Source organism: Gopherus evgoodei, chromosome 4 (assembly GCF_007399415.2).
Source record: "Gopherus evgoodei ecotype Sinaloan lineage chromosome 4, rGopEvg1_v1.p, whole genome shotgun sequence".
Classification (NCBI taxonomy): domain Eukaryota; kingdom Metazoa; phylum Chordata; order Testudines; family Testudinidae; genus Gopherus; species Gopherus evgoodei.
In genome coordinates, this window is record NC_044325.1 from 117,869,335 (window position 1) to 118,013,513 (window position 144,179).

Here is a 144,179-nt window from a genome sequence, read left to right on the forward strand (position 1 = left end):
GCCACAGGTTGCCGACTCCTGCATTAGTCAGTACAGTACTTACCATAAAGTTTACTATGCAGTCTCAGAAACTAGGAATCCAATGTCTTAGCTACTGGATGCTGGGCACTGCATAAGGCATATCCACTTCTGTGATTCTATTATCTGTTCCACTTAACACGCTGCCTGATCATTTATCTCCTGGAGAGTTTAAATTCTAAAACTTGGCAAGGAGGAGACAGCATGCAGCAAATAGTCATGAAGGGCTAAATATTAATCTGTGCCAATGTCTAACTCTCCTTTGAGAATAGAAGATGGGAAACAAAAGAAGCAGCTGATATTCTACTGTTTCATTTGCAATCTACTAAAAATAAATTTTGACTCCAAACTATTTTGAAGAGTTAATTTGAAAAGATTTTGTTTTCCTGAAGACTGGAAGTTATCTAAAACCAGCCACAGAATGATCTACTGTGCAAACTTACCCACCCACCTCTGCTAATGCCCCTAAAATTATGATCTGCAGCCACCTTGTGACTCCAGCTGGTTTTTCTATGCAGACACTAGAACGTGTGTTTAACGGGAATATTCCACATATCTTCAATATGTTGGTTACATATAAGTTGATCCGCTAAACATGTACTTATAATCTATTCTCATTTTCCCATATTGCTAGAAACCAAAGCATCCTAACAAAGCACATTTGTCAGAATCTTCATCCACTGTTTAGTAAAACAACTTGAATGACACAGAGCATACAAAATATCTGCCACTTAACTCAAAATGAAGACATTTTAAAAGATCTATGTGCTAAAAATAAATAGTTCATCTGTTAAAATTTATATATAATTTCCATTTCCTCTCCCAGGGCTGTTCCTCTTCCTAATGGCCTCATATAAAAAAACAAAACCCTGAAACTCTTCACTGATTTTTTTTTGTTTTACTGTTATATCCAGACTGAAATCTTAAAATATAAACTAAATAAAAGCAAAAAAATTCCCACTGATGCAGAGTTTAAAACTAGGTTTATAATTTCCTATTTTATTGGCATGAATGTAATTCTAAACTTAAAAACCCTTCTGGTAAGTTATCTCAATTTCTTATGACAAAATTTCTCACAACACACAAGTATTTACAACATATACATAGTTCTTCAGTCCTTTACACTGGATTTCAAAAAGACAAACATTTGTATAGATTACCACAGAACAAAAGCTGTGACTTAGGTTTTTTAATTTCATAAAACTATCATAAGTTAAAGTGAATAGATTTCTTTAAATTCCTTGCAGCATTTTACAAGTGCAACAGAAAATTATGAAGAACCAATTTAGGATAGCTGCAGTTCATTGGATAAATGTTGCCTGTTGTAGTCACATTGTTTCACAGCAAATTCTTGAAAAAATAAGCACCAATCATTCTTGCAAAGAACAATTTTTATCTAAAAGTATTGAAAAGTGTTAAATACAAGATGTTTAATTTACATAACAAGCAATAAATACACCATATCCAAACTTTTATTCTGCATACTGCTACCCTTGTACATATAATGTACTAAAAAGTCAGCAAACTCTCAACATCTTTTTCTTTTTTTTCTTTTTTTAAAGAAATCAATTTGACTTCCAACCAACGGTTTGCTACTATAACAAAGGCCACAAACAGTACGTCTGGGACAGCATACAGTGTTAAAACTGACAAACTTCAAGGGGGAAAAACATCTAGCAAATAAATTGAAAAGCCGTAGATCATTGCTGGTGATATTAACATATACTAGAAAACTTTAATATGCTGCTACTATGATTTTTTTAAATTATTGTTTAGTCAGATATTGTAAGAGCAAACTAATGCCCTTATAGGTTAAAAATAATTGTGTAGCCACATTATTGTGTTCTCATTGTCCTGCATGGAAAGTTTTGATGTAATTTTATAATTTTGCTTGAGCCTTTATTTTACAACAGAGCATTACCTCTTATTCTAACTCAGAATTGCACATAAGGAGGCTATTAAAAAGTACAATAAAAATCTGCACAAATCAGACTTAAGAAGAGTCAGTATGCTGTACACTTTCTACAATATTATGTTGATAAGTGAATAAACAATAAAGAAGTGCTGTTACTAAAATTTTCAGAAAGTTCTTCAGTTGAGGAATAATTGAATGGAATTTTTTTTTGTTTTGTTTAAAAATGGACATCCTGGTCAGTTTAAGACCTATAAGCTTATGCATTGAGCCTCAAAGACTGATCTTCTCTTCTTCTAGAAGAAATATCAATGTCTATTGAATCCTTGCCAACTATAAGCCTTAATCGCTTAGCTGGAGGAAGAGGAATAAAATCATCTTCAAAATCATCATCATAGTCCTCCTCCTCCTCCTCCTCTTCTTCTGATGAAGATTCATCTGCAGTTTCCTCCTCGTACTGACTGTAATCATCCACTTCCATTCTTGACTCCAAGAGAGAGAGCGTATCACTACAACACATGCCATTTTCATGAAGGTCGTCAGAGTATGTTCCTCTGTTTTCTTCCTCTCGTTTTAGTTGTATCTTTAATTTTGTTGAACTGTTGCCTGATCCTGAGTTAAATCCATTATTTAGCTTTGCTACATACAAGTTATTGTCTTTTTCATGGTCTTTGCTTAATTTGATGCTTATTTTTGAAGAGTTTATTCCATCATTTTCTTGGTCATTTGCCTTACTGCTGCTATCATGACGCCTACGCAGGGTCAGTTTGGGAATCCCAGAACTATTTTCAAGGATTAATTGCGCATCATACCTTGTGATTCGTCTTTTCTTTTTACTTTTAGCAGTTCTAAAACTGTCCTTTGCTTTGAAATTGCCAGATGTAACAATGGAGCAGCCACCAGACACAGGAATACCATCCTTATATCCAAGGGCCGTATCCACTACATTATTCCTTTCTCCATGTTCCAAATGAGAACTAATCAAATTTGGTACTTCATCTTTGCCAGGTGGATCATGTGTAGGATCAACTTCTTCTCTATTTGCAGATGATTTCACAAGTTTTCCTTGTCGTGATTTCTTTCTGGACATGCCCACATCATTCTTCTGGTATCTAACCTCCCCTTTATGTGATGTTCCATGAATCAGTTCATTTTCATGCATCACATGAGACTGCTGTTGTAAGATATCAGATCGAGTTCCCGTCAAGTTGTTTTTATAGGTATCCAACATATTTGGTTCAAGCTTTAAGTCAGAGGTCTCCTTCAAATTCATCCTTGTTCTCATTGACCTCCTGGTTATGTATGTGCAGGGTGATATTTCACCATGCTCATGAGCACCTTTCACAGAATTCAGTTTATATTCTCTTGCTGCATGTCTTGTTAAGCATCCACTAGAGACTGCAACTTTAGCTGGTCCCTCTATTTCTTTATCCTTTTTAATAGGTAAATTTTTATACAGAACTACTTTAGGCTCTTTGAGAACTAAATTTCCCATTTCAAGCTTTCTAGAGGCATTCTTTTGCTCTAGCCTTTTGCACTGATTTCTCAACTTTATCTTTGAAAGTAAAGGCTTTGCAGGCTTTTTCAGTCTCTTTGGTACCCTGGAATTATTTATATGAGTTAGTTTAGATGAGGTAGAATTTGATGAAGCTGGAATTCTTGATATAGACTGTCTTGTTAATGCTCTACTCTTGCTGTTCTTTTTTACACCAATTGAAGATTTTCTGTTAGCTGCAAAATAAAAATAAAGAGTTAACAATTATTTTTTAAAGACAAGTTAATTATCTGGCCTTTTGCAAATATTGTTTAACTTTTTACTTAAGAATTAAGAATTAAGAACACTTAATATTAATATAAATTTACAAAAATCAGATTTAAGTCAATGTAGCATTATATAGTTTTCAAGCAGAAGAGAAGTGATTCAGACCCCAAGGTACTGCCTTACAGTTACCAAAATACATCTAAATTCCAAATTCTGGTGACCTTACACCTAAAGAGATTATTTGTATTGAGTTTCTTGATGGCTTTATAGAAAATCTTTGCATGTCATTGTCAAGTTTTGCTCTACATTCTCCAAATACAGAAGAGGATCAAAGCTCTTTGTCTTCTCCCACCCTTTTGCGAGGGAGCTCAAATGACCACCTTTTCTTTCAATCGTTTTGGCTCTCATCTCCTTCTCAGGTGCCACACTGTCTGCATCCTATACTTGGGTGAGCGTGAAGGGATTGGTCTGCCTAACGACAACATTTCTAAAGCACTGTATTTACACATACTCTGTGACGGCGGACACCACAGTTTTTTGGACTCAGTACATTTCCTGCCTTTTCTTTGTACTTTGATTTTCATAACAGGGAGCCATTTAAGGAAGTTAACAGGAACAGTGCTGCTGTGACATCCCAGTAGCAAGTGGGAGCAAGATGGAACCTAAATGTTTTAAGCAATTTGATGTCTGTTTGCTATTTATCAATTTATGTCTCACTTTTAGAAAATAAAGGTAGATATGACCGTTTACTGTTATAAGAAGAGGCTCTTTCTAGTACTTCACTGAACAAAAATCCTTCTGAATTTCTTTTTAGAATATCAGCTGTCTGCATTGACTTCAGACTAAAAACTGAATTGACCAGTCACTTTAATGACGGCAACAAGGTATATTATTGTCAAATTCTAGAATAGGATTAATGGTTTCTCGAGAGATGAGAAACTGTCTCTAAAGAAAAATAACCATTGGTCTACATAATGTAGACTCAAGTTATCTATTAATTTGAACACCATTTTTCCTACATTACGGTCTGTGAATGTGTAATTCTGTGGGAAAGTTAGTGATAGAAAGGTAAGGAAGATTAAATTTGATTAATGAAAATCTACAGATTCATGAATTTCAACGGCATTACCCTCTTCAGCATTGCTGGAGGTATTCACTGTTCCCCTGCTCCCAACTCTATATCCTTCAGTTGGTGGAAATTTTGATAATACAATGGTGTCAAAAACGGATTGAGTTGGGTGTCATTTGAAAGCACTTTCTCCCGTGAGCACAATGGTATCAAACGTAACAAACCTAGAACAATTATGTAGCAGTATATGAGGAAATGTTCAAAAATAACTTAAAAAAAATTACAGGTTTCAGAGTAGCAGCTGTGTTAGTCTGAATCTGCAAAAAGAACAGGAGTACTTGTGGCACCTTAGAGACTAACGAAATTATTTGAGCATAAGCTTTCATGGGCTACAGCCCACTTCATCGGTTGCATAGAATGGAACTTATAGTAAGAAGATATATATATATATACACACACGCCATGAAAAGGTGGAAGTTGCCATACTGCTGATAATAGCTCACCTTAATTAATTAGCCTCTTAGAGTTGGTATGGCAACTTCCACCTTTTCATGTTCTATATCTATCTTCTTACTATATGTTCCATTCTATGCACTGATGAAGTGGGCTGTAGCCCACAAAAAATTATGCTCAAATAAATTTGTTAGTCTAAGGTGCACAAGTACTCCTGTTTTAAAAAGAATGTACATTAATAAAGGCATGTCAAACATGCAGCACTCACAAAGTTAAATTGTGGCCTCTGACTGACTGTAATGTGTTATCAGTTAATGCTCGGAACAGGATACCAGACTAATTTTGTTAATGTTACAGATTCTGATAAATGGAAAGTGTGCTTCAAGTTGATTTGCCATCATCAGAAAAAAAAAAAAGCGGATTCAGAGGTACTGATTATCAGCTCTGTACATTATGCCAAAAGACATAATGAGCCAGAAATTACTGGAATTCATCTGCAAATAGTATGCACGTAATTACGTAACACACATTAGATCATTTTTAGGTATCAGTGGCAAGATAAAGAATACTGACTGGTAGCTGAACTTTTGGAGAATACCACCTGGAAGACCTGGTTAAACACAATGCTCGATGGCACCTTACATGCAATAAGAAGTGCATTCATAAACTGAATTTGGCAAGGTTGGAGAGGAAGTACATCAAGCACCAGAAAAAAGTTGAAAATGCCTGGACAAGTGCCAGCTGTGGGCAAGACTCGCCTTATACTGGGTCTTTATACATGCATTTTGAGAAGTACACCTGTTGGTTCTGCAGTAAGCCAGATGCCCAAAGGCATCTAGTGAGAAAAGTTTCAATTTTAGCACGAGAAACTATGAAGCAGTTACTCATAGCAAGAGCATTGCATGGAAAGTAAAGTAGCTTCACTGACCCAAGAGAGACCATGCAAATTACACTGCATAATCACATTAAGTGCTACACCAAGAAAGCACTGTACACTTGTGTTCTGTGTTGTAACTGAATTCAATATATTTGGAAATGTAGAAAAAATATTTATAATAAATTTAAATTGCTATTATATTTTGTTTAATGGTACAATTAAAACGGCAACTGTGATTTTTTTTAAAGTCTTGTGATTTTTTTAAAATCATTTGACAGCCATAAAATATACATCCAAGGAACTGAATCAAAATGTGTTGTGACACTAGACATGGGCCTTTACAGTCCTGTTCAACAGCTAATAATGTCTTATGATGATCTCTGTGGGCAGTGGATTCTATGTCCTGACAAAATACACACGATCTTCACAGTGATACGTGCAATTGGTTCCTTTGCTGATTGCACTGGTATTCCTATGAGCTGGGTGATTTTGTATGATGACAGTACTATGAACCAAAATCTTGAGGGAAAAAGCAGCAACACGCTATGGATGAATAGACCCAAACACTTATCGTCCTTCAAAAATGATACTTAGATGTCTTCTTTGAAAAGCATACTAATGTGTTTGAAGTTGATTCCCAAAGGGTACAGGATTTGCAAGACCAGTTCCAAACACCCAGCATAAATTCTGCTCTCAACGACCCATTGTGTGGGATGGAGAGCTGCACTATCACAGATCAAACAATTGGATCAGCTGAATAGGTGACAAAGCCAAGTTTCAGGTTGGTGTGGCGATACATGAAGATGGTTGAGTCTTTGCTGCTCTTTATTTGATTTGTCAGGACTGCTAATTGGAATTTGCACCTAGCAGCACTGGAAGACTTCATGAAATACTTCTTTGCTTTAGATTTATCCAGCTATTCTGCAATGATTGCCTGGTACCTCGCTGAAAGAAGAAGTTTAAAAAAGTCTGACTCTAACATATGGGATAAATTTCAAAAAGGAAATTGAGTGATAAAAGGTCACCAGTTCCCTTCTGTGCACTTCGTTCAGACAAAGCTCTAGAACACAAAAACAGAGCAATTAAAGTAACTGGGGAGTTGGTGGGCATAACACAGCATCCAAGTGCTCTTTCCCAGTTTTTCCCTGACAACACCAGAATGCTATCGAATTTCTAACAAAACATTAAGCATGTCTGGGATGACTTCCCCAGAAGTGACCAAGCAACATCTAGACTCATTAGGTGCCGTTAAATGCCAAGAAAGGGCAATTTTAAAGCTACAGAACAGCTTACTCACATTGGCAACCCATTCACATATGATGAACTGGAGCTCATTAATATCAAGATGAAAGCAATGTTCGGTGATGAGATCTCTGCATGATGCTGATCTATGTGAGACTCTGGGAAAGTACAAGTTCTCCAGTGTACTACAATGGATATGCAAATGTGATGGAACACCACACGTGCCAGGTGAAAAGCAAACTAATGCACATGGTCTTTCTAAGTAATCACCTACTGACATGACCAGTACCTTATGAGAGCAGAGGCCTTTCAGTGTAGCAATCAGAGGGTATGGTTGAGGTACAAACTCTTGACAAACAGAAACAATTAATACCTGCCAAGATTTGGCTGAACACTTCAATTATGAGGCCAGAGAAAAGACTGGACCTATGACAAAATCCACCTCATGTCTGACAGATATCTGGAGGAATAATTTAAAAATATTACCACAAAGAAGAAACTCCATGATATTGCACCTATCCAATACAAAATCACTGCCTCTATGAACATCTCCAATGTCACAATGAAAAAGTCCATACTCAAAGGATGGGGCCAACTACATACCTTGCAGAAAAAATGCTGCAGAATGCAAAGAATTACTCAAACAATTTCTTTGTCACATAGCGTAATGAAGCTGCTTCCTTGCACTGTTCAGTGGAGTTTCTCTGTAGTTCCCATGAGGAGGCTGACACTAAAATTATCTTGCATGCCATCAATGCCACAGAGAGATACTACTAAACTCCAGATTCTGGCACAAGACAGATGTTCTAATGCTCTCTGAGACACAGTACCCAAGACTTCTGTAGGATTCTTTAAGATTCTGTTTCTGTGCCTGCTGTTCGGAAACAGAATCACTGTATGCCCCTTAGAGATGCGTTTCTATCACTCAGCCCATTAAAAGCCACTGTACTACCAGGTTTCCACACCCGTTCAGGATGTGATACTACTGGGAAGGTATTTGATTCAGATACTTCAAAATCCTTCAAATACTCTCTCCTCACTCTGAAAGAACTCCAAATGACTGAGACAGTCACAGATGAGGTCATAAATGCACTGCAAGTGTTCATATGCCGAGTTTACCACTTGAAGACCAACATTACAACACTTGCAGAGCCACGTTGGTGGAGGTTTTCCAAAAAGCAGACAAATGGAGAAAAATTGCCACTGACACGGGGTGCATTTATACCTGCTAACAGGAGGGCAAATCATCAAACAAAGGAATGGCTCTGGGATGTTCGAGCTTATCCAAAACTGCCCAACTCTGTCGGGCATGGATGAGTTGAAGGATGCACTGAAATGCTCCCAAATCAATCATTCAGCTAATCAAATGCTTGTGTGCAAAGACTAGATGCTCATCACTTTGCAAATGTTTGGCTAGCAACCTGCCTTGTATGGAAGTGTGCAAGCACAGCGTGGATGAGGATCAGTATGACTTGTCCAACAGCGGTGCCCTAGATAGAGATGACACTGATGATGCCTTTGATGAATAAATGTTTTCAGTTCAACATGTCAAGGCTAGCTTCCCTAGGATTATCACAGATCAATGCATCCCTATGTTAAAGTATCAAAATGTCCACTAACTGAAGAACCTGGGAGCCGGGGTTGGGATGGATGCAGAACAAGTCTCCACCGCCTTGCTGCAGAGAGTGACACCACTGAAATTATAATTCTGTAGATTTTTATGAATCAAATGATATCCCCCCTTACCATTCTATCACAGATTTTACTACATTATGCTTAGATAAAAAACAGTTACAAAGGTGAGTAACTATCATTCTTCGAGATGTGTTGCTCATATCCATTCCAATTAGGTGCGCATGCGTCGCATGCACAATCGTTGGAAGATTTTTACCCTAGCAACACTCAATGGGTCAGCTGAGGCGCTCCCTGGAGTGGCACCTTTACGGCACCAGATACATACCGCAGCCAACCCAGCTCCCCCTCAGTTCATTCTTGATGGCTACTCCGACGGAGGGGAAGGAGGGCAGGTTTGGAATGGAGATGAGCAACACATCTCGAAGAATGACAGTTACAAAGGTGAGTGACCGTCTTTTCTTCTTGGAGTGCTCCCAAAGCCTTACCTAGGCAGTGGGGTCAAAGTGAGATGTCGCAGAGTGGAGAACCGCTAAGCCAAATGCTGCGTCACCCCTTGACAGTTGGACAGTTGTGTAATGGGAAGCAAAAGTATGCACCAATGACCAGGTTGCTGCCCTACATATATCTCCTGTATGGTTAAATAAGCCAGGAAGGCGGAGGACGAAGCTTGAGCCCAAGTGGAGTGGGCTGTAGGGTGCGTAGTTGGCATGCCATCCAAGTCATAGCACGTACGGATGCAAGATGTGATCCAGGACGAGATGCGCTGGATGGAGACCGGGCGGCCCTTCATCCAGTCTGCCACAGCTATGAACAGCTGGGTCGTCCTCCTAAAAGGTTTAGTTTGTTCAATGTAAAAGACGTTCGCAGGGCCCTTGCCTAGGGAATGCAGCTATTCTCGTCGAGAAGCATGCAGCTTTGGATAGAAAACCAAGAGGAAGATGTCTTGGTTGACATAGAAGGCAGACACCACCTTAGGAAGGAAGATAGGGTGTGGTCGCAGCTGTACCTTGTCCAACGTAAGGGCTCTAAGCTCCGACACACATCTAGCCGAGGGGATAGCAAAGAGGAAAGCAGTTTTCAAGGAAAGGTATAGGAATGAGCAAGTGGCCATCGGCTCGAACGGGACATCCATGAGTTTGGATAGGGTCAGGGTGAGGTCCCACGTAGGGGCCGGATGCCGAATTTGCGGGAACAGACGTTACAATCCCTTGAGGAACCTGCTGACCATGGGATTGGAGAAGACTGAGCGCCCGTTTTCACCCAGGTGGAATGCCAAAATCGCTGCTAGGTGTACTCTGATGGACAAAACTGCTAGACTCTGCTGTTTCAAGGACAAGAGAGAGTCTAAGATGGTAGGTACTGGCGCCTCTAGAGGGGCAGAATTGCTCAGAGCACACCAGCAGGAAAAACGCTTCCACTTGGCCAAATACGTGGACCCAGTAGAGGGCTTTCTGCTACCCAAAAGTACCTGCTGCACCAAGCGGGAGCAACGTAGCTCAGATTGAGTTAGCCATGCAGCATCCATTATGTGAGGTGGAGGGATTGCAGGTCCGGATGACAGTCAGCCGTGTTCCTGAATGATCAGGTCCGGCCACAACGGAAATTGAATTGGAGTAGTCACTGACAGATCAAGGAGAGTGGTATACCAATGCTGCCTGGGCCACACCAGGGCGATCAAGATTAAGCAGGTCCTGTTTCTGCACAACTTGAGAAGGACCTTGTGGACTAATGGGAATGGAGGAAAGGCATAGTACAGGTCGTCTTTCCACAGTATCAGGAAGGCATCCAATAGAGAAACCCGGGGAGTCCCTTGGAGAGAGCAGAACGCCTGGCACTTCCGATTCTCACAAGAGTTGAAAAGGTCTATCTGGGGAAACCCCCACTTCTGGAAAACAGAATGGATAATGTCCAGGCAAAAATCGACCACTCGTGAGCCAGAAAGGATCTGCTGAGACAATGTACCAAGGTGTTTTTGACTCCTGGAAGAAATGACGCCACCAGGTCAATCAAGTTGGCTATGCAGAATTCCAACAGGTGAATGGCTTCCTGACAGAGTGGGGACAATCGTGTCCCTCTTGTTTGTCGATATAAAACATGGCCGTTGTATTGTCTGAAAACAGCAACACAACAGCCCTGAAGGTGCTTGCGGAACACCTGACACACCAGGCATACTGCTCTCAGTTCCCGAATGTTAATGTGCAGGGGTCTCTCTCGTGTGAGCCAAAGGCCCTGTGTGCGAAGATCCGCGAGGTGAGCACCCCAACCCAAAGATGATACGTCCATGGTTAGGACCAGGGAGGGCTGCGGGGCATGGAATGGCACCCCTTCACATACCGAATTGGGGTTCAGCCACCAGACCAGGGAGATAAAGACTGCCATCGGTACCATGACCACTGTGTCCATATTGCCCCGACTTGGGCGTTACATGGTTGAGAGCCAGGCCTGAAGAGGACAGAGGCACAATCTGGTGTGTCTGGTCATGAAGGTACAAGATACCATGTGTCCCAGGACAGCAAGGAATGTCCATGCCGTCAAGGTCAGGAAGCTTTGGAGGCCATGGATAATGGTTGCCATGGCCAGAAAGCGGGTGTGCAGTAGGCATGCACAGGCGAGTCTCAAATCTAGGACTGCTCCAATGAAGTCTATTCTTTGGGTCGACTCCAAAGTGGACTTTGACACCGAACAGCAGGCCCAGCTGTCTGAACAAGCTCATGGTGAACTGCACATCAGATTGCACTTGGTTCCTGGAGCGACCCCGAATGAGCCAGTTGTCAAGGTATGGAAACACTTGGATCCGATGTCGACGGAGTGAGGCAGCCACGACGGCCATACACTTTGTAAAGACCCTTGGTGCCGTGGACAGGCTGAAGGGAAGGATGGTAAATTGGAAGTGCTGGTGGCTGACAACAAAGCAAAGGAAATGCCTGTGGAGCGGGTAAATCACTCTGTGGAAGTATGAGTCCTTCATGTCGAGGGTGGCGTACCAGGATCCAGGGAAGGAATAACAGTCCCCAGGGAAATCATGCGGAACTTCAACCTTACCATGAACTTGCTGAGTCCACACAGGTCCAGAATAGGCTGCAGCCTCCCTCTTTGCCTTGGTGATTAGGAAATAATGAGAGTTAACCCCCCGCCTCTCAGTTTCCTTGGAACCTCCTCTATAGCTCTGATAGCTAGGAGCGTTTGCACCTCCCGTAGGAGAAGTTGCTCGTGAGAGGGTCCCTGAAGAGGGATGGGGGGCAGCAAACAAAACAAACTGAAGGCGGTATCCACTTCCCACCATACGTAGGACCCAGCGGTCTGACGTTATGCGGGACCATGCAGGGAGGAAACAGAGGCGGTTGGTGAAAGGTGGGGAAGGATCCTGGTGCTCCACCCTCAGGAACACTTTCAAAAGTTTTGTTTGGACCCCGCCAAAGGTTTAGGGGGGCCCTGGTTCTGGCCTGTCTGAGGAGCAGACTGTCTCTTCCTACTACCCCGGCCGCGTCTTCTAGAGATCTCCTGTCTTAGCCGGGGATTAGGATAGATGCGCTGTGTGGGGTTGGAAGGGCCTACGTTGCGTCACCGGGATATGCATGCCCAATGAACGTATGATGGCCTAGTTATCCTTCAGACACTGGAGTCAGTCTTGTCCGAAAACAGACCATGGCCATCAAAGGGCAGGTCCTGAATAGTCTGATGGAGTTTCAGTGGGAGACCAGAGACCGACAGCCACGAGATGCAGTGCATAGCTATGCCCGAGGCTAGAGTCCTAGCCGTCGAGTCTGCCGCATCTATTGAGGCCTGCAAAGATGTCCTGGCTACTTTCTTGCCCTCCTCTAGTAGGGCCCCAAAGTCCTCCCTGGACTCCTGAGGAATAAGCTCCTTGAACTTTCCCATCGAGTTCCAGGTATTATAATTCGATTCAAGAGGGCCTGCTGGTTAGCCACTCTGAGTTGTAAGCTGCCAGTAGAATAAATCTTGCACCCAAATAAATCCAGGCCTCTAGCATCCTTGGATTTAGGAACGGGAGCTTGTTGGCTGTGTCTTTCCCTTTCGTTAATGGACTGTACAATAAGGGAGCACGGTTGGGGGTGAATATACAAGTATTCGCAGTCTTTGGAGGGGACCAAGTACTTCTTCTCCAGTGGCAGTGGGAGGAATAGAGGCCGGAGATTGCCAGATTGTACTGGCATTAGCCTGGATGATCTGAATAACGGTAAGGCTACACGTGTCCGGGTATCAGCAGATAGAATGTCCACTACTGGATTCTCGACCTCCATCACCTCCTCCATGTGCAGGCTCATGTTTTGTGCCACCCTGTGAAGTAACTCTTGGTGTGCATGGAAGTCTATAGGTGGGGGGCCAGAGGAGGAGTACCCGCCACTGACTCATCGGGCGAAGACGAGGAGAATACTCCAGGGACTAACGGGTCCTGGGGCAAGTTTTGCTGGGGAGGGTCCAGCTGCCCTAGGTCCACCATGCTAGGGGCATGGACCTGAAATGAGGACAGGGCCATCGCCTCCGAACCCCACGGGGGAGGGTGACTCACAGTGGCCTCCGGTACCCGGGGTTCTGAGTAGGCAGAGCAAGAAGCCCTCAAGGGGACACCTTGGGCCTGATGGTATGCCCAAGGGGTCCAAAAGGACCATTGCAGAGTCTGACGAGGATCCTGCCCCTCATCGTGCCATTGGCTAGCACTGTCCGCATCTTGGTCCTGGATATGGTAGCCACTTTCTGCCTGGGATGACCTCGAGTTGGGATGGGACAGCCAAGGTGGAGCCGATTGCGTATACTGGGTCACTGTGTCTTGCGTTACCGCACCGTGCTGTGGAGATGGAGATCGATGCTGTGGTCTCAAGCGGTACTGTGACCTGGATTGGGACTGGCGATCATACTGGTGCCGGGAGGCAGATCTGGATCTCGACGATGATCTATGGGTGGAACGGTGCCACGATCGACTCCAAGTAGATCGGCGCCAGGATCAGTGCCAGGAGCTGGACCGGTACCAACCGTACCAGGAAAAAGATCTTCTTGAGGCGGAGCGGCACCGGAAGTGCGACTGGCGCCGAGATGGGGATCTGTGCAGGGACCGCTAGCGGTGCTGTGGACGAGAACCAGCGTCTGGATCAGGACCATGACCAGGACTGGGACTGGAATCGGTGCCATCCTGTCTCGCCCTGTGACGGAGGGTGCATCATGGAGGGCTTTCCTTTTGAGGGAACAGCCCGTACTGGCAGTACCGAAGGTTGCGACAGTCTCGGCTCGGTGAGCGCCATCAGGTAGCATGCCGTGGAGAAAGTCTCCGTGGTGGAAAGTAGGCCGAGCTCAACCGCGGTACACACCGGGGAGCTTACATGCACTGGATTCGATGGTGCTTGTGGCGCTGGAATCAATGGTGCCAGAGCTGGAGCCTTTGTGGGGCGGTCCACCACGGGACACGACTCCAAGGGTGACACAGGCGGTGCTGATAACTGTAAAGAAGCAGCAGGTTGTTTGTGCTGCTTCTTGGGTCCCGGAGACGGTGAGCAGTGCTGTGCTAGTAGAAGTGCCAGAGATGTCTGGCGTCGGGAGTCTTTGCTGGTGCCGAGACGTGAAGCTGTTGCTTCCAGTGCTGTAGGTGTGCTTTGGACCAATGGGGTCAGCTCTGAGTATCAACGCAGAGCCAAAGACATCGGGCAAAGTGCTGCTTCCATAAGGAGCTGCTTCAAGCGAAAGCCCTGCTCCTTTTTAGTTGGAAGCTCGAATGCCTTACAAATGCAGCACTTATCTGATTGATGAGATACCCCCAACCACTTCAAACAGGAGTCGTGGGGGTCTCCTGTAGGCATCGGCTTAAGACAGGCCGAGCATGGTTTGAAACCTGGAGACCGAGGCATGAGCCCAGGTACCGGGAGGGAAAGGGAGAAGCCCCTTACCCCCAATTACTATTTACACTAACAACTATTAACTACAACTAGTAACAACTACTCTTTAAAAACCATTTACAACTATAAATGAGCTAGAAGCTAGGGGAGTGGAGATCAGCTAAGCCAGGCTCCACAGTTCCAATGACTGTCATGGGCGGTAAGAAGGAACTGAGGGGGCGCTGGGCTGGCTTGGGTATATATACGGTGCCGTAAAGGCACCACTCCATGGGGTGCCTCAGCCGACCCACTGAGTGTTGCTAGAGTAAAAATCTTCCGACGATCGTGCATGCAGCACGTGCACACCTAATTGGAATCGATATCAGCAAGCACTCGAAGAATACTAAATCCTAGCTTGAGTGCAGGAGACTAGACTAGAAGACCTCTCAAGGTTCCTTCCAATCCTACGATTATATGCTCCCAGACTACTAAGTGGATTTTTTTTACCCGCTTGAATTTCTCTTACTCATGATCACTCATATTTCCTGAAATGTTCTACTGTGTATGTGGTATTTTGAAACTGAGTAAATACATACAGGGATACTGAGACATTTTGTACTGTGGTATGCTTTGAAACAGGAGATGTATCGAAAATTCTGGGTACAAATACAATCTTTATTTCTTAATCTTTAATTTATATATAATGAATTATATATAATATAATTTATATATATATCTATAAGCCTAGATGTTATGCCGTCTCATCAATGTAAGATTGGAATTTCACTGAAGTGAGAATTTTCTAATATTATGAAAACAACGCCTTTTATAAAAAAATTTTCCCTTTGCTTACTTGCATTAGCTTTTTCCTGAGTGGTATCTGCATCAGTGTTAGAGCTGACAGACTGGCTGTCTGAGTTTTTGCTGCTGTCACCCAACTTTTTAAGCCTGTTTAAACGTTTATCTGTTTCTCTCAGTCCATATTTGCTATTGATCACAGGAGTAGGTGCTGGAAGTCCCACTCTTGATTTAAAAGCACCAGTTCCACGTCTATAAAAGAGAATAATACATATTAACAACTCGATATAGTAGTAAGGCTCTGTTTGATGGCATACAACATTTGAATCCCAGGTATATTTAGAGCAGGTAAGTTGATGCAACTGTTTCCAGTTTTTTGGTATTTTGTGGGCCATTCTGCTATTGATATTGTAAAGAATTTGTATGCGTATTTCACTTCCAATTAGAGATGAAAAGAAACTGGCATCTAATTACTGAGAGAATAGATACTTGTCTTTTGCAATTACCTTTTCCTTTTTTAAAGGGAGTAATTATCTCTTAAGATCTGTTTCAATACCATTTGCATAATCCAACCTGTATAAAATAATTAAGTACAAATGTTCAAACAGTATTTGCTATTAATTCTGTTATGAAAATTTCAATGAGAATTAACATTTTCCCCTCACATCTGACTTTTGAAAAAAGTCAGTGCCAATTGCAGCATTTGTTATTTTCAATGTGATATCAGGAACAGTTACTAAGTAGATAACGATGGTATTCTGGTCATTATGATTGTCCCTTTCACACTTGTATCTTTCTTCCTGTAGACGGATAAAAATTCAATTGATTTGTTCATCATTAAACCCTTACTGTTGGCCAAACAGAGAGAGATTGCCCCAAGAAGTCTGGAAGGGGATGAAGATTTACCAGAGCCTTCAGGCTTCCTACTTTAGGTCTCATGCCACCATCACTGTCCATGCAGCAGAAAACTGGTAGACTTCCTTTGTACCCTTAAGTGATCAGAGAGGTTGCTTTTCAGAGTTAGAAGACAACCTCACTTGGGGATCCAGTATAATAGTTGTATCAAACAAATCATAATAATTCAGAGTACAAGAGACAACTGAGATGAAAAATAAAACCTTGGTCTCTCATACATTGTTGTGCTAAACACTAGGCCAACTCAATGCTTTTTAGTTAAATTAACTGGTGCTACTTTGATAGGGAATAATAAGAGTCCTATTGAATTCTGCAAATCAGAGAGACTGACTGAGCTTTTGAGCTCCACGCAGAAGGAAGGGTCAGCTGCTCTGCCACCGGATGGAACTGTGCCTGAGAAAGATCTAATTTTTCTTTTGCTCTGCACTTATAAAAGAGTGCCACTTACGGACCTCACTTCCCTGATTATCTACTCTGGCCAGCATGAAGGATTTTGAGCAGAGCTTCTCTCCATTCTCCACTCATCTGCTCACATGTGGAAACAAAGGAAGAAGCCACTATGATCAGAGCAGCAACCTGAGCAGCCAATATCAAGCTAAAACAGGAGAGCAAGGGCAGAGTGCATCTGAATAAGAATTAGGTACAATCCAGATCTAAATTTATATGCACATTTCAGTATCTTGGTTTACATGTCAAAACCAATTCAATAGTTTCTTAGCAAAAAGGTGAAAAGGAAAACTAAATTCCACCAGACCTTCCAAACATTTAATAATTTAAACTTGGATACTTACCATTTCCAAAAGACTAGATGATTATAACAAAAATAGATTGCATAATAATAGTAAAGAGAAAGATTCAGACAATGCAGGTATCCAATATTCCTTGGAGACCCTCAAATCGTTACAAACATCAAGGAACAAAGAACTTCTCATTCACATATACAATTTTTACATAGACACATGCACACACCCATATGAGTGTGCATTCTCCTGTGTACACATGGAGTGTGCATGTATGTCCGTGTATACATATACACACAGACATGCACACACAAACGTGTAGAGCTTACAAGATCAATACAGTTTTTCCAACAGTTTATCCAAAAAGGCTCTTAAAAGATGTGTCTACATGGCAGCCGCAGTTTGAAAGTCAACTTGTGCAGATGCACTTGCATTTGCTGTACTCTAACTAGCTCACTAAAAACAGAGAGAATGCAGAGGCATGGAATCATCACCAGCTGCATAAGTGTGTGAGGGGGGTGGGGAAGGGGGGAGAGTGAGGAAGGAGGGATGAGTGTCAGATGGGCTCCTGCAGCCTGTGCTATGGCATCCTCACTTCTATTTTTACTGACCTTGAGTACAGCTAGTGCAGTTATGCCTACACACCACTGACTTTCAACTTCCCAGGTGCAATACAGATCTATGCCCTCCGCCCAATAAATAAATAAATAAATCTAAAGTTCCCAGGATGGTATTGGAGCGGTCTCTCCTGTGTCCAGAATTTATTTATTTTTTTTTAATGGAAATTTCATTAGGGTAGAAGACAGAATAAAGACAAAAGGGAGATCTCTTGAAATTCTCTAGATGGACGCAAAAAGAAGTTCAGCAGGGACAGTCTAGATTAAAAAAAAAATGAAGCCAACTTGCCTCTGTTACTATGAAATGAACTGGTGTAAACAGCAGTAGCAGCAAATCTGATGTCCATGTTTAAAATATACAAGTTCTAACAACTATACAGACAGAGAGGTACTACCATTCTCACCAAAAAGCAGGACATTTGAGCAACAAAAACTGAGTGAATAAAACTGTCTTACAGGGTTGTCCCCAATTTTCAGTGATATCCCTGAAAACGAGGACAATAGTTCATAGCAGAGTTGTGAGAATACTCATAATATTATATGGCTAGGAGGTTGCTAATGCTGTTTTTCTGTCTAACACATGCACATTTTAGTATCTAATAAATTTCTAAAGTCTGCACTGTTCTATTTTTTTGGAGGGGTGGGGGTGGAGTGGGAGGAACTGAGCTATGAAGAAATTTTGGAAAATAGGGTGATAAAAATTGGAAATTAAAAACAAACATTTTAAGAACACGATTATACTACATACATGATTATACAATTCTTGAATAGCACTTGCCCTTCAGCTTCACAACATGAATGTTATGTGGGCATCTAATATGCCCACATGCCTTCTAAGAGCTTACTGTTTACGTTGTCAGCACATACCTTTCACAGGTATAACATTCGCAGTATTCATTATTTTCTCCAAAAAAACCATCCCCGTAGTAACAAGAAATTTCTTCACCAGGTTCAATATCCCTTAGAGCTTTCACACATGCTGTATCCCGACCAGTTGATACAAACTGAAAGAAAACAGATAACCATTAAAGTTAATTTGGGTGTTTGAATACAAAACAAGTATACGTATACTTGACAGGCATGCTTTCGGCAGGATTTGGTGGTTTGCTATTTTTGTTTTTTTGTTTCATGCTTACCTTACAGTTAGGTCTGCAATCTGAAAAAGGTCCAAAAGATAAAGTCAATTAACTGTTGATAAGACCTGAAACATGAATAGTTATAGATATCTAAAGTAAGGTTTTGTTCTGACTTTGACATTCTAGCAGACGTTGACTAAATACTTGAGGATATGTTATTAAACAAGAATGATTTATATACAAGTGGACATCTTAAACAGCTTTAATACAGTTTGGTTTCTAAGCTCTTTACATTAGGAAGAAGAAAAAAACTCCCCATGGAAATTCACATCCCTTACATGCCTGTGCCCAACTCTGAGGAGATTCTCTGAACACTGTCATGCAGTAGGAATTTAGGGAGGGCTGAAATCTGCAGTTATGCAGATTCAGGAGCCATTCCCCTGTACGTATGCTTGGGAGAAGCGAGGGGGGAGGAAAGAGCCCTTCCCACAGCTTCCAATTAAATTCCCAGTGCACAGCTCAGCAGCTGACCAGGATTTAGGCCTTAAACTAATAAAGGCTTTCAGATTATGTTAATTGTATCTCAAATACATAATTCAGAGTTAATCCAAGCAGCATTTCCACTTTGAGGCTGCATGGCATAGCTTACACACAGGAACATTTAAATGGAGTACCTTTTGTCGTTTTATACTTTCTATCCTTGTTGCTTACCGTGGTTGATAAACGCAGCAGGACCAAGCCATAGCTGAGCACAGTTTTTCCGTGTGGAATACATGACACTAAAGTCATTCTCTCCATGTCTGAGTAGCATGTTCTCTTCTATTTCTGATAGCTCAGCAATACAACCCACCAGTAATTCTATTTTGTCATTTCGTTTCCTAAGTGTTAAAAAATTAAAAAAAAAAAGTTCCAACAATTACAAAACAAGTAACAAAACACATTCCAAAATCTTTCTTCACCAAAAAATAGTTTTAAAAAAGATAGAAAATGTTTTTTAAACTGTTTAAGATCTTAAACAACTAACAGAAAACACAGATAACACTAAAAATAATATTTTTTTTCTGTGAAGATCTTAGTTCAGGGATCTGTCTCTCCCCTGCAAGAGTTAATTCTTTACACTGCTTTACACATTAGTAATGTCAATTAACACAAGAAAATCTGAGACTTGAACTCAAGTCCTTGCAGTTAAATCAGAAAAAAAAATTAAGTCTTAATATATTTGTAATTTTAAAATTTATTCACGCAATCTGTCAGCAAATGTGGATCTTAAACTATTGTCTGTATTTAGTTTAAAAGCATTTCTGTTCACATCTAAAAGGTTACATTCCTAAATATTTTTAAGGAGGTGTTTATCTTTACTGAATAAGGATGGATTACTCAGATGCTTAAAACAAATGCTGAGTGTAAGTGCTTTGCTGAATAATGGCACTCAAAATGCGCAAGTTATGTAGATATAAAATATTATACATTCATTTTAGACACAGAAAATGTTGTATGCGCTTATGATTTACAAACAAAAAACTGGAAGTGACAGAAGTGGGGACAGCATCAGGGTACCGTAGAAAAGGTTCTGGGGCCAAAGCCTGGAGCAGAGTTACAGGGGAAGGATCCTTGCTCAGGTCAATGGATTTTGACATAAGCACAACTGGCACTGTTTCTGCACTCTTCCCAATGTTAGAGAAGGCAACAGCAAAAGATTGATGCTGAAGCATACACAGGCCTCCGCATGGAGGAGAGCAATACTAAGGCTTCATCTACGCCTATCTGCCTATTCCGCACTGAAAAGTTAATGGGAGATAGACTGAAAGTTGGTGACCTGTTCTCTCCAACTTTGTAGATATTAAGCAGGAGTGAGGAACCTTACTGGCACTCTGTCTCTCTTGATTCTTCCACTTTTCTCTCTGGAGAGGGAATGTAGCTTGCTGGATAGTGAACTGGAGTCTCATTCCTGCTTAACAGGACTCAGAGAGAAGCTCTCCACCAGCTCATGTGAGACAGGGATTCAGATGCTACCTTTGCCCTTTATGGTAAGAGGATCTTTAGAGTCAAGATGCTCCTTGAAATTGCAAGTGCTAGAGCTCTGGAAAAAAAGACTCAGTTGACCAGGACCTTGAAGATGATGGTGTCATTTAGCACTCATCTATAAAACCAGTAGATACATAAAATCCTGATACCCTTATGCATGATATACAGCCATTTTACCAACAGTCTTCAGTTATTAGAGGCTTCTCAATGTAGACATACTGGACATATACCATGGCAATGAACTCTACCAACCTAGACAGAAATTAGGGACTCTAATACCCCACTGTTGGGCACAGAGTCTCTACTAGCAAGCTGTTCTTTGGAGTGAACAGTTCCAGATGCTCTTCAGCCAGATTCTGTTGACCCAAATGAATCTGGAAAATTTAAATCCACTTATGCCAGGCATAGAGCCACTCTGGAAACAAGATCTCTGAATCTGAGTAGCCACTCAGCGTAGACAGTGCTGAATACCCTGTACCAGTGTTGGATCCGAAGAGCTTCTCCCACCATAACAGAGGTTTGAGATAGTCCTCCTGCTTTTGCAGGTCTGGACGATACCTGCAATGGCAGAGGTGCTACAACAACTTTTAATGAAAAATAAAAAAAAACAAAAAAACCTGACTACTCAACTAAAAAATCAAAAATATCTCCCAAAACGAGAATCTGTATATATAAGGCATGCTTGTTTAACAAACTGGAATATGCAGAAGGCATCCCTCAAAGGAGAGGGACTCATGTTTCCAATTGTAAAAAATGTTACCTCTTTTTTTTTTTTTTTTTTTTGATACAGCTACAGCAAATCTGGCTATGTCTGAATCTTGACATGGGCATGTTCCTCACTGAGAACTAATTTTTTTTTTAATTAATTAATTTTGACAGGATAGGATTATTCCAAAATTGTGTATAGAACATATGACAACACAAAACATTAAATCTACAAAGTTTACACGCATGACAAGTACATGTGATTAATTTATTGTGTGGTGATTGGTTTAAAGAACTTGCAAGCTCTGAAAAACTGAATTTCCACATTTACTGGCTATAGTTTAAACTCCAACTCTTTTATTGCATTTACACAGGTTTTACATTTATTTTTTTTTAAAATGTGGATATAAACAATGACTTAATTTACAGTTACAACGCTTACCACTCTTTTGTTGCAACAATTTTGGCTCCATTCTGCTCTGAAGAATACCGATTGCAAGGCAATATCTCAAATCCGCTGTCAGTTGCAAACATTCGTAAATAAATAAATACCTGAATGGGAATGACAAAGAAGATAGAGTACTGCTGTATTAAGTGCACGCAAAAAAAAGTAATGAAAACTTCTGTATCTTATGAGTCAAAAATGTCACTTTACAGTATTTGTTGCCTTTAGTTTGTCGACATTCTGGATTACAGATTTTAATTGCACATATTACCATAGAGAGGTTTATTTATTTATTTAATCCACCCGAGTTTGAAAGATTTGTAGATACACATAAATACCCTCCACACAGTGTCTTAATTAAATATATAGGAGTACCTCAGGCTGCAACAAAGACAAATTGGAAGGATAAAGTTCAATTTTTTATTAGTAACTTCCTATGGGAGTCAAATCTCCTTAGTTCTTAAGGGGAAACAGACAGCTATGTTTAGCCTTTGAGAATAGCCTCATTGTTTCTTTAAGGTAGAGTCCAGCTTTTTGATCATCAGACCAGATAGAGATACTACCCACAAGAGGACGAGAAGACTAGCTACTGGATTTCTTTTGATTGCTGGGTCAATTCTATGGGAGATGTTCTATTTGTCAGTTTTATCCAAAGGAAGCTTGTATAGTTTGTCAGACACTCTGGGAAAAGAGAATTTGTAATATGGCTCCTTCCATGTTTTACTATTTTTGCCAGATTTTGAGTACAGGAAACAATTCCATCTTTTTGGTTTTAAATAAAAAAAAAATATTTCCCTCTTTGGTCAGAGCTTTCTCCTCCTTGGGTTCCTTAGTCTGCCTCATCTAGTTTAGTCAGTGGGTTGACATCTGTCACAATGAGGTGCCCAATGAGAATTGGAAAATCTGAGATTTCTCCAGAGGCAGCAGTGGCTTCTTTTTCCAAAAAAAGAGATATTTGATTGTTTGCCCTACCTCTTTGTAGTCTGCAATTTGGTTTGCAAGAGGATACAGGTGGAAATCCTCCAGAGAATGTGAGGAAGGGAGCAACACCAGGAACTCCCAAAATGGTCTTGTCTAACTAAATTATAGGACTTTAGGATAGAACTCCAGGCCTCCAGAAAAGGAATGAAAAGACCTCTGTCCATGAGACCTGGGGGCTTTAACTTCCTGAAATACCTCTTCAGGGTGAGGACCAGTCACGGATTCTCTAACTGCCTAAGCAAGGGGAGGAGACAGAAGCACTGTTCTTGCTTCTTTGGAATCTGATCAGCTATGCCCAACCTGGTTGTAAGGAAGGCAGGACAAGGGCTGTATTATTCCATTATCACTCGACTAAGCTGAAGTGCTGGGAAATTGATCTTTACTAGCAGAGGCTTGAGGAAATTCAGGACGGGAAGTCTGAAAGAATATAAGCTGATATGTTTGAGTAGCACTTGAAGCAGGAGGCTGCCAAACAAAGATTGTGTGAATACAATCTGTCTCAGAACTGGGGAAAAACAAACAAACGACCTTTAAAACCAAGAAGAACCCCCTATCAATTCACGATGAAGTAAGAAGGGCAATCTTAGAACTTGCCAATGAAAAGAGTCATGTACAACCACATTGAAAGCATTTTCTCTCCCTTGACTGTCCTCCATTAGGAGCAGGAATGTCTGACTTGAATGGGTGGAGAAAACAAAATGATGGCCTTTGACAGACCAATTACAAAAGGAGACCATACACAGCAGGAAAAGCTTGACATCTAGAGTGGTATGTCTGCCTATGCATGATGGCAGCAAAGGAAATGTGTGTGTACTTTTATTTCTGGGAAAGTTTATTAGATAATCTTATTTTACTTTTACTTTTTTGAAGTTTAGGTTTTAAAATCTACAGATGAAAATGGGTACAAAGATAAGGCTACACAGTGGCTTTATTTTCTTTACTTCTCTTGTTCTTTCACTTATGTAATATTCAAAATACTCTTTAAAAGGCTACGAAAGCATTGAAATACATATTAGCACTCTGAAAACAATTATAAACAAACCTACATGTTCCTTGAACAACCTTTCCTGCATTTTGTTCTTGTTAAGAAAATAGTGCCGGGCCCAGTCACCTGACGTCAAGGACTTGAAGGCTTTTTCTAAGTGCTCATCTTTCTTAAAACGTTCAATCACCTCTTTCAACTCTTCCTGCCTTCCTTTTATAGGTCGAAACCTGAAATAAAAATAAAATCACTCTAAACCAACTGTTATTCATCCTTATTTAATCCTTTCACATATCTCATTCCATTGCTGACAAGAAATTTTGCACTAGGATTATTCAACTCTTAGCATCAAGGGGGCTACATATCATGTAGTCATGGTTAGGTCCCTCATTCCCAGAGCTCTGAAGCAGCTTAATGGAAACATTAACAAATGTTTAATCTGGAGAAAATTATAGTTTCTTAACTATATAGTAGATCTGGCTGAGGAAATTTAGATCCTGTAACGAAAAAAGATAGGTTATCATCTGTCATTCAGGGAGCAATGACCAAACAGGAAATATGATTTTAATGCTTTCATATCCCCTTCCCTTGCTACCAAACAACATAAATGCAAAAAAATCCAACAAAACCAACCAACCACCATAATCCTTTCCCCCTGTAATATTATAATGAGAACTACCTAGGATTTTGGTTTGTTATTGTATAATTTCATCCTCTTTCTCTATCTTCAGATCTACCACTAAGAGTAATGGGATGTTAACTGAAGTTAACACAAGAAACACAATCAGTTATTCTAAAGGCACAAATGGAAGAACACAATTACTTCAATACTTGGTTTGAGGATGGAGACTGCCTTAACCCAAACTTAGTGTTAACTGTTGCCTAAAGAAAATATGTAGTATATTGACTCTATAAAGCCCACTATAAACCTTATACCTTACTTTGCTACTAAGTGGGGAATTCTGTACCTAATGGTATCCAGCCCTTTATCCATCCCTTTTTTTAGGGAGCAATAATGCACATTTCTATAGCTTTAGAGTACACTTGCACCCACATGAAGAATAAATCTCAGTGTGTGTATATATATCTATATATAATACCTATTAAAAAAATAACCCACTCCAATGATTTTCAAGATTTTACTTTGTCCTAAGCTATGGTGTGTCCACCCTGAGAGAAAAAGTCTTTCCAAAGAAAGGGAATAAAGGAAACTGATTAGCCAAAATCACTAAAACACTGCATCTGAAAACCAATGTTAAACAAGAAACCAGGATAGCTTTCCCCCTAAATATTGAGGATTATAAGAAAGAGAAAGGCATACACCAACGAAATTCCTGGTGATAGAAAAGGCATTTCCATCTGTATTGGCTACAGGAGGCTGGGACTGTAAATGTCCAAGCAACGCAAATGCTATCCTTAGTAGCAAGTAAAAAATATCAAAGTTCATGCAGTCTCTGTAAGTGATTTCTGACAACCAACATGCCATGCAGCCCAAATTTTTGAGTACCTGGTATATGTCAGGGGACTGTTCCCACACAGGCCAAAAGAAAAAAGTTCTTTTGCAGGTGTTTTTGCCTCTAAATACCCATTCGTTTACATAAGACATCTCTGTTGCATAAGTGACCTATTAACAATTGTTGACCGAACCATACCCCTTTGGGGCAGAGGACTTTTCCTATAGGCCAACGAGAGGACATAGACATCTTATTTGAGGCTCATGGTTGTTTGAGTCTTCAATGGGGACCTACTGTAATTATTTTTGGTTTAGTTACCACTCAAATGGCGTATTTCATGTCAAAACAAGAACAAATATAGTCTGAGAAAACTCTTAGAGCTAATTTGGGTTAGAACATCAACAAGGCTAGGTGAGACCATTACATCCCATTAATTCTCTGAGGTGGGTCACTGAATTACTTGCACATCTTCATTTGTGCAAAAAAAAAAACAACAACAAAAAAAAAACCCAACACAACCTGCCAATCATGTATTCTCCAAGTATGCTTTACTTCCCGTTTGTTACTTGCCACAGAACAGAAGACATGAATATGCTATGCTCTACAATACAATTAATGAAATAAGTTGAATAAAAATCAAACAAATGATAACTTGAATCACTTTCTGCCTCAGGGGAAAAAAAAACAACCCATCATTCTTGTGTCCTTGATACAAGTGGGAGGCAGAAGAGGAAGACTTCATGTTAGTAATGGCACTTCTATTGGCACTGGAAACAACCAAACCCTTGTGGCTCTTTTATACTAGTGTGCTTTTCACTGGATCTCCATTTTGTGCTCCCTTGAAACATACTGATCTTTTTGTAGCATCCAAAGGATCTAAAGCCCCAGGGAATCTCACTGAGCAGAGAACTTGGCAAGGGACCTTTTGTAAGAGGAGACAGATCAGACAGACTAGCTTTGTAATGGTTGGGATGAAGTCTGATAAGGTGGCAAGATTTAGGTAAATACAGACACTCTCCTACAAAAAACAAAACAACTAATTATTCCATTTTTGGTTTATTGTGCCAAAAATCTGGAAGTGGACCTCTCATGGGGGGGGGGGGGGAGGGAGAGAAGAGAGCTGTCTCTTGAACAAGCTCTGAAGAGAGACCTCAACTTGGAGGAACAATGTAATCAGATTACTGAGGACATGCTTTTGCTCATTTTGTACACTAGAGAATTCTCCCTCAATACACATCTCACACAGAAGATGTTAAAAGGATAATTCCTTCCAGTATTCCCAAGATGCAAAAAAAGGGACTATACCTGGATTTAATAACCATACTTAACTGAGCCTTCTCAGATATAAGCATCAAATCATTCCAAATGGAGGATCCTAAATTGAAACAGCCTCTAATGTTAGAGTAGGACTTCTTGCTTGTTTTCTGCTTCATCTTTCCATTGTCTGATCAATTTCCTCAGTAAGCAGTGAGCTATGATTACTTGGCCAAAACTGTGAAGCACACCTAGCAACCACATTACCTGAAACACTATACACCAACAGTTTGCATACACCTTTAGTTGCAATGGATATGGCAGTATCTTCTCTGGTTTTCCCTGTCAGTTAGTCCTCAACTTTTATTGGTGAGCTGACTAAATGGCTTCAGCACTTTTATGGTTATTTAAACCAAAAACATAGTTACCCTCACAAGAGGCATCTATAGAATTGAGGACTACAGACAGAAGAGAAAATCATGAGTACTTACCTTAAAATTCTGTTTCTATGAAGATGATATCATGCAGGAGTCTCAGTCTTGGGTCTCTAGCATGAGTTATGAGGGAAAATTCCCCAGTTCTAAGATTTTTGGTCCTCTGAAGCACTTAGACCAGTTCAAGGACACTGCCTTACTAATTATTCTTCGATGCCCTGAAGGCTCCAGAACATTCGAGCCAGTTCCTTTTAAGAGAAGGAAGCAAGTAGTCCCCTAAACTCCAGATTGATAAAGGCAAAACAATTTAATTTACTCATATACTTTTTAAAAAGTAAATATATATCAAATACCACCACAGAAGTCAACCAGATAGGAAATAGAGGAAAGAGTGCCCATAGGGCAAATGCACAAGACATCCTTTCAATATTTAAAAACTCAAATTCAGAGGGGAAGCGGGTGGCTAGGTGAGTGAGAAGCCTACATAATATCTTTAGAGAAGCAGCATAATTCTCCCTTCTCTGAAGACACTATCAATGTAAGATTTTCACTTTTGGGGAATAAGTAGTTTGAGGGAAGTCCCAATACTCATGAAATAATTAAATACTGTAATAGGCAAAGCAAACAAGGAAAAATCCAATAAGTAAGTGAGAATGTGACTATAAAAAAGCCACAATGAAGTCTGATTTGCTGTAATTGGGGACGTATTAAAAAAAAGGCAAGCCTTATAAGCAGAGTTTGGGCTCTTCATACTACAAAAAACAGACTGAAGTTGTAGCTCCATCCTCAAGATCAAATCCGATCAAAAATACTTGAAAATATATGGATATAGGTAAAGGAACCACATGATCCTATGCCCATGACTGAAAATCTTCCTATAGTAGGCAATAGGAAGTGTTCTGTTTAGGACTGAAATACTGTCTTCAAGACACAAGACAGCTTCCCAGGCAATCAGTCTTTTAACATGTTGCTCTAACAACAGCATTACAAAGGAAATAAGAGGTAAAAACTAGAAAACTGATTGCATTTCCAAGGCTTTTCATCTGTTCCAAGAACCCTCCAGAGAGTCTTAAGTTAAGGGCTTGAAGAAGGGCCACTTTTCTGGGATGGACATGCAGGTGTTGGGGAAAAGTTAAACAAAACAAACATACCCCACATGGGAAGTCTCAAAAAAAAAAACAACTTATCCGGGCTAGGAAATGTTGTATGAGTCCATAGCAGCACCCTTTATGTAAAATCTGCTAGAAGATGAGTCAGTCTCTAGTTTACGAAGCATACTAACTCTAGGAGCTGAAGTAACTCCCATGTGGAAAGTGATCTTGTACACAAAGCACCGTAGCTCACAAATACAGAGTTAATCAAAAAAGCCTTCAACAGTTCTGTCAAACATAAAAGGCACCCTTTTAATGCTGAATCTGAAGCATCGAGATCAGATAGTTGTCTCATGACAGGCTGAAAAACATACATTGCCAAATTAAACTAAGATAAGTATAGGAAATTATATGCCAACAAGTGAAGCTATTTAAAAAGGAGTCTATGTGCAATTAAAAAGTCACCACAGATGGCTGAATCTCTTCTGAGATGTTGGGAATAGGGAGACCTGCTTGAGGACATCACACATACTTAAAACTGTATCTTGAATGTAATTAACTGTCAGCGAGTGTGCGTATCATTTGGCTTTGATGCATCTGTTTCCTCTTGGGATGGGTTTGGATTTTGAATATTACATTGTCACCCAATGAGACCAGCACTGTATGTGTTGAGAGTCTTATAAGAGACTCCATCTTGGTAATGCACAGAGAGAACTCTGGCACTTGCTAAACAAAGCAAGAAAACTTATTCTAACCTGATCTCAAGGAAAGAAGGATAGACAGACAGACACCAAATATTGGATCCAGATGCAGAAAAGCTAAACAAAAACCTCAAGCTTCCAGGAATCATGGGAACAAAGGGGAGAACAAGTATGTTTTATAGTCCAAGAGGTCTCCACAGATCTGAAATTGCCCATGACATCCTGACTCCACAGGTAAACTAGGAGCCTCATCTAGGGTGCTAACAAGTATTCATACTTTAGTGAAATGCCCATACCGCATCTGATCATAAGCAGCAGAGACAGACAGTGTTCTACCGAAGAAAGAATCTGGGATTTTAATTTGCCAAGGAAATTTCTCCAAGGGCCTAGTAGCAGGTCTGTAAAAAGCATTCTTCAATTAAATAGGGATGCACTAGGGAATCCAAAGGTCTTGAAATTCAGAGCCTCTCAAAAGGATAAGTGCAAAAAGCAAAACAAAAAACCCACCACATAAGCAAACAAACAGAAATCTTGAAACATGGAAAGAGATCAGAGAAATGTGCACAGCATGACAGTCTCCAAAATCTGAAAATGGAAGTAGGGCTTTTGAGGTGCTGCAAGCCTGTAAAACCATAATGCACAGAACCTGTACATTTGGGTAAACACCAAAAAAGATTTGCTGGTTCAAAAGCTGTATCCAGGGACTCCCGAAGCACATGGAGAATCAAGGAGGCTTCTTTTCAGGATGGTGACAAGACTCAGATGATAGTAAACAGTGCACAGCCATGATCCCCACGAATACACTGAGGGATTCTGGTTCCAGCAATATGAATCCATGATATTATAGAGAAATTGGGTGAGAGAATATCTTTTATTGGACCAACTTCTGTAGGTGAGAGAGGCAAGCTTTTGAGCTTACACAGAGCTCTTCTTCTGGTCTGGGAAATATACTCAAAGCATCACAGCTAAACAGAAGGTGAAACATATATACAAGGTGAAGTGACCTGTTAACACCACTCCAGAGGGAAAAAACCAACATGGCTACAATAGCACTTTATGGCATGCAGCACTGACTTCAATGGTGCCAACATGATGGAATTTCTAAACACGTTCTGTAAAAGCCTGTGGTCCAAGAATGTTCACAGACCAACTGCGTAGGTACTTTTGGAACCTGGTGATGTAAAATAACCTAAAAAGAAAACCTTAAGTGAACATAAAAACATGAGCTAAAGGAGAAAACTTTACTGATCCAAAAAGTAAGTGACTAGCTGAAAGCTAGAAAACAGAAAAAGATACCCAGCTTCTAAATAGAGGCTGCAGGGCGAACCAGAGCTGTGGTGGTTAGAACTTTAGGGCAGCTCCTGCAATAAGCTCCTTTGCCAGCTTTAGTTGGGGGACAGGGGAAAAACACAAAATAGAATGTTCTGGGTTCTCTGAGGCACATGATGTTGAAGCCTGCTGATTAAGACAGTCCCCTTGAGACAATCTACAACTGCCTCAAAGGGCCAAAAATCTCATGAGCTAAGGAGATTCCTGCATGACTCATGCTGGAGCCAAGAGAGCTAAGAATGAAAATTCTGCGTTGCTAGCATCTTTAAAGAAAGTCATTTCCCTTCTTCTGATGAGCTGGAGAATAGTAATATTTCAAATTACACTGTATAGTAAGTAGTTTTTTCTCATCAATGAGATCCCATAATAGCTGAGGCTGTTGTCATATGAAATCTGGCTATATGACTATCTTGTCCCAGTTTGGCCCTTATAACTGACAAGGCCGTATTAAGCAAAGCTGTCAAGAGAACAGCTGCAGAGAACTCAAAGTGCTCTCTCTCTCTCTCTGAAGTTTCTCTTACCTCAGGGTTACTTAAAGAATCTTGGAAGTCCAAGGTATAAAGCCAAGGGTCAGTGAGATACTTGCCTATAAAGGAAGTTAAAGGAGAGGTTCTGGTAAGTTCAGGAGTATAGTACCTTGATTAATTCAGTCACTGAGAGCAGTGAGTTTGAACAAAAAGGGTAAAACGATCCTGCAAGAGATACAGAATGGTGCTCCATATAGTGCACATATCTGACATGCTGCACTGGTGAATGAGGAAGTTATAAATTGCTACAGCTGCTTCTTAAAAAACAAACAGACTAGGGAAAATGAAGAGAAAGACATGTTGGAGGTTACCAAAAATTGCATCCCAAAGGTCTTTGCTTGAATGACAGGTACTTTATTCAGAAGAGAGTTTGCTTTGGGGACATGAAAACAGAATCTTATATTATATCAGTAGCACTACAGCATGACTGTAAGGACAAACAGTGTAAGGCTCTGGAGCACTGAAGACAATGCCACACAATGAATACAAAAATTCAGTTCCAAACACGAAATGTTTTTTAATTTACTTTTAAAATATATATGAAATAAAGAAGTAATATAATGCATGGTCTTCACACAGACAATATTTGTAAACTTCATAGTTTACAAAAGCTAGTGGTACTACTTTGAGATTTTTTTAAATCAAGTCTATTTCTGCACTTAATCTTCAATGCTGTCATTAAGAAAAGCCAACTTCTTAGCCTGCATGGCAAAATAAAAACTGTATCTTCAATGAATAACAAGGGGGAAACACCCCAATAATTTAGTCAGTTTCAGTTCAAGAAACCTATTGCAAAATTAAAACTCAAACTGATATGTTCAATCTTTAAATGTGTCTAAAATTTAAGCAGAAAAAGACCCTCAACCACATCATTTCATTGATTAGGGCAGCAAGTAAATGTTTTTCTGTTTTGACTAAGATATTCAGAGGTTATTTTGCTTTTCTTCTTAACTTCCATCTCCACTTCATAAATACAGTTTATCATTTCATTCTGCTCTTAGCACTCCAGTCCAACTACTGTGTGGAGATTCTTTTGAAGTTGCTATTCCTCCACTGAAAATCAACTGAATGTTACGATGTACCACTTATACAGGACTTCTGGAGAAACATGTTACCCAACACACCTGATACCTTAGACAACAGCAAATTAATTAAATCCGAAACAGCCATGTTGTCTTGCAGAAGAAAACCCCTCCCAATAATAAAGTAATGGAATTTATTGTTAGCAAGATAAAACCAAAGAATCAAAAAATTGGACAATGCACAGATTTTAGACCACCGTGGTTTTTCAAAATGAAACAAAGTTAACTTTCCATATCTAGATATTTCTAGGAATCTGGGTCTCAAGAATGCAGATAAACTTTGACATGAGACAGTAAATTGCTCTATAAAGGGGCTACTTACCAATTGTAAATCCATGTTCTCCAATGCATTACCGACACAGAGCCACAACTTAGGAATTGCGTGCTTAATTACATGACCATAGAATCATATTTAGCAAGACTTCACAGTTTGAGCATGTGCGCAAATTCCATCACATTCTAGGATTCACTAGCCAAGGGTCTAAATATGCCAGTCCTCTAATGGTTCCTGGAATTCCTCTACTTATAGAAGCCTTATTTAGAATTGGGCTTTGAAGTAGATGGGAGATTCAGTGTGGCTCTGTGGAGGCAATGAATTTTTTAGAACAAGATTTACTGTTGGTAGCCCATCCATTTTGCTTCTCCATGCTGCTATCTCCATAGAACTCTACTGTATGAAACATTAACAAGCAGTGAATTCCTTGAGGTGGGGGCTGAGGTGCTCTGCAAAGTTAAACAACAACTGAAGCACTGCTCTCCTGAAATCAGAATGTGTTCTTTAAGCAATGATGAGAGAATGTGTGGGTGTGAGTGAAGTCCACATAACATTCCTAAAGATTTCAGATAAGGGCTCACTGTGGAGCTATACCATTTGGAAAGCCAGCTACCTAGCCCCCTAAATCCAGGAGATCTTCAGATGCAATGAGAATCAATGAGTTCATAACATTATTAAATGCAGTCTTATCCATTCAGAAAACCTGACCTCTAGCTTTTTCTCCAATGGGAAAAATGGTTTCACTTTCTAAATACCTTAGTGCCACCTAAGTAGTAGATGACCGCTCTCACCATCCAAGATGTGACTCTATGAAGCTTTGGGAAAGAGACAGCAATACTGACACACTGAGAAGACAGTCTAATACCATTAATGTGAAAATTTAGAATGAGACTTCAAAACTGCCTTGTCCCTGCTCAATGCTGTAGAAGGTGGGTTGACTGCCAAGGCTTGTAACTTCATGATGCTCATGGTCACGGAGGAGGCCACCGGAAAGGACACCTTCAGTGAGAGGCGGTATAGTGAGCAAGAATCCAGATGAATGGGCCCTTCTACAGGTTTAACTAACACCAAAGTCAAGTCTCCCATCAGTTAGGTTTCACAATGGGAGAATACTAGTTTGTAAGACCCTTTAAAAAGTGTTTCACAAAATACCATGGACCATAAGCAGACCTTAGCCATAGCTAAAAATAGCTAAGGGTGGCTTTTACAGCAAAGAGAAAGCCCAATACAACTGGATCCAGACAAACCTCTTAAACTGGCTCAATTGGCAGCATAACACTTCCTACCATATGGCTATTTGGACTCCAGTAGGACAATCTTGGATTTCTCAATCAAGCAGAAGACATCTTGACCTAGAAACCCATCAGCAATATTGCCAAGTGAAATCACTGGAGGTCTGGGTGAGCTACTCTACCATTCAGCTGGGACAAAAAAAATCTTCACTCTGGAGAAGTGACTAGATGACTTCTGGACAGCAACTCTAGGAACTAAACCTGACATGCCTGATCCTGTTGAACCTTCCTCAGTATCTTGGGGAAAAAGGAAAAAAAAAAAAAAAAAACCAAGAAGGAGTAAAGAAGACTTCTTTCTTACTACAAAAGGCAGAACATCTGATATGCATTGTGATCTCAAGTAGCATTTCAGACACTTGACTTGGCATATAACAAGGCATCCGTATCTGGATGACCACTTGGTAACTATCATATGATCAACTCAGAATCTGAGTGATCTCTTATGCAGATCTGTAGGATGCCAACTCAGATTGTCAAGTGAGGTATTGTTTGTGCCAGCCATATGCAGAGCAGAGTGCCCCCCTTTGTTTCAGATGCATCACTCTCACAGACTGATTGCCTCCTGACTCAGAGGTGACACAGCACTACCCTTTCTAGTGCAGAAGAGTACAGCTCAGATTAAAGGCTACAGTTAATCTCAACAGAAGGGCACCCCCTTCAAGACACAGTCTAGCACTGTGCTGCATCAAGAGTCTGCTGAGAGAGGAGGATATCAGCATGTCAAGCTGAGAACACTTGTTCTGTACAGTTTCCATCACCCTTGCAAGGATCACATCTGCAGCAACACAAAAGAAGTGACGACATGTAGGTGACCATCAGGCTGAACATTTGCAAATAAAAATCCCATTGACTGTTCTGGGCTGGATTTAGCTGGGTCTACTTCCTGGATCAGATCTCTGATATTCTGAGATAAGCAAGCTAGAGCCCTTGCAGAATCTATTGTATCCCCTACAAAGCTCAGAGCCTAAATTGAGACCAAAATTTATTTACTTTCAGACAGAGAGAAAGCAAGCCCCCTACTTGCCCCACGTTAGAAGCTACTCTGCTGTACAACTGAGGTCCTATGAGCCAGACAAGCTATAAATACATCTGCAGGTCTCAACAAAGCAGATCAGCTACACCACCATCAAGCACTTGGTGAATACAGAAGGAGCTGCTGCCAGCCCAAAGCTCAACATCTTATACTAGTAGTGCTTGCTGCCTGCCATGAACCTAAAGTAAAGTAGTACTTATGTCTACCTTACTGAGACAGGGAAACAAGAATCTTGAAAGCCAAGGGCCCTAAACTAGTCCTGAGAGTTGAGGATAGGAATTATGCTCCCTAACAAAACCATGTGGAATCTGGATTTCCTTAGGTATTATTCAATCTGAAAGTGGCCAGAATAGGCTGTAGGCTACTGAGTCTTTTGGAAAGTGAAAAATATCAGGAGAAAGGTTTTGGCACCACATCTACAGAGTTCCCATTTTCAACAGAAAGTCAATACTACTTTTTCCAGCAGTGTGTGAGAAGGATGCCTAAAAAGAGCTTGGGTTTTGGCATGATTTCAAACTAAAGGTGCATCCCTGTTTGACTGTGTGTAAGATTCAGTCTGAAGAAATGGCTTGCCCCCTCTCCCCTCCCCCCCCCCCAAAAAAAAAGAAGTGTTACCACACAAGAGTAAAAGAGGGGAAAGGGTGAAAAATCTAAGTCTTACAACTGGTTATGAGTCGCATCCTTAGATACACTCTAGATGCATTACATACTGCCATAGCAGTAGAGGAGGAAGCCTTTCCTCCTCCAATGGGGATGGAAAGCCTTCCAAGACTGTCTGGGTCCTGTGCCAGGCAGCTCCAGAAGAGTACTCTCGAAACTGCAACATTTGGAACCAGAAGACACCTTTTAGGAGCCAAGTGATCCAAATTTAGAAAACCTGGCTGTGGGTCTGCTGGTCTTCAGTTTCTTTAAGGCGTCGTCGGTCCCTTAGAAGACTGAATTCATTATTTTGCCTTCGGCCTGTGCCAAAAGTTCAAAATTCTACAGCCAAAGAGATCTCCCGCAAGACAGACTGGCATGGTCAAAACCAAACAGCTTCACTGGACATGTAAAAGGGGACCCTCAGCAAATGCCTACATAGACTTATTGGTCTTCAAAGACGTTGAGGAACTTTTTTGGTCCATTAGAATAAATTCGGCCTAAAAGGCCATCCTAAACTATAATGAAGACTTACATGGGGGCATGACAGCCTGGCAGTGAGAGGCCTTGAGCATCAGGACTGCAGAGAAATAACCTATTAGGCATACCTAACTGCGGGATGTTTTGTTTCCCAGGGTAGATGCCATTTTCCCAGCTTCTGATTTATCATTTGCAGCCAAAACTACAAGCGAGCATATGGAAGAATATTGAGAGTAGCTCAAATTCCTCTCTAGTTCTTGGTCCAAAGCACATGATTTCCTAGAAACCAAGGCAGCCGAGACAGACTGGTTGCAGACCTCTTCAGCCAGTTCCAGCAGACTTTAACTGATAGACAAAACTACTTTCCTTTGGAGATTCAAGATGTTAAAATAATGTGTTATTTCTGGACAAAGTCACTAAATGGATCTCCAGAGCTATCAGTTCATCAAGTCCTCTGTAACACCAGGCCCTTCAGAAGAAAGGAGGAAGTGGGTAAGAGCCTCATCAGAGGATGTGGTAGAAAGGTAAACTTCTCAGAACTGGCCTCCCAGTTTCTCTTTTAGGCCTGGTCGTGTGTATGTACGCGTGTGTGTGGATACGCAACATCAGCTACAGGAATACCGTAGCGGAAGTCGACGTATCTTAATTTCAACTTATCTCCCACCCTCACAGTGTGGGATCAACAGTCGCGGCTCCCCTGTCTACTCCGCTACCGCCGCTCACTCTGGTGGAGTTCCGGAGTTGACGGGAGAGCGTTCAGGGATCGATATATCATGTCTCATCTAGACGTGATATATTGATCCCTGATAAATTGATCGCTATCTGCCGATCTGGCAGGTAGTCTGGACGTACCCTTAGAAGCGTTTGACATCATCAAGCAGAACTACTAATTGTGAGGGCTAAGGTCAGGGAATACAGAGAAGACTGCCTTCTACAAAGAAAATGACCTGTTTCATCATCACTCCCTGGAGAAATCACTAACTCAGGAGGCAGAGGATCAAAGGCCTAAAAGCCCTAAGATGCACAATAACCATACGGAGAAAAGCCTACGTAAGATTTAAACTCTGAAGCTGCCTAAGATGACATTTAATGCTCCATAGATGCTCCAGTACAGAAAACTAGGCTCCTTTTTACATAGCGCTGAAGTGAAAAAAAACCTGTTTTTCTTGGTTTCAAGAAGTTCAAATCACCAAAATTAGATTCAGTAAGAACTGTGATTAAATGGATTTGAAAGTGACACCAGTTTGCTCCACAAACATGGCACTCATAGCATCAAAGTCCTATTTGCAAAGCTCTGGGAAATGCTGAGGTACAGAGAAAATCTCACCTGAACCATTCTGATAAACCCTGAAGGTGAAGTAGTAGGAGCTTGGTACTATGATAATCTGAGTCTCCAATATCTCATCTATTGGAGTATTCAAAGGACACTGACTTCTGGTGCTTTAGTCAGATGGATCCATCTTGCCATAGATGACCAGTCCACCTGCTTCTATTCTTCTTGTGATCCCAATATAGGTGACTTCTCCAAATTCTAGGAGTCTGTCTGGATGCTTATCAGAGCACCATTTCCTCTTCAAAACATCAACCAACTACTGCTCAAAAGGATTTGGTGATTCACATGGCATATGTGGGGCTCTGAGGAGGTATGGTCATGAGAATACTGCATTAATGTGATTAAAGTTTCTAACTAAATCCAGACATATTATTTCAGACTTCATATTCTTTCACTAATATTTTAGAGAAAATAATAAAATCACCAGCATCATATAATACACAATTCACCACACTTATTTTCTATTTGACAGCAGTAGCTCAGTCAACAGGGGCTGGGGGAAGGCAAAAAGAGGAAAGGGAAAATTTAATTTAAATGTTTTACTAAGACTTTTAAAGATGTCTTGCCCGCCCAATGATTTCTGGGCAAATAACAAATCCTTAAAGAATCTTTAATTGCTAAATCAGACCCACAGAGAAAATTTATATATAACACAAGATATTTGTATATTTATCCAGTTGCAGCAGAAAATAGCATCTTGGTTTCCAGAGATGTAAGGGAAAGTTGATCTTCGATTAGCCTTGTGCTGTACTGTTTACATAAATACAAACCTTGTAACCATACGCAAATTAACAGATACAAAACCTCTTCAAGATTACTGTAGAATATTTGTGACATAACTATTTGCATAGCAGCCTCCTCTCAACTTGCCTGAAGGAAAAAAAGTGCATTTTCTACCATGACTGGATGTTTTGCTTTAGACACACTTTAATATACATGGTGTAATGTTTGCAAGACCTCTTAACACTGAAGTTGAAGACGTTCCAGAATTAAGAGTTGTGAAACTAATTTAATTTCTACTATCATGGCATGTCCTGGTACCAGTGTTTCTTATTCTCTGAACAATTATCTAGTCATTCTGCATCTGAAGTTTTTTACCTCATAAGACAATGCAAAACAAGAAAAACACCTTACTAGATAAAAGCAACAAAATCCAAGCTGTCTGGCCATGACAATAACCAGATGTGACCAAGAGAAGCTAAATAAGAACTATGCTGATGCCTTTATTTTAATTCATTGCAATAAGACACTTTCTCAACAGAACTGGGAAAATGTGTTTCTGACGGAAGCTTTATGCATCACCAAAATGTTTCTCACACTGCTTCAAATTTAATAACTATTACCCTTGAAGTCTAATTGCACACTGCCTGTAACACTGTTTTACAGGCCTGAGAAAGGAAGAACTACATGGTGATAGTCTTTGTTTCACAGCCATTTGTTTGAAATCAGTAACATCTTAAAACAAACAAAAAACTGAAGAAACGTAGTTTGCTCGTTGTAATCTTATAACCAGAAAATATTACACATTTATGAAGTTGGCATGTCAATCATAAAATAAAGAAAGGAGAAATAATTTCTCTGCACGATCATTGCTTTGACAGGAAGCTACAGAATCATGTATACACCTATCTCCTTCATCTGACTTCCTATGCAATAAAACGAGGGCGTCTTTAACTGCAGTTGCATCTGTAACCAGCTGGGGCAACTACACAGATGCTCAATACTGCAGTAACAAGGACCTTAAGAATACTTACCTAAATAGGATGCCATTCTAACCAATACCCTGAAATACACCTGAAGAATGAAAGCATTCCTTAAATGGCAGAAGGATGGATGCTGAGTTCTGAAAATGCAGCTTTTTAGAATGGGTCTGCAGATTTCAAGCATTTGTTAACACACCACTGCACCAATATAACGCTAATGTGTAAGGCCTTACTAGTAGTGCATTAATTTTTATTGCATGACAACATGGATTAATTAAGCATTCATATTGGTCAACCTGTTTTTCTACATCCAAGACATATTCGACGTAGTAAAATACAGCAATGATCTAGTAATGTGATTGTATATAAATAATCGCGCTTAGATAAAAAATTATTCTAACATAATGGTCAAATATTCTGGATCTTCAATAAATCAAAACAAAACTTTACCCAAGTTTGAATTATCTGATTAATTTCTATTTGTAATAAAGTTCTAACTGAGATCAAGGCCCCGTTGTGTTTATACAATGCCTAACACAAAATAAGAGAGAGTTCCTCCCATGATTATATGTATTTTTGGTAAGCATACAGAATTACAACTACTGCAATAAAAGTCCATACACGGACAACAATTTAACAGGATGTTACAGACTGTGTATAATCTGTGGAATTTCTGAAAAATAGGAATAAACACTCAAAAACCAGACACTGATCCACACCAATTTTAGGTTCAAGTTTTCAGGAAGATGTGTGTCTAAGTACAAATGTATACGCCTGACTTGGGTGCAAAGTCCCAAGTGTGCACATGTATATAGGCATGCATATAGACAATCTGAATTGCATCACTCTAGGGGGATTTTGCATGCACTTGTTTGCGATTATTGGCCTCAATGCCAACAACATTTAAATGGTCACACTAGGCCTTTTAATACATCAGAGACTGAAGGAAGCCCAGCACCTGAAGTAACAAAAATTTTACTTTTACCACCAAACATCATTTCAAAAGGCTAATAATATAACCCCTTCTGAACTGATTAATGTAACCGTTACCTAGATTAAGAAACTTTCTACTAAGTTCCTGCTCAATAATGGAACTTGACAACGGGTTTAATGGAAATACCAACTACAGTGGTGCAGCTACATGTTGCTACCATGCTCTGAGTGCCATTTACCAGAGCAGCACCACTCTGAAGGCTAAAGTTACCCAACAGAACAGGAATATAAAAACAGATACTACCATTTAGTAAATTTCTACAGATATGCAAGAAATTCCTCATTTACCCTTTACTGTCTACATCACTAAGATGATTACTTCTCTGCTAAGTAAATAAAGACAAACAAAGTTACCTAGTATTCATTTTGTGTGTCTGAAAACCTAAATAGGGATCAAGAACCAAACTAGTTGCTAGGTCATCATTTTCACACAGCTCCTTGGCAGACATTCCAGAGGAAGGCACATAGCGACTTTGGCCCTCAAATCCTGAAGCACCACTACCTACAAAAAAGCAAAAAACACCAGGGTTACTTAAATAGAAAACTATTCAGTTTTACAGTATCCTCTCTAAAAGGGCACCGCCACCAAGGATACCAGCAGCAACAAGAAGTGCGAGGCACTGCACTGGTGCAGGCCTGGCTTGGATGCCCTCAATCAGCTGGGACACCAGCTAAAGTAAGGGCTTGTCTACATCAGAAAGTTGCAGCGCTGGTGAGGGAGTTACAGCGCTGCAACTTTGAAGGTGTACACATCTGCAGGGCACCACCAGCGCTGCAACTCCCTGTTTGCAGCGCTGGCCGTACTCCCGTTTTGTCTCGGGTGTAGAGGATCCAGCGCTGGTGATCCAGCGCTGGTAATCCAATGTAGACAGTTACCAGCGCTTTTCTTGACCTCCGTGGAAGGAGGAAGCCTCTGGTAATCAAGCTGGTCTCCTTTCCCGGTTTGCTCTCTCGTTCCCGGAACCCCGAGCAAGCAGGTCTCCTTCCCTGCGGTTTGCAGGGTGGCTCCGGGAACGCGAGAGCAAACCGCGGGGAAGCTGGTCTCCTTTCCCGGTTTGCTCTCTCGTTCCCCGAACCGCCGAGCCGCCGAGCAAGCGGTTCTCCTTCCCTGCGGTTTGCAGGGTGGCTCCGGGAACGCGAGAGCAAACCGCAGCGAAGCTGGTCTCCTTTCCCGGTTTGCTCTCTCGTTCCCCGAACCGCCGAGCAAGCGGTTCTCCTTCCCTGCGGTTTGCAGGGTGGCTCCGGGAACGCGAGAGCAAACCGCGGCAAAGCTGGTCTCCTTTCCCGGTTTGCTCTCTCGTTCCCGGAGCCACCCTGCAAACCGCAGGGAAGGAGAACCACTTGCTCGGCGGTTCGGGGAACGAGAGAGCAAACCGGGAAAGGAGACCAGCTTCGCCGCGGTTTGCTCTCGCGTTCCCGGAGCCACCCTGCAAACCGCAGGGAAGGAGAACCGCTTGCTCGGCAGTTCGGGGAACGAGAGAGCAAACCGGGAAAGGAGACCAGCTTCGCCGCGGTTTGCTCTCGCGTTCCCGGAGCCACCCTGCAAACCACAGGGAAGGAGAACCGCTTGCTCGGCGGTTCCGGGAACGAGAGAGCAAACCGGAAAGGAGACCAGCTTCGCCGCGGTTTGCTCTCGCGTTCCCGGAGCCACCCTGCAAACCGCAGGGAAGGAGACCTGCTTGCTTGGGGTTCCGGGAACGAGAGAGCAAACCGCGGCGAAGCTGGTCTCCTTCCCCGGCTTGCTCTCTCGTTCCCGGAACCCAGAGCAAGCAGGTCTCCTTCCCTGCGGTTTGCAGGGTGGCTCCGGGAACGCGAGAGCAAACCGCGGCGAAGCTAGTCTCCTTTCCCGGTTTGCTCTCTCGTTCCCGGAACCCCGAGCAAGCAGGTCTCCTTCCCTGCGGTTTGCTGGGTGGCTCCGGGAACGCGAGAGCAAACCGCGGCGAAGCTGGTCTCCTTCCCCGGTTTGCTCTCGCGTTCCCGGAACCCCCCTTGAAGCCGCCCAACAGCGCTGCAGTGTGGCCACATCTAACACCACTTGCAGCGCTGGTTGCTGTAAGTGTGGCCACTCTGCAGCGCTGGCCCTATACAGCTGTACTAATACAGCTGTAACAACCAGCGCTGCAAAATTTTAGATGTAGACATGGCCAAAGTCCATTTAAGAGAGACCACTCTGCTATCACCAGGGATTCCAGCAGCCTGTTTTGTTGATTGGAAGTATAATGGGAGAGGGGAAGAAGTGAGGTCCATGAGTGTCGTCTCTGACCTGTGAGTTCATGATGTAGGTTCTCATTCTTTTGTTTTATTTGATCTCCTTTTGTCTCTGTGGCAAGGGGCCATGAAACAATTAGGATGCTATCTTTCCGGACAGGACGAAAGACCAGATGAAATGGCAGCTTTCTCTAATCCTGGGCTGACCTAGAATTTGGTTTAGGTGATCTCCTATTATTTAAATATGCCCAGGAAACTGACATTTCTTTCAGATGCAGACCTTGCAAACAGTCTCACATACCTTCCTTGCCTAGAGATTAGATTGTTGCAGTGTGCTTCACAAAACTCTCTCAAAATCATTCAGCAAATCAAGCTGGGGCTAAGTTTGGAAGCATGCTTTTTATAGTGTTACACCTGAACTTAAGGTTATTGCAACAGTACTCTCAGATCTGCAAGAAAGGGGATTGCTGGTAGGATGTTCTCCTTGAACTTGCAACTTGTACCATTTCAGCCAGAATGAAGTAAACCAAATCTGTTAACATTGCAGACATGCAAAAGGCCCATCTGAAGGGGATAAATTAGGAGGGTGATAAGTCATCAGGCAGGGGGAAAGTGAGGACGCAGAGGGGAGATTGTTTTCCCTAGCTATTGTTCGTTAATAGTGCTACACACAATGGATGGTGTAATTTCATTTTTAAAATACTGTAAGGGTACCTTAAGCCATGGATATATGTGCTCGTAAAATCATTACCAGTACAAAATTCAGCAACATTTGCCTCAGAGATTTCAAATTATCAATATAAAAGTAAAGCCTGATTTTCCAAACTCCAAATACCAGTGTTACCTGAAAATTGTATCTGGTCCTCTACTTGAAATCCATAATAAAAATTTAAATTTATTTTTAAGAAACCTCAGTTTTAAAGAATGGATTACTGACGTAGGTGTGACTAATAAAATTGGGGTTTACCTATACAAGCATGTACATTTATATAACTTTCACAACTGGTTCCACAAGATTTGTGGACAAATTATTATTTCAGAATATGTCTAAAGCCCACTCTGCAACCATGTTAGTTCTTAGCCATCACATATTAAGGATGTTTGTTGTATGCAATTTTTTTCCATTGAATTCAAAATAAATCAATGTTAAATCATTTGCATTTAACTGTTCAATGGGACTTAATACTTATTTCTTAAATACTCATGACGGAATTACAAGTATAATAAAAATATTCTACTGCTAACTGTATGTGGGGACAACAGCCTTCCCAGTGAACTAACCATGTATCTCAAGATTTCAGAATAAGCAATTAAAAAACTAACAAATCAGTAAGCAAGATGCTACTATGATTCACATCACAATCCAACCCCACAAACATGTACATACATCTGCTTGATCTTCTCTCAACTCCATTTTTGCTAGTCTTTGGATTCTCCTTTCCAGCGTTCTGCAACTTGGTCTCATTCTGCTGATGTTCATTAGACAACTTGCCTCCATTTTTCCTGCCATTTACCACCATGTTCTTGGATTCTCCCAGCCACTTCATTCCCACAGACAGCCTGACCCAGTTGCATTTAGTCACTTTTCAAAAGGCTTGGAGAAGTGGGTCAATAATTTCAGTTTCAATTCCTAGTGGAAACAAAAAAACCATAATATACAAAAAAATTAACATTAAATGAGAAGCCTTTTTCAAAGCATAGTTTTAAGACAAAATCTCAGAGGTGCTCAGGAATGGTAAGAATTACTGTACAACTATAACAAATTATAAGAACCATAGGCTTTAAAAAATAATCAAGAAACCAACTGAGTACTTGCTAGTTTGAAATACTTTGAAGGAATTATACTTTGATACAAAACTTTCACTGATCAGGATGCAGAACTGGAAGTTATGCATGTCAAAGCACCATGTCTTTGAAGAGACAAGAGAGTCTCAGCAACTGTGCTGATTAATGCTGAAAGGCATTATTACGTCTACATTACCATATGGTACCATAAGCATGCGAAGTGCTGTATAGACATAAGTAATCCAAAAAAGTTCCTCATTCCAAAAGAGTTTACAGTCTGAGTTGGTCTATGGAGCTTGTAAATATTATGAGTCCTACATTTTTTTTTTAAAAGATTAGTCTTAAAAGTTATAAACTTAACCTGCATAGATGATTATCATGTCAACTGGCATTATGCTCACAGGGTTTATAACTTTCTGGCAGCACTCAGGGTAGAGAAAGAAACAAAACAGATTTAATATGATTCAAATTAGGAGCCCTGGCAGGAGCCATCACAGACACTCTCATTTATTTTTGATCATTTGCAACAGCCACTTGATCCACAGCAGTGGAGGCTCTGAAACAGAGTAAGCAAACTTGACACCTCCATATCAGAAAACACTGGGGGAATGCTACCCAATAAATGTTTGACATTTCTGATGGAAACAATGGTTCAAAGTTTCATTTTAAATCATGTTTTCAAACACACACAGCTCGACCACTTATAAAAACGGTACATACAATAGGCCAGAGGTAGCTCCAGGGGTAAAATGTCTGACAATCATGCCCTCTTCAAAGGATGCTGTAGCCCAGCCTGTGATGGACTCTGGTGATGCACTGCTGCTGTCTACCCCATATTCAACTGTAAGCACTAGAGCATATTTAGAAGGCACTTAAAAGATCCAGGTTTTAGATGGTTTCTCTTGTTTGTACAAGTCTTTCACACAGCCATAACTTAGGCTATGTCTATATTAGCAGTTTTGTTGGTATTATCTATGTCGCCCAAGGATGTGAAAAAAAAAAACCCACCCTCTTAAGCGACATAAGTTACACTGACAGAAGCGCTGGTGTCAACAGAGCGATGCCAGCGGGAGATACTCTCCCACTGACATCTACCACTCGGCTCATTGGGGCTGGTTTAATTATGTTGACAGAAGAGCTCTCTCCCGTCAGCATAGTGCAGCCACATGGGAGATTTTACAATGACGCAGCTGCATCGACACAGCTATGCCACTGTAAGGTCTCTAGTGTAGACGTGGCCTTAAGCTACAATATTGACACGGGGATCACAGTGTTTACTGTAATCGTGAATTTGAATGAAGTCTGTGATCTCCACAGCAGCAGCTCCTTACCCACTCAAGCATTGCAAGCTGGTCCACGTGGTCACAGGAGGTGCAGAGGGCCAAATTTGACTGGTGTTGCAAGATGGCCCACGGAGTCACAATGCCAATCAAATATGACCCACTTCCTCACCATCTCCATAGGGGCAGATGTGCCAAACCTGTGTGGCGCTGTGACTACATGGGCCAGCTTGTGACACCTGGAACAGGGAGGGGGGCCCAGCCCTGTGGAATAAGAGCCATTGCTGAAGGGTAAGTGTGGATTGGGCTCACTGTCCAACCACAGCTCCACCCTATGGGCCCCCTCATTCCCTGTGACCTAGCCTTGTTTTCCTGCACCTCTGCTGGGACAGTTATTAATTTTTTTTCCTGAAAAAAATCATAGCCTTAAGTATAAACTACCTAAATCAGCTCTGAATGATGCTAACATTTAGAGCCAATGCTGCATTTGGACTAAATTACCAAACAAGTGATGGATATCATATGGTGCTCAAATTCTTTGGTTGATCATGCAGTGCTGATAAATACAAAACACTTCAATTTTGAAACCAAGTTCAGGAAATTCCCATTAAAAAATTAACTGTCTCTGAAACATCTGGATAAATGGAATTTTGAATGACCATGTAGGGATTAAAAGTTATGTTAGACCAAAATCTGGGATTTGCTATATTCATCCCTCATAGACTCATAGACTCTAGGACTGGAAGGGACCTCGAGAGGTCATCGAGTCCAGTCCCCTGCCCTCACGGCAGGACCAAATACTGTCTAGACCATCCCGGATAGACATTTATCTAACCTACTCTTAAATATCTCCAGAGATGGAGATTCCACAACTTCCCTAGGCAATCTATTCCAGTGTTTAACTACCCTGACAGTTAGGAACTTTTTCCTAATGTCCAACCTAAATCTCCCTTGCTGCAGTTTAAGCCCATTGCTTCTTGTTCTATCATTGGAGGCTAAGGTGAACAAGTTTTCTCCCTTCTCCTGATGACACCCTTTTAGATACTTGAAAACTGCTATCATGTCCCCTCTCAGTCTTCTCTTTTCCAAACTAAACAAACCCAATTCCTTCAGCCTTCCTTCATAGGTCATGTTCTCAAGACCTTTAATCATTCTTGTTGCTCTTCTCTGGACCCTCTCCAATTTCTCCACATCTTTCTTGAAATGCGGTGCCCAGAACTGGACACAATACTCCAGTTGAGGCCTAACCAGCGCAGAGTAAAGCGGAAGAATGACTTCTCGTGTCTTGTTTACAACACACCTGTTAATGCATCCCAGAATCACGTTTGCTTTTTTTGCAACAGTATCACACTGTTGACTCATATTAAGTTTGTGGTCCACTATGACCCCTAGATCTCTTTCTGCCATACTTCTTCCTAGACAGTCTCTTCCCATTCTGTATGTGTGAAACTGATTGTTCCTTCCTAAGTGGAGCACTTTGCATTTATCTTTATTGAACTTCATCCTGTTTACCTCAGACCATTTCTCCAATTTGTTCAGATCATTTTGAATTTTGACCCTGCCCTCATTTTTGTCACCTCAACTGGTAACAAAAGAAAACCAGGTATATTAAGAGAGCAGACAGCTGTAATTCAAATCATAAGGACAAGGAAAAATATTTTGTACCATCATCATATGATTATGGTAATAGATATTCTTTACATCATTAGTGCTAGAAGTCAATGACTGATAATACCCAAAAGATGAGAATCCCAATTTTTACATGGTATAAAGCAGTCACTTCTACCTTCATCCGCTCATGAGATCTCAGATACTCAAGTGCTGAAATCTGAGTGGAAATTGGCAAAGACAGTAATGAGAATGATGTGCTTTTTACAGTCAAATATCTCAGTTTGCCACCCACATGAAAGACTAGTAAATGTTTTCAAACAATGGTCCTGAAGTAGTAAATAAAAAAGAAAACACATTGATCCCCGATAGGGAAATATTCCATTACAAGCACTAATATCTGAGGGAATAATATTGCAGCACAGTTAACTACAGCTTCTGGAAGCAGAGGAGACAGAATTTATGAGTTCTGAAGGTCCACTTAAAAGTGCTCAGTGTGCCTAGTTTCTAAGCAGAATACTCCTTAGCTGTCAGAACTGATGGATACATATGAAATAAAGTAAGCAGATTATTTTCTGGTATGCCTCCTGATAGACAACTGTATTTCTATGTGAAAGAACACTAACTTGTTTTGAACTGTAAAGCACAACTTGACATTACTCTACAAAAAGCAATTAAAACAGAATGAACTAATAAGGAAATAAACAGCAGAGACAATTGACAACAATATAAATGGACCGGGGGGAAGGGGGGACATCAAAAGCAGAAGTTATGTCTGTTAATTTAAAATTCAGAGTTTAAAACTGGTAGTGACCTAACGGCCTGAGGCTCTCTTTACACCTACTGGTCCAAGTAAAAAACTATGTCTAGCTCAATGGGACAGTAGTTAGTGTCACAATTAGAGCAGAAAATCTACATTGTAGATTAGAGCAGAAAATCTACCTCACTTTTTGTTTGCAGCCTTTTGCACAATTTATCATATCAGCAAGCCATTACTGCTTCTGTATACCACTGTAACTTGATCCGTGTGATCACATGATATGTAGAGAAAGTGATCTAGTCCTAAACAATCTGAAAACTGCATTTAGGTATTGTAGGAGTCAGATTTAAATTGAAAAGGCAGGGTCCTTTTCATAGTGTAAATGTACTGTCCACAATGAGTTTGTCACTCAATTTACAGTATTACCAGTTGAAAAGTGTTTATCCTAGCAGATTAGATTGCAAGATTTTTAGTGACCTAATGAGATATTTTAGAAAAATCTGAGTGCAATACATTATTACAATTACAATATTATTAATTATTATTATTACTACATACAAATTCTCAACATTTGGGGAAAGTATGCCACATTGTTCAGTGTATGTTTTCATCAGTTAAAAATAATTCTATTAGGTATCATATCCCTCCAAAGTGCTCAGTGACATATAATAAAGTAAATGTTTGTCATACAGACGGATAGAAGTACCTCAAAAGACTGCCAATCATTATTCAAACGAAAGGTAAAGGAAAAACATGACAAGTATGGACAGAAGATTTAACAAAACTACAAGCTCCAAAACCTACTAGAACACTAATCTAAAGATCTAGAGGTTCAAGAAACTTTTCTGATAATTGTCATATCATAAAACAAAGTGAAAGTACAACTCTACCCCACTATAACGCGGTCGTGGGGAGCCAAAAATCCCTGCTGCGTTATAGCTGAAACCTCGTTATATCAGGGTAGGGGCGGCAGGGCTCCAGTGGCGATTTAAAGGGCCTGGGGCTCCCAGCAGCAGCCGGACCCTTTAAAGCGCCACTGCAGCCCTGCTGCTACCGTGCTATATGCGAACCCATGTTATATCGGGTCGCGCTATAGTGAGGTAGAGGTGTGTTCAGAATGCAATGAAAAGCATATGACAAAAAAATGGTTTGGAATTTTCCTCAGAAAAGCTCTGCACCAGGAAGTTTTGGTTAAGCCACTGCAGCTATGGAGGTAGATTATATGTATTTCAATTAAATCCGTTTTAGCAACTCTTTGCTGTGAAGAGGTAACAAATATGTAGGCATGAATTCAGCTCACCATCTTTTTACATTCAGACTCAATTTTGCCAAGCTACAATAAAATGAAGTACAGGCAATTGAAGTCTGTTGGAAAGGAACTTTTTATTGTAGCGGATGAGTTCTACCATAACCATATTAATTGCTTCTGTCCAAGTAATGGGTGAGCGTTTCTGTCAACTGTGACATGTGAAAGAAACACATCAGTTACATTTCAGCCAGAAAACAAACACTACATGAAGGAGGAAACTAGGCTTGAGTCAGTTTAACTCTGGTTCTGCAGATGCCACTGAAGCAGCACTATTTGTAAATTCAGCACAAGTACAAATTTTTGGGGCAAAGTGGGGGAAGGATGGAGGAGGAGAATACTACAAGACAAAAACTGTTTGGATAAGACAAGAAAGAAGGGGAAGGGGGGACAGGAGAGAGATCCATGGGGGGGGGGAGGGAAGAGGGAAAAAAACAAAAAAAAAACAAAAAAGCAAGGCTAACTTGCTAAATTTTAAGGTAAAGATGGTCTCTGTAGCCAAAAAGTAAAATGCAATTAAGCGCTAATTATGCAAATTTATTAGACAAATACTTGTCAAGGCAAATACAAGAGACAGGAACTTCCCTAAGTAGGATATAGATGCAATTCTGGTGAAAATTCCAAAACAATTTACACCCTAGCAGGCAGGCAGGAGCAGTGGACTTCTCTGCAAGCCCAACTGGGACCCACCTTTCATCTGTCTGACTACTCCCACCTGTTTTATATCGGATTGGTATCAGCAGTTTTAGTCTGCAAGCCAGTTGTAGGTGTCTGCAGAATTTTGCATATCATGTATATGCACCTTGGCCCTACACTGAATTTCTTCCTAATTAACATACACCACCTCCAAGATCTCGTATCAAGGTCCAAAATTAAGAAACAGAATTTATTTGGTGACTAACACTATTGCTAGGTCAGATGGAGGCATCAAAGCAAGAGACTCACTCACCATGCCAACCAAAAGCGTAGAATCAAATCTGCGTTATGCAAAAAAAACCAAAACCCAGCCAGAGAAGTATCATGGCCCAATGGTAGATTTTATGAGGTTTAAATTAAATTCTGAAATTATTCTCTAACGTTCTCTAAAATGTGGTACATTGTGCAACACTACTTAATTTGAACTATTAAAGAAGAATGACATTTTCTGTAACACCCAGAGATCTAGATAATGCTGTCGAAAGTCAAGTGCTACTATGAAAGAGGCAAAGTGCAAAAGCTATACTTTCTAGTGTAGAATATTTTACAAAGCCAACAAAACACAACAGGGGCAAGCAGATTTTTAAAAGTTCACTCTAGCCCAAAACTATGTGTAAACAAACACAGACACACACTCTAAAGTGGCCTCTCTTTACCCTGTCTTAGGGTTTTATACTGCCACCTATCACTGTAATAGCCATATAACCACATTAGAATGGCAATAGTGAAATCCCCAGCATATCTGATGGAATCTCAGGCCATGTCTACATCTAAAATTTTGCAGCGCTGGTAGTTACAGCTGTATTAGTACAGCTGTATAGGGCCAGCGCTGCAGAGTGGCCACACTTACAGCAACCAGCGCTGCAAGTGGTGTTAGATGTGGCCACACTGCAGCGCTGTTGGGCGGCTTCAAGGGGGGGTTCGGGGAACGGGAGAGCAAACCGGGAAAGGAGACCAGCTTCGCCGCGGTTTCCTCTCGCGTTCCCCAACCCCCCTGCAAACCGCAGGGAAGGAGACCAGCTTGCTCGGGGTTCGGGGAACGAGAGAGCAAACCGGGAAAGGAGACCCACTTCGCCGCGGTTTGCTCTCGCGTTCCCGAACCCCCTGCAAACCGCAGGGAAGGAGACCTGCTTGCTCGGGGAACGGGAGAACAAACCGCGGCAAAGCTGGTCTCCTTTCCCGGTTTGCTCTCGCGTTCCCGGAGCCACCCAGCAAACCGCAGGGAAGGAGACCTGCTTGCTCGGGGTTCCGGGAACGAGAGAGCAAACCGGGAAAGGAGACCAGCTTCGCCGCGGTTTGCTCTCGCGTTCCCGGAGCCACCCAGCAAACCGCAGGGAAGGAGACCTGCTTGCTCGGGGTTCCGTGAACGAGAGAGCAAACCGGGAAAGGAGACCCGCTTCGCCGCGGTTTGCTCTCGCGTTCCCGAACCCCCTGCAAACCGCAGGGAAGGAGACCTGCTTGCTCGGGGAACGGGAGAGCAAACCGCGGCGAAGCTGGTCTCCTTTCCCGGTTTGCTCTCTCGTTCCCCGAACCGCCGAGCAAGCGGTTCTCCTTACCTGCTTGCTCGGGGTTCCGGGAACGAGAGAGCAAACCGGGAAAGGAGATCAGCTTGATTACCAGAGGCTTCCTCCTTCCACGGAGGTCAAGAAAAGCGCTGGTAAGTGTTTACATTGGATTACCAGCGCTGGATCACCAGCGCTGGATCCTCTACACCCGAGAGAAAACGGGAGTACGGCCAGCGCTGCAAACAGGGAGTTGCAGCGCTGGTGATGCCCTGCAGATGTGTACACCTTCAAAGTTGCAGCGCTGTAACTCCCTCACCAGCGCTGCAACTTTCTGATGTAGACAAGCCCTCAGGCTCTTCTTCCTTTTCAAGTGTAGAAACCTCTGCTTGGGGATAAAATTTCACCCTCCACATACATTTAAGGGTCCTTGTTAGTCTTTCAAACTACATAACCCTATAAACTACATAAATAAGTTCTAACTTGGGGCTTCTCTGCAGAAAATTTACTAACTAATTACACCTGTGTAACTCTTATTCTGGAACAAGAGTGTCCACATGGTAAGTTACACAAGTATAACTATAGTTTAATTATACTGGTAAATTTCACCATGTAAACAAGCCCTTAATTTCAATGCACAGCCTACTCTCACTCTACATCTCTCATACTCTGAGTGCTGACTTCAAGATGACAAATTCAATTACATTATCAGCTTCTGAACTGTTTAATAAAAATAGATCTCCAACAGAGCACCTCTTATTGTGCTCTCTGAACACTCCCCAAAACTATAAGCTACACAAAGATAAAGTGGTTAATCATATATGTAAAAATGCCATATTTACATTACTACACATCCCTAGAAAGCACAGTGTAAAATGTAAAGTGCTATGATTAGTCATAGAGAATTAGATCTGGCAGCACCCTATTTAAAGCATTCCTGCAATATTCATTTCACTTGCCCACATTGCTTATTACATTATTACAAGTATTAATGAAATCACATCGCCAACATGTTCGCATAGAAAGTACGCTTGTTAAGTTTGCAGATGATACCAAACTGGGAGGAATTGCAACTGCTTTGGAGGACTGGGTCAAAATTCAAAATGATCTGGACAAATTGGAGAAATGGTCTGAGGTAAACTGGATGAAGTTTAATAAAGACAAATGCAAAGTGCTCCACTTAGGAAGGAACAATCAGTTTCACATATACAGAATGGGAAGAGACTGTATAGGAAAGAGTACAGCAGAAAGGGATCTAGGAGCTATAGTGGACCACAAGCTAAATATGAGTCAACAGTGTGATGCTGTTGCAAAAAAAGCAAACGTGATTCTGGGAAGCATTAAAAGGTGTGTTGTGAACAAGACACGAGAAGTCATTCTCCCGCTCTACTCTGCACTGGTTAGGACTCAACTGGAGTATTGTGTCCAGTTCTGGGCACCACATTTCAAGAAAAATGTTGCTCTTCTCTGGACCCTCTCCAATTTCTCCACAAGAATGATTAAAGGTCTTGAGAACATGACCTACGAAGGAAGGCTGAAATAACTGGGTTTGTTTAGTTTGGAAAAGAGAAGACTGAGAGGGGACATGATAGCAGTTTTCAGGTATCTCAAAGGGTGTCGTCAGGAGGAGGGAGAAAACTTGTTCACCTTAGCCTCTAAGGATAGAACAAGAAGCAATGGGCTTAAACTGCAGCGAGAGAGATTTAGGTTGGACATTAGGAAAAAGTTCCTAACTGTCAGGGTAGTTAAACACTCGAAAAAATTGCCTAGGGAGGTTGTGGAATCTCCATCTCTGGAGATATTTAAGAGTAGGTTAGATAAATGTCTGTCTATCAGGGATGGTCTAGGCAGTATTTGGTCCTGCCATGAGGGCAGGGTACTGGACGCGATGACCTCTCGAGGTCCCTTCCAGTCCTAGAATCTATGAATATTAGACCTAGTCTACACTTGTAGCAGAGTGTAGGGTACATGTAGCTACACCCCATAGTGAAAAACAAGCTGCATCCACACTCACTGTGGTGTGCAGCTACATGCAGCAGTAAAAAGCTCTAGAAGGGGGAACTTTTTCCTGGTACCCACCCCCTGCCAGAGAATTTTCCCACCTGAGTCTTTCATGGTAGCAGGGAAAGGCTCTGGAAGCAGAACACTACAATGCTAAAAACAGCAGTGTAGATGTACGAGGCACTGCTTGGGTGAGTACAGCTCTACAAAGGACACATTCTTTAAGATTCAGGCATGTAGGGCATTCTACTCACTTAAAAGTGCCTGTCTACACTGCCATTTATACCCACGCTACCTAGGCGTGCAGTGTCTGTACTCTGCACACTGCCATAAATGTAGACCTACCCTTAGAGTGCTGCAATATACCTCTGAATGCACTTTTTAAAAACTTCTATTTTCACACAGTTATAGTTCTGTAATAGTTACTTTTTTCTCTGAAGTTTCTTGTACTTCTGAATCAAAGGTGAAATGTTCTGGGAAGTTTATAACAGTTCAGTTTGGTCAAACCTGAGATCTTAAATGTATTTTTCAAAAGTTTGTAAGTTTTTCAGATACCCTTTTGTGATGACATTTCTCAGAAGACAACTCATTTTTTTAAAAATGGAAACTTGCTATGGATTTACCAAATGTCTTTGATATGTTTGAAAAACTCTGGCCTAAAAATACTTGGGTAACATGCATTACAGAAACTGTAGACTGACTAGTTCCATCCCTCAAGCTCACAATCTTCAATATTTGACTGTTCTGGACCTACCTGTAAACAAATCATACCTCCCTTGAATTCCCTACTATGTTTATTTAGATCACACATTAAATACAATTTTCATAAAAACTGGGACTTTACTACAGAGAGCAACCAGCTCTAGAACAGCGGTGGCCAACCTGAGCCTGACGAGCTAGAATTTACCAATGTACATTGCCAAAGAGCCACAGTAAGACGTCATCAGCCCGCCCATGAGCTCCCGCCCTCCCCGCACCTCTGGATCAGCTGTTTTGTGTCATGCAGAAGTCTCGGGGGGGGGGTGGGTGGGAGGAACTAAGGCACGACAGGCTCAGGAGAGGGGGCAGGGCCTGTGGCAGAGCCAGGGGTTGAGCACCCCCCGGGGCATTGGAAAGTTGGTGCCTGTAGCTCCAAGCCCTGGAGTCAGTGCCTATACAAGAAGCCACATGCTAATTTCTGAAGAGCCGCATGTGGCTCCGGAGCCACAAGTTGGCCACCCCTGCTCTAGAAAGCATGTTTCGAAACTGGCAGTGAACATCCAGCAAAAAAGTTGCCAGTTATGCTGCACTCTTGTTGATTGGGTGAAAGGTAGGCTTGATGGCCTTTCCATTGAGCACCCAAGCTACTAATTTCAAGTTTTGCATGCTCTGTAGGATGCACTGCCTATAGCATATGCAAGATTGTAACTAAACTTAAAACTGGTACACTGCCAACATGATCATAACAGACAAACAAGTCTGCTTACCTTTGTTATAGTTCTAATAATCTAAGGTATTATCTATAATAATTTTTTTAAATCCAGTTTACTTTTCAGTATTTATGCTGTTTACATTTTTCAGCAGGGAAAATGAAAGTCAATCAAGTCAGTTTTATTCTTTTTATAGGCAATGTAACTGATTGCAGCGATGTAGGAGTTTGGACATAAGACTTCAAACACTGCGAAAGCGTCCTTTAAAAGCAGTTGGTTTTGCTTTTTTAATTTGTGGAAAGATTTCTCATTGTCTTAAATTCTTTGTAAAAACAAGCTTTTGCAAAACTTAAGTTCTTCCTCAGGTTGTGTGTGTGTGTGTTTTGGTTTTTAAAAACAGATAAAAAGTCTTCTCAGTCCTGAAAAATAAAACCTAATATATGGGTTTAAAGATAAAATTTCAACAAAAAAGTTACATTTGAGATTTTACATATGCTAACATGAAAAACAAAAAACACAGTTTCACAAAAAACAGGCAAATCCTTAAAAATGAGTGGACTACTCAGACGTTTAACGGGACTATTAACTGTACTGCTGTACTACCAAGAGGCATCATTGTGGTAGGGATGATCTAAGACATTACAGTGAACTATACAGTGGCAAGACGTATGAATTATTGTTGTAGTTAGAATCATAATGGAATTTCTTTAATTTTAGGAAAGTATCACTGTATAGCCACAAAAACTGGTAAGGGGGCCCAGGCCAGTTTAAGATTGAACGTATGGTGTTCAAGGAATGAAATCAAATAAGCAGTGGACTCTCTCCTGCAATATTCACCATACCAGAGATGCAGAGCTTAATTCAGTGTAAAAGGAAGCTTTAAAATAAGCCTCAACACATCCACAATAAAGGTGATATAAAGTATACAAGTGGCATTTACTCTAATCTGCCATACTAGACATCCTTCATTAGTAACTGTATTATTTAAAGCCAACAGACAAGTTTCTCATTATAGTTTGAATTAAAATAAGATACAACCAGCTACATTCATAACCTGTTTTGCTTTCATAGCAGTCACAATTCAAACTGTTTGGGAAATCTTATGGAAAAGCAAAACCATCTGATGCATCAGTTCAACCACTGCAAGCTCACAATGGGATAAAAACCCATGTTTCTTTTTGCAAAGTGGAAAAACCTCAAATGACAGCCACTCTTTTTACTGTATTAGAACCTCCTATGTAGTGCTCAACCTTAACAAGGAATCCACTTTGTCACAAGAGGAATTTCTGAAGAGGGAAAGGGAAGAGAGGGATTTGGGAAGTAGCACAGGATGAAGTTAGATTACACACTCCAACACCCAGAGATCAGTAGTAATTCCACTTTACACCACAAGAAAGCTGCCAAATAGTCTCAGAAAGAAAGACAATGAGGAGAGAGTTAACTAATTTTAATTAGGACTAGGCTCTCGGTAAATTTAAGGTTGTGTAGGGAGAACAGTGAACACTAAAGAATCATATCTGTTTAAAATACCTCCTCTTACCCTGCCTTTTTAGTTTGACAGGCTTGAGACTTCTGGAGAGAAGGGTTAAAAGTGAAGTAGTGGAAGGTATTGTGTTTAGATCTGGACAAAAACTATGTCTGCCTATGTTGCATAGCCCTAACGACTGAACAAGAGACACAAACTTCATCTTCTTCAGTATCTCATTGGTCTTTCTACTGAACAAGATCTTCACGTTAAAGGAGAAATCCCCGATTTTGGCATAAGATGCCTAGCCTTGACGCAGTGATGCTAGCAAATGCAACCAGAGCATGATGTCACATGCAAGTTATTGATGACACAGAGGGCATACTTAGGAACCACACTCCTCAGCACTGATGTCTTTCACTTCCTTGTCTTCTTACTTCAGGAGATAACCAAGTAAAGGCAGCATCATGTACCAAAGTCTGATTTGATATTGGGGCAGAACAGCCTGATAATTATCAACATAAATCTCCAACAAAAAGTACACATCTGTCCAATACCTCTTCTTGACTTCTTTGTCAGATGGAGCAGAACATCCAACCTTAGAACCCATAGTCTCTTTGAGCCTATACAGCAATGAAACAGCCCCGCAGCCCCTGGGCCAGCTGCAGGTTTTTCTTTGTTGTGCAGACATACCCCAAGATGTGGGATGTTTCAACATGAGATGGAGTAAAAGGGGAGGCATGGGAAAAGAATCTGGAGAAGACTGCTCAAGGATCCTGAAAACCTCAGAGAAAAGACTCATAGCAGAGACCAAAGGGGAATGAGAGTCTGCCCAATCAAAGCTCTCTTGCGAATGGAGCTGTTCAGGAGAGCCTCCAAGCCCATCTCATTTGTTGTGGCCAACATAGGCAACGCCCCGCCTTCCCCCCAGCCAATATTAGACTCTGAACTCTCAGAGCCTGGTACACTCCCAGATTCAAAGGAGAAGTCACCACAAAGTACATCTGAAGAGGAATGGGATAAAAATGCACTGCCACCAAAGAACTAATGCTACCCCCAAAACAAAAAGTCTCCAATGCAGCAAGGGGCATGTTCACTAGATCAGCTGGTCCCTGCCTGGACGCAAACACTGTCAGAACCTTCAGAGGCAATAGAGCTGGCTACCTCAGTACCAACTCTGCCTCAGAAGAGAACACAGAGCATTCTGCCATCATGGAGCTGGATGAAAATCTTGGGCCTGACATCAAAGATTTCTGCTTCCCTACTTTAAAGGGGTCTGAAGCCGACAAAGACTTACTCTGTCCCCACACAGATATGGGGCACTGAGGCAACGACAGATCCACGGATCTAGTTAATAAGGCCTCTATACTTAGGAAAACAGGAGGCTTAGTGTGAGAGCCCTTCAGGCCCAAGGAATGAAGGTTCACCATTCTGAACAACCACACAGGCAATGACCTTTTCTCCAAGGCACTTTATACACTGAGTTCAGGCATCCAACCCAAGGAGGACAGGGAACCATGAGATAATGCCACCTAGATTAGACTTTTCACACCGATTCTGTGGGGTCCAGATCAGACATGATGCCTCAGAACCCAGATTTTTGGACTAACTCCTACACACATAAACCCTAAACCACAGAAAAGCTATTTACATTACCAAAAACTATTAGTAATAAGATGGGGAAAACAAACAAATCAAGCCTCTGTACACAAAGCAAAAGTCCCTATGCCTGCAAATGACCATGGAAAAGAAACAAACACACACTAATGGCATTGCATATGTCTATCATTTTGGCTCCAAATGTTCGGTGCCATGAGGGAGCACTCATGCAGTCCCAAAAGGCATACTTTTCTAAAAGATATTTGAAGCTCACTGACACTGGAAGGCTATATCCCACAAATGGGAATATGCAGAGGCTACCTCAGAACAGCAGACTGACATTCATGGTAAAATCATGCCAGATAAAATAAAAAGAACAGGAGTACATGTGACACCTTAGAGACTAACAAATTTATTTGCACATAAGCTTTCATAGGCTACAACCCACTACATCGGATGCATGCAATGGAAAATACAGAAGGAAAATACACACACACACAACAATGGGTGTTACCATACACACTCTAACAAGAGTGATCAGTTAAGGTGAGCTATTATGAGCAGGAGAGAAAAAATCTTTTTGTAGTGGTAACCAAAACGGTACATTTGCAGCAGTTAACAAGAAGTTATGAGGAACAGTGGGGGGAGGAGTGGAATAAACATGGGGAAATAGTTTTACTTTGTGTAATGACCCATCCACTCCCAGTATTTATTCAAGCCTAATTTAATGGTGTCCATTTTGCAAATTAATTCCAATTCAGCAATCTCTCGTTGGAGTCTGTTTTTGAAGTTTTTTTGTTGTAATATTGCAACTTTTAGGTCTGTAATCAAGTGACCAGGGAGATTGAAGTGTTCTCCAACTAGTTTTCGAATGTTATAATTCTTGACATCTGATTTGTGTCCATTTATTCTTTTACATAGAGACGGTTAGAATCCTTATTTGATAAGTCAGAGCACGTGTCTTAGGCTAAACAAGTGTACTTTATGAACTGAAAGGAATACTGGGAACTGTAGTCCAATGTATCAGATTAGAACTAACATATATGAAACCTCTTCAATGTTTATAATGAATACACATGGATCTGTTCTATCATGACATGCATTTAGAAAGATCACTCTATATAAAAATTCATGTACTAAGAGGATGTAGCTTCATTAAACAAATTTTATTTCTACTCTTTAACTAGGTGTTATTTTGATGAATAAGCCAAATTAAATTTACAAGACATATGCGTTCTAACCAAAAAAAGATCTTATTTTAGGGCAATTTAATTATGTTTCAAATGCATTTTTACTGCCATTATACTTCTGAGACATTACTATATTTCTAAACAATCTTGAATAAATTCAGCCTAGAGGTTAATTTTGAACAAAAAATGAAACTGAAGGATGCGTGTGTATGCATGTTCGTACACAGCTATATTATGAAAACACATTCTAATAGTTCTGATAAATTTAAGATTCATAAGATTGGGATTATTTCAAATTTAATAAATTAGAGTGCAACTTTATGAAATCCTGTGTGTTCTATTTCTATAGTCAATATATAATCTGATGCTCATTTGGCTCAAATAAAACTCACCTTTGATTACACTGTAAGTTAGCAAATTAGTTTTTTTAAAGTTTTGTTAAAGGCAGAATGCATATACTTTCAATGTACCCTAGATGTCAGTGGAAATATTATAAACATATATGCAATCAATACACAGGAATCATTAGATAATTATTCAAGACTACATATAAAAGGATTCTGTCACAGATTTGTTAAGACACTTCTGTAAAACTTCAGACATTTTCTCCATGGTTTCTCTTTCAGAGAGTATCAGAGGGGTAGCCATTATCCGATAAAGTAGATATTCACCCAAGAAAGCTCATGCTCCAACACGTCTGTTAGTCTATAAGGTGCCACAGGACTCTTTGCTGCTCTTTCAGAGAGGAATTTCTTAAAAGACCATTTAAATTCAAAGTCTTCAGTACAAGTTTGATTCTGGATGAGGATACACATTTTCCTTCCTCATGCTCCCTGTTATAACTTCAGAACTTTTGGTCTTTCATCAACAGAAAACAGGAGACATTTCAATATAATGGCAATGTCTTCAGAACCAAGAATGCCCATTCAAAACAGAAACAAGAAGTCTTAAGGTGCCACCGGACTCCTTGTTGTTTTTGTGGATACAGACTAACACGGCTACCCCCCAATACATTCAAAACAAGTTTAATAAAAAGCCAGCTAGCAGAGATTTAACATAGATTAAAAGATTGTAATATTATTTATTCATACATAACTACAAATGATGCAGACTCTACAACTGAACTCTGGTGATGAGATCTCTTAAAATCAAAGTTGCAATAAACTGTCAGCACAGTAATGACCTTCTGTCCTCAGTTTCCACACACACACAAACAGAGTGAAACTGCTCCCCAAACCCTAACCGCAGAGAAGAAATGGATTAAGGGGAAGGGCCTTCAGATCGCCTGGGAAGATGCAACTTTAAGCTATTCTCCTCTCTGCCTCTTCTCTAATCCTGTGCTGCCCCCTTGAGGTCACCACCTGTCTTCTCTGGACTCTGTGAACAGACACTCTAGTCCCTTCTAAGGAGTCAAAGTCCTCATTTTTCCTGGTCACTGCAGCCAAAGGTGTCACGGTCACCCAGCCCTCTCTTTTCCTCCACACCCAACGAGGAGATGGAACACCCAGAGCCACTTCCCCTGTCAATCAATTCCTCCCCGGCCGACGGAGCCGCCATGGGTCCCTTTAAATCCCCGAGAACCAGAGCATGTCAGCTGTCAGCGAGCAGCCCACCGCCCGCACCATCCCCGAGTGGGACCAGGCTCTCCTCGCTGTGGCACCCAGCCGCACTGCGATCCCCCCGGAGACAGACACACACACACCCGAGAGGAGGACACAGGGCTGGCACCCCCCCGCCCTACACGTCACCCCCGTTACCCCCCCACCGCCCCCATCAGTCCTGGCTATTACCCCCGACAGTGCCCGACTCCCCCCCGGGATCCAAGCCATGCCCCGGCGCTGCCCCCACCGCCCCAGCTACTGCCTCCCGCGACCCCTCCCCTCCAGCCCCCCCCGACAGTCATCCCCAAATTAACTGCCCAGTCTATCCCCGTACCCGCGCACCATGACTCCCCTCCCGCAGCAGCCGCGGACCCCCTGGGCTGGGGACCCTCCCCGGAAGGGGATCGCCCCCTTGGGCAGGGCCCCCCCCGAAACGGGGCCCCGGCCGCTTGGCAGCCCCCCCCCACTGAACACTTACCGCCTGGCTGCCCCTCCGCGCTGGGGTCCCCACCGCCGTCCCTGGCCCCGCCGCCGCTGCCCCGAGTTCCAGCAAGAGGAAAATTAATCATAAAAATAATAATAATAATTCCAGGGGGAAAAATGGCGGATTAAAATCCAAGATGGCGGCAGCAAGGCCGAACGCTGCGGAGAAGAACCGCCTAGAGATCCATCCGCCGGGCCCCGCGACAAAGAGTCCCCTGGGCCCCCTCGCAGAGACCCTGCGGGGCGGTGGCGATACAGTCACCGCCTCCTGCTTCTCCGCGGGGAGCCCCCGGCACTTGGCTCACACACTCAGAGCGGCCTCCGCTGCGCGTCTGGGTCCTGTCTCTTCCTCCTAGCCCCGCTGCCTCCTCACACAGCTGGGAGAGGCGCCTCCTGTCCGTTTGCTCCAAGGCGGCGGAGGGACACGCCAAGCCTAGCCGCGCTAGATCGCTCCTCGCGGCGGAAGAATACGCCTCAAAATAAATCCCTTCTGTCTCTTCACGGTACTTCACAGAGCGAAGGAGCAGCGCCGAATGGGTCTCTCCGTCTGCGCCTCACCTGTGGCGGAGCAATAGTACGGCGAACGACTCCCATGACCTCTCACACTGCTCTGAGCTGAGCGGAAGGATTCAGACAATCACACTGAAACAAGTTCCGGTCACACCAGAGATTTACCGAGCGGCCGCGGCGGAGCACGGAAAGAAGTCCCGGCCAATAGTGGGGTGTAAAAGATCCTTCCACCTCCGATTGCCCTTTAAATACCAGGCACCGGCCGTGGCGGAAGGAAAAGGAGCCCCTCCCACCCTGTGCTTTGGGAGTGGGAGCCGCTTGAGATCCGGTGTTCGCAGACATAGCGGAGACCTGTCTGCTTGCGGGAGCGGCTAGTGTGATTCTGACGGGGGATCGTGTACACAACACTCTCTCTCTCTCTCTCTTCTAGTGTCCCCGCCCTGGGGACCCCGAGGAAGTCTAACCTCCTCTGCAAATACCCGCCTGGGCGTGTCAGTGCCTTGAGGGCATGGGGTGGGGGGTTTGGGGATTCCCAGGGTTTACTTTGGGCTTGTCTACATCAGAAAGTTGCAGCGCTGGTGAGGGAGTTACAGCGCTGCAACTTAGGAGGTGTACACATCTGCAGGGCACCACCAGCGCTGCAACTCCCTGTTTGCAGCGCTGGCCGTACTCCCGTTTTGTCTTGGGTGTAGAGGATCCAGCGCTGGTGATCCAGCGCTGGTAATCAAGTATAGACACTTACCAGCGCTTTTCTTGACCTCCGTGGAATAAGCAGGTATCCCAGCATCACCGAGGAAGCCTCTGGTAATCAAACTGGTCTCCTTCCCCAGCTTGCTCTCGCATTCCCCGAACCCCGAGAAAGCAGGTCTCCTTCCCTGCGGTTTGCAGGGTAGTTCGGGGAACGCGAGAGCAAACCGCGGCGAAGCTGTTCTCCTTTCCCGGTTTGCTCTCTCGTTCCCGAACCCCCGAGCAAGCAGGTCTCCTTCCCTGCGGTTTGCAGGGTAGTTCGGGGAACGCGAGAGCAAACCGCGGCGAAGCTGGTCTCCTTTCCTGGTTTGCTCTCTCGTTCCCGAACCCCCAAGCAAGCAGGTCTCCTTCCCTGCGGTTTGCAGGGTAGTTCGGGGAACGCGAGAGCAAACCGCGGCGAAGCTGGTCTCCTTTCCCGGTTTGCTCTCGCGTTCCCCGAACCCCCCTTGAAGCCGCCCAACAGCGCTGCAGTGTGGCCACATCTAACACCACTTGCAGCGCTGGTTGCTGTAAGTGTGGCCACTCTGCAGCGCTGGCCCTATACAGCTGTACTAATACAGCTGTAACAACCAGCGCTGCAAAATTTTAGATGTAGACATGGCCTTTGGGTAGCTGCTTCTCTGGGCTACTTGTAGCCCAAGGAGCCATCCCTCCCGTGCTCAAGGGGAGGTTCTGCTGAGGCAGGGTGGTTTGGTGCTTGCCACTGTCCTACTTTGGCTACCAATCAAAATCCCCAAAGCCATTGGATGGGTCATCACACCCACAAGGGCAGCAGGTTTATATAATTTTTGATGGTGCCCAGAATGGGTCCAAGTCCTGCCCCCCTCCCACCTTGTAAGCATATATATATAGTGTAAAGATGGATTAGAAACAGTAATCATTTAACAGTTTCCCTATATTGTACAATGTGTGGGGGCATGAGGGGTTTGGGGTGTTGGATGGAGCTTGGCTAGGGCAGAGGGCTGGGTGTGGGGGGATGAGGGCTCTGGCTGGGGATGAGGGGTTTGGTGTGTGGGAGAGCCTCAGGGCTAGGACAGAGTGTTGGGGTGTGTGGCTGAGGGCTGCATGGTGGGGCTGGAGATGAGGGGTTCAGAGCACAGAAGAGAGCTCAGGGTTGGGGTGTGTGGGGGTGAGGGCTCTGGCGTGGGGCCAGGGATGAGGAGTTTGGGGTGCAGGTTACTGTTATCTGAGAATGTCATTAAGCATTGACTTAGGGCAAATCAACACGGGAGAGGTGGCAGGGATGCCCCTTCTTTGCTGCTCTTTCCTCACAGAGTCTAGCCACCATTTCATACCTTTCTCCTGCCTTCCCCCACCTTTATTTACAAAGGGATCACTTGTTTTTAAAAACTCTGTGTCACTTAGATGAACTGCTTTTCCCTAATACACAGTTACCCTCTTTAATGCATGTCCTAACAGTTTTCTAGGGTTAACAGCACATCATAAAATAGGTCCCCATTGAAGACAGGCTACAATTATGAATTACCCCCATCAATTTATAAATTAATACTAGTATGTGCACTAATACAAGTAATTTATCAGTGAAATGTCATTTTGAGCTGGCTGCATGCCACAATCATTTAGTTTCATACACACGTGCTTGTGTATTGCACCTTAACTTTTTTAGTGATCTTTCATCATCAAAATAGCTATTTTTCTGTGTCATTTAAAAAGAGGCAAGAAAAAGAATGCCATGGACATTTCTGAAAATTGTGCCTCCCTCCTCTAAGCAGAAAATGTACGGCAATTTGGTGTCCAATATAATTGAATTGAAAACCTATGCAATAATTGTTGAAAATTTTATATTTACGGAAGTAAAGAAATTCAAAAATAAAAGTTCTCATCACATTAGCTTATTGCAATTGTGTAATATTTTAAGTTGTTCTTTGTGTTTTATTATCATAGGATCTATATACACAACATGACTAGTTTTTAGCCTCACCAGTTTTATTATTTTTTACAAGCACTTCAGGTGGTCTCTTCAGCATTTAAGCACATTAAGAAGTCAAGATAAGATAGCAAATGCATTTCCCCAAAAAAGGGAGCATATGCCACAAAACCTCTAGCCAGCAACACCTCAGCACATGTATTGAATGCTACATGTTCTACTAGTACTATTAAAAGATGTGAAATCTAAGGATTTGTAATCAAATTTCATTGCTTGCGGAATTTTGTTTTAAATCACAGTTTCAATTATACAAGAAAGCAAAAAAAGTGTCTAAAACTAGTAAGTGACTTGAGTAAAAAAAAAATCCTTACTAAATAGATTTTACTGAAATTTAGTAACAAGTAATTGCTTCCAAATCAGAGAATGTGCAGCCAGCTGTTAGCCCAGAGGACAAACGTTTACTGTCAAGTTGTAAACCTCTGAAAATAGTGATTTTAAATCAGAAGTGATGGCACAGATTTAATATCATCACAAATGGTGATACCATGATAACATTAATAACTGAATTTGTACAAGGACCCAGAGTACCCAGTCTGCTTTATGAACTAGCCCCCCCGCCCCCAGTTAATTGCCATATTGGGTTTTACATATACAGGGATCACCGCACCTTTCACTGAATTCCAGCTACTTCTGGGCTGGAAGCTAATAGCCTTTGGCCTTGTCTTCACAAGTGATTTGCCTCAATTCCAGCAATGGATGGCCAGCTGTTGGTGTAGCTGAACCAGTTCAAACACAATGAACCTTGAGAACACCCCTACCAGAGACTCTTGCAAGCGAGCTGGAGAGAGAATCAAGGTTAAGCTGGAAAGGATGTCAACTTTTGAAAATAAACTTGTCTAAAAAGAGTTTTCTCTGCAACACTCCAAAATTATTATAACTGAAAGAGATTAAAGAAAAGCAGTATTTTCAGTTTGCTTACATTGTGCATTTGACAGCACTTCGTGTTAATCAACTTCACTGTTTTCCCTCTGTACAGTAGTCAATCCATTTTCCTTTTGTATGGGTATTTCACACAGCAACATGGATAAGAAATATTTTTTAAAATAGTAAAGTTTGATGGTAAAAACCACAAAAATTGGCATGGTGGTTCAGGATCAAGTTTAGTACATTAATCTACTTTCAACTCTCTTTAAAACTGACTAGACTTCAATATGACCGTGTCTCTTTAAGGCTGACTGGCTGATTTACATACACTTATGACAACCATTATGCACACAAAGCCCAGCTCCCTGGAAATGCAAGCTCAGAAATGTAGTGAAAGTTTTCTATTGTACAGGCCTCAAATAATTTTCAATATTACATTTTGTTACTTTCCAGCCAAGTATCTTCTAACTTGGTAACAGGCATAATGCTGAGTAAGACAGGGAAAGTTTCAAATCTGAAAACATTGTTGGTTTTGGAATTAACTATCAGGGAAGAGGAAGGTAAAGATGGAATCATTTATTCTTTTAAACGGACAAAAAAGATTACTTTATTCACACACTTGTTCAAAATGGCTATGACAATTTGCCATCTTAACTATAAAGTTTGCTCTGAAGGATTGAAAGGTTTAGATAAAAATAATTTAAGTGACTTTAATTCTTTAGCAGTGTGGTTAACAGATTATTTTTTTCAGTTTAATTGAATTTAATAGTAGCCACTTGTGCTGTTTGTTGACTTTTTACACTTTTCTCACCTTGGGCAGTGGAACTTATGTGAGATGGAAAAAATAAAAATGAAAAAACAATCAAATGTGTTTTAATTTTTTGCTTTTGATGTTTTGGCTAAACTATTTTCATTAAGAAATCATACTTAAATATTCTAATCATGTTAGTTTTTGTAAAGCCATTTCTTTTTAACAAAACCTGCTTTTGAGGCCTTAACTGAGGTCCTGATCCTTACACTTTATACACTCAGAACCTTGCCTCTCTAAAGAGTTCCACTGAAATCACTCAGACTCTGTGCAGGTGAAAGGGTGTTTCCACTCAAATCCAGTTTCAGGATCAGGGCCTAAGTTCACAGCCTGCCTCTGAAGAAAAGCTTTCCACTAATATCAAGCCAAATTTAGCATTAGTGCAAATGAATACATTTCCAGCTGAGTTAATGGTGTGTCCTCTTACACCAGGACGGAATTTGACTAGCTTGGTTTATTTACAAATCTAACCTTAAATACTGTGGTAATGGTTATTTCAAGAGCAATGAACATGCAACAATAATTGACAATCCCATTTCACGTTGACAATTTAATGAGGCTATCTAGGTGTGGCAGGGAGGTATGGCAATTTTCTGCAATATCCTGGACAAACTTTATTCAATTAAGTTAAACCTTATCGAATTAAGTTTAATAGTTTTGGAGTCCATTGTATTAAGTGAATCATTTATGTATCTTTGTGGATCAGGGATTGTATCTATTTCCATGAGAGGGGGTAGTGATAGTTCCACCAGTGAACAGTGGCAGTTGTTTAGGCAAATTCGTTCAGGTTGTAACACCTCCAGAGAAGCAGCACTACCTGCAGGGGCTCACATATACTGATTCAGACTGGATTTTTTTACAGACTAGCAGACAAAGAAAGGACTTTTGGTTAAATAGCCTGAGTTTAAACTGACTCTCAGCCTCTGGTCCAAGGGGGACCCAATCCTTAGGGAAGGATTCGAAGGACTTTGACCTACTGAGGCCTATAAGACTGGGGGTGCTTGTCAGGAGTGGTGGAAGCTTCCTAGAAGATGGAGGGGCCACCAGTGCCACAACCATGGCCTTGCCTTTCCAAGCCTCCGCCATTGTGCCACCCCCTACCCCTTCCCCCAAGGCTCTGCCCCCATGCCGTTCCTTCTCCCCAGATCCTGCCTCTGCCTGCTCCTCTCTGCACCCTCCTGACTTCATTGCTCACCCCTATGCAGGGGTGAAAGTAACTCAGGACACTTACTGGTACAGGGCTCGGGGCCAGCTCCAGCCCCCAGAAGGGGCTGGGCCTCGGGTGAAAGGGGCGGGGCTGGAGGTCAGCATCCCCCATCCAGCCAGCCCTTCCAGGCCTCCTGGCCAGCATCACCTGGGGCTCCCATGGCAATTTAAAGGGTCTGGGGCTCTGGATGCCCCCTTTTAAATCGCCGGCCCCGGGGCAGCTGCTCCCTTTGCCCCCCCACCTGTTGGTGGCCGAGGGTGGGGGCAAAAGGGGCAGGGACATTAAGACGCTGCAGCGTCCTTTGCCACAGCAGTGCTTTTATGTTGCTGCACCCCCACCCCAATCCTTAAAGGATCCTCAAAGCGCTGCCACAGCAAAAGACCATCCTTAAAGCACTGCCGCAGCAGCATATTAACATCCCTGCCTCTTTTGCCTCCCCTGTCAGAGGCCCTGCCAGTATAGACCCTACCAGCAGGGCTGCGGGCTTTGTACAGGCCGGTGCAGGTTCTTACTGGTACTCCGTACCGGCCCATACCGGCTCACTTTCACCCCTGCCCTTATGGCTGGTAAAAAGTGAAAATCACTTTTAAAAGTGATGGGGACACGGCCCCTCCTCCTGCCCCACTCCTGTTGCTTGTTCTGAAGTTGTGATGAACATGTGACCAAAGGATAAATCCCTGCATGGGATTCGAAGGATTAATCACTAGCCAGCAACCTTGTTGGAATGAGGGGATGATCTCTGGTAAGCTTATTACTAGGGCTGTCAATTAATCATAGTTAACTCACATGGTTAACTCAAAAAAAAGAATCGCAATATAAGAAATGAATCGCGATTAATCACTGTTTTACTCGCACTGTTAAACAATAGAATTCCAATTGAAACGTATTAAATATTTTTGGATGTTTTTCTACATTTTCAAATATATTGATTTCAATTACAACACAGAATACAAAGTGTACAGTGCTCACTTTATATTATTATTTTTATAACATATTTGCACTGCAAAATGCTAAACAAAAGAAATAGTAGGAATGTGCTTAACATTACAGTGTGAGTAGCCTCACTAAAGTCAATATTACTCGCTCTATTGAAGTCACATGTCATTTTTCACTGACATTTGCATACAAAAAAGTTAAAATGAATAAAACTGAAGTCACTTGTTATTGAACTGTAATTAATTTGTCAAAAACTGCACCTATCCTAAGTAAAAGATGGTCAATAATAGATGATAGATGGCCTCCTCTATGTAAATAAATGGCTGTAATTCACTTGAGGGGTTCTGCTGATGTCATAAGCTGCCAGAGTGGTGCAGCATGAGTGATTTATTAACAGCTGCAGAAATCTTAGAGTGAATCACATCCTTGTATTCACTTAGGGTCTACACAGATTGTTATTTATAAAATACGGAGATTTATTTTTCTTTATTATTACAGGGTTCTGCTATATGAATTTAGTCCTGGTGGACCTTCAAGGCTTCAGGCACAAGTGGGGTCCTATGTTAATGAAGGGAAGCATCCAATTGTTATTCCACTCCTGTTTGTCCCACTGAGGGAAGGGAGCTAGAGGATCTGTTCTGTGGTCTCCCTCTTCTAGGCTGGCCTCATCTGCACCAATTGGCAAGTCAATGCAGGAATGTGAGGTTGCAAGAAATGATTACTTGCCCTGTTTGTGCTTAATGCTGACTTTTCCTCTCCCTGTTCAGTAAGCAACACAACAGCCTAACTGAAACTCTGCCAACCCCAAACTTCTCTATTCTGTGCTGCAAAGACCTTTAAGACTAAATGTGCCACTAAAAGGAGCAAGACACCATTTTGTGTTTATGGATCCACTTCATTTAAAAAAAATACAACATATTGTATTACTGACTTAATGACATTGGGCCAAATTCTGCTGTGCAGCCTCTTTAGCTTTTGATAGATTTACACCATTGTAACTGGGAGAAGAATTTGACCCATCTATTGCAAATCTCTATATCTAAAAAGACAAGTACTTTCAGCTGTGCCAGTGAGTTTTTTCCACTTTTAGATTAACGAAAATATAGTGCACACAACAGAACAAAATCGTGCTTTCTAATTCTGCAAGCTAAGTTACTGAACAGCTGATAAGGGACACAGGGGCATTTTGTTAGATTTCAAAGTTCTGCTTTACCCCCAGTAGAGTTGTAGCAAATAGACTGCTCAAGGTATTATTTGTCCATATAGAGCACTTATCAACCCTCTCAAACGTGGGAATAATAGTGCCTTTTTCCCCAAAGTTGTCTGATAAGCAAAGGTTAAGCTGCCTACTTCATATTCTTATCAGTAGCCTTTCCTACACTAATCTTCTTTCTTTCCAATGCCTGCTTGCAGCATCACAGCAATGATGTCTTCTCAGTTAGCACCTTCTGTTTTATCAGATAGAGATGGAATTATTTAGCCTTCTCTCTCTCCCACTAGTATTAAATGTGCCTTCAGCCTTCCTCAGAAGCATGTCATTTTTCCAGGTGTGAGAACTGTTTCTAATTCATGGGATGCTCATTCCTATTACTCTACATTAGAACTTATCGTTAGCCAACAACCTGTGTTGGATCACCTGTGAATCCTATACATCCTGTCTGATGTACACTACACTTGCATGTCTCAAAGAAAGTAAATCCCATGAGAAGGGCATTCTTCTTTTGGACCCCTCAGGCTCCCAGCTTTGGTCCATTGTGTCCAGAGTCTGTTCTACACAGGGATGGTGCATTGAGAAGACTGTAATTCTAGAGTGGGTGAGTGGATGTACTTATAAATGCATGTTGTTGAGGTGGCATATCAGTGTTTTTTTCCCTTACAAAAGGGAGATTATTAAAGTAGTGGAGGGGGTTGGGCCAAAAAATTAAGTCTGGTACTTCCCTGGAGTGTAAGCATGAGGTACAGTGGAGTTTACTGAGTTTCTGGAGGACATTTGTCAGTCACCAGCTGGTAGTGACTTTTGAGGAATGCAAGAGGACAATGCTTTTTAGGGAAAGGGCTGGAAAATAAACTCATTCCCTCTTTTCTCCTCTATCAGTTTGGCTGATGAGATGAGCTAGCTGAAGTTTTATTATAAAAGGCAAGGGCTGAACCAAAGTTTGGGCTAGGTAACATATTGACACCTAGAAAGGGGGAGAAAAGGCTCTATCCCAACATTTAAGCAATTGATCTTCTTTCTTGCTATCAGGTCGGAGGCTGGTCTCTGCTAGATGCAGTTCTGACAGCAGATTAAAGAGAGTACTCTTTAAAAGCCAGCCAATTTTTAGCTAGTTGGACACTGTACCAGTTATTGCTTCCATAGTCAGAACACTTGTATTTTATTTGAAATTGTAATAAGCACTCCAAACCTGGGGTTTCGTCAATAATCTTATGTCTCTACTGGTGCAACGTGTCTCCTTTGCTGCTACGTGTTAGAGTTCTCATCTTTCCAGTTCAGCAGATAGAAGGGTCATTTTAATGGGAAAATGGTCCTTTTCTTTGGAACATTTGCCCAGCTTTGGAAGTTCATAAAATGTCAGGACAACTGCATTGTGTGTTGGGGTAAATTTGCTGTATATTTTTATTTTTCTTCTCCAAAGTGACTAGTGATTTTGGGGGCCCAACATAAGGTGTCTTACAGGGATCTAATTTTCAGAGAGCAGTTGTTTTACACTTCCTGAAACATCAGGCACCTTTAAGTCATCATAAGTCGGGCATCCAAAATGGAGGCACCAAAGTAACTAGTCACTTTGGAAAATGTTGGCCTCAGTGTCTAGGATTACCAGATAGCAAGTGCGAAAAATTGGGACACTTTTTTTTGGCAGGGAGTGGTGGAGGGAGGAGGAAGAGAAGGGATGATGGTGGTTTATAGTCTTATAGTATAAGACAAAGCCCCTAATATCAGGACAGTCCCAATAATATTGGGACATCTGGTCATCCTCTTAGTGTCCAGCTAAGTGTTCATTTGTTTGTCTTTTATCCCAATATAGTGGGGTTTTGCCGCATATCTGGGGCAGAGAGTTCCAGATGTCAATTACTCTCTGAGCAGAAAGAAACAGATCATCTGTGAACATTTGCTCTTAAGCTTTACATTCGCTTACATCTCCATGTCCCATTGGTATGGAAGTGTAGCTTTGATAGCACTCTGTGAATAAATATAGTAGAAAGTCTCATTGGACTCCAGAAAGTCACATAATAAATCTGCTGCAGTTGTTATTACTTCAGGAGTTGTAGTAATTGACCTGCTTCTTCATAACCATAAATTACATTGAAATTCAGATTGCAAGAAGCAAGACAGAATGTGAGTTTTTTTGCAGGTCCAGTGTAACATGAGATCAGGTCTGCTTAGGAAGTGCAACAGAAGGATGCCACTAGAAATGCCATTGCCTTTCTTTCATTTATGTTTTGTTCAGAATTTGAATTTGGAAAATGTTTGTCTGTGTGCTGTCACTAATGTATCTGGAGATATTTGGTTTTTCTCTGTCCTGACTTTTGAACTAACTTCACATTATCCATCTACGCTGGATGGAATTTAACATCTGGAATCTGTTTCACTGTGTTTTGGCCATGTATATTTTTTCCTACCTGTGAATGAGAAATTGCCAGTGCATCTGGATAGGCTTTTGCCTGGCAACAAGTTTTCTTTGGTTTCTGTGGTGGAGTTCGTTTTTGCTGTCTTTATGGGCTCCATACTTCTGACTGTGTTTTTTTCTGCAATACTACAAAATGGCAGGTGTAAGAAGTGACTGCACAGTCGGTATTGGGTTCTTCACATGCATATCTGATGTTGTTGGTGACAGAGAATAAGACTAAATGAACTTTCTGAAGGCTGAGAAATAACTTGTTGCCGTAGTCCAGTGGTCCCCAACACGATGCCCATGGGTGCCCTGGCGCCCGCCAGTGCATTTATGTGTGCCCGCCTACTGACAAAGGAGCACTTCTGCTGGACAACCCGCCGCCGAGGAGCATGGCCGCTGGACAACCAGCTGCCAAAATGCCTCCAAGAAACGGCAATGTCAAGAAGCATCGCCGCCAAAATGCCATTGCTTCTCAGGGGCATTTCGGTGGCAGCGCTTCTTGATGACGCTGGTTCTGAGTGGCATTTTGGTGGTGACACTTCTCGATGATGCCACTTCTCGGTGGCATTTCGGCAGCTGGTCGTCCGGTGCCTGCCACACTCTTCTGGGAACATGAATATGCTATTGCAACAGAAAGGTTAGGGACCACTGCCCTAGTCTACCTGTTTCCCTGGATTTGACAGACAGGAGGTATATTTCCTTTGAAAACAAGAGGAGATAATGCCTGTGTTCTCTACCAATAGGTTTAACAACCTGGCTGTACAAGATCATAGTGTGTAAGATCATAGTCCAGCGTATATTAGAGGTAGTTGATAGCATTCTCAAAAAAGGGGAAGCTGGTTTTTTGAAAAGGTGTGGATGCATAGACCAGATTTTCACTCTACGAAGCATAATAGAATGGTGCTTAGAATCATAGGCGCTGAGTCTGTGGGTGCTCCAGGGCAGCCAAGCCCCCCCCCGCGGCCTCCTCCCCCTCCTTCGCTGAGCACGCCACGTCCCCGCTCCTCTACCTATCTCCCAGTGCTTGCTGCTGCTAAACAGCTGTTTGGCAGAGTGCTTGGAGGAAGGGGGAGGAGCGGGAACAAGGAGGAGAAGGAAGGGCCAGGGCGGGGATTTGGGGAAGGAGTCGGAATAGGGGCAGGGAGGTGGCAGAGTTGGAGTGGGGACTTTGGAATGGGGGCAGGGCAGGGGCAGGAGGGGGCGGGGCGGGGGGGAGTTGGGGCAGGGCTGGGGACAGACGGAGATCAAGCCTCCACCATCGGGAGCAGAAGTCCGCGCCAATCCTTAGAATGGCAATACAAATTTACATAAATTTCATAGACTTTGAGAAGGCTTTTGATAGCATTCACAGGACCAGCCTATGGCGCAATCTGTGGGCATATGGAATTCCTGTCCGTATCATCCATGTCATCAAAGCTTTTATTTCAACTTTACATGCAGTGTTGATCACAGTGAGCTCAGTTTTGAAGTCAAAACAGGAGTATGTCAGAGGTGTGTCATCCTCTGCAATCCATCAACTGGGTAATGCGGCGTACAACAGAAGACATCCCAAGAGGCATTACATGGACACTTTTCTATCCCTTGAAGACCTGGACTTTGCAGATGATGTCACTCTCCTATCATATCCAACACCATATACAAGAAAAAACAACTCGACTCAATGCATTCAGCCAGCAAATTGGATTGAAAGTCAACTGTAATAAGACAGATATCATGACCTTTAATATTGCCTCACCATCACCAGTACGGAGAGAGGATTATAGGCTCAAAGACTCATAGACTTTAACGTCAGAAGGGACCATTATGATCATCTAGTCTGACCTCCTGCACAATGCAGGCCACAGAATCTCACTCATCCACTTCAGTAACAAACCTCTAACCTATATCTGAGTTATTGAAGTCCTCAAATTGTGGTTTGAAGACCTCAAGCTGCAGAGAATCCTCCAGCAAGTGACTCATGCCCCATGCTGCAGAGGGAGGCGAAAAACCTCCAGGGCCTCTGCCAATCTGCCCTGGAGGAAAATTCCTTCCCGACCCCAAATATGGCGATCGGTTAAACCCTGAGCATGTGAGCAAGACTCACCAGTCAGCACCCAGGAAAGAATTCTCTGTTCTCACCAATGTAGAAACATTCACATCCTTGGGCAGCACCATCAGCCAGGATGGTGGAACAAGCCAGAAAATCCAGAACAAATCAATAAAGCCAGGAACACTTTCAGGAGCTTAAATACATTCTGGAAGTAATCAAAATACAACACCAAAACCAAACTCAAGATTGATCAGAGCTGAGTACTTTCAACACTACTTTAGAGTGCAGAATGCTGGGGAATGAGAAAGTATGACATATCCAAACTGTCTTCATTCCAAACAACCTGCCTCAGAAAAATCTATATCTTTTGGCCCAGAACAATCTCAAACCAAGATCTATTGACACAGTGCATCCAAGAGAATCTGAGCACCATCATTGCCAGGAGCTGTTGGAGATGGATCGGTCATGTGCTTCTCATGGAAACTGATTCCATCACCAGAGTAGTAATAAGATGGACACCAGAAGGCAAGCAAAAATGAGACTACTTGAAAACAACATGGCAAAGAGCTGTGGAAGCCGAGCTGAAAAACCTGGGACACACCTGGGGAACCATTGAAAGACTTGCCAGAAACAGGCAGGAGTGGAGGAGCTTCGTCACTGCCCTTAACACCAGAGACATAATAGGAACGTGATGATGATGATGAACAACTGTACAGAGGAGGCATTCTGAGAGTGACAAGGCCATCCTCTGAGAGGCAGTGTTTCTAGAGATTAGAGCCAGGGATTGAAAACCAAGATTCCTGGATTCTGTTTTTGGTTCTGCAATTGACTCATTCCACTAACCTGCTGTGTATTCTTGATTGAATCCCTTTCTTTCTCTTTCTCACCCTCAGTTGTTATAGCTGTAAAATGGGAATAAAAAATATCCTATGGGAGTACTGTGAAACTAGTTCAGTAGTGTTTGGAAAGTGCACTATAATCAGGTTAAAAATGCTATAGAAATGCAGCATATTTAAATCACTATTCTCTTCCTATACAGAAAAAAAGCATGAGCTGCCATCCATCCTCAAATGAGTTAAGTAACTATTTTTGATATCATTAGAAAACCATGACAAATAGACGTTCATGTTTGCAGAGCTTTGAAAAGGCCAGGGCTCCTAGCAATTGTTCCTAAAATCACAGAGCAATGCCTTCAACAGACTGACTATTAGTCTTACATGAGTTGTTTGACTTGAGCATTGCACTTCTCTCTTGTTCTCCTTATACTGGAGATGGTGGTGGTGGTGAATGCACACTACCCAAGGCCTGCCAGTCTCATGGGTAGGCAAAACTTCGATGGTTGATATCACGGAGTCACCAGGGTGATGCTCTGGAACTACCCCATGTGAAGCCAGCCAGGACTCTGGGGGAGCATGCCTCCTCTCTCTGAGCATACTGTCATCAGGGCAAGAAGCTTACACAGCTTTGAGCTTCCTGGGTCTGACCTCCGAGCGTTCAGCATCCCCTTCCACACTGTGCGCTTCCCGCAGCAAGTCCACCCAGGCAGGGCTCCTGGGGAAGTCAGAGGGCCCCACACCCCAATTCCACAGTCAGAAGCCCTGGACTCCCCCTCTTCCAGTCTCCCCAAGCAGACTGCCAGCTTCCAGCGACCTGACCTCAGACACCCCTGTTGCTCCTCCTCCTTCTCTTTGTCTCACTTCCCGGGCAAAGAGTCACCTGATCATAACCTGGTTGCATCCCCTTCCTGGGTCTCAGGTTACGAGGGGCACTGGTCATAACATATGTGCAGGCAGCTGGAGCAGCTTCACCTGCCCCAGAGGTCTCAGCCAAAGTCACACACACCCTTTCCCACCACTGAGGTATTGGTGCAGCACACAGGGAAAGTGAGGCACACGCAGTATTCAGGCAAAACAGTAAAACTCACATAGGCTCAACAGTAAGACTCATGTACAACATAACAAGGGAAAATCCCCATTTTGTCATAGTGGAAAAACCATCACATTTAAGAGTGATCTGTGAATATCCTCATGACTGAAAACAGGGCATGCAATTTTAGAGGGCCTGAATTAGGATTTTTGTCAAGTGTGGCTGATCTGTCTGTGCAGGAAGGAGTACCTGATGTGCAGGTGTTGCTTCCACCAAATACTGAGGAGAAAATTATGGTGATCTCTCTCAAAGGGTCCCTGAGAGAAAGTCTGACTCAAATGATGCAGGGCCTTTAAAATGCAGCTGAAGATTATCCCCATGAATACCAAGTACTCTTTGGCAATATTAGTAGCCCACTGCCCAGACATTCTTCTAAACAAGGGGTCTGCACCCTTTCAGAAGTGCTGTGCCGAGTCTTCATTTATTCACTCTAATTTAAGATTTCACGTGTCAACAATACATTTCAATGATTGTAGAAGGTCTCTTTCTATAAGTCTATAATATATAACTAAACTATTGTTGTACGTAAAGTAAATAAGGTTTTTAAAATGTTTAAGAAGCTTCATTTAAAATTAAATTGAAATGCAGAGCCCCCTGGACCAGTGGCCAGGACCTGGGCATTGTGAGTGCCGCTGAAAATCAGCTTGCGTGCACCTTCAGCACTTGTGCCATAGGTTGCCTACTCCTGTTCTAAACTAAGAGTCATGCTCTCCAAGACAGATGTATGGGAGGTGTAGAACATTTAAAAGGATTGTCCTGCTGATGGATTATGATAGGCAAGAAATGTTTGGGATGACTGCCTACTTTTATATTCAGTGCCACTGGAGACAAGAATGGGGTAACAAGGGTAGCCATTATGACAAGCAGATCCAGTGGGGTGGACAAAGTATGTCACTAAACATACTTTTCACCCTCAGGACAGAAGCCAATTGGCTTCAGCAGCTGGAGTCGTAGGTATCTCTTGAAGAAAGAGACAGTGCTCACTTGCCTCCTCTCCTCCCTGCCTCCCACACATATAAAGGCCATAAAATACTTGGCAGCAGGGGAAACTTGCCTTGGAATTTTTGGTCATTGATGAGAAGCATCATTTTCCATTAAGAGTACTCTGGTTCTTCATGACAGATCCCTTATATGTGAGGATACAGAAAGGAAGACAAATGGGAATTCATTCTACTTGTGGCATGTCATTGCACCTTCCTGTTGGGGGATTGTCTGATACAAACAATGTAAGCTCATCCTGTCAGGTAATGAGAGTCACAGTTTCCCCTATCTAAGCACACTTCTTTGCCACCAATGATGGATTTCCCCCAACTACCTCTGGAATTACCAGGAACTTTGTGGTATTCTTCACCAGGGCCGGCTCCAGGTTTTTGCCGCCCCAAGCAAAAAAAAAAAAAAAAAAAAAAAAAAAAAAAAAGGGGGTGGGGGGCAGCAGAGTGCCACCACCGAAGGGGAAAAAAAAGCCAGAGTGCCACCGCCAAAGCAAAAAAAACCCCAAAACAAACCAAAAAAAAAATGGCCAGAGCACTGCCCCTTGAAAAGTGCTGCCCCAAGCACATGTTTGGAATGCTGGTGCCTAGAGCTGGCCCTGTTCTTCACATTAAAGCAACAAAACATCTGTACCTAACCTGACAAAAATGGAGGAAAAGTCATCTTCTCTTTCCAGTTCTAGCCCCTCCTGGTACCAAGTGTTATTCTTCAGATTAAAGCAAAGAGAGCTTGTATTTAACCACTACTATTAAGATTATATAACTCTAAAACAATAGAAACCAGAACTTGCTCTCCATAGAAGCCAGCAGCTTACTATCTGACCCTGTAGGCCCAGACTTCACCTTCCAGTATGGAAGGTAAACCTTTTGAGCTCTGAAAATTCACTCCATATCCTTGAACAACAGCTGTTTCATGTAAGCTTCTACTACAGATATACCCTTCCTCCCTGCCTTCCCTTGTTTCAGAGAAGCAAATACTGCTATATTGTCACATAACGCACCTCTTCGCAGTATGGTCAGTCTGCAGTTTAAGAAACTCTGCAAATAAAAATAACAAATATGTTCAGATGTCTTTTTATAAATAGGGCCAAAAGTCACATCAAGTGGCATTTTGAGCTGCAGACACAGCTTAACATTAAGCACCAAGTTTTACTGTAGGAAAGTTTAGAGAACGGGGAGAAGAATTTTCTAAACCACAGATCCTCAATAGTAGGATCACTAATCTAAATCTTTCTGTTAAAGAACGAGACATAAGACATGGAGCATTTAGCTGGTTATTTACTCTCATTCCAGTCACCCTGTTGTCAGAGTGGTGGTCTCTTGCTCTCCTGTACTTCATTTGGTTGATAATTCCTGAACTCCCTGCTTTTGAATCAAAACCTGGTATGTGCATTTCAGACAGTACCTTCTACATATCCATAGAAACATGGAATGCCTTTCACGGAAACATTTACTCCCCGACTCCTTCCTTCTGGGGATGAAATTTTAGCTGACAGCTTGTCAGACACATTTCTATAACCCAAGGTCTAAAGGAAATCTCTCTGCATAAACCAGATCAGCTCTTACAGCCCAAATGGGCTTTCTTGATTGGGCTATTGACTGGCCAAGAGACACTCCATTTATTGCCTAAACTAGACAAAACAAACAAGGAAGTGTCATTTTGTTGCATTATTCCCCCATAAGACTGTTTCTTGCTGGCAGAAGTATTCATCTGGATTGGTGGTTTTCAACCTTTTTTCATTTGCGGATCCTTACAAATTTTCTAGTGGAAGAATGGACCCTTTTGGAACTCTTAGACAGAGGGGGTCCACAGAGCACAGGTTGAATATCATTGATCTGGATGAAGTATAAGTAACACTAGAGGGGGTTAGAAGAGGTGACTCTATTTGTAGTATGCTGGTCAACAACAGGAATCCTAGTACCACCCCATTCTACATAACTTGCTCTAATGTTTCAGGACTTCTTAGCTTCTCCTCTTTCTGTATTGCTCCATTACCATTCCTAAAAGCACGCAAAAACCCTTGCTTGTTTTTGACATCCCATCCCATTACAAAAGGCAGCGTGGCCCAGTTGGTCTGGACCCAAGCACTCCAGTTCTGATCCCAGGTCTGACAAACTACCTCTCACAAGTCTTGGGGAAATCAACCTTTCTGAGTCTCTGTTTCTCCATCTGTAAGACGGTGATGATATTACTCAGTTACCTGCTCAGGGTGTTGCAAAGATTGATTGGTGCTTGTAAAGTGCTCTGAAGGTTTTAAGTGGTAAATAAATGCTACATTAATGAGCGGCATTATTACCCTTGCACCAAGGATAATACAAGTCCCTTTGGTCTTTTCTGAAGAAGTCTGGCTTGCTCACCAAGCAAGCGCTGACTTTCTCTCCGCTTTAGAAGGAGGGATGGACTCAGAATAGAAAGGTCGAGATGCATTAATACAAAGAAGTGCAGAAAAATTAATGTTCCCTACAGAAGCCTATAAGATAGTCAAATGTCAACTGGAAAATCCTAATATATACCCTCAGGATCCTTCTGTTCCACTATCTAGCTTGCTGAGCCTCCTATTTTAATAGAAAGAAATGGTGAAATCATGTAGAAGGTTAATACATAATTAATCTGGAGCCAAGACACTGCTCTCCTCATATATATATCGCCCTCCTCCATTCCTCAATATCTTTGAAATTTATTCAGTCACCTCTGTTTTACCAGAGCTCAGTCAAATGCAGTAAGCTGCCTGTAACCAGGTGACTTTCCTGTGGGCTGGAGAGTCTGGGGCTACACCAACCCTGAGTCCAGGAGAAGCCACACCTGGATTAAATCAGGTGATTCCCAAGGTAAAAGGCAGCAGAAAGTTGTAGGAATGGGGTTTCCAGGCTTAGGCACTGTGAATTGCATGTGGTGCCTTCATCACACAGCGGCATTATGTACTACAGATAGCTACAGTGAAATGCCTATTATTTTAAGAATTATGCTTTTAGACTTAACCTTTTGGGCTAACATAATTGGGAACAGTGAAGATGGAAACACTAAGCTAATATATGAGGAATGCTGGAACTTAAGTGGTGGACGTGAAAGACAAAACCTCAAAATATCTCATGTAAGTAGGATTAAAGTGTGGACAAAGGATCATGAAAAGAGAGATTTTAACCTCTTTTAGTCTATAGTTTTGGGAAAATGCATTATAATTGGAAAATTATACAATTCCATATCTACGTCAGGAGGTATAATGAAATGAAAAAACAGGAAAAGGCGTGTTGAATGTGCATGATCTAGCAAATCAATACATTTATAAGTGGGATTGCTACTGCCTAATGTATACCGACTGCTCCAAAGATGTAAGAACAGGAAGAGTAAGAACTGCATTCTCCGTTCCTTCGCGCCGAATCAAGAAAACTGTATGGCTATCAAATCTTGTGCTGTTTGATGGCTGAACTGGCAGGGATAATGATTCCTTATCAGGACTAATGGTGATCAAAAATGGTACTTCAGGTCACAGAAAGGATATGTTTAGTGAAATATTACTATTAACATAATTGATGCATTTGGTATATAATCACAGTAATAGCATGGATCCCAGCACAGGTAGAGGTAGTGGACAATGAGACAAAAAATGCTACCAAATACAAGCAAGTTGATTTAGAGATCCCTTTAAGTAAACTGGAGTTTAAAAATCTAATTAAAATAAGCTCAGAGAGGAATTGCAGGAAATATGGGCAAAAAAAACAAAGGAGGGAAAAACTGTGTGAAATATGCTCAAAAGTTGAAAATGCTGATCTACTCCAAGGCCCTGAGAAGAAGAGTGAAGTGGCTCTATTTAGAATTTTAACTGGCCACGGTGGCTTAAATTGTTTATTGGAAACAAATTACTAACAATGATGGATTATGTGGGATGTGGAAGATCCAGAAAACAGCACATCATCTCCTTTAGGAGGAAAAAATGTGCCATCAAACAAGAGGAATTTATATGAAAAACTCAGGCCTTAAAGTATAAAAAAATTTGCTGCAGCATCTAGTAAGAGTATCAGGCAAAAAGGGACTTATTTAAAAAAAAAGTGTTGCAATTCTTTAAGAATACTGGGAAAGATGAAAGACTTCACTTCTTGAATCATCGATGGTGTCCAGTGCTTAGCAGTCAGATTCAGCAAGTGAGCCTGCTTCACCCAGAGCTGGCTCCAAGGCTTTTGCTGCCCCAAGCAGAAAAAACCCCCAAAAAACCGCTATTGTGATTTGCAGCTCTACCGCCGCCACTTCAGTCTTTGGCGGCAATTCGGTGGCTGGTCCTTTGCTCCAAGAGGGAGTGAAGGACCCGCAGCCAAATTGCCACCGAATACCTGGATGTGCCACCCCTCACCGTTAGCTGTCCCAAGCAGCTGCTTGCTGTGTTGGTGCCTGGAGCCTACTTTGGCTTCACCATAAAACACGGCAAGGAGAAGGGATGGGGTTCCTGCAGTGAGGGAACTACAGAAGGAACCTGCAGGGAGAAAGGGTCTTCTGCAGTGGTCCCAAGGAAGAGGCAGTTCCTCAGGGAGGAGGGGCTGTGCCCAGCTTATGCCTTGGTTGAAGCCAGTTCTCAAAACAAACAGAACATTGGTAATTTAATAAATATCCAGACCCTAAGAAGGGGTGTGATTGGAAAGAGACTATGGAGTTTGTTCAAAGATCCCTGATGAAGGGGAAAAAACAGGGGCAGGGCACTGCAGAAGCACTCCTGGTCACAAGGAAGTGCACGAGGCAGCTGCCCCTATTACTCTGTCCATAAATAATTCACCTGTTCGTGTATGAGACAAAATAGTAATATATTGAGAATACTTCACCAATAACCCATTTTCTATATCTCCTCCCAACACTTAATAGACTGATTAAGTCAGTCCAACTTCTCAAATGGTTATGAACTCTTCAACTTTAATGGTCAGTGGCAATACAAAGAACTACCCTAGGGTTCCCAATCTGGATTTCAAAGAATGATGATCTGTCAACCATATCTGCAGTAGTCCTGATGAGAACCTGATGGTCTACTGTCAAATGCAAGTGAAAGAGTGGATTCACAAAGAGTGGATTCACATGGTCATGAAGACAACAGCCAACAGGCTGCTCTGTCTGTGGCTTGGTAGGACACTAACAATTGCCCCTGTCTATTGATAAGACAGTTCCCAGGTGCCTACTTCACTGATTGCATCCTCCTGGGTCACTTTGGTACACTGGTAACCTGAGAAAGGTGAAATGTGAGGGAAGACAGAATTCTGGTGGAGGAAACCCAGTCTCAGCATGGCTGGCTGCTTCCTACCTAACTATGGCATCAGTTGTCAAAAGCTCCTTATGTTGCAAAGATTAGGTTTTTTGATTCCACCACAGCATACAACAATTCCCCATCATCAGACCAATATCAAGTGGCCGCAGTTTACAGAATTGCTGCCTTTGTCTGGCCACAGCTTTGAATATTTCTTACTTGATTATACTTTGTGAGCAAGATAATTTGATCTGAATTTTCAGCTTCTATGGAAGCAAAAACTTTTTTGGAGGGGACAAATGCAGGGTCTTCTCTACTTGAGTTCCAGTCAATTCCACTCACGGACATTCTGGTCGTGTGGAGAGAATTTTGGGCTAGTATGTGCTAATGAGACCCATGTACCTCCTTGCTAATGAAATCTTATGGTGAGATAGAGGCAAATGTCAGCAAGCAATCTTGCCTTTAAACAAGGGTTACTAGACCCTTGCTTAAACTCTTGACATTGAGTGATAATCAACAAGATTATCAGTCTTCAATCTTCCTTTTTTAAGGGCAAGTGACAGAGAAAGTGAAGTCAGAGCAAGTCTGACAATATGTGGCACCTTAAGATTTCCTTGGGCCTAATCAGTTTGCTGTTTCACCTGGTGAGGGTGTGGGGATTGCACTGGTTCTGTGACTCACTGTTATCCATGCAGCTCCTTTAAGCTCTAACAGCTCCCTTTGATGCCCTTGACCATGAAGCATTGTTGACATGGCTGCTCATGCTGGCAGGAGACAGACATACCTTGAGTGGCTCTATTCTTTCCTCATTGAGAGTACCCAGAGGCATGGGAGGCAAGTTTGTAGAAATTTTGGTGGTGCCCAGAACCTCCCCTCCAACTCTGCCCTCTCAAACTCTGCCTCCACCTGCCTAAGGCTCTGGATGGGCTTTCAGGGGGGAGGTCTGGGGTGCAGGTGGGGTGCAGCCTTTGGGAAGGAGTTTGGGTGCTGAGTGCAGGCTCTGGGCTGGGGCAGGGGGGGGTGTGCTGGAGGGGGTGAGGGGTGCAGGCTCGGCTGGGGATGGGGGTGTAGGAAGGGGGAGGTGGTGCACGCTGGGAATCAGGCTGCAGGGGAATGAGGGTTGGGGCTGAGGATGAGGGGTTAGTGCTGCGGGGGGGTGTCTCAGGGCTGGGGAAGAGGATTAGAGTGCAGGGGGATGAGGGCTCTGGCTAAGGCAGAGGATTAGGGTGCAGGGCGATGAGGGCTCTGGCTGGGGCTGAGGATTCGGGTGCAGATGGATGAGGGCTCTGGCTGGGGATGAGGGGTTCATGATGCGGAGGGATGAGGGCTCTGGCTGGGGATGAGGATTAGGGTGCAGGGGAATGAGGGCTCTGGCTGGGGGCAGAGGATCAGGGTGCAGAAGGATGAGGGCTGTGGCTGGGGATGAGGGGTTTGGGGCATTGGAGAGGCTCAGGGCTAGGGCAGAAGAGCAGGGTAAGTGCAGCCTGCCTTGCCATTAGAAGATGGCAGGTGCTAGGACCCTGGGGCAGCAGACAGCAGTTCTGCCGGGAGCTGCTCTACTCGGGCAACAGGAGCAGCCAGGGACGCGGCGGAGGGGGGATGCAGAGGGACTGGTGGAAAGCGGAGGCTGGGACCCGCTCCAGGCAGGGATGCGGAGGGGCGGGGCGGTGGGGGGAGACCCGTGGGAGCCGGCGCCGGGACCTGATCCAGGCAGGGACACGGTGGGGGGAGATCCGCGGGGGCCGGGGCTGGGACCCGATCCAGGCAGGGCCAGGGGAGAGACCCAGCTCCAAATATTGCTGGAGCAGGGCCCCCAGCCCTGAATATTCCTGGAGCCTGGGCATCTCGAGCCCATATAATCCGCCGCCTATGCCCAGAGGAGAGTTCTGAGTACCTGTTCATTTTCCACCAAAGATGGGGATGCTCTAGGGTTTTCTAATCTGTCACCACCTTCTGTTCAGTGTTTGAGACCAGACAGGGAGATGGTGAGGTGGCACAGGTTGAGATGTCTCCAACATGTGGAAGACACCCAACTCTACTCTGTTTAATTGGACTGAGATGATATAGTTGATCAGCTTCTCCAGTGCCTTGCTGAGTCAGGGCTTGGCTGCAGAGAAGGTAGCTGCAGATCAGTACAGTTGTGGCCAATCTGTTGCAGGGTATTTCTCACAGGGAGCTCATTAGGTGTGTACTCAGAGATTTATCCTGTCTTCCAGCTGATTTCCAGATGGTGTCTGCTTGTAATCTATGAAATCTTAAATGGGTTGAGTCCTGGCTACCTGAGAGAGAATCTTTCTCCTCAGACTCATACCACTGCATCCACAACAAGAGGAGATATCCAAACTAATGACCTCCTTACTTCTTCACAAGAAGGCTAGAGGTATGGGGTTCAGTGAGGGGTCTTCGATTTCACTTTAAATTTGTTCTTTACATTAGCCAGACAGAGCCCAGATTTATTGACCTTCAGATTGTGTTACAAGGCTCATGTGTTTTTCCACGTCTTTTAAGACATGGGGCAGAGGGGATGAAGATGCTTAATGTTTTCAGCTGTGGGGATTTGGAATGAGTTGTGTTTTGGGGATGGTGTTCCTTGTAGCATAGACAGTAATCTGTTCCATAATTGCTTAATCTGGATTGGGACCACACGTTGTAACACTGATGTCCAAGCTCTGTGCTTCAGTCTACAAGATACTGAGCTAGGGCACCACAGAATCTATTTGTTCAACATTCCAAATAAAGAACCCTTTCTCTGTACACTGTCCCCCTGTGTCCCATCTGTTTTCTATTGTGAGCGACATGACCGTTCTGTTGGTTTACTGCATTTTTATAAAGCTTGAGCCTGTGCTCAGGAGGATTTTAATGAGCTGTAATAAATAAGTATGGCTACAACACAGCAATATTTGGGCTTTTGGGGCCTCTATCAGAAGTTAAGCTTGCCATGGAGCCTTTTAACTGTGAGTTGGAAGGGTGCTTGCTTAAGTTTTACATCAGAGGTTACATAGAAACAGACAGGAAAAGAATCAAGCTATCTGGCTTCTGAATGTTAAAGAACTTGCTCTCCTCAGTTTCCCAGTTCACTACTCTTACTCAATGTGTCTTTCATTCCTGTCAGAAGCACTGAAAATGAGAGGCCATGTAGCCTTCTCAGGTAATCAAGAGATTTCACTTTAAACTAGATGCTGCTGTGGGGCTCAGAATTGAGCCTTCTCTCCTGGGTAACACCACCACAACCCTTTATGCGAGGGTCTCAGGCCCAGATCCTCATGTGTATTTAGGCTCTGAACACTGAAATGGAAGTTAGGACCCTAAATACTTTTAAGGATCTAGGTCTCACACAGTTCTTGTCCTTTAATATACTCAGCCTTTGTCAGATATTTTATACAATTGAATACCATGCAAGTGTTCAGCACCTTATTTTACAAAATACATTGTGATGTCCTGAATATTAGGAGGTGCAAATATATGAAGTCAGGACAAGTGAGAGAACTAAAATTGTAAAATAAGGACTAAGCCAAGAACAAAGAGAGGAAAAAACACTTCACAGTGGATATGAAACAACCATCAAACATTTAAAAGCCTACTCCTGTGTGGAGGAAGGCTAAATAGAATTATTGTCATGAATACAATTTGTTTTGTGTTTGTAAGAGAATGACAGTTGGCTCAGAAGTAAAATTAAGGTAAATGGTGACCGACAGATACAGTAACAGAAGCAAAGATCTCTGTGCAGATGCCAGCAAAGCTTTCCATTTTCTCCAACAGCTCAGTCACAAATCAGTGTCACTTATAAAATAATTATGAGATTGAAGAACATTATGGGAAATAAGCACACCAAGTGTTTCCCTTTGCTACTGAATTCCCATGTCTAGCCAGTTTTAGCTTTGTCTGAGAAAATGATGAAAATCTCTGTTGTATCCTTCTTTTTATTTACGTATCTAGGTCTGGATCACTATGGGAATTTTCCTCTGGGTTTGCTGGGGATAATGTTGCACAGACAGGTTGTCCCCCTCCCTATTTTAGGCCACCTCTTCCCAACCGCACACCCCTTAGTCCCAAGAAGCCCTGGCCACAGAACATTCATATGAAGGAGCTTCTGTGGTTCAGAGGGAGAAGGCAGTGATGTTGCTTGGCAATTATGTTACTGTCAGAGGAAGGGGAAAATTGTTAGGGACAGGATCTTTGCCCTTTTCACCTCCTCCATGCCAGACAGTAAGGAGTTATTTTGTTTTAGGATTTTTATCCTGGCAGTGCCCCTCTTATATAAAGTTGTATTCCCTGATCAATAGCCTTCTCTTAAGAATTCTTACAGTATATCAGCATACCACAGAGAATTTCCAGTTGGAACACTGGGAAATTAGAGATTAGTTCATAAGCAAACATCTGAGGTCTGGCCCCAGAAGGACATTCTGCTTTAATGAGGACAACTTAATCATTCTGCTTTTATGTATATTAAAATCACAGCTTAATGAAGGCAATTTTCCTTATGATTCAAGAAGAGGAAATCTGAATTGTCTCCCTCCCACCCCCATTAGTGGCATCTTCAGGTCTGTTCTTACAAAAACAAAACAATCAGACCAGAAAGGCCAAATAAGTCCAAATGGCTCCTCTATTCCAGTTCCTCGGGTTTTACAGGACTGCTCCCTGCATTGTTCCTACCCATGCCTTATCTAACCTGCTCTTGGAAGAGACACAGTTTTAATCCTATTTGTTAGCTAGGAAATTTGTGGTGAAAGCAAGATTTTGCCATACTTTCCTTCAAGATATATGTTTTAGCAACTGTTTTCTCAGCCAAAGGCCTTTATCCTAACAGTTTGGGTCCAGCTGTACATTTAACAAATATTGCTCTTTTCCTTTAACAGCCCCTAATAAACCAGGAGTAAATTACGGACTGACCTACTTTCTGGGATTGTTTAAATAATCCTCAACATGGCAGTGTAATTTAATGTTTTTATAATACAAGGCATACGAGTTGCAAGTTAAAGGCAGAACTGCACAGTTAAGAAATATTTGAATGTTAATGAAGACACAATTGAGTAACAAAATAGCCTGGGGCATATTAGGTTTCATATTGAAACCCTTTTTTGCTTAACCTGCAGCATTTTTTCTCCATATGGTAGATGGATTAATTCTTGATTCTCTGATGAATAAACCAAGCAAAATCCTAGAGATCTGAATCCAAAAGGAGAGATTCAGAAAGAATTTAGTTATGCGTTTCCTTTCTTAATAGAGAGCATGCAACCCCTCTCAAAGCATAATGGCATCACCCAGTGTTCTCCTTCAGCCCCTGTGTTAAACCCAAAGGATCACCTCCTTTTTAAAGAGAGAGGAGAAACATTGCAAGGAATGAGAGAGAGGAAAGATAAGAGACATGATGTAAAATATAAGTGGAGGAAATATATCAGGTATATCAGGTGTATTTTACCTATAAAAGCCTTAAGAGCCTTATTAAATTTTATAAAGAAGACCACACCAGGGCACTGGATCTAAACTCCCCATGACTTTGACAGTGACCCAAGGCTGGATTTGAACTTCCTGGTTTGGATAAATTTCTTTCCTGTAATTAATAAAATATGAAAGTGATACTCTTCCCTGTCAAAATTCTACAGAGGTCTGAGTTGCTGCAATGTTTGTATTACAGTTGATCAATGGAGCCCCCTCATGGTTAAAGACCATAATCTCCATAGTAAAGGTGCCACATAGAAACAATTGCAACTTATTGTGCATGTCTTCTACATGTGTTTAAATATTCTGTGATCAGGGCTTTAGTGACAGACAGGCTGTCTTAGTTGTCTAAGCATCGGGTATGAAATACTTAGAACCACAGGTTCAGGTCTTTGTAGGGATAACTTTTCAGCCTTCGAAGAAAGATGCATTAGAGTTCTTCCTTGCTCTGCAAGGCATTTTCCATAAATGAGATGCTGCCCTGATGTCCTCTCATGGTACAGCTGCATGTCAGTGATGCTGAATGCATACTGTGTTGCTCCATTTCAGTATATTACTTAATCACAGAGTATCTGTGTTCTGCATAGAATTCCAGAGATGGTGGTGTAGTCCCTGGTAAATGAGACAAAACTAGAATTTAAGCTGTTTAGTAGCATTTGAGCCTATAGACCAGGAATGGCCAAACTTACTGACCCTTCAAGCTGCATACAATAATCTTTAGAAGTTCAAGAGCTGCAAGACATGCACAACCTGCCCCGTAGGGTGGCGAATGCCAGGTTGCGTGGCTTCTGCCCTAATGACCCCCACTGGGCTAAAGCCCTTATTCCCCCCTCCCTGCAGGGCAGAAGACCCTAGTTCCACCACCCCACTGCAGGGCAAAAGCTCCTAGTCCCACCACCCCGACTCAGGGCAGAAGCCCCAAGATCGCCCCTGCCCAGTATTTAAGTGGAGAATGGGGGAGTACGTGGAGGGCTCCAGGAGCTGCACTTTAACTGAAAAAGAGCCGCATGTAGCTCACGAGCCACAGTTTGGCCACATCTGCTATAGTCTGTATTTGTTTAATATATAGCTCCTCTTTAGGACATGATTCTATGCATCCTGGCATGTGTCATTTAGGATGAAGCACTATACAAATGTAACAAAATATTTTTTACCCCAATTTTCCATATTTAAGTTTGGCAGATCTCATGCATGGAAGCAAGATTAGTTACTATAAAATGTAAAATCGTGCAGTTGTATGGGTCTGGCAGAGCTGTAATTTAATATGGATGAGTGCCCAGCCATTCGGTCTCCAAAAATGCTGGATCAGCTAGTTTGCAAATTCCACTTATCCAGAGAAGGGGCTTCCTGCATTCAAACAACAGAAAGACAGGACCTAGGGCACAGCTGTAACAAGGAATTTTGCACCCAAGGGAAGGGCCGGCTCCAGGCTCTTTGGCAGCAAGTCACTCAGTCCTTCTCGGAGGGAAGGACCTGCCGCCGAATTGCCGCTGAAGAATGAAAGAAGCGACTGTGGCAATTCGGCGGCAGGTCCTTCCCTCCGAGAGGGACTGAGGGACCTGATGCTGAAATACCGCTGATTGCGGCTTTTTTTTTTCCATCCCTCCCTCCTCCCCGCTTGGGCGGTGGAGCTGCGCCCCTCCGTTTTGTGCACCCGAGGCAAGTGCCTTACTCGCCTTGCCCTCATTACGGCACTGACTTAGGGTAAGTAACAAAGGAGGAGAACAGGGGGGAGCGGTGGCAGTGATTCAGAGAAAAATAAGATTCTCACTAGAAATTTGCGCAGGGTAATCTTCATCCAAAGAACTCACAACTCATTATAAGTGAATGGAAAACCAATTCACTGTGGTGGGCATGGGACCAGGCCCATAAGGAATTATGAAAGAGCTGTGAAAAGAACCTAGTTTACCCTAACTCTCAGCCCCTGCTTCAAGCCACTAGTCACTCTTCCTCCAAAACAAGAAGGCAGAGAGAAGGAGGGTGAGGGTGGAAAGGTGAACCAGACAGATACTGTTATATGAGGAAAGCTTGGCTATACTACAGCTAATGAGAAGAGGTATGATAACTATGTAAAAGTAGTTGGAGCGTGTAAAACATGAAGAGCATAAAATTGTTCAGGTTGGTACAGGAGAGAATTACTAAGAGTAATACGTTTCCATGGTAGCCGTGTTAGTCTGTATCAGCAAAAAATATGAGGAGTCCTTGTGGCACCTTAGAGGCTAACAAATTTATCTGGGCATAAACTTTTGTGGGCTACCCACGAAAGTTTATGCCCACATAAATTTGTTAGTCTCTAAGGTGCCACAAGAACTCCTTGGTTTTTTTAAGGTGCCACAAGGACTCTTCATTTTTTTTTAAAGAGTAATAAGATACAGTTTCTTTTGTTTAATTTTAGGACAGGTAAAAGCTGGACAGATGGAAGGCTATTTTGTCATGTCAATATCAACAGTGAGGAAAATGTGCTTGAAGATCATTCTCAATGGTTTTGTAAAGTGTGTGCGTGAGAGAAAAAATCCCTGTGATCTTTAGGTGCAGTTTTTTCCTTTCATCTTGCACATATGCCAGTCAAAAGTCTTAAATGGGTGTGATGCAGTGCAAAGGTCCAACCCGGATTGCAGTAGATGATTCACTTCCTGCTGAGACTGCTAAAGTGTACAGATGGAGTATTGCTACAGAGCTGGGAAGTGAAGGCCCAACGAGGAACTCAGGAAAAAGGCAGAGAACCATCAAAAGCAGCTAGAGGTTGCCAGTTTTGGTTGGATGTATTCCTGGAGGTTTCATTACATGACATAATCTTTAATTAGATTCATATTTAATTCCTGGAGACTCCAAGACAATCCTGGAGGGCTGGTAACCCTAAAAACAGCCCATTGGGATTCAGAGGAAATTGTGAGGAGGCATGTATGAGGGGCTTCCTGCATTTAAACAATAGAAAGATGAGGACCTAGGGCAGAGCCATAACAAGGAATTTTTGCACCCAAGGGAAGGGCCGGCTCCAGGCTCTTTGGCAGCAAGTCACTCAGTGCCTGGGCACAGGAATTTGACCATACTGATCTCATAGCAGAACCAGGGCCCAGGGGTGCTGGAACCGGGGGGGGAGGTCTGGGGGCTATAAGGACAAGTAATGGGATAGGTGGGAGCAGAAAGGAGTGAGTGCAGGGGGGGGAGGGCCTCAGGGAGAAGGGGTGGCATGGGGGGGCAAGGCAAGGCCATGGTTTGGGTGCCAGTGGCCCTCTCACTTTTAAGGAGCTTCCCATGTAAGGCTCCACTGAAATCAGTGGATGGAGCCTAGAAATCTTTGAGGATCTGGGCTTTAGTTTTTAGAGACACGAGCCTTACTTGTTTATGTAAACTCCTTGTGATGGGATGCCTATCCCAGACAGGCATAGAAGGGGTTAACCATGCCCTGCCCCAAAAAGAGCAATGGATGTGAGTCCTCTGAGTGGCCCAGAGAGGCTGTGTGAAGCACAGCCAATCAGGAAGGAGTTGTAAAGAGCAACCAATCTGGGGCCAGCAGGCTCAGATAAAAGGAAGCTGCAGGGCCAAAATGAGTCAATTGCTGCTGAAAGCTTAGGGAATGAGGACTGTGTCCTTGGAGGGCTGAGAGAACTGTGAGCATCTTGGACAGAGTAGCTGCTGGTGGGGAGCAGGAGGGAGCTCCTGGATGGCTGTTGGGACTGAGCTGCTGAGGGGACAGAGCTGAGGGAAAAGAATGTGCTGGGGCTATGGGGAAGTGGCCCAGGGACAGGGCTGTCTATACCCATATGCAACATATGCAGCTGTGTAGGGCACTCTTATGGGGAGGAGGGATAGCTCAGTGATTTGAGCATTGACCTACTCAACCCAGGATTGTGAGTTCAATCCTTGAGGGGGCCATTTAGGGATCTGGGGCAAAAATCTGTCTGGGGATTGATCCTGCTTTGATCAGGGGGTTGGCCTAGATGACCTCCTGAGGTCCCTTCCAACCCTGATATTCTATGATTCTTCCCCATGGCCCTGCCCACACTCTACCCCACCCACTCCCCTTGGGACTGCAGCAGGGCCAGACCTGTGCTCGCCAGTGGTGCGAAGTGCAGTGACGCAGCCTTGACACACCTCCCCGGAAGCCTGGGGCTAGCCCTCCCCCCTATGGAGGTCTGCCCCCTCCATGGGGGGCTGTGTAGGACCCCAGAATAGCTAGGGACAGCCCTGCTCAGGGAAATATAGCAGTATTAAGAGAGGTTAAACAGGCACCACAGGAGGCTGCTATTTAAAGGGTCTTTGGACTGGGACCTAGAGTAGTGGGAGGGCCTGGGTGCCTCCCACTGGGGAAGTGGCTAGACTATTGTACTGTGATACTACCCCTGCCCCTCCCCCTCAGAAGGGAGAAAACACCAATAGTGGCATGGCCAGAAAGCCAAGCCACAAAGAGGAGGGTGTAATTCCTGAGGCTACAAGGGTGGCTACAGACTACAACAGAGACGGGGTGATGGTGTACAGACTATGGATGGGGGCTTTAGCTTAGAGCTAATCCCCAGAATGACTTGGAGGAGGCACTAGCCTGGTGGTGAGTTAGGCACCACCTTTAAAAAAAAAATCTAAAAGATCAATGCACCCTAACCTCCCGGAACATAATCACAAGGGGACAATTCTCTTGGTGAAAAGCTATTTTTCTTGCTTGAGAAGGTGGTGGGCTCCATGATCTCCTGATAGAGTGCTCTGCAGGAGAGCACTGATGTATGTTCTTTCTTAAAAGAATACATTAAAATATATATGGGTAAATAGTCTCTCCTATAAAACAGGTGTAACCAGCAGTAGGCCACAAGGAATACATCTGCTAGAAGCAGATTTACCTAGTGACTAGGACCCACAGTCACAGCTGAATCAAATGCCCACACTGTGCAGGAGGTCTGCATGAGCAACATTGTCATGGCCAAGGCATGGGCTGTTGGGCCTAGCAGGTAGGGCCAGAGCCAAGGGTCAGAGCTAACAATCAGAAGCCAGGAACCAAAGCAAGGCAAAGGAGCAGCCAGCTGGAGATCCACCTAGTTGCACAGACAACTTCCTAGTATCCCCTAGAGGCTTAAGTAGTGCACCTGGACCAATCAGGAACCCTAGGAGCACTGCCAATCAGGGCACCTGTAGGCGGCACATCCTGTGACACATAGCCCCACAGCCTGTTGATCACTGCTCTGCCAGAGGTGATGGTGTGGATGTAGCAGTCGCTCCAGGACCACCAGACCCAGGTACTAGCTTTCTAGATCTTCAGAAACATCTTCCACCAAATTAAATTTAGATAAAATTAAGAAACTTTACCCAATTTAAGCTAAGGCCAGATTTCTTCAAACCCCACTATGCCCCACACCGAGCCTTTAAACTCTATTCACATCCAGTCAAAACAACTGAAGAAAGGGTGTACAGTGAGATGGGGTGGAAAAACCTGAATAGAGCAAGTCTCTTGATGAACATTTCTCTTTGGTCTCCTAGCACTGAACTGGGAAGCAGAAGACAAATACATGACTGTTCATCCATCTAATCCAATATCCCATCTCCAACAGTGACCAGCACCAGAAGTTTCAGAGAAAGATGCAAGAAACCCTATGGCAGGTAGCTGTGGGATAACCTATTCACCTCCTGGTCATGATAATCTCCTCTTAAACCCTACTACTCAGGGACTGGCTTAAACCCTCAAGCATCAGGCTTTATAATTTTCTAAATAAATAAAAATCCTTAACAAGAATATCTGGAGTTATTCATTTAAATGTCCAGCCCTTCTTTGTATCTTGATAAATTCTTGGCCTCATTGACATCCTGTGGCAATGAGTTCTACAGTCCACTTATGCATTGTGTGAAAAAGCTATTTCCTTTATCTGTTTTAAATTTGCCATCTTTCATCATCACTGTATGTCCCCTTATTCTTGTACTAAGACAGGGAAGACACTGAGTCTGCCTTCCCTAGACACTTCACCATTTCATATATTTTTATCACATCCTCTCTTATTTGTCACTTTTCTAAGGTAAATGACCCTTGTTCTGGTACATAGAGAATCCAGTGCTGGTTTTGAGGCCAGCAGCACCAGATGCTTTGGGGTGATGGAGAGTGTATAAATAGTTTAGTTCCTTTTAAGAGACTGTCATATTGCAAATGATGAGTCTGATAAACATGTTCTGAAAGGAAACTTTTGTTTGCTCTGATCTAATCTCTTGGGCTCAGTGGCCAGAAGACTTCATTTAACAGTCAGAAGAAAATGAGTGTTTAATACTTGGAATCAAGATGATGTTGACCAACAGGCTTATGAGGGCAGACCCAGGGAACAGAGAGATGGGGCATGAGTACTGTTGTGTTGTGGTTTGTTTGTTTTTTTAAAGGGGCATCATCAATATGAAGTCTTATCAACTCAAAGCAAAATGAGTCCAAAGTAGCTTCAGGTGGTATCCCCACCATGGTGTCCCCACACAACTGTTGCAGTTTTACAGTGCATCTTCCTATTATTTTTTAAAATGTTTGTCTTCCCTGGTGCAGCATGAGAAATGTGCACAAGCAAGAGGGGAAATAAACAGATGAGACACAAAGGAAGCAGTTAAACTAACTGTACATATAGTGCTGTCAAATGCAGAGTAAACAAACTGGAATAGGGAATTCTCTAACTTCGTTCAGTCCTAGCATTATTTGTAGTACACTAGCACCGACTGAATTTGGGGACCCATTCTGCTGGGTGCTGTACCAACACAGAGTAGAAAACGGTCCCTGCCCTGGAGAGCTTACATTCCAAACAGAAAAGGGGTGGAAGGGGAAACGGGGGAGGTGATTTGTCCAAGATCACAGAGCTGGTGAGTGGCAGAGCTAGGAATGTTTGACTGCCAGTTCAGTGCTCTATCCATCAGGCCATGCTGTCTTATCCTGAGAGCTGGCCGGTGTCAGCATGCACAGAGATATTCTCCTCACTGAAAAGCAGTGAGTCAGTTAGGAAGCCGATTGCAGTATAAAAACAGCACTGCATAATTCAAACCAATGGCATTTGGTGTAACACATCAGAAGCTGTAAGGACCAGAACATACTTCCTTTGGACCAGACTGATGTCATCCTGGAGGGGAATGCGCCAGCTAGAGTTACAGGGCCTGGTTAGAAAAAGTGGCCTGCTTTCTCAGGATACTTGCTCACTAATTTTTTTCAGTCTCGATTTTTTTGTTTTTTTGTGGAGAGGCTTCAGTATGATAAAATTTCCACATATAAAAGTGAAGCTGTGTGCACTTTGGTTCTGTATAACTTTTCATGTCAGCAGAAGAGAACAAGACAAGGGAAGCAGTGAAAGTAACTATACATCAAGTGATGTCAACTGCATAGAATAAGCAAACTGAGGAGGGGGAAGGTTTTAAAAAGAAGTTCTTAGACTGTCTTTGTTTTTCTTACTTTCCATTTATTTTAAGTTATTTAAGGAATCAGCAAAAAGGCTGAAACCCAAGCACAGATTTCATGGGATTCATGATTCATATCCTGTTCTAACTGCTTTGTGTAATCCGAGCAGACACAATGATATGGTGTCTGAACTAGAGGAGACAAGGCTATTCACTGGAGAGCGTGAAATAGTAGTAACAATCATATCAGAAAAGTGACAAGGATGCATAGTTTAGGGGCCTAACACAAACCACTAGCTCAACTGGAAGTGATCTCGGTCTTGTGGAGAATAGGAATTGGTCTATTTAAATAAAACAATTTGACTGTTACATGGTGACTTAAATAGGAGGAGGGCTGAGCCTCCCGTGTTGGAGACCTCACATATACGCAACTCCCACTGAGGCATTGCTTACGGAACATAGGAATGGTGAGTACCTGTGAAGATCTGGGTTACAAATCTCTAACATGCATTCTGATGGATTCGGTACGCCTTTCATTACTTATACCTTCCCTTCGCTTCAGTTACGTGAAAACTGCACTTTAATATGCCCTCGATGGATGTATTATCATGCCTTTGGGCTCTATATTCTTAATAGATTATGGTAGTGCCTAGAAGTCAGCCAAGATTGCATTCCCCTTGTGGTAGGCTCTGTATGCACATTAAAGACAAGAAAGGCTTGCAGCCTAACTAGACAAGGAGAAACAAAGAAGAATGACTTGCCCAAGATCACACAGCAGGCTATTAACAGAACCAGCATTAGAACCAGGTCTCCTGAGTCCTAGGCTACGGTCTTCTCAATTAGACCATGCTGCCTCTCAGTTACAGGGAATTGAGCACAGTCATCCTTTGCTAGGATAGCAAGACTCTGGGTTTGTGGCTCTGAAGTTGCAGCCAGTTGTCCAATAGAAGGGGCAGAGTGATAACGCCTCATAGCAGTGACATAACTCAGCAGCTGAGTGAGACCCCAGCCAGGTCCTGCATCAAAACAAAGACAAAAGGAGAGAGAGGGGCTGACCAATTTCACTTTATGGGTTGTTCGTGAATTGTTCACTTTGGAGATGTGCTATTCGCGGTGTGAAGCAGTCACCTGTCACACCATATTATTCCTGCTCCCTGATTGGTCACTTTTTTTAAACAGGCAGCTAGTAAATGATGAAGAGCCAATACTTTTGTTCATGTTCCTGTGTGCATGAGAGTATAGCCATTAATATGAAAAGCAGCCATTCTCCAAACATCCTTGGCAAACAAAAATCTTTACCCCAAGTGTTTGTGAATAGTAAATAAGGGGTACAGACATGGTTCAGCCAAACAGCCATTGGGAATTTGTATGCACATTCACAGACACTTTATTTATTTATTTATTTATTTATTTATTTATTTATTTATTTATTTGCACCATTTGACCACTGTGTTGATGGCAATGAGTTAAACAAGATTAAGAAAGAGTTAAACACTTACATTTTGCCATCCTCTGTTCGTATCGCAGGCTGGTGTCCTACAATAAGAAAGGATTTCCTGTCCCTAAAGGGAATACTTGTCCTCAACTATCATTGTTTTATTAGTAAATACACAGCATAGTGGTCAGGGCAACTCACATTCAGCAAAATCAAATAGCAGCGTGAAAGGTGGTGAGCACCAGCAAGAGGAAGACTGCACAAATGAAAATGGGAACAAATCCAAAGATTTAAAAAGGAACCAAGAGGCACTAAGTAAGAGCTGAAAAGGAAGCCGGGGCTAGCGTTTCAGTGCAGAGGGCTGTTTAGCGCTGCCTGTGACAGGCCTGACTCCACCAGGGTGACCAGACAGCAAGTGTGAAAAATCAGGACAGGGTGGGGGTAATAGGAGCCTATATAAGAAAAAGACCCCAAAATCGGGACTGTCCCTATAAAATTGGGCCATCTGGTCACCCTAGGCTCCACAGGGGATGAGGTAAAGGCAGATTAAGTGGAGTCTATCTCTGTCACAATGCGCAAGCATTTCTGTACAGTCCCAGCCAGCTTTCCAGCCACGGGAGGAGCAACAATATTTCTGGGCCTTGGGATTTTTTTCCTGTTGCAAAGTTGTTTGGCCTCAAGATACAGCCTGGTAGGAAGCTTTGAAATAAAGATGGAAGGAGTTAATCTCTAAAATTAAATCCTCTCTCCTCCTGACTTGGTTCTTGTCTCTGCCTCTCATGTTAGTTTACATTTCTGTTCAGAGTCATAGCCACCAGGTACAGAGAAACTTCCTCATTGCACAGCGCTCAACTACAAACACTAACTTCTTCCAAAGCACGTCTGATTTCTCTTTTTAAAGAGAGCTTATTTAATTTGTGTTCATATTTACTTTAATGGTCAAAGATTCTAGTCTGTTTAACCTCACTAGGAGAAGGAGGAGCCTCCAAGAGGGCCCACTCATGGGAACATCATTTGGTGTCCCTCTCCCTCAAGAGAGAGGAAAGAGACTACAAAGAAACCAAAGTCAACTAAAAGTGACAAAGCTATAATAAAGGAATGCTGGGGGGGGGGCAGAGGGGGGAGTGGAGGACCCCAGATAATGCTCACTGCTCTGAGCACAGCTAAGAGAGTCCATGCACATCACCCACTTGGATGTATGCATGAATTAAGGCAAGTAATATGACCCCACAGCCACAGAGAACTTCCTGGCATGAAAGATTCTGGACCAAAAGCTGTAAAGTCTGGAGTCTTATTCACCTGCTTTGACAGTACAGGATGGACATCTGCAATATTCATTACAGATATGGGGAGGCGGCAGGGATGCTAGTGGAGATTTCCTCCCTTGTCTTCTACTGCGGATTTTTCCCCCCAAGAGGCTGTTTTATGAGATGGTTACTACTATAAGGTCATCAGCACTTGCCTGCAAATGCATTTTAAGGTAGCTGAGGGCTTGAAGGCCACACGTATTTGTATTATATGAAATATTTAAAACATACTATACCATATTTAGCACTTGAGTGAGTACCTCTGTCTAGACTCTAGTGGACTGGGTGCTGACAGTTGTGGCAACTCTCCCTAGACAATCTTGCTGAACCTTTCAGCAAAGTCTTACATTTGACATATGACCTTGTTGGACGCTATTAAAGGGACACAGTCAACATGAAATATAGGCAATTTTTTAAAAAAGGAAATCAATTTTAGGTACCACACCTGCCCAGGGAGGGGCCTCCCTCCAGCTAACTTTTTGTTACTCTACTATCACATTTATACATCTTACAATGTTTTTCCCTTCCCCTCACCTACTTTCCCGCTCACAGTGGGGAAAAAGCCTAAGCACGGGGTAAAGTGAAGCTGACTATACACAAAGTATTTTAAGTGAACCGAAAAATATTTTCTCTAAGTTCTTACCACTGCTGTAACCTTCAGTGTTGTTTACTGTTAAAAGACAGGCATTTACAGAAAAAAGGGCATTTTCCAAGTTGACTGGGTCCCTCTAATGATCTCCAGACAGAGAAACAACTAAATTTGCTAGAATTGTGTTGATGGACCGGACTATGAGATACTCTAGGATACAGCGTCAAAGCACCACTATCTGGAAGGCTTTTATTTTTTATTTTTAGAGTGGTGTGTGTCTGTGGGTATATCCTTGTGTAGTAATGACAGACAGTATCTGTCCTGAGGAGGGGGAGTGGCAGGGAAGAGCACGAAGCATTTGTAGATGGGACTGTCTGTGTGCAAAACAGAAATGGATATTGAGATTGTTGTTTAGGTATTTCTTTTCTTTGCTAAAACTTCCTCTTTTCCTTCTTTTGTGTGACTTCCTGTTTTCCTTCTTAACCATTGTTTGGATCTCTGCATAGTCCGATGGCCTGGAACTGCGTAGATCTGAACTCTTGCAGAGTATGAGGGAGCAATACCTGACTTGCTTATTAATTATCAGGTTGCCAAGAAGGCGACTTCTTCTTTGACTTCATTACTCACAATGAATCCCCTGCCCATCCTGTAACCATGTTTATTTTCAGAGTCCTTGAGTTCTCTTGGCTTCGTTTTCCATCTTACCCCACTTGATTTGTTTTTTTCTTTGGGCTCTGTGCTGTAAATCCCTCTGGTAAAATCTACAGACATTTCCCGCTCCAATCTATTCCTCATCACTGCCTGGATTCTCTGTCTCTTCCTTATGCTCCCTTCATCTTACTTCAGCAGCAACATCTACCACTATCACCTCCATCAAAATTATCCTAGTTTACTATCTCCTCTTCCCTTGTGAACTGTACTCCTCTCAAGTGAGATCGGGGTGATAGTGCATGAAGGCTTTAAGGCTAGCAGGGACCATATGATTATCCAGCATAACAGGCCACAGAATCTCACTTGTTAAGTCCTGTGTCAAGTCTAATAATCTGTGACAGATCTAGAGCATCTTTTAGAAAAGTACTAATCAAGATTGGATGTCCATTTCCAATTGTCACAGGAACACAGTAAAGCAAATCCTGGATCAGATCGGCAGACCATCTATTCTGGAATTCTACTTCTTAAAGTGCCTAGGTAGCTGATGCTTTAAAGCAGGGGTAGTCAATAGGCAGACCACAGGCAAATCCGGACCACCAGATGCTTTTGAACAGATCAGCAAAATCTTTTTATTTACTTATCATTATTGCGCTGTGTAAAATGTTTCTCTGCAGTCTGAACCTCGACTATATCTTGACCAATAAAGTTGGACCTTGACAAAAAATAGACTACCCCTGCTTGAAAGGAAGACAAAACACAAAGCCCTAAATACAATGCCTAGCATGCACAGTTCCATTTGGAGTGGGAACGTGGAGTCTTCTGGACTTTAAAGTCAGTTATTTTATGCCATGAAACATAAGCTGTATGGTATGAAATATATTGTCAGGATGGAAACTCACATGTTACAAGTATTCATGATTATTTCCCCCTTATTTTTCCTCCAGTAGAGCAAGTATGTGTATATCCCTGAGTACAGAACACTTATCTTCAGTCCACTCTAGCCCATCAGTAACATCTGGCATTGCTGCTGATCCTTCATTTTCCTTTGGATTTGGAGGAACTGATGACTTGTCACCAGGGGTGGCTCCAGGCAAAAAACATAGAGCCGCCCCTGCTTGTCACAGGCTGAAGCATGTCCCTCTAGAGGAACTTGGGTCTCTCTGTCCATTTTTATATTCCAAAGGATTCTCCATACAATCAAACAAGCCCAGGGAAGTGGGTAAGATAGTTTAACATAGCCAGGAATAGGATACCCTCTCCATGTTTGGCCATATGCCATTAATAACCTCCATCAGATGCCACTAAAACTGTTTCCCTAATGAGTTCTAGGAGTTATTCTGAAAATACTTTCCACTGATGGAGCACCCTTAATTCAAGGCACATTGCAATGGTCTGGGCTTTAGGGAAGTATTAATGTGCAGGCATTGGAACATGCATTGCTTACAATGTTATATTTTACAGATGAAGAAAGGCACATAAGACCAAGCTCAGTCCTAGTGTCAGCAGGTGCCTCTCCAGTTGGAGTAGTGGAAGTTTCATCTGCCTCTGCGTGGCTGAATTTGGCCCAGAGAAGTAAAATGATTTGCCTGAAGTCACACAGCAGGATCCACAGCCAAGCCAGTCAGAGAAAACACCTACAAGTTGCCTGTCCTAACAACTAGCCCACACAACCACTTCTATTCAAATATTTGGGTTTGTCTGGAAAGCTCAGATGGGTCCCAATTCCCACCTAAACCCTTCACCCAGCCCAAGCAAACATAATCATCCAAATATTGCACAAAAGGCAAGTGACTGTGACCCTGACCGTTCAGGGAAATGAACTCAAGCCTATGCTCAGTCTGTAATGCAGAAGGCAGCCAACTGACAGGCCCTTGGGGGCCAGTTCAAGGCAGAACAGTAGCTGAACACACAGTTTAACATCCATGAAGCAAGCAGAAAGCAGACCCAAGTAGGGAGGAGGGTAGGTTGAGGTGATTGGATGGTGTGTTTCTCTCCAATGCTGACTGTGGGATTCCCAAGGAGAGTAGAATGTGCTATGGAATTCTTTATTTATATTCATAGGCTCAACCCATAATGAAAACCTCAAAATTAAACCTCCTCTATTTTGGGAAGGGGTTGGTGATGGAACTTTGTTTGGTTAAACATTCCTTAGTTATTGAAGTGTTTAGAAAGTTTGTCTGCAAAATTTTCCTTCTAGAGAGATAACACACATTAATTCTATAACAACCTAATCACACTTTTATGATAGTCTGGCTGGATTGAGAGAAAAAGGGGAGGACTGTGATATGAAGGCTAGCCTCAGACGTTATATTTCTAAACAACATTTTTAAATTAAGCCAATTCAGTTTATATAATGTACCTAAGGCAAAGGCTTTGGGTCAGATCCAAATATTAAATCTGTAAATTTTAACCACTTACAGTATGGAGGGTAACTTGAGAAAAACAAAGTAATCGCTGTGTTGGGTTTGGCAGGTGTCATCGCTGACACAGCCAACGCAGGTTGATTACTAATACTTAGTGTATGACTAAGTATGTGGCACTTTTCATTCATAGACCTCAAAGCACTTTACAATGGAATGTGTCATTATCCCCCTTTTATGGATGTGGAAACTGAGGCAGAGAGAGAAAGTCACACCACAAGTCAGTGATAGTGAAGGGAACAGAACTCAGATCTTCCAATTCTCAGTATGAGTTCCTGTCCACATTAAAGCCATTAATAACACTGACAAGAAAGTGGAGGACCCTGGGTCCTGTGCTTTTTAAAGTCCTTAAAGTGGTCAGGTTCAGGAATAACAATGGTATATAAAAAGAGATCTAGTGGCCTGGACACATGGCTGGAAGGAATTCCAAACTTTAATCCTGGATCTGATGCCATCACCTTGGACAAGACACTTAGGTCTTGTCTAGACAAGAACATGGTACCAGTTTAAATTGGTTTAAATACATAAAGTTAAACTTTCTCATCTAGACAAATCCTAAGTGTCTCTGACTCAGTTTCCCAATCTGTAAAAAGGGGATAATAATTCTTTACCTACCCTGCGAGGTCTTCTGATTGTATTATTGTAAAACAATCCAAAGATGAAAGTTAGGCTATGTCTATACTACAGACCTTACAGTGGCACAGCTGTACCGACGCAGCTGACCCGCTGTAAGGTTTCCTGTGTAGCCGCTCTATGCTGGTGGGAGAGAGCTCTCCCACTGGCATAATAAAACCACCCCCGTGAGTGGCCATAGCTATGTTGGTAAGAGACTCTCTCCCACTGACATAGCACTGTCCACACTGGCATGTTGTCAGTGAAACTTATATTGGTCGGGGTGTGGGTTTTTTCACATCCCTGTCTGACAGAAGTTTTGCTGACAGACCTGCTATCTAAGTCCTAGGTGGGGTTTACAATTATCATGTGTGGGTAGCTACGTTCAGACACATTACATTTACATAGTATTTGCCACAGTTTAATCTTAAAGCACTTCACAGGCGATACTCACTCCATGCCTCCAAACCCCATTCCCCCCAGCAACAACAGTCACCAGCACAAAACTTTTAAAACTACACAATGATTTGTAGATGGAGAAGAGAACTGCTTAATCCAGAACAGTTGGGGCAATTAAGGTAGCAGAAAGAACAAGTCGTTGTCTGAAATGGTTGGCTAAGGCACCAAGTTTCACTCTTTCTGTTGTAAAAAAAATGAGATCCTTACCACTGATGGTCACAAAAACTCAGCCAAAAGCCTGCACCTCCCCCATCAGTGCCTTTTTTCAAAAGAGCCAACATGTTGGGTGCTGAATTCAAAAAATCTAGCACCACCCTTTACACTGGGCCCAGTATCAAAAACTCATAAGGAAGAACACATCTACTGAATCACCATCACAACTTCTTGCAGCATCTAAGTTTTGCTTGGGAGTTCCCTATTCAAGTATTATCTAACTGGTTTATCCAATTTTTTCATAACAAAATCTGAATCCAAACAGGGTTACAGGTAGAAACTGATTTTTGCTGAACTTCATTGGGAGATTTTGGGGTTCAAACCTACAACTGAAGGTGAATTTCATGGAAATAGAAACTCAGCAATCTGAAACCAAAAACAAGCTGCCACCAAACCCCTATGGCCTGAACTGCTAAATTTCATATGACTTGTACCAGGGCTTCTGAGATACTGTCTGACAAGATCACAGCCAGCAGTAGTATGGCTGCAAGCCAGGAATGAATGAGAGAAGGCTAGTTTTTCAGGTTTGAGTCTTGTTGACACTGGTTTGTTTTTCTGTGACCGGTGTCTGGATGCGAGGAAGAGGAGGCAGAGTTAGCTTCACAGATCTGTGCTTGTGTGACGATGAAATGCCCGGAGCAGTGAAAGTGTTCATCCATGTGGAGAGCATCTTTTTATAGGGGAAACTCAGCCAAGGATGGCAACAATTATTCCAGAAATGCTTGGTCTTGTCTGCGTGGGAGGAGAGTTTGTTCATAAGACCCTCTCTCCCACCTACTGTATTTTCCTATACAAAATAGGCAGAGATAAGGTCCAGTTTCAGTGCTGACTAATGCCCACTGACATGACTCTCTCCCCTCCCCCAGGGTCTTCCTAAATGGTGCAATCTTTGCTGACCAAATTCAGATTTGTTGGAATGAGACAAGCTGGTCACCTATAGTGTTATCTGTGTTCTGGAGGAAGGCTCAGATTTCACCAGGTGGAGAACAAGAATCAATTCAATACTAAAAAATGGTTTTCCTTGCTGTGTTCACATGAGCTTATGATTTAGAGGTATATAAGATCACAGGTGCCAGCTTCCCCCTTCCCTGGGGATGCTCAACCTGTGCTAAACCCCAGGCCCATCCCCAACTCTATCCCTTTCCCAAAGGCCCACCCCTGCCCTGCCTCTTTCTGCCCCGCCCCTCCTTTTCCCATCCAGTTCCATCCCCTCCCCTGAGCATGCCCTCCTCCCGCTCCTCCCCCTCCCCCAGTGCCTCCTGCACGCTGCAGAACAGCTGATCGCAGTGGGTGGGAGGCACTGGAGGAGGGGAGGAACTGGCTGCCGGTGGGTGCTAAGCACCCACAAATTTTTTTCCATGGGTGCTCCAGCCCTGGAGCACTTATGTCTAAGATAGTTCAAAAATGTATGTGATCACATTACAGATATATAGCAATACAAATGTGCAAGGGTGGGACAGAATTAAGACAGCATATATAGCATTAACTTTTGCATATCCTGAGATAACAGCATTCCTAAAGTATCATTAGTGTAGATTATTGTATTTGCCAAGTTCTGTCAGGGAAGAATAAAAAAATTCTTAGTAATACTGCAAAACCACACTGGGTTGCTCTACTAAATAAAAAGAAGCTGTTCTTGACTGTTTAATAGTAAAATACAAAAATCAAGAGTTTTGGAAGGCATGTAGTGCAAAGACTTCAATTTTCAATGGAAATGGGGTGCTGCATGGAGTCAGTTGCATCTCCCTGATTCAGGGCCATCCAATCCTGAAACAAGTTAGGGATCTATGCAGTAAAGGATCAGTCATATCTCTATTCCCCTCTGTGTCTTGCCCACGCATTCACCCCTCCTGAATATCCCCAACATACCTTCCTTCCCCTTACACCAGTAGTGCAGTGGGGATCTGGCAAGGAGGAGGAAATGCTCTGTCCACCAGCACAGGATTCCCCAGCAAAGGGGTAATTCTTCACTTGTTATTTCTGACTGTTTTAAGGCCACCGTGTGCCAGTTAGAGGATACAAAATGGCCTTAGCAAACCCAAGAATATAGCCATCTTGCTTCAGGGCATAAACTGGCCTCCATCTGCTGGGGGGCAAGGGAAACTTTCCCTGCAGGCAGGTTATTCCTTAACTACCTACTGCAGGGTTTCTTGCCCATTAGTCTAAAACAGTTTGTTCTGACCACTGTGAGAGACAGCATAATGGACTGAGTGGGCCAATGGTCCGTACACATACCCACCACAGAAGCTACAGCATCATTATCTATCCAATGCATCACCTAAAGCCAGGCAGGACTTGGCAGCAAACGATCCCAGACAATAAATAAACTCTCACTGTGTGACTTCATAGGTCAACAGTGAGGGTTGGGGGACCCCAAAGCTCCATTTCAACCCCCACTGCAGCCAGACAGGCTCAGTCTTAAATCAGGCAACTCGATTTTTCATTCTGAATAAATCATTTTACTAAACTGAGACAGGAATAATCAGGGAAGCATCTGTACCACTTACCAGACAGAAAGGATCTCCTACATCCATCCATTCTTTAGCACCCAAATGATTTGTGACAGTTCATCTGGGAGGCTAAGAGGTGCTGAAGAAACTGTATCTGTATCTGTGACTCATTTGCATTTTAGATGCCCACATCTAAGCCCCTGACAGAAGGTGAGAAGAGGGTGTAATGGCTCTTGGGCAATTTTGGTAACACCAGGAATAAGGTCTCCGAAATATAATTCCTGGATAAATATATAAACTAATCTACTGCATCACTCTCTTTGCATTTGTGTAATCTACAGTATCCACCCCTCATCCTTGCTCTTCTAAAGTGCTTTCTTACTTTTCCTGCAAGTCCTGCAGAAGCATCAGTCGCACATGTGAACTGGGTAATTGTGCTTCTATCAATCCATCTGTACATACCATTACATGTTCTGCTGTGTGCAAATGCAATGTAGTGGGCACACAAATAGACGTGTGCACACACTGTCAGTGCAGTAGGAGTTAGACCATCACAGACCAGATCCCATTGAATCTCCCAAACGAAGCAATTTTGAGCTAGACGAGAGCCGTCCAAGAACCACTTTTCCTTTTGATTCAGTCCTGAGCCAATACCACAGCCTGGTGTTTGGCGGAAGGCACTGTGCTGCTGGAGATATAGAATGTAGGTAATACTATAGAAGGAGAAGAGTCACCAGATGCAGTAGGCTGATGGCAAAGGGTATGGGTTACTTTAATTACTTAGATTGATCTCTGCCGCAAAGAAGCGCTTGCATCTTTTTGTCCTGTGTTTGTACAGCACAATGGGGACCTGGTCTATGACTAGGGCTCCTATATGTACAGTAATTGAAATAAATAACAATGCTGAATGAAAATACTACTGATAACAAAAGAAGGAGACACTTCAACAAATCCCATTTTTGGAATAGAAACAAACTGGTCACACAAATACAACCATAGTGTTTGATATATGCACACCTGTTGTGCTATGTCTACACCAGAGGGGTTTAGTTTTACTCTGTAAACCACAAATATTTGTGTCTTAGATTTTAAGTCCAGAAAGGACCATTACATCATCTTGTCTGACCTCCAAACATGTGTCCTGGAACAAATGTTTATGGAGTATCCACCTCACCCTAGTATCATCCACTACACTGTAGTTACCTGGCAATCAGTTAATTTGAGGTAAAAAACAACTGTAGATATAGCTTAAGTGTTGATCCTTTATCAAAAATCAGAATTTTTTTATGACATTTACTCCAAATGTTCCCCCAGTTTCCCACCAACTGTGGAGCTGGTTGAATTTTAGATTTATTTTTTTTTAAAGAAAAAAATTCAAAAACACATCCACAACATTCCCCACCCCCACACCCCTTTTCAATCAGGTCTAAAAATATTATTGATGATAACGGAGACCTGGTGAAAGGTTAGCTCTAAATGAGGGCAGAGTTATAATAGGTTAAAAAGACCACATTTAGTAAGATTTAGTAGTTAGTTAAAGTTTACATGATCTCTCTTCGAAAACTGACAAACACTATTCCTAATAAACACAATTCTCTTTGTATGCTTATTTCCTCTTCCTCTAGCTCTGTCCTTCGTTGCCAGGTGATACCAGCTCCCAAGCAGAAACAGTACTGCCTTCTGTTATACTGTGAAGTTCCGGTGCCATTACCCAGAATGGGCACGGCATTCTGTCACTCTGATGGTCCCAGTGTCACTGCCTAAAATAAACCAGGCATTGACCTTTCCTGGGTCTCAAGGACTTTCTAAAGCCCTCTAGCTCAGTCCTATCTTTGGTAACATCAGCATTTCCATAGCAACCAACTGTGATGTCAAACAAAAGATTGTGTGTTTTCGATGAGAACAGCAGGAACCAATGAACTCTTCAGAAACAAAGGTCCATTTTTCACACAAATGTCTCTCATGGTGTCTGACGCAACTGCTGTTTATTACTGTGATCAGAGCCATCTCATTGTTACCTTGCTCTTCTCCATCCATCATATCCAACTTGCTGTCCCCCATCTGTGACTATATGCACTTTAGAGCAGGGACTCTCTTTTTGATATATCTGCATGCAGTGCCTAGTACAATAGGGCCCCTGATTGGGGCCTCCTGGTGCTACTGTAATACAAAGGTAGTAATAGGAAAAGAAGAGGAAATGTCAGTAACACATAATATACAAACAAAATACAAAGATTAAAGAATAACATGGACCCTGCAAATAGGTTTTAAAACAGTATGGTAGATTGATTTTTAGCCCAAGAAGCTTTGTAAGTGCTCCACTTCCTAACTACACAACATATGCTCATTTTTTACCTTCACAGCATGTTTTTATTTAAAGATAAGATGTATAATTTTATAGTTGGAGAGAGCTCACAAACACTCGATCTTTGACATCCCTTCCATACCCCCAACCAGCATTTCAAACACCTGAATCACAGACAAGCCCTAAGGAATCCATCTCAGGTATTACACAGAATCAATATATAATAGTAGGACTGAATCAGACACACTGCTGGATGTAAAGAATTAGTAGGTTTCTCTGAATGCTGTAATACAAAGTCTTAATGGACTAGTTAAGGCTTTTGGTAACCTGAGACACTACTCCAATCTGTCTGAAAATATCTACCCTATCTATCAATCCAAGCTAGAGCAAACTGTTTCACACTCTGCTCTGTAGTTACAGACATTTATAAAGAGACTTGGAGAAAAAATTGGCACCCTTTATATAAAAAAAGTCAGTTGTCTCACTCCAGTTCTTAATGAAAATCACAATCAAACCTGAAAGTCCCAGAAGGGAGAACAGGAACCTAATGGGTCTAGAAACTGAAAAACGTGGAGTCTACAAACTCTAAGGAGTGGTGCAACCATACAAGAAGCATTTGTGGAAGAAAGAGCCAAAAGTGAAAAGCGTGAATCCGGTATCTGCGCTGAGAGGGCAGCAGCAGTACAGAAAAACATGGCTGTGCAAAATCTCTCTTTAAAACTACCACCCTCCCTCATCCCTAACGGTTGCACTTATGCTTCCAGTTATGGGGATGTGTCACATTAGCAGGACAACATGGGGGAAGCTGCAACCTATGATGTACCTGGTCTGTTGATCCCAGAAGATGTCAGTCTCCAGGACTTTCAGCTAACACCAGCACTAAATTTACTTAAAATGGGATTAACAAAAATCCAGTAGGCCAACGAGGTTTCTGAGCCTTATGGGCATCCATTGTAAGAGAGGCTGTGTGGCCTAAAACAATAGCACTGAACCTGGAGCCAGCATCATGTTCTAATTCCTGGCTCCATTTAAAATTTTTGGATGGCAAACTTTAAACACCTTGGCGCTGATTTGCATAGTTCCCATTGACTTGAAAATCTCCAACTGAAGTCAATGGAAGCAGTAGGTGGCCTGCACTTAGGGAAACCAGGCCCATCGTGTCTAAAATCAGGCACCCAAAAATGATGTATCACTTTTGAAAACTTTGGCCTTAACTAGTCTCTGCCTCAACTTCCCTCTTTGGAAAATGAGGATAATATTTACCTGACTCACAAGAGTGTTGTGAATCTCAGTGTTACAAAATTGCTTTGGAAGACACTAGAGAAGTGCAAAGCTTTTTATAGCTGCAGAGGCTGGGATGTAACAAACACTCTTCTAGATACTGAGCTGATCTGTGAGTCTGAACAACCTCTGTCTAGGCACAGAAACAAGTAAACGCCACTGGAAGAAGCTCTTGGCCTGCTTTGCTACAAAAGTTTTCTGAATTAAAGACTCTCTCTCCAGGTCCTAAGAAACTGATTCAAGCATCACTGATCACCCAACAGGCAAAGAGGAAACTACTCCTTCACCACATATTTGTAGAGAAACTAGAATTTTATTAACAAATTAACAAAACTCATTAATCTTACATGTAACTTATTCACACTGAATAGATATTGGATAAGAGCTCAACACAAATTCTCAAATCTGATTCCATCCTCTCTCTGAATTTTGGGGAAGAGAATAAAGGAACTCAAAGTGAAGAATCAAGCCCATGTGTAAGAACATACCATGCCTCTTAGCAAGATAACAAATACAATAAAATAAAAAAATAAAGGAAAGAAAACAGGAATTTATCAGGTGGAAAAGAAAGATGCAGCTACAGAAGAACTATTTTAGGGCTGCAAGAGTTTAGCTGTGCCAGATTTAAAGGGCTGGTGCCAGAAAAGCATGCAGGGGGAAAAATCTATAAAAGGACAGAGCTGATAACAGTCAGAAAACTATCAGAGAAGAGTAGCTTTGATGCTGTGCTTGTGATAGCAGGCTGGCTCTTTAGTTTCAGATCTAAAGCTAGATTGAACCTAGTTTTTATATCTATTTCAGATGTAGTTCAACATGGTAGAAATTTTTCAAGAATGTGTGGTGTGATTTTAGTGCTATCAAACCCTTTTCAAAGCTGGTCTCTAGATCTTTATGTAACCAAATATGGAATCCAGGCATTATTTCTCTGACCTATCCCTAAAACACACCCAAGTCTTGGCCTATAATAATTCCTTATAAGCAATTTGACTAAGGCATTTGTATATTTCTGCTGCTTTCTTAATACTGTGGGAAATAAAAAACAAAAAGCTTACTAATGATGGCAAAACCTGTTTTGGAACCTGGTGTTAGGCATATCTGTTAAAGATTATGTGACACTTGCCCTCTGTAGAAGGCATGTAAGGTTTATTGTTTCAGTATAGATCTGTGCATTTCTCAGACTATTAAAGGGCAAGCAGTTGTGTTTTAGAATCCCGTACAAAATCTATCTGCTTGTGTTTTGTGTTACATCTACCATGTGCCCCACAGACCACCTGGCTTGAGTTCTGGGAGAGGGTGTGTTTAAGCTACAGGGATGCCTAAGGGGTCAGCACTCGTAACAGGGACTAGGTAGTTGGACAATGAGGCCTCAGCTCTCAGGAGGGGGGTGCTTGATAGAAGTCTTCACCCTGAGAGTGTGTCTGGACTCTCCAAGACAGGGGAAGTGCCTGGACTCAGTTAAGCTTCTGGAGGCTTAAAGCACAGGGGATCCAGCTGTTGAGTCCCCTCACAGTCTGAGTGGCCAAAAGGGGGCACTTTGACACAGTGGTAAAAATACCAAAAACTACTGACTGGATCCTTTCTTGACCACTGCTCATCCCAATGGTAACATCAGCTCAAATGAACCAGTGTTACTACTGGTGGGAATGCTTATAATTATCTAATGTATACACAGCCAACATTATACATGATACCTGGAGATATCTTGTGGCTGGAATAGGTGTGTGAGAAAGGGTTTATTCACTGCTCTAGACCAGTGGCTCTCAACTTTTCCAGACTACTGTACCCCTTTCAGGAGTCTAATTTGTCTTGCGAACCCCCAAGTTTCACCTCACTTAAAAACTACTTGCTTACAAATTCAGACATAAAAATACAAAAGTGTCACAGCAAACTATCACTGAAAAATTGCTGACTTTCTCATTTTTACCATAGAATTATAAAATAAATCAATTGGAATATAAATATTGTACTTAACATTCCTGTGTATAACATATAGAGCAGTATAAACAAGTCATTGTTTGTATGAAATTTTAGTTTGTACTGAGTTTGCTTGTGCTTTTTATGTAACCTGTTGAAAACTAGGCAAATATTTAGATAAGTTGATGTACCTCCTCAAAGATCTCTGTGTACCCCCAGAGTTACAGATACTCCTGGTTGAGAACCTCTGCTCTAGACCATGGCAAAAGGCTCTCCTATATCTGGCTCTAGGTCTTATAACAGACCTAATATCTTGTACTCTTTAATTTAAGGATCTCAACATGCTTTGCAAAGGCTGACAATGCTTTCAGCAGTGAGGCTGTGTCCTGCATGATGGGGTTCTCCTGCGTGTAGTTCTAGATTATCAAACTATCCTGAAGGCAATTTGTGTGAAACCTCTGAAGGAATCGTATGGTATTAAACAGTAGCACATTTGGAGGCATTAAGCAATCTAGGAGTTTAGCACTCAAAATAAGAGAGGTCCCTGCCCTGAAGAGCTAACAGGCTCGCTAAACAGCCATAATTCCCTGGAGGCAAAAGTGGGGGGAAAATGCAACTCTCTGCTTTTTTAAAATTCTTCCCTTGCAAAACCTGATATCTGTATAGGGTGACCAGAAGTTAAGGGGAAAATATTTGGACTGCCACGGGGGGGGACTTTTTTTTTTTTTTTTACACTCACCCGTCCGGGAGTTCAGCGGTAATTCAGTGGAGAGCCCTTTAGTCGCGGATGGTCTTCAGCGGTATTTCAGCAGGGGGTAATAAACCTTGCCACCAAAGACAGAAGTACCCACTGCTGAAATACCGCTGAAGACCGTCTGCCACTGAAGGACTGTCTGCCAAATTGCCGCCGGAGACCAGGAAACAAAATATTGGGACAAATGGCGTCCCAACTGTACTCTGGTCAGGACACGGGACAAACACCTCAAAATCGGGACAGTCCTGATTTTATCGGGACGTCTGGTCACCCTATATCTGTAGCTCTTGCTTATTGGCCCTTTATTCTTCTTCCACTCTCTACAAACCCACCATCTCCAACAAACTGATGCTCCAGTGAGGAAAAACCTCCTGGTGTTGGAGGGCATGAGCAGGCTTTTGGGGCTGAACCTACTGCTCAGTCTGTTCCTGCTGAGGGCTACTGGGGCCTTCTGAAGCTAACCCAGGAGTTGTTGCTGAGTGGAGGATAAGGTGGCTTCAGTGTGTAGGGTGAGGTTTGAGGATGCTGTCCCATGTCTCTTGCTCCTAACCCTTGATTGGTCTTCTGGCTGTGAAGTCTCTCTTCTAGGGAGGAGAGAAGTTGGGACTTTTGTAAGCTGTCCCTGGGAAATGTTTCTGGGCTTATGTGAGGAGATGACCTCAAGAGGTGTGGGGAGAGTGCTTGATGCCTGGTCTAAAGGGGCAAGGAGACTCAGCTGGGTTTCTTAGATTGTTTATTTACTGTAAATAGGAATGAGGCAATGTTTAACTGTGTTTGGAATTGGCATCCTGTATCTGTTTTCCTAGTCAACTTCCCCCTATTAAAAGACAATCAGAAAAGCACAGCTTGTCTTTCACTGACACTGGCTTCCTGATGTCCACATGTTCCAAGGAACTGGAATGCATGAACATGCTAGGAAAAGGCACTTCCAGTACTACAGTGATGGGGGAGGGTCATATGTACTTAGGTTGCTGAGGAGCGCTCTTCCAATTGTCAGGGTTAGTAACTTTCAGAAACTGTTCTTGACCTCGGTGCAAGCTGTTTGTGTACATTCTGTGGCTAGACCTCCCCAGTCCTCTCCCTGCGTTGTGCCTTTTAATTAAGCACAGAACTACACAGGGCTGGCAGTCGTGATGGTGTGAACTGGCTACAGGAAACACAGCCCCAAAAAGCTATATTGCCACAGATGAGCCCCTCCAGAGATTCTATGCCCGGTACAAAACAGCATGAGGTGTCCATAGAGATGTCTTATCAACATACTGAAACAGTGACCCATGATGCTACAGGCAAGTGTGCATAAATGTGGCTCACTTGTGTCATCACAAAGTGAGTGGAAGGTATATTGCAGGGGTGGCGAAACTTACTCGCCGTCAGATCCACCTACAACAATCTTCAGAAGTTCGAGAGCTGGAGCACACCTGCCAGGAGCTGGGACTCGGGGCTTGAGCCCCATTCCTGCTGAAGTCCCAAGCCCCAGCAGGTGTGCCCCAGAGGGCTGAAGCCCTGAGATCCTCCTCCCTGCTGGACAGAAGCTCCTCCCCGCATCCCCACTGCAAGGCAGAGGTCTCAATCTCTTCCCCCTCACCCCCAGTCTGGTAGGCGGAGAATGTGGGGGGCAGAGGGGGCTTGTGAGCTGCACTTTAATGGCAAAAGAGCTGCATGTGGCTCATGAGCCACAGTTTGGCCACCCCTGGTATATTGTATAAAGGGGTTGGTGGACCGCAGAAAAGAGAAATGAAGAGAGACTATGTACAGAGTTAGGTTTTGGCTAATATTGACACACACTCACACCCACACACACGCCAGAGAGCAGTGGAAGCTAATAATATGTTGCTGAAATGGCAGCATCTGATTCCAAAATCTGTCCAAACCAGTCTTACGAAAAAACAAATCTGTCCTAGTGATTAGCATGGGGGGATGGGGACTCAGGACTCTGATTCTATTCCCAGTTCAGACCCTAACTTGCTGTGAGATCTGAGCCAAGTCACCACAAACTCCCTGGGCCTGTCTTCCCCACCTGAAAAATGGGAGTGATAATACTTCCCTGCCTCATTTGGGTGTTGAGACTAAACTAATGTTTGTGAAGTGCTTTCTTCTTCTCTAGCACCTTCCATCCAAGGGTATCAAGGTGATATTACATCGCCCCTACCCTTGTACAGGGAGACTTTGGCAAACCAGTAAAGTGCCTGAAACCACTATGACTTATTGTTAAAGACAGCCTAGTCGGCAAGCTGTTAAAAGCAAGTCTCAGCTTGACCAAGGCAGGAGGGGAGGTGGATTTAGGGTGCCACTGAAAGGGCAGCTTGACCCCGCGTCCTTCGTGATAAGAATTGGGTTAAAAGTTGCTGATACATGCGTTTTCAAAGAGTAGGATATATCCCAGGAATGTCTACTGAGGACTCAAGGCTCCAAGTTCTGGAAAAACCCACACCTGGTTAATCAACAATCAGAAGGAACCTCTTGCATGAAACTGCTTACTTAACAAGGTTTCTTTAATTACTAATGTATAAATAAGGGGAAAAAGCTTGAGACAGGTGGGACTGGTTTTGGGACTGGCCTCTCCCTCTGGATGCATCTTGTGTTCCCCAGCAGCAGACGGGTTGTCGCTGCATCACCCGAAAGCCACACTCAGCTTTGGTAATTATCAAGGGTTGGGGGTGTTTTACTAACTTGTGGACGTGTGTAAGTGCTTGAGACTAAGTAAAGTTTAGCCTTAAGTGAAAGCACCCTCGTGTTGTCCTGTTTGTGCAGTCATCTATCGGTCGGACGGCCGTGTCTCCCCTGATTTATTTCCTGACACCTCCTCGCACAGGGTAAAGTTACCAAGAGCTTTGGGTTGAAAGAACCCAGGGTAACACCCTTTCTCATTTTCCTCCTGATTCCTATTAACAAGTGTTTATCCCAGTATATTTATTAGAATCATTAGTATAATACAGCTTTTGCAAGAGGAAAATAAAAACAATAGTCTTTGTGCATGGACCTGATGGGGACAAACTCATTATTGCAATGATCACAAGTGTGTCTTCTACAGATGGTTGAAACTTTTCCTAGCTTTTGGCCACAAATTATTACTGTGCAGAATTTTCCAGAAAAAAATGTTGCCTGTTCCCCGTTTAAAAAAATGCCTCACACCATGACTGGAAACATGCTCTTGGTGAGATCAAATCTAAAATAAAGACTACATAGGACTCCCATGCTGGAAAAAATTCTGAAAAATGCAAAGTGTTTGCAGCCCCTGTTCAAAACTGATAGGAGTGGCAGATGTTCTGTACCTCTGAGGACTCTGCCTGCTGATTGAGAGTTAGCTTGATGGAGCCTGGGAAGTCTGTCATTGTGCTAATTGCAGCTGACCTGATCCTGGAGTGAGCTCCATGTAGGTGGAATGACATAGGATTCATTCCTGGATCAGAGCCTATAGCAAGATCTGAAGGGATAGGAGAAGGTGCTTTGAGAGACACTTATAGACATTTAAAATCTTTTGGTCACTTTTAGTCAGTTTTATACTCAGCCCATTGATGTGGCATCTAAGCATCCTGACAGTAGCTAAAAACAACAGACATGAACAATCTATCTCAACAGTTAAAAAGGGCAAACAGGACAATTCGGGTAATTATTGGCCTGTCTGCCTGACATTGATCTCAGGTAAAATAATGGAATGGCTGATGTGGGACTTCTTTAATAAAGACTTAAAAGAGGGTAATATAATTAATGCCAATCAGCATTGGTTTATGGGAAATAGATTGTTCAACTAATTTATTTGGAAGAGATTTCAAGTTTGGTTGATAATGGTAATAGTAAAAAGAATGAGGAGTACTTGTGGCACCTTAGAGACTAACAAATTTATTTGAGCATAAGCTTTCATGTGCTAAAACCCACTTTATCGGAGGCATGCAGTGGAAAATACAGTAGGAAGATATACATACACAGAACATGAAAAAATGGGTGTTGCCATCCCAACTATAACTAGACTAATCAATTAAGGTGGGCTATTATCCTCAGGAGAAAAAAAACTTTCGTAGTGATAATCAGGATGGCCCATTTCCAACAGTTGACAAGAAGGTGAGACTAAGAGTAGGTGAAAAAAATTAGCACGGGGAAATAGTTTTTACTTTGTGTAACGATCCGTCCACTCCCAGTCTTTATTCAAGTCAAATTTAATGGTGTCCAGTTTGCAAATTAATTCCAATTCTGCAGTTTCTCATTAAAGTCTGTTTCTGAAGTTTTTTTGTCGGAGTATTGCAACTTTTAGGTCTGTAATTGAGTGCCCAGGGAGGTTGAAGTGTTCTCCGACTGGTTTTTGAATGTTATAATTCTTGACATCTGATTTGTGTCCATTTATTCTTTTGTGTAGAGACTGTCCAGTTTGGCCAATGTACATGGAAGAGGGGCATTGCTGGCACATGATGGCATATCACATTGGTAGATGTGCAGATGAACGAGCCTCTCATGGTGTGGCTGATGTGATTAGGTCCTATGATGGTGTTCCTTGAATAGATATGTGGACAGAGATGGCAATGGGCTTTGTTGCAAGGATAGGTTCCTGGGTTAGTGTTTTTATTGTGTGGTATGTGGCTGCTGGTGAGTATTTGCTTCAGGATGGGGGGCTGTCTGTAAGCGAGGAGTGGCCTGTCTCCCAAGATCTGTTGATGTAATATACTTAGATTTCTGTAAGTCCTGGTGGCAGATGCAGGGGAGCATAGTAACTTGGATAGGGCTTTACAGTGTGGCTACTCATGCCTGGGTGCCAGTCACCCCGGCTAACTTCGTAGTGAAGATATACCCTTTGCTTCTGCAGCCCTGGCAGGCAGCTGGGCACCAGGTTTTATCAGGCATAGGTTTTTTCACCTTCCCTGAAATAATCTAGGTGTTAGGAGCAATCCAGTGTCTGACTTCAATATGGCCGCTATAGCAATGAATTACACTAGATTGGCTAGAAAGGTGAGAACATGGTCTCAGCAAATGAGTCAGGCTGGAGCAGGTGTCTAGGGTTTCTGGGGAGAGCTCTGATGTGTGTATAGAGGTGTAAGGAAAACTGGGTTTGGAAAAAAAAAACAGCTTGAATTTCCAACTCAATTCTTCTGAAGCGGTGTAACTCTACGGAACCCTCAGCAACACATCCTGCTCCCCACCTCCTGCCTTAGCTGAAGTCTGTATAGCAGAAGGGCTGGGACTGCCCTACTCTTCATCCATTTGAAGGCAGCCACTAGGGTGAGATGAGCCACCCTCTTCTCAGTGGGCTACTTCCCCAAAGGCGTTCTCTGTGTGGATGAGAGAGGAGTAAGTCCTGCACAAGCCGGAGCTCAATCTCAGTGCAGGTCCAAATGGAAGAGGCAGGAGGAGACTGCATCTTTTTAAGTTCAGATCACACCAGGTTGAGATGAGTGGCTTTCCCCCAAATCATCGGCTCCTGCTACAGACTTCTGAAATGTCTGGGGCAATGCAATCCAAAGTATCTGGTGCAGAAAAACTCTCCTTGCTAACTCATCTAACACAGAAGAGTTTCTGAAATACATTAGTTCACAAGTCAGTATCTGAATCTATCAGAAAACCAGTCACAGGTCTAAAAGCTGGATGTTCTGAGTCCGTGGCAATAATTTTGCTGAAGCTAATAGTTGATGTAGTAAAGGGCTGTGCTAGGAACTGCTGCATTTAAAATGCAGCTCTGATATAGACTTCCTCTGTGATCTAGGTCACTTTGCCCCTGCTTCAGTTGCTCCCCCTATAAATGGGGATGACACATCCCTCCCTCGCAGGGGTTGGGAAAGAGTTGAGTAGTGATAGGTCGCTTCCTTCCAGACTACATAATTTTTTGCAGAAAGGAGAGAGGGGGGAAGATGATCATCCTGATGATGATGAAAGAAACAATGTCTCAAACCACTTCTTTCTTTCTCCTCTACTGTGGTTCTGAGAGGTGAACTCAGCAGCACTCAGGAGACAGATCAGAGGGGTGGGCCGCAGTTTGGGTGGGTCAGGCTGAAGGTCCATGCAAAAGGTGTGCGACCGGGGCTCAACCCTCTCTGAGGGCCAGAGGGCAGCCACACCAGCTACCTACACACTGTCGGTCCGGGCAGGTCCTGGAGCAGTAAACACAAAGGCACAAGGCTCCGGCCCAGGGTCCGGGCAGAGCAACACTGCAGAGTCAAAGGGGGCTCAGGCCCTCTGCTTCAGGGCCGAGCAACAATACAGAGTCAGAGGAGGCTCAGGCCCTCTGTTTCAGGGCTGAGCGACAATACAGTTTAAAGGAGGCTCAGGCCCTCTGTTTCAGGGCTGAGCGACAATACAGTTTAAAGGGGCTCAGACCCTCTGTTTCAGGGCTGAGCGACAATACAGTTTAAAGGGGCTCAGACCCAAGTTCGGGCGGGGCACCAAACACAGAGTCACAAAGCTCAGGCCCTTTTGGCTCAGGGCTGAGCAAAGCACAGGGTTTAAGGAGCTCAAGCCCTCTGGTTCAGGGCTGAGCAAAGCACTCAGTCTATAAGTCCAGGCCCGTAGGCCTGAGCACCGGGGAGAGGGGGAGACTGCCACCCATAAGTTGGGGGGGCAGAAGGATGCAGGCCCACCCACTCCACTGTGTCCCAGCCCGGGGCCCTCACAGCGGCAGATGGTCTGCTGCTGCATCAGTGGGGATCCTGTCCGCAACACACTAACATAGGCTCCAACATGTCTGCAGCCAGACTCGAGTCAGCTGCCCCCGAGCTACTTCCGACCTTCCCCTTAGGGCCTACCTGGTCCGTGACGTCAGCCCCTGGGAAGTCCAGCAGCATGGGTTCCTCGTGACCAGGGCTGGGTGGCAGGTCCGGCAGTTCCTCCGGGAAGTCCGGCTAGGCTTGCTCCGGCGGTTCCTCCGGGTAACAGCAGGGACAGGGAGGCTCCAGCGGCTCCTCCAGATAATATGCCCGGGGAAGCTCCGGCAGCTCCTCCAAGTAGCGGGCGCGGGGAAGCTCCGGCCAGTCAGGGCAGCTGCCCCGGGTCCTAGAGGGTTCCCAGTCTCGAGCTCCCTGCAGCAGGTCTGCTCCCTGCGGTGGTTGGGGCCTGACTGAGCTCTGACAGCCGGCTTTTGTACTTCCGGGTAGTCGCCTGACCCTCTGAGGGGTGAGTTCCTCGCTCCTTAGCCCCGCCCAGTCAGGCTTCTGGCCCGGCACTCCCTCTTCCGGGCAGGAGGGGAGCCACACCACCTCGCTACAGTCCACCAGGTGCACACACAAGCACAATTTGCCACCTCACAAATTGGCACGTGACCATGTCCATCCTCCATTTTGGAAGGCAGGGTTCTGGAGTGCAGGGAGCTGCAGGCTGCAATTAACATCAGGATCTGTTGCTGTCATGTTCACTTTTTACTTAAACATTAACTAAGGTTTAAATAAAAGCACTGTGGTCTTAGGACAGCACAGGACCTGCAAGAAACATGAAAGACTCCCTTCAGAATGAAATGACCCTTTCAGCTCCATGGCAGTCTGTTCTCCATTACAGTCACCAATTTTCTACTTTGCTGCCCTCAGATTCCTCTTTCCTTGTTCTCCAATGCCATCCCTACCCTGCTTCCTCCTCCTATTAACATTGGCACTTCTGCACTTTAACCATTATGGGTTGTCAGCGCTTACATGAAAACGCCCAGCAGGCAATCCAGTCACTGCTGGCAGCAGTTACAGCACACAGGCCAAAGTGTCAAAGGAGAGGCAACACAATAGCCTCCTCATTGCCAGCTGGTGAATTATCTGACCTCTGTCTTTCCATGCTGGTAGAGAAAGAAGTGCCAGGGAAGCTTACTGGTGCCCCTGTTGAGAATTGCACTGGAAGCAAGATGTTTCAGCATGGCTCACACAGCCTTGGGCCTCATAAAGTAACACATCTCTTTACAGATAAACATCTAAACTACCAGCCCTATGGCTTTCAATATGACTTCCCTGATGGATGGTCCAGAGCTGCCCAGGATGGGGGCAAGTGGGGCAATTTGCCCCAGACCCCGGACCCCCAGAGGCCCCCATGAGAGTTTTTTGGGGCCACTAGAGTGGGGTCCTTCACTTGCTCAAGGGGTCCCAGAAAACTCTTGCGGGGCCTGGGCCCTTGGAGCTTCTTCCGCTCCGGGTCTTTGGTGGCAATTCGGCGGTGGGGGCCTCCCCGACACCAAAGACCTCAGGCCCCCTGAATCCTCTGGGCAGTCCTGGGATGGGCAGCACCTAAACGTCCCTGTGGGGCTTAAAACTCATAATAGGACTTAAAATGACAGCTGGTGCAATAAATGGGGAATGGACAGGAGTCCTGGTAAGAGACTGATCTACGCTTCCTGACGCCAGTTATATAAAATGAGGAAAGGACTGCAAAAGACAACTTATAACAAGGGCAACAGGCTGTTGCCTCTGATGCCAGTGGCTGCTGTTACAATGGGGGAAGATGTTCATGCCATAGGTGGAAATACAAGACTAGAAGAGTCTCCAACAGCAGTTCACTAACAAGCTTGCAGGGTGACTCGAGCTGTATGCTGCCTTTAGTAACAGAGAGCTTAAAGTGGGGTGGATCTAGCAGAAATTAAACAAAGGCGTAATCTGGCTACACTAAACTGTCTTGTAGGTGACTCTCCCTTCAAGGATGTGGCTATGTGCAGATAGATTGTCAAGCAGACAGTCATGGCCCCTCTCCTTCAGGTCTCCTACTTGAGTACCTATATAGCCCCTCTTCCTGTACTATTTGAGCACCTCACAGTCTTTAATGTAGTTACCCTTAGTCACAACACTCCTGTGAGGCAGAGAAGTGCTATTAACCTTGTGTTACAGAGCGGGATTTGAGAGACTGTGACTTGCTATAGGTCATGCAGTAAGCTTGTAGCAAGGCAGGGAAATGAGCCTGCATTTCCAGAATTCCAGGTTAGAATCCTAATCACTGGAGAATCCTTCCTCTCCTCCTTATGAGAAGGGGCTGTACCCCTTTTTGCTTTTATATTATGATTAAAGGCGGCCTGAAAATTGTTTTTCTTTTTAAAAAGTAAAATAGGTTTTTTTTCTGCTTGTGTTTTACATTAGGAATTAAATCATGTTTTGTTTTCTTTTTCTTGGAGACTCTGTAACCAGCTGATGAGCTGCTAATAAGATTATGACACTGCAGATGTGATAGAAATGAAACCTGAACAACTGAATGGGGAAAAGAGCTGTTTAAAACAATGTATGCTTTTGCCAAGACTTATTTAATTCAGATGCCTGACAAACCGTTGGGAAAAAAGATCTCTTTGAAAGTTTTAACACCTCTGATGCTAAGAAAGCTCTTGTTTCAATTCTCTGGTCCTGTAGGTGCTCTCCAAGCAGAAATTGCTTCCAGTAATTTTAAAGAGGAAGAAAAGTGCTCTTTGAAAACCAATCCAATTAATCAGATCATTCAGGCTTTCTCTTTACAGTTTTGTTTTCTCATTGTTGATGACCTTTAAACAGCTCAGCCAGCCTTAACCTAATTAGATTTTTTGTATGTATCCTTATGGGAGCTCTCAGGGCTTGGGTTCTCCATCCAGTCCACTATGTGCAGAGGGGCTAATGTTAATGCTAATTACCGCAGAAGTCACCTCTGCAGGGATGGGTCAGTAAGCTCTCCAGTTTAGTAATTCTGAAAGTTTAGGGTTGAGGGCAATGGAGCCCTTATCCTTGTAGGTTCCTGTTCAAATCCAGCCCAGGTCAGTTCTATGGGAAAGGTGGAAGGAAATAGACTAGACAAGACATGGAGCTGAGAGGGGAAGAGGTCAACATCTGAACATTCTCTTGGCCACACTTTGTCAGGCATCTCCTTCCCTGGGAAGTCACACTTTAGTCTGATGTGTCAGACCCTTTCTTCACCTGGAACTGAAGACACAATGGCAGCAGCAGCATTGTGTCTTGTTCCCACTTGGAGTTTGTCAGGGTGATTCCGACACTCTTCAAATCCTCTTTGCTTTGGGGCCTCTTGTTTTCCTCCAGTCTCCAGAGCTGTCCTTTCTTTGCCCTGCTGGGCTAGCCCCTCTTAGGACGTCACCTCTGCAACCACTGAGTTAGCTGGGAGCTTTGTAAGAGGGGCTCCAGATGGATGAGATGTCATCCGTCTCCCATAGGAAACAGCACCTTTATTAAGCAATGTGACAGTTTGGATTGATTGAGTGCTCTGGCTTTTCTCTCTCTGAATCCACTGTTATCTTTTCTCCCAGTGCCTTTCTACAGGCAGGTTTGTTTCTCGCACTTCTTGCTTCCCTGCTTTCCATAATTTATCACAGGTTCCATCCAGCTCAGCTCTGAGACGGCAGCTTGTTCTTCCCAAGGCCTCAGTGAGCTTTCACCCTCTGGAACTGTATTAGATGCTAGCTTCCTAGCACCATGTGCTGAGGTCAGGAACCCTCCTTTTAGCCACATGAGCATGCAAAACTTTCTAAGATGCCGAACTGGACTGTGCAAAAGAATGTCCCCATCTACTCCCCTGACTAGCAGAGTGATGTGCTATTGGTCACTTCCTGTTGTTCAATAGCTGGGCTAATTTTCTCAAAGCAGAATAATACCTCCTGACAAGTAATCAAGGACAGATTATATGCTTCCCTTTTTTTAGAGGTGCTGAATTCCCCAAGGAAGCTGTGGCTCAGCAGCACTGAAAATTCAGCCACATATGCAATGCTTCACCCATTGAAGATAGCACCCACCTCTGAGGTGGAAGGTGGTGGAGCCCAGATCCTCAAAGGTATTTAGGCATCTTACTTCCATTGATCCAACAGCCCCCAGCAGCACTATCCAAAGGCTTAGAAGACGTGAAGAACAACACTGCACGTAATTGAAACAGCCTGGGGAAGTCAGAGTGGCAAAATTAAACTGCAGACATTGGAATTTGTGCATGACACAAGAGCTAATGCTCTTCTCTGGCCAAAACTGCCATGGTCTATATCAGCAGCTCACTTGCCAGCCAGGGCTGTGTGGAGCCCCTGTAACTCCTACTGAAGCTGACAGGAAGGTTGCAATTGCTCAGAACTTTCTAGGACCAAGCTACATCTGCAGAGTAGGAAAGAAATATGGTTTGCCATTTTCTGTGTGCCCCAAAATCAGTGCTCACTGGGCAATTTTGCTTATAACAACTTGCCCAAGGTTGCACAGTGAATCAGTAGTGGAGTCAGGCCAGGAACCCAGAGGTGTGTCTACATAGTAATGAAAACCCCAGGGCTGGCCCATGCCAGCCAACTTGGGCTCACAGGGCTCAGGCTGCAGGTCTGTTTTACTGATGTGTAGACATCTGGGCTCAGGATGGAGCCCAAGTTCTGCCCCCCCACTCCTACCCACAGGCTCCTAGAGCCTGAGCTTCACCCCAAACTTGCAGGTCTACACAGCAGTGAATAGGACCCTGCCAAATTTACGTCTGTTAAAAAACATTATGGACCATGAAATCTAGTCTCTCCTTTGAAATCTGATCTTTTGTGTACTTTTACCTTACTATACAGATTTCATGAGGGAGGCCAGCATTTCTCAGACTGGGTTTACTGACCCAAAAGAGGGTAATGGGGGGGGGTTGCCAGGTTATTGTAGAGGGGTTGCAGTATTGCCACCCTTACTTCTTCACTGTCTTCAGAGCTGGGTGGCCAGAGAGCGGTGGCTGCTGGCCGGGTGCTCAACTCTGAAGGCGGCGACCCACCAGCAGCAGCACAGAAGTAAGGGTGGCAATACCATACCATGCCACCCATACTTCTGCTCTGCTGCTGGCTACAGGCCCCTTTTGGGTCAGGACCCCCAAATTAGAACACCATGAAATTTCAGATTTAAATAGCTAAAATCATGAAATTTACTATTTTAAAAATCCTACCACTGTGAAATTGACCAAAATGGAACATGAATTTGATAGGGCCCTAGCAATGAAGCAGCCTCACAGCCAAAGTCCTGCAAGCCTGAGTTGGCCAGCCGCAGGTGTCTAGTTGCTGTGTAGACTACCCCAGGAGTCCTGACTCTGGGCTGGTCCACACTACGGGGGGGAAATCGATCTTAGATACGCAACTTCAGCTACGTGAATAACGTAGCTGAAGTCGAATATCTAAGATCGGATTACTCACCCGTCCTCACTGCGCGGGATCGATGTTCGCGGCTCTCCATGTCGATTCCGCAACTCCGTTGGGGTTGATGGAGTTCCAGAATCGATATAAGCATGCTCGGGGATCGATATATCACGTCTAGATGAGACGCGATATATCGATCCCTGAGCAATCGATTTTAACCCGCCGATACGGCGGGTAGTCTGGACGTAGCCTCTGTGTTTGCCGTTCTAGCCACTAGAAAACACAATGGTGTGGCAGTTCTGTTTTCTTTTTTCCCCTTTATTTTATTTAAAGCAGTGGAAAATCAGAAGCAGAGCCACAGAGCTGAGTCCCAGGCTCCAAAAGGTTCCAGAGCACAGCATCTGTGAACACATTGCACTGCAAATGATACCACATTAACTGTTACAGGGTTAATCCTTTTCCTGTGTAGCACACTACCAGCGATGTCTGTCTTTAGCCATTTGTCAGTGTAAAGAGCAGCGAGGGATTCTAAGCAGTTCTGCTCTGAACACCCTTCTCTATGCCCAGCTCCTGTACACACATCTACACACACCCTTCTCCTTTGCTAACAGCAGATCACGAGAAGAAGTGAATGGAGCTGGCCCCCGGGCAATCATTTTTCCCAAGGTAAATAGTGTGTCAGAGGACTGGGAGTATAAGGCAAACCCCCTGCTGTTCTGCAGCATCTGTGTTCAGATTTAGCTGCTGTATTATCACTGTGCAACCACCATTGAAGAATGAATGCAGGGCTGGCTGGACTCCCTGCAGCCTTTTAAAGTAAACAGAGAAGAGTAAGGGCCTGATTCTCCAGTGCCTTGGACAGAGTCCTTTACCCTGATGCAAAGTGAGTGTGAAATTCTACCCTGCTGATCAGGCAATGGCTCAAACCTACCCTGCAAAGAGGTAAATGACCACCCATGGTGCAAGGCCAGGGAGAGTTGGGCCCATAGTTCCTACAGAGGCCAAGGAGGCACAAACCCCCTGGCCAGAAAAGCACAAGGAGGTTCTCAGCCCCAACTGCAAACTCTAATCTGATGGTGAAAGGAATTTTAGCAAAAATGCCCTAGCTAGGGGCTGCCTGAGTTCCACAATTTACCTTATGTCTGGAACAGTCTTCCCCTCCCCACGCTCCAGCTGAAACGCTCTCCACCCCAATTCAAATCCCTTCTTAAACCCACTTTGTTTGCTAAGCCCTTTCTGTGCTGAGCGCCCAGTGCTGCCTTTGCATTTGAAATGAATGCTCTTGGATCTGAATGGCTGGCCTGTGTATTTTGTTGGTTTGAGTTAGATTGCAAGGGCCAGACTTTCAAAAGAGCTCATCTCCCATCCAGGCACCTAAATTGAGTGCCCAAATTATCAGAAGTGCTCCGCAATGGGGCCTGAATGGGAGAAGAGCCCTTTTGAAAATCAAGCCTTAAGTCCTGTGTGATGCAGGGACCCTATCTCTGTGTGTGCTCAGAACGATGTATGTTTATGGTGCTGTATTAATCATATTGGCATTTGGGCTGTTCCCTATCCAGAGCTAACATTGCTTTAATACAATGTCACTAAAGCACTGGACAAGTTAGTGTCAGGCCAAATCTGTGATGGATTTAACAACATAGGCAGTTGAGTCAATCTCAGAACCCCTGCATCAATCTGGAAAAGCCTGTATGCCAGAATAAATGACTGACTCGAGTTAAATCCAGTGCCACCACCCACTAATTTATTCTTGGCCTTTGGCAAAGTTACTGTGCCATATACAGCCAAGCAGAATCACCTCGTGTCCAGTGTAAGTGGGATGGGATGGGGGGTGGGAGGAGAATGCTTTATTATGCTGAAGCAAACAAACTAAAGAAGAGGTAGGGAGACTAGGGAGGCCTGCACAGGAATCAAGCTGCATAAAGGTGTTCAGTGATGTCCTAATGGAGAGCTTTTTCTGTACATTGCCCTGGGCCTCTGATCAAATTAGAGTGCTCCAGTAAGTATAACTGAGGCTGGAACTTTGAGGGGCTGGGGGACTGGATTTCCCCTTGGTCAGAATAAGGAGGCATTTAGCTCTTTGCTATATTGTCATTGTAGAAGGGGTGGGCAGCCATCCATAGTGACTGAAATCCAGGGCAGACAGAGTCTGGGAAGCAGCAGATTTAAGTGGAGGCAGCAGAGTCTCTCCTTTGCCGGCCTTTCAATGTTCCCTGCTTTATGGGAGCTGGCACTCAAGATGGGACTAGCATGTTCCACAGGCAGCAGCTGTATCTGAAAGGGAGCTTTATTTTGACACAGCAGTAGCAACAATGGATATTTCTACGCTGCAATGTAAGCTCAATGTTAGTGGAACTTGAGGTCGTGGACCTTGGGTTTGAAACACCAGGGCTTGAGTGACCACACTCATTGGTGGCCCAACTTAAGAATTTTTGAGCCTGGATCCCACACCGGGGTGCCAGAGTCCACACTGCAGTACACAGACCCACGTCCAACCTACCATATCCCAGGCTACCTAGCACCGTTCTGCAAAGCGTGGAAAAACTTGATTGGAAGTTGTCACAGCCTCCAACACATCCTGCAGAGCAGCCATTTTGGTTTGCTTGTTCCCAGCAACCAGAGCTACCAATATGGAGGAGTTGCTATTGGAAGAACTTCTCTTGCTTGGGCTTTCGCTCCTGTTTCAGGAAACAGGCAGAGCTTCCACGAGATGCTAGTGGCCATTTTGGTGGTGTTTTTTTTTAACCCACCAAAGGTACCTGATGGAGTTAATGATGGAGCAGGAGGAGGTGGACACTGCAGACTTGGAAGACTGAAACTGGTTGATGCTGCTCATGACTATTGGTATAGCAACTGATACCCCCTACATAGACCGGAGCTTCTGGAGCAGGGCCACAAGAGCAGACTAGTGGGATCACATTATCATGCAGACCTGGGATGACAAGCAGTGGGTCCAGAACTTTTGCATGAAGAAAGCTACATTTCTGGAGCTTTATAAGCAGCTGGACCTGATCCTCCAGCATCATGACACATGCATTAGGGTGACCAAAGTGGCCCAGAATCAAATTGCTATAACCATCTCAAAGCTGGCTACCCCAGACTACTACAGATCTGTTGCTAACCAATCTGGTATTGGAAAATCAATTGTGAGTAAAGTGGTGGCTGCAGGTTTTGAGGCAATCAGGCATATGAGTTCCCCAACGGTGATGGGCATAGACAATATCCCTGAGGTAATATCTGCTTTTGAGAGAATGGGCTTTCCAGACTGCACCAGGGCTATTAATGGGACTCTTGTGCCCACAGTTTGCCCTGCTGAAGGAGTACATGAGTATATAAACTACAAAGGGTACTGCTCCACTGTTATGCAGGTTATTGTGGACCGCAGAGGCCTGTTTATAGACGCCAAAATGGGCTGCATTGGAAAAGTTCATGATGCCAGGGTTTTCTGCCGGTCAGGACAGAGTCTACCTTCATGGGCAGGCTGGGACACTATTTTCATGAAATGATATTGATATAAGTGGAGTTACAGTCCCCACCATTATTCTGGGGAACCCTGTGTGCCCCCCTCTTGCTTTGTCTTATAAAACCATAACCTGATATTAGAGAGCTTGACAAAAGAAGGTTTAATTACACTTTATGGAATCTCAAGGACAAAAAATGATACTTTGTAAAAACTGAACTGCTATGGGCAGGAGAGGAACGCTTGGATCCTAGAAGCTTTGTAGACACAACGGGGTTAATAGCAGTGAAAAGAGTACACAGAAAATGGTCCAATGGTCACAGATGGCCTACATTTTGCATAAATTGACTACATTTCAACCCTCACCCTCAGGACATTTCACTGTTTATAGGCATCTTGTTACACCCTGGTGTTAGCATGGAGTGGCATACTAACAGGGGAAGCAATATAAAGTTCTTATTTTTTAACTCCCTGGCACATCTTAGCAAGAATTGGCGAGTTCATTTTTAAATGCTTGTTTCACTGTTTGGGCTTGCTGGCCTCCATTTTTAGTTCCACGTGGCTGAGAGGTGTGTGTGAGGGAATGCCAAGGCGCAGGTGGGCAATCCGCCATTAGTGGATACCCGTTGCTGCCCATGTAGTCGTTCCTGGTACTCTTGCTAAAACTGAACTTTTTGCTCACCTCCCACCAAAATGTCACCAAAATCTGGCTATGTTCCCATGACCGGGGATTGGCATGTTTGGCAAAGGATTTTTCAGGTTGATGGCCATTGCAAACGCAGAAGAAGGTTCATAGTGTTTGCAGCTCAGCAGTCAGAATAAAACAGAAGGGTTAAATACCAAGCTGCTGTACTTGGACATGGGGTTGGTTCCAGTTCCTGAAAGTTGACTGGCTGCTCTTGGGATAGAGAGGACAAAGAACACCAGCTTGTTGGATTGTGGGATAACATTGGTGGACTCTCAGGGCCTGAGTCTGGGCTCAAGTTGCATTCACACCACAAAACTATGGAGTTTTGGCTTGAGTCCCAGTGGGATCTGGGCTCAAACCCAAACTACCTTGTAGTGTCGTGGACCCCAGGCCCAAGTGAGATAGAATTGTGTGCAAATGAAAGGGATTTGGGCTCAAGCCTGATGCTGAGCCTGGGCTTATATTGCAGAGTAGACAAACCCTGCACCATCTCAGGCAGGGAGGGAGGGAGGTCTTGGGGTTAAAGCACTGACTGGGATGAGGGAGACTCCACCCACCATTCTCTGGCCTTCAGTGAGAGTGTGGTTTAAAACAAACACATGCTGAGCCGCCCTGTTTTACAGATAAGGGTCACTGAGGTACAGGGGAATGTGACTTTCCGAAGGTCCCCTAGGGAGAGTGGTAGGAAAGGGGTGTGGCACTGTCTGGATGGCCTGGGAAGCCCAGGGACTAGCATGGAATGGGTGAGTGGCATAGACCAGAAGATTTAGGGAATGGCAAGGGCTTGATGGCCGGCGTGACAAAGCAGAAGATACACAAGGAATTGCCCCCCAAAAGCTTTGCAGGATTCTATAGGAGATCTGCAAACTACAGCCATGCATGCCTAGCAATACCCACTCCTTCTCCAGTCAATAGTTGCTGAAAGCCTCATCATTTCTGATCACTAAACAAAGTGTCACCCTGGATGAAATCACAGGACTCTCCTACCTGGGAGACATACTGTCTTTGTACACGGCTCCAGCTTTGCTCCTGTCTATTGTGCTTTACAGCATAGGTAGAACAATCCTCTGGTTCCCTTACAGCCCTGGGTCCAGTGCAAGAAATAATCCAACCTTACTGCCTGCCAGTAGCTTCTGGCTCCTGCTCCTGCACCACAAAGAGGGGATGGAGGAACAAGTCATCCGTGGTATGTTGACAATAGTCCCTCTATAACTGGCCAGAGGTTCTGATTGTGAGGACCCCCTGACATAACCTTATTCCCAGATTCTGGACCTTAGCGTCCAAAATATGGGGGTTAGCATGAAAACCTCCAAGCTTAGTTACCAGCTTGGACCTGGTACCTGCTGCCACCACCCAAAAAATTAGAGTGTTTTGGGGCACTCTGGTCCCACTGAAAAAACCTTCCCTGGGGACCCCAAGACTCAAATCCCTTGAGTCTCACAACAAAGGGAAATAATCCTTTTTCCCTTCCCCCCTCCAGGTGCTCCTGGAGAGATACACAGACACAAGCTCTGTGAAACTACGCAGAGTGAGTCCCCCTCTCCGTTCCCAATCCTGGAACAAAAGCACTTTCCTCTTCACCCAGAGGAAATGCAAAATCAGGCTAGCAATCCAACACACAGCTTTCCCCTGATTTCTTCCTCCCACCAATTCCCTGGTGAGTACAGACTTAATTTCCCTGAAGTAAAGAAAAACTCCAACAGGTCTTAAAAGAAACTTTATATAAAAAAGAAAGAAAAAATACAAATGTTCTCTCTGTATTAAGATGATACAACACAGGGTCAATTGCTTAAAAGAATATTGAATAAACAGCCTTATTCAAAAAAAATACAAATCAAAGCACTCCAGCACTTATTCATGCAAATACCAAAGAAAAGAAACCATAGAACTTACTATCTGATCTCCTTGTCCTTACACTTAGAAACAGAAGACTAGAAAATAGAACTACTTCTCCAAAGCTCAGAGGAAACAGGCAGACAAAAGACTCAGAGACACACTTCCCTCCACCCAAAGTTGAAAAAATCCAGTTTCCTGATTGGTTCTCTGGTCAGGTGTTTCAGGTGAAAGAGACATTAACCCTTAGCTATCTGTTTATGACACGCCCCCCAAATTGCAGACAGTGGGGAAGCTCACTGGCGGCAATTTCCTTCTAGAACTTGAAAATAAACAGATTAATACAACACATGCACCTTTACATATACTACTAAGTATATAACTAACAGACTTTTACATTTTAAGAACACTTTTAACTACTGGATTCTGGGAAACTCTCACGGGAGAGTGCATCAGCAACTTTGTTAGAAGCTCCTGTGATGTGTTGAATGTCAAAATCAAAATCTTGGAGAGCTAAACTCCAACGAAGAAGTTTCTTGTTGTTCCCCTTGGCAGTATGAAGCCACTTTAGTGCAGCATGGTCAGTTTGTAGTTGGAACCGCCGTCCCCAAACATATGGGCGTAGCTTTTCCAGGGCGTACACAATGGCATAGCATTCCTTTTCACTGACTGACCAGTGACTTTCCCTCTCAGACAGTTTCTTGCTGAGAAACACGACAGGATGGAAGTTGTGATCTGTTGCTTCCTGCATGAGCACTGCTCCTATACCACGCTCAGATGCATCTGTGGTTACTAGGAATGGCTTGTTAAAGTCCGGGGCCCTGAGCACAGGGTCAGACATGAGCATCGCCTTAAGCTGGGTAAAGGCCTCTTGACACTCATTAGTCCACTTAACGGCATTTGGCTGGGTCTTTTTGGTTAGGTCGGTTAATGGGGCAGCGATTTGGCTGTAGTGTGGTACAAATCGCCTGTAGTATCCGGCCAAGCCTAAGAAGGATTGGACCTGTTTCTTTGACCTTGGGATAGGCCACTTTTGGATAGCATCCACCTTGGCCTGTAGGGGGTTTATGGTTCCTCGACCCACCTGGTGCCCCAGGTAAGTTACTCTGTTTTGGCCTATTTGACACTTTTTGGCCTTAACAGTTAGTCCTGCCTGCCTGATGCGCTCAAAGACCTTTTCCAGGTGGAGTAGGTGTTCGGGCCAGGAGTCTGAAAAAATGGCCACATCATCGAGGTAGGCAACTGCAAATTCTCCCAGTCCAGCTAGTAGACCATCTACCAGCCTCTGGAAGGTGGCGGGTGCATTTCGAAGGCCGAAAGGAAGGACATTGAATTCATACACCCCGCATGGGTGACGAATGCTGACCTCTCCTTGGCAGGTTCATCTAGCGGTACTTGCCAGTACCCCTTGGTTAAGTCTATTGTAGAGATGAACTGGGCACGTCCCAACTTTTCCAATAGCTCATCAGTACGTGGCATCGGATAGTTGTCCGGACGAGTTACAGCATTTAGCTTACGGTAGTCCACGCAAAAGCGTATTTCCCCATCTGGTTTGGGTACCAGAACCACTGGAGATGCCCATGCACTGGTAGATGGGCGGATTATACCCATCTGTAGCATGTTCTGGATCTCCCGTTCTATAGTAGCTTGGGCATGAGGAGACACCCGGTAGGGTGGGGTTCTGATTGGGTGAGCATTACCTGTATCAATGGAGTGGTATGCCCGTTCAGTCCGTCCTGGGGTGGCTGAGAACAATGGGGCGAAGCTAGTGCACAGCTCCTTGATTTGTTGCCGCTGCAGACGTTCCAGGGTGGTTGAGAGGTTTACCTCTTCCACGCCACCGTCTTTTTTTCCGTCGTAGTAGACACCGTCAGGCCACTCAGCATCATCTCCCTGGACTGTAAACTGACAAACCTGTAAGTCTCTGGAATAGAAAGGCTTGAGAGAATTAACATGGTACACTTTAGGCTTTAGTGAGGAATTGGGAAATGCTATGAGGTAGTTTACAGCTCCCAGGCGCTCTTGGACCGTGAATGGCCCTTCCCATGATGCTTCCATCTTATGGGCCTGTTGCGCCTTCAAGACCATAACCTGGTCTCCTACCTTGAAGGAACGTTCTCTGGCATGTTTGTCATACCCGGCCTTTTGCTCTTCTTGAGCATCCTTTAGGTTCTCTCTAGCAAGGGCTAAAGAGTGTCGGAGGGTGCTTTGTAGGTTGCTTACAAAGTCCAGAATGTTAGTTCCTGGAGAAGGCGTAAACCCCTCCCATTGCTGCTTCACCAACTGTAATGGCCCCTTAACCTCGTGACCATACACAAGTTCAAATGGTGAAAACCCTAAACTGGGATGTGGTACAGCCCTGTAGGCAAACAGCAACTGCTGCAACACTAGGTCCCAATTATTGGAGAATTCGTTGATGAATTTTTTTATCATGGCCCCCAAAGTTCCATTGAACCTTTCCACCAGGCCATTGGTTTGATGGTGGTACGGGGTGGCAACCAAGTGATTCACCCCATGAGTTTCCCACAGTTTTTCCATGGTCCCTGCCAGGAAATTAGACCCTGAATCGGTAAGGATGTCAGAGGGCCAACCTACCCTGGCAAAGATGTCTGTTAGGGCCAGGCACACAGTGTTAGCCCTGGTGTTGCCTAGAGCTACTGCTTCTGGCCATCGGGTAGCAAAGTCCACTAAAGTCAGTACGTACTGCTTTCCTCTGGGCGTCTTTTTTGGGAAAGGGCCCAGAATATCCACAGCTACTCGCTGAAATGGGACCTCAATTATGGGGAGTGGCTGGAGAGGGGCCTTGACCTGGTCTTGAGGCTTTCCCACTCTTTGGCATACCTCACAAGACCGGACATACTTGGCAACGTCCTTGCCCATCCCCTCCCAGTGGAAGGACTTCCCCAACCGGTCCTTGGTTCGGTTCACCCCAGCATGGCCACTGGGATGATCATGGGCTAAGCTTAAGAGCTTCCCCCGGTACTTAGTTGGAACCACCAACTGTTTTTGCGGCTGCCATTCTTCCCGGTGTCCACCAGAAAGAATTTCCTTGTATAAAAGTCCTTGGTCTATAACAAACCGGGATCGATTAGAAGAGCTGAGAGGCGGTGGGGTGCTCCGTGCCGCCGCCCACGCTTTCTGAAGGCTGTCATCTGCTTCCTGCTCAGCCTGGAACTGTTCCCTTGAGGCTGGGGTCACCAGTTCTTCCTCAGACTGTGGACTTGGGCTTGGTCCCTCTGGAAGCGATGTAGGTGATGGGGTTGTTTCCGTTGCTGGTGAACCGCTCTCCGCTGGTGCACCTGAGGGTATTTCAGGCTCTGGCTGAGCCTTTTGGGTATGGCTGTTTTTTGCTTCTGCCAGTTTTGGCTCGCTGGCGCCCTCTGGTGTTGAGTTTGAAGATGTGGTTGCACTTGCTGGTGCTGGTTGCTGTTCCAGTTCCGGGCCTGGGACTGGAGATGCTGTGGCTGTTTCAGTGGTAGGCATGGAATCCGGGTCCACTGCCTCTGTCTGGGTCTCTGGTAACACAGACGGGGCTTCTGTGGACGGCTCAGGAACAGGAATGGGTCTGGAAGCTTGCCTGGTTTGGCTACGGGTAACCATTCCCACTCTCTTGGCCCGCCTCACCTGGTTGGCCAAGTCTTCCCCCAGTAGCATGGGGATAGGATAATTGTCATAGACTGCAAAAGTCCACATTCCTGACCAGCCTTTGTACTGGACAGGCAGTTGAGCTGTAGGCAAGTCTACAGCTTGTGACATGAAGGGGTAAATTGTAACTTTGGCCTTTGGGTTGATGAATTTGGGGTCAACGAAGGATTGGTGGATAGCTGACACTTGTGCCCCCGTGTCTCTCCACGCAGTAACCTTCTTTCCGCCCACTCTCAAATTTTCCCTTCGCTCCAAGGGTATTTGAGAGGCATCCGGGCCTGGGGATCTTTGGTGTGATGGTGGTGTAATGAATTGCACTCGCATGGTGTTCTTGGGACAGTTGGCCTTGATATGTCCCAGTTCATTACACTTAAAGCATCTTCCATCTGATGGGTCACTGGGCCGAGGTGAGTTACTGGAGACTGGTGAGGTTGAAGAGTAGGGTATCTGTGGCTTTACTTGGGTGGTATGGAGGGTCTTTGGCTGTCCTCGGTTGTAGGGTTTATGGTCTGTGTGCCCCCTGGGGTAATCGTTCCCCTTGACAGTAGCTTTTTTGGTTTCTGCCAGTTCCATCCATTTGGCTCCAATCTCCCCCGCCTCAGCGATAGTTTTGGGATTTCTGTCTTGTATGTACCGTGTGATGTCTTCAGGAACACCATCCAAGAACTGCTCCATTTGTATGAGGAGGTTCACTTCTTCCAAGGTTTGAATGTTGTTTCCTGTTAACCAGGCCTCATAGTTTTTTGCAATGTAGTAGGCGTGTTTGGGAAATGACACCTCTGGTTTCCATTTTTGGGTTCTGAAGCGCCGACGGGCATGATCTGGGGTTATCCCCATCCTGTATCTGGCCTTGGTTTGAAAAAGTTTATAGTCATTCATTTGTGGCTTGGGCATTTCAGCTGCCACCTCTGCTAAAGCTCCACTGAGGTGTGGCCTTAATTCTACCATGTACTGGTCTTCAGGGATGCTGTACCCAAGACAGGCTCTTTCAAAATTTTCCAAGAAGGCCTCGGTGTCATCACCTGCCTTGTAGGTGGGAAATTTCCTGTGCTGTGGAGCAATAATGGGCGATGGGTTGTTAGGATTGGCTGGAGTCTGTTGCTTAGCCTTTTCTAATTCCATGGCCTGTTGGTGGGCTTCCCTCTGGAGTTCTATCTGTCTTCTGTGGGCTGCCTCATCTTCTTCTAGTTTTCTTTTGTGTGCTGCCTCTTGGGCTGCCTGTTTGATGCTTTCTTCCTTTTCTTTTATCTCCATCTCTTTTTGTTTCATTTCCAGTTGTCGCCTGTGTTCAGCTTCTTTGATGTGTTCTTCGGCGTTTCTTTTTGCCTTAGAAGTCATGGTTCCTGTTTTCTTGTGTTGGGGTGCCCTCCGGTGTTTATCTTCTGGACTGCAGGTTCTCTGTTGCCTCCTGAAGTCTGCCTAGCAACAGTGCCTTTTCCCTTTTCTCTCTCTAGCTAATGTTCAATTAAGGGAAACCAGAAAAACCACTTTATCTGCATGCATATAAGTGCTGGTATTTGCCTCCTAATGGGAGGGCTATTGCATGACAAAAGACCCTTAACAGTTTTCTCGCTTAACATGCAAACCACAAACTGCTAGAGAGAGCAGAAAAAAAAATTTCTCTCTGGTTCCCTTTTAAAACCAAACTGTTTCTCTCTGCTAAAAAGCCCTTAGCAGAGAAAAGAAAAATATAATATTCCTACTGGCTTCTGGATTCTGTCTATATCCCGCCGCTGCCACTCATGACATAACCTTATTCCCAGATTCTGGACCTTAGCGTCCAAAATATGGGGGTTAGCATGAAAACCTCCAAGCTTAGTTACCAGCTTGGACCTGGTACCTGCTGCCACCACCCAAAAAATTAGAGTGTTTTGGGGCACTCTGGTCCCACTGAAAAAACCTTCCCTGGGGACCCCAAGACTCAAATCCCTTGAGTCTCACAACAAAGGGAAATAATCCTTTTTCCCTTCCCCCCTCCAGGTGCTCCTGGAGAGATACACAGACACAAGCTCTGTGAAACTACGCAGAGTGAGTCCCCCTCTCCGTTCCCAATCCTGGAACAAAAGCACTTTCCTCTTCACCCAGAGGAAATGCAAAATCAGGCTAGCAATCCAACACACAGCTTTCCCCTGATTTCTTCCTCCCACCAATTCCCTGGTGAGTACAGACTTAATTTCCCTGAAGTAAAGAAAAACTCCAACAGGTCTTAAAAGAAACTTTATATAAAAAGAAAGAAAAAATACAAATGTTCTCTCTGTATTAAGATGATACAACACAGGGTCAATTGCTTAAAAGAATATTGAATAAACAGCCTTATTCAAAAAAAATACAAATCAAAGCACTCCAGCACTTATTCATGCAAATACCAAAGAAAAGAAACCATAGAACTTACTATCTGATCTCCTTGTCCTTACACTTAGAAACAGAAGACTAGAAAATAGAACTACTTCTCCAAAGCTCAGAGGAAACAGGCAGACAAAAGACTCAGAGACACACTTCCCTCCACCCAAAGTTGAAAAAATCCAGTTTCCTGATTGGTTCTCTGGTCAGGTGTTTCAGGTGAAAGAGACATTAACCCTTAGCTATCTGTTTATGACACCCCCTCTCTAGAGGCTGGGCAGGATTTTGAGGTAGGCTGGGCCTGCTTCACAAACAAATTTGATTGCAGGAGGACACAGTGGGCACCTAACCCATTAGACTCTTCCAGGCAAAGAGGAGCAGCCAGTAGTGTGAGACCTCTGAGGGTATATCTACACAGCAAAGAAAAACCCACGGTTGGCCTGTGCCAGTAGACTTGGGCTCGAGGGGTTGTTTCATTGCTGTGTAGACTTCCAGGCTTGGGCTGGAGCCCGAGTTCTGGGACCCTCCCACCAGGGCCGGATTAACTTTTTATGGGTCTGGCGCCAAACATATTTGTGGGCCTCCATGCGGGCATGGGGAGGTTGGTCCCCAGAGCAAGGGGCCAGCCAGGGGCATTGGGGCTTAGCATGATGGGGCCAGCCCCGCTCCATCCAGCCCAGTGCAAGGGCACTGTATGCAAGCCAGCAGATGCCAGATGCACCCCCTGTGCTGCCAGCGTGCCCCTTCCCCTCGGGGATGGACCCATGCTGTGCCACACAGCCCGAGTCCCTATGCCCAACAACCTCCCACACAGCCCCTCCACCATGAATGCACAGCAGCATGCACACCACCACCTCTGCCCAGCACCCCCGCTCCCACACAGCTGCACCACTACTACCCAATGCACTTCCCCACAGCCCACCACCACAACTACACAGATCCCCAACTGCCCAGCATCCCAACACACAGACCTCCCCCACTACCCTGCAACAGAACCCCCGCTAGCCAGCAGCCCCCCACACATCTCCAGAGACCCACTTCCTCACACACTCATTGGCCCTGCTGGAAGATGACAGCGTCTGCCAGGCTGAGCTGGCAGCATGGCTGGGACCGGTCCAGTGCTAGGGTGGAGAATTACTCCAGCCTCCCGGAAGAGGCACAATTAGCCAGGCCAGGGTCTGCCCCCACCCTGGCCAAACTCCCTCAGGATCCACTTGCCTGGAGATAGGATGACCATATATCCCCTTTTGGCCAGGACAGTTCACTTCTTAAGCTCTGTCCTGGCCATCCTAACTTTTTTTTTTGGACAAAAACAAGGATTTATCCTGTTTGCTCTTGCCAACTGCTTGGGGGGGTCAGCATCAGCCCCAGGTAGAAAGGAACTGGGGGAGTTAGGGGTCAGCCCCAGACCCAGTCCTAGCACCTGGAAGTGGTGTCAGCCCCAGCTTCTGGCAGTGGTGAGGGGAGCTGGGGTGGGGGAGGGGTCAATCGCAGGCCTGGCAGCGGCATGTGGAGCTCGGGGGGTGGGGAGTCAGCCCCTGGCTGTGGCATGAGGAGCTGTGGGGGAGGGGTCAGCCCCTGGCCACAGCACAGGGAGCTCGGAGAGGGGAGGAGGGGTCGGGGAGAGAGGGAGTCAGCATCTGGCCATGGCACGGGGAGCTCAGGGAGGGGAGGAGGAGTCAGCCCCTGGCAGCACAGAGCTGGGGGCAGGGTGAGCAGCCCCAGTTAGGTGGCATGGGGCTCTAGCTTTCTCAGCCTCAGCTGCGGCCAGGGGGCAGAGAGGAGCCCGTGACTGGCCTACGATCCAACAGGAGAGAGAAGAGTGATTGGCAAGGGGCAGAGGCGGGGGTAGAGAAGAGCTGGCAGGACCTTGCAGTACAGCCCAAGCAGAGCAGGCCGGGCTGGGGCCCCTTTGGAGCCTGGGGCTGGTGCCATGGCACCAGTGGCGCCGTTGTAAACCGGGTACTGCCTCCCACCTCACAGGGTCCTAGAGCGCAACTTCCAGCCCGGACATCTATATAGCAATGAAATAGACCCACAGCCGGGCCCTGTGAACCTGAGTTGGCTAGCACGAGCCAGCTGCAGGTGTCTAGCTGCTATGTAGACATAATCCTGAGCCTCTCTCATTATCTTGGGTGGGCCAGCTATGGGCTGGTCTAGCCAGGCCATGTCCCGTCACATCACCATATCCTTACTTGTAACTGCATGACCTGAGGCTGAAAGACAGCGCTGGACAGAGCGCTGATTTCAATATTTCTCTCCCTACTCCTACCCCTTGCCCCAGCTACTCAGCCAGTCTGTGAAAAATTTAGTCTGGAGGCTAATTGCTGTTGAAAAGTTTTTTAAATCTAAACTGAATAAAATGATCCCCTGAAAGTTGCCTGAGTGCAGATAATGCAAACCACAAAACTGCAGCCTCCCTTCCAAAGGTCACTGGCTGGGACTACGCCTCTCTCTCTCTGTTTGTTCTTTTAATGTTATCCTTGAACTCTGAAGTTGGCCCTGGAAATAAGTCCTTGAGACAACTGGTCCACAGCAGCTTAGGAAGGTGCTGCTGCTGCCTTGGTGTGTCCCCTGCATTCCTGGTAGGTTAGAAGGGCTGACAATGAGCATAGCTGAAAGCCAGTGGGTGGGACAAAACTGCTGTCATGTTCCAAACTCGGATCTAAGACTCATTTGACCCCCTCTCTGCTATATCTCCCACGCTGATGTTCCACTGAATGCCCCAGGGGTGAGACCTGGAAAATGTCAAACTACTGCCACTACCCAGTGAGGCCTGGCAGCATTCGGGGATGGCCACCCCGCTTTTTGCAGGTATCAGCAGAGAAGTAGGTGCCTTGCTCTAAGGGAAAGAATGGAGTGGGGGATGCATCCAGCTGCTGCAGGGACCCCGTCAGGGCTAGCAGCTTGGGAGCTTGGGAAGTCCTCAGTGAGGTTGGGGAGGCACCTGGCTGCCAGTCAGGAGCAGTGCCAGGGTTTTTGGCGCCCTAGGCACAGGGCCGGCTCGCCGGTCCCGCAGCTCCGGTGGACCTCCCGCAGGCAAGTCTGCAGGAGGTCCACCAGAGAGCAGTCTGCCACCCTTCCAAATCCTGGTGCCCTAGGCGATCGCCTAGGTCGCCTACATGGAAGCGCCGGCCCTGCTGCCAGTGCATTAGTCAGCAGGGAGGCAGTAAGTGAAATCACTGTAACACCTGGGCTGGGCATTTTGTTTGCACTAGAAGGCAAAGCCATGTTGCAGTCGGGGTGTGTTCTCCTCCAGAGTTTGCTCTTTGCGCTCAGAGGCCAGGGTACTCTAGTTCAAAGGGCAATCAACATGCATCATCAAAGGTAATAAATGGGGGCGTGAGGAGAAACTGAAATAGGACACGCAGCAGGCAGCCCTTCTGCGAAAGCCACCTGTACTGCAGGGATCTGCTGGATGTTGAATGGGGATTCAACAAATCCTCCCCACAGTCTGGAAATGGCCCCTCTTATCGCATGGCTTGTGGTGATTGTGGATGGTCTGAAGTGATGTCCCCCTGGCCTAGGAGAAGGGGGAGGGCATGGGTTACAGGTTGCTGGAAGAACAGCAGCCCCCAGGAAGAGTGGATGGGGGCAAACTACAGGGCTCTGTTCTCAAAACAGCCTGCACCACCTAAAAGCTGGAGGGAATAAGACAGAGCCTCCCAGCCCTCGCCACTCCCTTATCAGCCCCACTGAGTCCCAACCAGACCCAGCAGCTCTTATGGGGAGCAGCAGTAGAGAGAAACCTTCAGGCTCCAGACATTCATTGAATTCTGAATCATGGGCTCTAGATTTGTCTCACCCCCTCACAGCATAATTTGCTTTCTTGCCTTTGGTTGTCTTTCCCCCGCCCCCGCTTTGTCCTTTCCCATCTTGTTCCAACTGTGATTCTTATCTTCCTTTCTTTGCTTTCCTTTCTGCTCCCTCTCACCTCACCAACTTCCCTGCCACTACTCCAACAATCCCTTCCTCGTCCCACTCCAACCCCAAGCACCTCTGCCCCAGCTGGCCTTTTGCAAATAATATAAACAAATACACCAACAAATATATGTCCCAAGAACAGGGCCGTCCTTAGGCATAGGCCGAATAGGCAGCCGCATAGGGCCTCACTCTCCCTGAGGGCACCATTCTGCAGGTAGCCCAGTGTTGAAGCAGGGCTGCTGGTCCTAAAGAGAGCCGAATGCAGCACAGTCTGAGGAATGGGATTGGCTGCTAGGGTCTCTGGGAAGGGGAGGGCGTGGGGGTTGGGAAAGGAGCTCACCTGTGAGTGTGACTCTTTCCCCCCGGCTGAGGTCAGGTGAGGCAGGCTCTGTGGCTCTGGAACCAGTATCCTTTGTTGTCTCCCATAACATTCATTCTTCTCCCCCCTGCCCCACGGAGCACCCCCTCCTTTCTCCCTCCTCCCCAGGAGCACCCCTCTCTCTCTCCTCCCTCCCCTCCGTCAGGGCTGGGTTGGGTGAGGTGCTGGGGGTAGGTGAGGGGAGGGGAGGCTGGCTGGCTGCCTGCTGAGGAATGAAAGTGAAAGTAACTCACTTCCTCCGCAGGCAGTCAGAATTGGAATGTCACACAGGGCTTGGCTGGGGTTAGCCAGATGTGTGAAAAATCAGGATAAGAAATTGGAGTAGGGTGAGCAGATATCCCTATTTTATAGGGACAGTCCCAATATTGGGGTCTTTTTCTTATATAGGCTCCTTTTACCCCCCCACCCCCACCCATCCCTGTCCTGATTTTACACACTTTCTGTCTGGTCACTCTAGGTGGGGGTAATTGGTGCCTATATAAGACAAAGCCCCAAATAACAATCCTGAATCCAATTTCAATGTTTTTTTTTAAATCAATATCTTAGCCAAAAACAGAAAATTAAGTTGTTGACAATTATTAGTGACAGGTTTGGTTTGAGGAAGGGAGTGGGTCAGTTTTCATCAGAGAAACAAAAAATGTTGACTGACTTTCCTATAGCCTGTTACTCCTGATAAGAGCCCTCCAACAACTGTAATATGCTCATCTCCTTACTAGTGTATAAAAGCAAGGGTTCGGCAACCTACGGCACACCTGTCAAAGGTGGCAGGTGAGCTGATTTTTGATGGTATGCAGCAGCAGGCTGAGCGGCTCAGCCCATCACTGCTCGGGGGTTCCGGCTGCTGCCCTATTGCCAGCTGGGATACCAGCCATCGGCCCCACTCAGCACCTGCTGGTGGCCTGGGGTTCCATTCACTCAGCCGGCAGCGGGCTGAGTGGGCTGGTGGCGGGCTGAGCAAGCTGGTGGCGGGCTGAGCAGGGCCGGTGGGGGGTTGAGTGGCTCAGTCTGCTGCCAGTCTGGGGTGCCAGCAGCACTCAGCCTACTGCTACTCCAGGGTTCCGGCTGCCGGCCCCTTGCCAGTCAGGAGCTCAGCCACCAGCCCCACTCTGCCTCCTGCCAGCCTGGGTGAGCAGAATCCCAGGCTGGTAGCGGGCTGAGGGGGGGTTGACGGCCGGGATCCTGGCTGGCAGGAGTTGGTGGTCAGAACCCCAGACCAGCAGCGAGCTGAGCAGGGCCTGGGATCCTTGTCTAGGGTTCCAGCCACCAGCCCGCTGCCGGTTTGGGGTTTCATTTACTCAGCTGGCAGTGGCCTGAGCAGGACCGGTGGCCAAGACCTCAGATAATAACAATAGTTTATTTATATAATATAGACATAGAGAGAAACCTTCTACAAACATTAAAATGTATCACTGACACGAGAAACCTTAAATTACAGTGAACTTGGCACACCACTTCTGAAAGGTTGCCGACCCCTGGTATAGAGTGACCATATGTTGTACTAAGATTCTCCTGCTTTTTTTTTTCCCTGTGAGTCAGTATAACTTTTGCCAGCCCAGAAGTTGGGCAGCCAATGTTTTACGTTTTCACAATGTTTTCTCCAACTTTCATAAAGTAAATACATAGTTAATATGAGTTAAAAAGGCCAGGGACACTTCTTTGTGAAGAATCTGTACAGCAGATCATGCCCATAGATGATCCAGAAAAGAAACTTGAGGTTGAATTTTTTAATGTTGTGATGGATCAAGCAGTATCTGCTGTTGATGAAAGGTTTAATACCTTGCAAGTACACCATGAACAGTTTGGATTTTTGTATGACATAACTAAATTCAACAAAATAGGAAAACAAGAGCAACTAATGACAAAGTGCAAGAATCTAGAGAGCCTCCTGAAGCACGGTGATAGTTTTGATTTAAATGGACTTGAACTGTACGAAGAATTGAGTACACTGTCATCAATGTTGCCACATGCAAAATCGGTGATGGACATTGTACAGTTTATTCATACCCGCAAACTTGTTGACATATATCCTAACGTGTACATTGCCACTCGTATTCTACTGACAATTCCTGTAACAGAAGCATCAGGAGAACGGAGTTTCTCAAAAATAAAGCTCATTAAAAACTACCTCCGCTCTACAATGAGTCAGGAACGCTTGACTGGTCTTGCTATTCTTGCGATCGAACAAGACACGACTTTGTCTTTGTCATACGATGACATTATTACTGATTTTGCAGCCAAAAAAGCCAGAAAGATTGCTTTTAATTAAAAACAAATCTTTGTTTCAATACCTCTTCATATAAATTTCCAATAAAATTTTGATAAATTAAAAAAATATATATTATATGCATCATTCTGTCATATCAGAATTTTTTCTATAGTGCTGCTTCTTTAGTGCTAGTCCATCAGCATTACAGTGTGCTTAATTAAGTTAAACTGGTTTTAATAATGTGAATGTGGCAAGTTTTCCAATATTATAAGCTTATGTTTGTGTTGCTAAGAGCAGATCAGGCACAGGGGCACCAGTTTAATAATCTCGCCTAGGGCACCATAAATCCTAAGGCCAGCCCTGCCCAAGAAGACTCAGAACTAGCTCACTGAGTCCCCCTGACCCCTCTGCTTCTGTGCTGTGTTTCACTCTCCTCTTCCTGTGTCTATTTACTTGTTTGTTTAGACTAAAAGGTCTTGGGGCCAGGAACCCCATCTGCGCTATACATGTGCTGAGTGCCTGATGCAGTGGGGCCCTGATCCTGCCTGTGGCCCTCGAATGCTACTACAGGACAAATAATTGGAAGGGTAACCCACCCCAGATTTGCAAGGCAGGTGTCTCCTCTCTTTTGTGTGCCTCCTTCAATCCAGACCATTTCTCCCTCTCCCTGTTGATGTGCCCTGACAGACACATTGGCAATATCTTTCTGCTAGACACAGCACCATCTAGAGGGAAGAAGATAGCAGTGCAGATAATTCAGCAGAAGCATTCTCCTTCCCTGCATGCAATGCTGCTGAATAGCCTCTGCATGACTGGGCACTTCAGCTAAGCTGTCCCAACAGGAGCAGGGACAGGGAGTGGTGGCACAAAGGAGATGGCAGCCTACGTGTCTGCCCACATGCACTCACTGCCTGGGATTATTCATTTCATACACGATTTTGGACTTGCTGCAGTGATTCCACTAAAGTCAATGGTGGAGGGGGGTGGGGAGAGAGATGCGTTTATGAATCTTGTCTCCTAGGGAGTATCCTATAAAGAAGATGTGTCATGTACACCCTAATGCTTTTGACAGCTAACAGAGTAGAAGGTCCTGTGATCTATACCTTATGGCATGTGTGTATGTGGTTCTCAACCAGGGGTACGCTTACCCCTGGAAGTACACAGAGGTCTTCCAGGGGAGTACATCAACTCATCTAGATATTTACCTAGTTTTACAACAGGGTACGTTAAACGCACTAGTGAAGTCATCACGAACTAAAATTTCATACAATGACTTGTTTATACTGCTCTATATAGGATACACTGAAATGTAAGTGTAAGCAGGGCCAGGATAAGCTCTACCCTGACATCTGGTGGTAAATTGTGGCAAGTTGTGGAAAAGAACTTCAGGAGCTGGTCTTGTTTGCATAGGCACACCCACCCCACCTAGCATGAGCCCACAGCTGCCCAAATGGTCACTTTGGCTCCTGTGGAATCCCCATTTTTTCTGTTATTGGGGCAGGAAGAATAAAGTGCTGTTACCCTGATTATGTAAATGAAGGCCAGTGGAACTGTTTTATGACAGAGGGACTCACCATTAACTAAGTAGCACTCGCTAAACAAGGGACATGGGTTGCAAAACCTAGTGACTTGAGAGAGGATGGGGACAGGTATTTGTGTTGGATGATAGGGGCCTCCTTTTGAAGGCCTAAAATGCTAATTGTACCTTCTGCTCTTTCACTGTTGAATAGCAGAGTTTATTTTAATTCCATTAAGAATCTAGTTACAGGCTGCTGTCTTAAATTCAGTTTGGGCTAAGGGTGCACCAGCACTGGGGCTCACCTACTACAAGTTAAGATCACTGAGTGCTGTGTTAACTTGTGGGGGAGCCTGAAAATATATTGCTAAGCGGTGGGCAGAGTGAAGCAGTTTGTGGGATGGTTGGAGTGGCCTACAGGATGGTGAGTGAAGTGGAGTGGAGGTGAGCAATTTGCAGGATGGTTGAAGCACCCAACGGGATGGCGAGAGGAGTGAAGAGGGGAGGAGTGAGGCAGAGCGGAGAAGTTCATGGGATGCCTGGAGCAGCTAGTGGTGAAGGCTGCAGTAAAACCCCACGAAAAGGCAGGGCAGTCAGCCTCGGACCATGTAAGGTGCCCCTGAACACTCCATGTGTCCCTCCCCCCCCATTTCCACCCAGGCTGGGGGGGTTAAACTCTGCAAATAAACTTTTGAACTCTGGGGCTGCACTGACCAGGGACAGAGACTTTTGGGTTGTTGGACTTTTGGGTGATTTTTGGGTTGCTGGATTCAAGAAACTTTTGGGGTATTGGACTTTTGGGACTTTGGGGTAATCTTTTGGGTTGTTGGACTTAAGACCCTAAGGGGAAAAGGATACCAAACTTACTTGGGGGTGGGTCTTTTGCTCTTGGTTCGTGTTGTGAATCCTGTTTGTGGTGTTTCCCCACCGTAATGCTGCATTATTTCCCTCCTTTATTAAAAGGATTTTGCTACACTGAAACTCCGTGCTTGCGAGCGGGAAAGTATTGCCTCTTAGAGGCACCGGGGGGTGGTATGTAATTGTCCCAGGTCACTGGGTGGGGTCTTGAGCTGGTTTTACATTGCGTTATTGAAACAGAACCCCTAAATACTGAACCCGGCCCTTGTTGCTGCCAACTCAGACAGGCAGAAGGGTTAGATAATTACAATATTTATATTCCAATTGATTTTTTTATAATTATATGGTAAAAATGAGAAAGTCAGCAATTTTTCAGTAATAGTGTGCTGGGACACTTTTGGTTTTTATGTCTGATTTTGTACACAGGTAGTTTTTAAGTGAGGTGAAACTTGGGGGTATGCAAGACAAATCAGACTCCTGAAAGAGGTGCAGTAGTATGGAAAAGTTGAGCCACTGCTTTAGCTAACAGCTGTAATGTCTGGATTCACTACAAGTGTTGGTGTGTTTATGGAAGAGGATGAAAGTTAGCTACATGGGGCCAAATTCACCCTTGGGATAACTGCACAGTGGGGATAGTTTCATAATTGCTCACCCAGATCTCAGTACCGTGAGCCTGGGCCAAAGGCCACTGAGGTTGATGGAAATCCTTCAATGAGCTTTGGCTCAGACGCTATGTCAGCAGAGATCAAAGCCTGAAATATCAAGAGAGAGATGCCAGAATACCAGCACAGGATAGGGCACCT

General features: G+C 43.9%; 1 protein-coding gene across 1 annotated transcript; it reads right to left on the reverse strand.

The window, feature by feature from the left end:
• Positions 1-984: 984 nt before the first annotated feature.
• On the reverse strand, positions 985-61,224 carry KMT5B (lysine methyltransferase 5B). Its single transcript, XM_030560716.1, has 10 exons — positions 60,585-61,224; positions 43,292-43,534; positions 40,051-40,198; positions 24,142-24,307; positions 22,112-22,221; positions 19,651-19,817; positions 19,000-19,019; positions 18,731-18,867; positions 15,647-15,843; positions 985-3,661 (listed from the first exon to the last, which is right to left on the reverse strand). The coding sequence occupies exons 2-10, from the start codon at positions 43,449-43,451 to the stop codon at positions 2,190-2,192; spliced, it is 2,577 nt and encodes an 858-aa protein (XP_030416576.1). The 5' UTR covers positions 43,452-43,534; positions 60,585-61,224; the 3' UTR covers positions 985-2,189.
• Positions 61,225-144,179: the final 82,955 nt, after the last annotated feature.

Excerpts from the sequence above, each read along its gene's own strand:
- KMT5B (XM_030560716.1), bottom strand. The coding sequence starts at position 43,451 with ATGAAGTGGCTGGGAGAATCCAAGAACATGGTGGTAAATGGCAGGAAA. Across the intron at positions 19,020-19,650 it reads TGCTGCGTTTATCAACCACG|ATTGCAGACCTAACTGTAAG; the intron begins GTAAGCAACAAG and ends GACCTTTTTCAG. Across the intron at positions 18,868-18,999 it reads ATTGCAGACCTAACTGTAAG|TTTGTATCAACTGGTCGGGA; the intron begins GTAAGCATGAAA and ends GTTTTCTTTCAG.